Raw genomic sequence first — 144179 nt, forward strand, 5'->3', positions numbered from 1 at the left:
TCTTTCCATGTGGCAAAGAAACCAAGTCCCAAGTCTTATTCTTCATAAGTGAACTCATCTCTGATTGCATAGCATACTCCCACTTGCGTTGATCCTCACGCATCATAGCCTCTTTGTAGCAAGAAGGCTCCCCGCAATCAGTAAGCATCACATAGTCTACCCCTAGAACAAACCTATCAGGCGGTCTAGACACTCTAGATGATCTTCTCAATGGCATTTCAGCTTGCTGTCCCACCTGCATATCAGCCACATTTAGATCATCATTTCCACCAATAGATGATCCATCATCTACCCTTGATTGTATATTTGTGGGAGTACTTGGTGGTACCATTTCTTGCACATTTGGTGCATGGACAGCTTGCTGTCTATCAACATATGTAGGTGGATTCACATCCTGGAAAGTGATTCTCCTCATTTCCACATCCCTCATGGGTGCCTTATGCATCTTCTTCTCATTGAAGACCACATCATGGCTGCGTATGATCTTCTTTACTTCTGGATCCCAGAGACGATAGCCCATCTCTCCACTTTCACCATAACCCAAAAAGATGCATTTCCTAGACTTAGGATCTAGCTTCTTTCGAAGCTCTTTTGGCACATGTGCATATGCCTCACACCCAAATATATGCAAATGAGAGTAAGAGGGCTTCTTGCCACTCCATGCCTCTTCAGGAATACCACCATCCAAACTCTTACTAGGTGATCTATTGATCACATGCACTGCAGCCTTCATTGCCTCAGCCCAAAAACCACCAGAAAGACTTGCATTGGAAAGCATGCATTGCAACCTTTCTTGAATGGTACGGTTCATCTTTTCTGCAACTGGATTTTGCTCTGGAGTACGAGGGGATGTGAGCTCCCTCTTAATCCCACGTGTATCACAGAAATGCTGAAAGTCATGAGAGAGATACTCTCCACCATTGTCAGTCCGTAGGCATTTAAGCATTCTACCTGACTGATTCTCAACCAAGGCCAACCATTTTTGAAATACCTGGAACACATCACTCTTCCGAGCTATAGCATAAGCCCACACTTTCCTAGTTGCATCATCAATGAATGTCACATAGTAATCAGCCCCATCTAATGACCGTGTAGGCATGGGACCGCATACATCTGAATGCACTAAATCAAGCTTTTCAAACTCTTTCTTTCCCCTTCTTTTATGGGCTGATTTAGTCTGCTTCCCATAGAGACAATGCTCACAAAATTCAAAATCAGAGAAACTCAAATGCGGTACATAACCCAAACGGCATAAGAGTTTCATTCCATTCTGGCTCATGTGCCCCAACCTGCAATGCCACAAAGAAGTGCTTGGCTGCTCGGTTATTGCAACAACATGATCGAATACCCCTGATACATGTAAGGGATACAAAGTCCCACACTTGGCACCCCTGGCCAAAAGCATAGAGCCCTTCTGAATTTTCCAACTTTGAAAGCCAAAAGTGGTGTGAAAACTAGCATCATCTAGCTGACCCACTGAAATAAGACTCTTGGTCAGCTTAGGCACATGTCTCACATGTTTCAAAACAAATGCAGACCCATTTGCAAAAGAAAACTTTATGTCACCTGCTCCCACTATGTCACATGCATAGTCATTTCCAAGATGCACACAACCTGTCTTTCCACTATCATAAGTGGAGAACCATTCCCTATGGGGAGTAACATGGAATGAAGCACCAGAATCCAAAATCCAATCCTAGGAATATGCATCATCTGAAGTGGTAAGCAACTCTGCAGATAAACTAGACATGAAGAGAATGTCATTGTCACCATCATGTGTGACTGCATTGATCTCCTCGATCTTCACTTTTCCTTTGTCCTCCCTTGGACTCTCTTCCTTTTGATTTGCACCCCAATTTGCATTCTTTTTCTTATCCTTTTTCTCTCTTTTCATCTTGTAGCAATCCTTTTTCATATGGCCCTTTTTGCCACAATGGTAACACTCAATGTTCCGTGCCCTGGATTTGCAACGAGACTTCCCTCTTTCTTGGGACTTCCCCCTGAACTGTGATCTGCCCCTTTGCACATTTAAGGCTGCATCCTGCTTGTTGCCATCCATAGACTTCCGTCTAGTCTCCTCGGCCAACAAGCTACCCACAACATCATCAAATTTCAGTACTCCACCAGGTGCAGAGTTACTGACAGCTGTACAGAAGGTATCCCATGAGGATGGCAATGAACATAAGAGAAATATTGCCTTAGTCTCCGCATCAAAATTCATTTTCTGAGCCTGAAGCTGGCTGAAAATAATATTGAATTCATTCAAGTGAGAAGCAATGGAGACCCCTTCCTTCATCTGCAGCTCAAACAACCTCTTCATGAGGTAAACTTTATTAGAGGCAGTTTCCTTCTCATAAGTGGCACACAGTTTCTTCCACAAATCTTCCGTAGTCTGCTCATTTACTACTGTGAAATAAACTGACTCTGCAAGATGAAGTCTAATAGTAGACTTTGCTAATGCATCCAACTCATTCCAATCATCCTCAGACATATTTGCAGGCTTAGCTTCAATCCCTGCCAAGGGTTTAATCTGCTTCTTTTGAATAAGCACATCCCTTATTTGTTCTTTCCACAAAGAAAAGTTTTTCCCATCAAACTTTTTAATGCTGAAAAACTCCTTTTCAGACGTGGAAGAGGATGCCATGATGCAAATGAAACAAAATCCCAAATGCTAGTGCCTGCAAGAGAGAATCACACCAAATACTAGGTGCACCCAAATGTGTATGCCACAATAGAGTGAAATATCACCAAAATTCAAAGCTCAAAGCATCAAAAGATGCATCTGACTCATGTGCATATACTATGCATCCATATGAGCAAATCTGGCCCAAAAGAAAATGCCAATAAGTGCCAAATGACTCAAGCATAAACACCGTCCACTGGCATATGCATCAATAATATCTCATCCAAGAGAGCATAGCACTATCAGTGCATCACCTGCAATGTGTCAAAGCTGTCCCTCAACATAAAATAGCATCCATGTGCAAAGCGTCCATAAAAAATAGCATCCCACAAGGCAATTTGGGCCTATCAGCGCATCCAACAAGGACCGCAATGCATCCAAATGGCCTATAAATTATCCATTGCAACCCAATGCATACCACAAATGAGCGCACACTACTCAAACTGCAACCAGAGTGATCTGCATAAGGTATGCTTAAGAAATCATAGTCCCACGGTAATGAGCGCTACTGAAAATAGAACCTGAGATGCCTCAAAACATGGGTGCCATTGCATAATCGGACTCAGCAAGAAAATCTGCAAATATCTCTCTTCTGCCAAAACTCCAAAATCCCAACCGAAAATGGTCGACTGGGGGTCGGTGTCCCAAAATAGGCCACCGACCATACGATAGACTTAGTGCACAAAACAAAGCAACTAACCTACGGTCTCTATTCGGCCTAGAGCCATCCGGATCATCTGAGGCTCCAAACGGGCCCTACAACCCGAGAGAGGGCTGCATCGAGAAATGCTCCATCTACCCTCAATGCGGTCAGTCAAGGGATGCCTTCCCACACTTGCATGTAGCCTAGTTGGCGGTGTGCCAACTCTATTTGAAGCCGTCAGCCATCAGGCCACACATGGCTCCCATCTAGTGTCCAAACCAGGACCTACCAGATAACCGAGCTACGCAAATGCCTTCTCCTCATATGGGGGGCTTACAAGTAGAGTTAGCTGGTTCCTGTGTGTAGTTACACGAGAGTGGAGCATTGATATCTAACACCCCCCCTCAATGTCCAAGTGAACTTACTTTTTCGGCCCAATGCCAAGTCGATGAAGATGCCTCTCCAGCAAGTCTCTTCCAAGAGCCTTCGTGAAGATGTCCGCAGCATTCTTTGTAGTCGAACAGTACACCAAGCCAACCTCTCCATCCATGATGAGCTCGTGTATAAAGTGATATTGAATCTCATTGTGTTTTGTCCGAGCGTGGAACACTAGGTTCTTTGCAATCACCATGCAACTCTGATTGTCACATGATAACTACGTAGGCTTGTTCTGCACTGTACCCATGTCCCCCAAAATCCTCCTCAACCACACTGCCTCACAAGAAGCAAAGCATGCAGATTTGTACTCGGCCTCGGTAGAAGAAAGAGCAACTATGGGTTGCTTCTTACTGACCCATGACACAACTCCAGATCCAAGTGAGAAACAGTACCCTGTCACTGATCTCCTGCTGTCCACGTCTCCTGCCCAATCTGAGTCACAGAATTCGGTCAAGATGTTGCCCTTCGTATAGGTGATGCCATAATCAAGTGTGTCTTTGATGTATTTCAGCACCCGCATCCCTACCCTCCAATGGTTCTCTCGGGGCTTATTGGAAAACCTGCTTACTACACCAGTCGCAAAACTGATGTCCGACCGTGTGTTGCATAGGTAAATCAAGCTGCCCACAAGCCTTCTCTACTTCGCTTCGTCCACCAGCGGTGATGAATCCTCGTTTGAGAGCTTCGCGTCAACCTCCATAGGGGTACCAACTATCTTGCACTCAGCCATGCCAAATGCCTTCAGTATCTCTCTAGCATACTTCAGCTATGAAATGAAGATCTGTTTCGACTCCTGCCAAACTTCAATCCCCAAACAGAAATGCATCAGTCCGAGGTTTGTCATTTCAAACTCTCTTCCTAGAAAATGCTTCGTCTGCGAGATCTTCTCTTCATGGTTCTCTGTTATGACAAGGTCATCCACATAAAGGACCACGATCATACACCTGCCTCCTTCTCTGAAGATATACAAATTTGCATCAGATGGGCTTCTCCTGAACCCGGTTTGTAGAAAGTAGGCATCAATTTGCTGGTACCATGCTCGTGGGGCCTGTTTCAGCCTGTAAATTGCCTTCTTCAATTTGCAGACTTTACCTTCTGAACCAAGGATCTCAAAACCTGGTGGTTGTTCCACATATACCTCCTCCTTGAGATCTCCATTCAAAAAGGTGGATTTCACATCCATCTGAAACATGGGCCAACTTTCGTGGGCAGCTAAAGCCAAAACACTACGAATTGTGGTTAGTCGAGTTGTGGGATCAAAAGTATCTTGATAATCAAAACCATGTACCTGTGCAAATCCTTTTGCCATGAGCCGAGCCTTGTACTTATCCAATGTGCTGTCGGATTTGTACTTGGTCTTGTACACCCACTTAGTTCCGATTACCTTATGTTTTGGTGGTCAATCCACAAGGTCCCAGGTGTTGTTCTTCATTATGGAGCCATATTCCGACTGCATAGCCTCCATCCACCTATCTTTGCCCTGTGCCTCTTGAAAGACACTTGGGTTCATCAGCACAGATCACTTCTGTCATCAAAGCATAGTTGACCAAGTGTTCTTGCACCCTTCTTTGCTCCTCTAATCTCTTGGACTGGTAGTGTTCGGATGGTTCCTCCTCAATGGCTGGAGGATCTCTGCCATCCAAAAGCTGCTTTACCCACTTTGGGAATGGCCGTTGCTGTTGTGGTTCTGCAGACTCTTCTTCATCTTCTTTGTCTTGAATCCTCCCAAGCACCGTTGGGGGAGTTCGGTCTGCTATTCGTGGCAGTACCATGTACCGATAGATTCCCCACACATTACATTGATGAATATGGTAGGTTAGTTGTATGATAGTTAAGGCTAGAGGAGGTAGGCACTGAGTAGAGGAGGTAGGCACTAGCAACAAAATGCGTTTTTGTTGGTTTAGGATTAACTGTAACTGCAACCCCTACAAAATATAATCTTTAGTAAATCCCAAACAACCACCATGCTTGTTTCAATAAATCCCAATCAATAAATCCCAAACAAGGGAAAATATAAATCCCAAACAGCCACGGAGCTTGTTTTAGTGACAATGACCATGCATAAGGGACCATCTAATTCACAGTCTCAGATTAGCATTGAGCCAGAATCAGACTATAATAACAATGACTTTTCATGGGGGACCATCAAGTTCACAAGCTTAAATTTGAATTCAATCGGTGTATCAGGCTGTAATAATAATAGTTTAGAATGAGAACTATTGTTGTTATTATAGCCTGATGAACCGACTCAATGCCAATCTGATGTCCTATTTTGACCTTTCCTTTCTTTAGTTGACTGTGATAACAATGATTTTGCATGAGGGGCCATCTGGTTCATAGGCCGTCCAGATTAGCATTTTTTGATGATCGAGAAATTCTCCCATGGCAACCATCTAATCGCACATCATGGCTAGACAATGATGTATATGACCGCCTCTGCTAGGTTGGGCTACCAGCAAAGCTGGGTGTATGTGCCACCGCTTCTCCCCCCTAATACCATTGAATTATTATGATCTTGGCTTCGATGATTGAGAAATTCTCCCATGGCAACCATCTAAAATAATCCAACTGTGAGGAGAGAAGATTGGTATCTAAAGCACTTGCTCAGATATCTTGTGTGAAGTTAGCCATGACTCCACAATCATATGACACTCTCTTTGAATCGATGCATTCCACACAAAAATGTCGTCCATATGACCATAATGCACTGTACCTTTTGTACTGCAAAATAGCATCATTAAAACAATGAGGAGGCAACTATTTTATAGTGTATATTGCCACAAATAATTACTTAATTATGTTAAGAGGTAAGAAAGCTACATGCATCATACATCCAGATGGTAACTCTCACTCATGCTCGTTTATTATCTCTCCATCACGTTCAGCTTTATGTAGAGCCAGTTGTAGCCAATTAAGTGACATGTGAGTGGGGAGAAGGGCAAGATCCCATGGATATGGTTGTGATTGCCTATAGATTACTCTGATTCTCTTCCTTGCAACTATTCTTTCTGCTTTGGCCGCTTCATATATCTCAATCCACTTCTACATCTCCCTACTATTGAGGATACAAAACTTATTGAATTTCTCCATTTGCTCTTCGCTCATCTTTCTTTCAATCCCTTTTCCTTGGGGAACCTTGCCAATGGTGCGATCATCATCCTTGTTATGCCAAGCCTGCGGCATATCGAGATCCATGGATGCAAGAAACTCGGTGATATATACTAATGACTCTTGCACAAGCCATCCCTCTGCCATGCTTGCTTCCGATCTTGCTCTTTGCCTTGCAAATCCCTTCAAATTTTTCATAAACTGCTCAAGAAAAAACATCCACCGACTACCTGCAATGGCCACCTCATCAACTATGTGCACAAGCAAGTGCACTTGAGTTGTCATAATGCTCGAGGGAAAGTGCTTCTCAAGCAAGCATACGGCTTCGATGGTGTCCACCCTAGCCTTCTTGATGCTCGATATGGAGATCTCTTTTTGAGATATCCACCTATTTCACATGCCCATGTAAGATATATTCATAATCAGTCTAGAGATTATTCAACTTAAATTGAAGAAAATGCAATCAATGCGATTCGATAGTAAGCATACCTCGCAATACCATTGATCTTGAATATAGCATTTCTAACATCTTCTTGTAAGCACCCTTTCATTGTAATTGGGAGGATAAACTATCCAAGCAACAAAGAAGTCATGTCAATAATATAACATAATCATAGTTACACTAACACATCACAATTATCGGTACACTAATCCTACTACTTAGAATACCTATAAGACCTTGTGCCAATCATGGGACTTGAGCCCACTAAGCTTATTGTCCTTTGAAAATTCTCCTTTCAATCAATGCATGTACCCTATTGGTGTTTGAAAAGAGGCAATGTCCACCTTGACCGCTGCCTCCTCTCTCTTAGAGAGGATCCATGTTGCTTTCAGGAGGACAACTTTGCAAGCATGCACTTAGGGCCAGAAATGAGGCATCCTATTCATAGTACGCAAGTCTTCTCGCACTCCTCTCGATTTTTTGAAACCAACCAAGTGTGCCCAAATAGTAGCCTCCACATTCTTGAAGATATGCATGGGATTCAAGAGATGATTGATTTGTAACTGACCCCAATAAGGAAGCTCGTGAAAGATGGATAGCCTCTTCATACCATGAGGAGGCTCCTCTCCATTCACCATCTAAGCCTGAATCTAGTCACTTGTCTTCAAATATGGTGGTGGTGGATCAATTTGGCCTCCACGCACGAGATGGTCTAGTCGAAGGTATCGAGCATGACCTTCATAAACATTTTTCCTCATATGTTTGGAGTATCGTGCAAGCGGTTTCAAACCGATCCACAAACAGGACAAGCATGGTACCTACTTGTAACAAGTCCTGCATGCATGCATGAATGTGTTAGTATAAGATATGCATGCGAAAGAGAGTCATAAAAGCATAATCATATATTATACATGTAAAGGCACAACCACGTACCTATGCACTCTCCATATGCTCGGTAGTCATGCATGGTCCACATCAAGATTCCACTGACCAAGATGTCATTGGTATATCTAGGAGCTCTAGAAATATCAAAGAGCCCACCACCTTATGGTCTCAAGACCTTTACCAAGATCTTCTCACCCTGCAAGTCATCTCTATATCATTGTTCCCCACACTCCGGACAACTAGCCAAATCTCCATGCTCACGACGAAAGAGAATACATTCATTACGGCAAGCATGGATGGTATCATAATCCATACCCACCGTTATCAGCATCTTCTTCGCTTCATCTCTTGATACAGGCATGGTATTTGGTGCAGGCAACATCTTCTAGAGCAACCTATCGTAATTCAAACATACATAGGCTTTGAATAATGAGAAACTATGATGATTCTCAAAACAAACAATATCCAAATAATGAGAAATTAATGTGGGAGCTGCCTCATTAAGGCCGAGACACTTGTATCTGACCACCCATACTTTGCTTGTAGATTCAAGATTGAGAGACAAGCCCGTAGTTTTGACATCCTAGCACCCTCGTACAATCGTGTTGATTGCAACTCTCACATATTTGACCTAAGACTCAGACATGACATGTACATATGATGTAGTGCCCCTAAAAATAGAATCCATTATGTCCACCATACCCTCGTCATCATCTGGCACATTCGGGAGACTGTACTTCTGCTCAAAGTGTGAAGGTATATGCACACCCTCGCCATGCTCCTCATCTTGTCTCAAGGTTGTGTAAATATAAGATCTTGTCTCAAGGTTCTGTATCGTGTACGTATGCAACATTAATAAAAAACTCAAATATCATTGACTTATCGATCCATCACCATGTGCACCACCACTAGTGGGTATTGGTTCGGGCTCCTCCCTATATACCCGCAAGTGGCGCGTGACAATATGGCATTGATGTCATACTTCTCGCTTGCAATGAGTGCAATGACAATACAACCTCTCCTTAAGCCACTTTGTGCTCGCGGGCATTGGCACATCATCTGACGAGCTTCCACTCACCCTTCCATCTACACACCTCTAAAATCACAACACAAAATGCAAGGAAATCCATTAAGATCCAAAAAGTATCCACCCATGAGCTCCTTTCTTCTCTCCTTAGATTAAGTTCCCTGAACCGTTGCTATACAGCGACACTTTTAGGATATATAGTGTTGCTATATAGTGACTGACCAACATCACTATATAGCAACGCCTGGGGATAAAACTTGAAACCTTGCATGATGCCGTCTTTCACAACTATATTGCGAGAAAAGCAAAAATCTCTCCTCCAACCTTATATTCGCGACCTCACTTTCCTTGTCTCTTTTCCCCTTACTCCTCACCCCTACCCAGCCTCTCTCCCAACACTTGTTCTCCCTTCCCACCCTTCTCCCTCTCTGCTTGTGTGAAAGGAAGTTTTTCAAGAAGGTGTGTCTCTTTAAGCAATGTAGGTTCATTTTTTGTAAGATTTTGTTTTTAAGTGTTGAAGCATGTTTCTCCTTGCATTGCTAAGCCTATGTGCTAATTTTCATGCTTGGTTTTCAGAGATTAACGATAAAAAAATGAGATTTGGTGAAAGAAAGAAGACTCACCTCTTCTCTTTTTGCTATTTCTCTTCCTCCTCTTTCCCTTCCTTTCGTGCTTTCTCCTTATTTGTAGGCTTATGCTTGTCCCCTCAATTTAATCCCTTTGGAAAGTTGCTTCTCCAAACTCCTTCTTCCTCTAACTAGTTATTTGAAAAATTGTATGTTTCCTCTCTTTTGTAGGGCCAGTCCACGAAACACCGAGCGGGACTTTTCCAGGTAAGAAAGTGGTTACTCTCTTTTCCTATTTTTTATTTCCGTGATTTGCATTGGCCTGCAACTAGCGCATTAAGTGCTAGCTGCCTTGGGCCTAGCACTGTAACTACCCCTCGGGAAACTCCTTTGCTAGTAGCACATGGTTTCAGCGGGAATCTCGATGAGTTTGTCACATAGATGAGCAATGCAGAGGCAATAGCGAGATTCTTCTCTCTGCTATCATAGAGGATCTCAGCTCTTCCCTCTCATACACCAACAGTTGGACCTACTCGGCACCCGTTCCCTCTAGCCCCTTCAACCGAGGGGTCATCACCTGGGTGTACCCATTGTAAGGGAAGGAAGAGTAGGAAGGGTTGAAGCTGCTGTGCTGACTCAGGAGATGTAGACGAGTCAACACACTCACATCCCTATAGGTCTCCACTTGGTCATGAGATCCACTACCAGTCAGGTCCCTTGCCCTCTCCCACTCCCTCTGCTACTGCTCGCTCTGTAAGTGCTCATAGTAGCACCCCTCACTCTAGCTCTGCCACTCCCATGACTACTCTTTCCCACTTGAGGACTTGTACTATGAAATCACTAGGGCTGGAGAGATAATAGAAATAAAAAGGGCTCAGATGTGCTAGCCACCATAAGGCAGTTGATGAGCCACCACTTCAAGAGCGGCATGTAGCTACTGACTGTCGGTACCAGGATGACAGAAAGAAGAAGGCAGTCATCGATGAATTGAAAAGACAATACCCTAACCCCCCATATTAGGAGTTCAATGATGATTATATGTGAGAGCACATGTGTTCTGTCTTGAAGCATTGTCTCAGCATCGTAGGTCAACCTTGCGTACTTCCATCGCAAAGGGGAAGGCTAAACCCAGCTGGGTAGACAAAGTTGACCAGTTGGAAGGTTTTAAAGAAGGAGTACAAGGACCATCCAGAAAAGTTTGAGAGTCAAAGGAGAGCTAAGAGGAGACAGCTGGACACCGTAGGTACTTCACACTTTAGTGTAGGTGGACGGTTGGCATTCAAGGCATGGGTGGTAAGTTTACTTCTTCTCATTTAATTTATTGTTGTATTTGTTTTATTACATATTTCATGCACTTTATCTAACTCTCATAAATTGGGCCAATAGAAAACTGCGATGGGTCGCCTTCCCACAAAAAAACAAAGCGCATTCCGGATAGGAGCGAAGCCACGGTTTATTGAGATGGAGGCCATGGGAGCGACACTTGATTGGGTTGAGGTGGTTGGTCGCACAGTATAAGTTTACTCCTACTTGTAATCTCACTTTTAAATTGTTTTATTCTTTAAGCTCCAATCTAATTTCCAATTAATATGGTTTCACTCTTAGGGTGCAAGCTCGAACATCCCATTAGTGGAGGTGAGCGGTGATGATGAGGGATTTGGCTTACACGGCTTCGATGAGGGCCAGGGATCAGGCATAGCTCATGAGGGCTAAGGATCAGGCCAACATGACCACAATGATGATGAGGACAATGATGATGATTCGGATGAGCAGCAGTAGTAGTAGTATTGGTAGTAGCTTGTATATACTTTGGCATGTATATGCTTTTGTATGTTGGCTCGTTTGAGCGATTTTGTATCACCCTTTTCGAAAGGGTAATTTTGTCACAAACAATGTTGTATATCTTTGGCATGTTTATGCTTCTGTCTCTCCACTTGTTTGACCAATTTTGTATCACCCCTTTCACAAGGGAAATTTTGTAACAAACAAGGTTTGATAGTATCTTGCTTGTGTGCTTGTAAAATTCTTTTGTAATTACTATAAAAAAAACATTACTGGTTAGTCCCACTAATGTTTTTTTTAAGTTTCTGTTAAGTGTCACTATATAGAGACACTTTAGCAATGTCGCTATATAGTGATGTTTACCAGCTTATATAGCGACATTGTGGCCACTTCCTCTCTAACTAGAATGTGCACACTATGGGTTGGTATGTTTGCGACATAGGAATATAGAGTTGATTTGTTTGATGATGAGACCTTGATTATACAATGGAGTCCATTAGAGGTCTTGGAAGTTTTCCAAATTTGTTCATTACATCCATCTCATTGCTACCAACATCCATTCTTTCTCGACCGATTGACCAAAAGTCAAGACTTGATGGCTTCTCCACTTTGAATTTCTTATTTTACTTGTCATCTTTGCCTATTTCTTCCTCTTTTTCTCAATTGTTACTATCAGGATGGTTGGTGTGAGGGTTGCAATAGGTGACTTATAGGACAGTGGCTATTTCAAATATTGAGAAAGATGTTAATCCATAGCTAATACAGGTCACCTCAACTTGAGTTAAGCCATCTTTTTGAGGACACAACGGAAGCTGAGATGGTGAGAGGGAGCTTGAGACACAAGTTTTGGTGGGTGCAGAAGACCATAATCTTCTATTTCATCCATATATATATGTGTTTGAGTATTGTACATAACTGGGGTTAAGGTACAGTGGCCTTTAACCCCCACAACCTCCCACTTAAAGGCTAATAGAACAACCAATGAGCATACTAACCATACACAACAATACTCAAACCGTTGACTAGGTAGACTCTTTGTTAGCATATCTACAAGGTTATCATCTGTATGAACCTTGGCAAGTTCTATGCGCTTGTCCTCAAGTACCTCCCTGATAAAATGGTACCTGACCTCAATGTGTTTTGTCTTTACATGAAAGACGGAATTTCGTGCTAGCTGAATAGCACTCATGGAATCACTATGCAATGTCAGTACACCTGTATGAATCCCCAAATCTCTCACTAGTCGATCAAGCCATATAGCCTCCTTGCAACCCTCTGTGGCTGCAACATACTCGGCCTTTGTGGTAGACAAAGCAATGCACTTTTGTGCACAAGACATCCACGACACTGCACCACCTGCAAAGGTGAACACATAACCAAAAGTGGATCTCCTGCTATCCACATGCCCTGCATAGTCAGAATCTATGTACCCAAATACACACATCTCTCCTCTGCCAAAGCAGATACACACCTCCTTGGTACCCTTCATGTACCTCATGATGCACTTAATTTCCTCCCAATGCCTCTTTCCTGGATTAGCCATATACCGGCTAACAACTCCCACTGCAAATGCAATGTCTGGTCTAGTAGCCATCATAGCATACATAAGACTCCCAATTGCTGATGCATACGAAACCTTGGCCATCATGGCCCTCTCCTCATTTGATTTGGGACTATCTGCCTATGGCTTAGTTTCACATATGGAGGCAATGGAGTACTTATTGCCTTCCCCCCATCCATATTGAAACGCTTCAACACTTTTGTAACATACTCCTTCTGTGAAAGCCAAAGGAGTTTCCTAGTTCAGTCACGCGTGATGCGCATACCAAGAATATGACCTGCAGGTCCCAAATCTTTCATGTCGAAGGTCTCATGCAACGTGGCCTTCAATGCATCAAGCTCATAAGTGTTCTTGCTAGCCAATAACGTATCATCCACATAAAGTGCCAGGAGTATCAGGCTATTACCTTGAGCCCTTTTAGTGTAGAAGCAGTGATCAATCTCACTTCTTCTGAAACCCTGGGACTGAATGAAAGCATCAAACTTGTGATACCATTCTCTAGGAACCTGCTTAAGGCCATAGAGACTCTTTTTTAGATTGCAAACCAAATGCTCTTTGCCCTTTTCTTCAAAGCCTTGTGGCTATATCAGGTAAATTTCCTCATGCAAATCCCCATTCAAGAAAGTTGTCTTGACATCCATCTGCATAAGCTCCATATCCTCTATTGCCACAAGTCCAAGTACACATCTAAGTGTGCTCATCTTCACAACCGGAGAGAATATCTCATCAAAGTCCACACCTTCTCTTTCTTGAACCCTTTAGCAACCAAACGGGCCTTGTACTTAGGCACATCATCACCTGTGATGTTCATCTTGTAGAACCACTTACATGGTAATGCTTTCTTTCCATGTGGTAAAGAAACTAGGTCCCAAGTCTTATTCTTTATGAGTGAACTCATCTCTGATTGCATAGCATACTCCCACTTGCACTAATCCTCGCACATCATAGCCTCTTTGTAGCAAGAAGGCTCCCCACAATCAGTAAGCATCACATAGTCTACCCTTGGAACAAATCTCTCAGGCAGTCTAAGATGTTCTTCTCAAGGGCATTTCAGCTTGCTGTCTTGCCTGCATATCAGCCACATTTGGCTCATCATTGCCACCAATAGAAGATCCATCATATGCCCTTGATTGTGTACCTGTGGGAGTACCTAGTGACACCATTTCCTGCACTTTTGGTGCATGGATAGCTTAATATATATCAACATAAGTAGGTGGATTCACATCTTGGAAAGTGATTCTTCTCATTTCCACATCCCTCACTGGGTGTTTTATGCATCTTCTTCTCATTGAAGACCACATCATGGCTTCGTATGATTTTCTTTGCTTCTGGATCCCAGAGACGATAGCCCATCTCTCCACTTTCACCATAACCTAGAAAGATGCATTTTCTAGACTTAGGATCTAGCTTCTTTCGAAGCTCTTTTGGCACATGTGCATATGCCTTACACGCAAATATACGCAAATGAGAGTTAGAGGGCTTCTTGCCACTCCATGCCTCTTCAGGACTACCACCATCCAAACTCCTGCTAGGTGATCCATTGATCACATGCACTGCAATCTTCATTGCCTCAGCCCAAAAACCACCAGAAATACTTGCATTGGAAAGCATACATTGCAACCTTTCCTGAATGGTGCGGTTCATCTGTTCTGCAATAATTGGATTCTGCTCTGGAGTACGAGGGGATGTGAGCTCCCTTTTAATCCCATGTGTATCATAGAAATGCTGAAAGTCATGAGAGATATACTCTCCACCATTATCAGTCCATAGGCATTTCAGCGTTCTACTTGACTAATTTTCAGCCAAAGCCAACCATTTTTGAAATACCTGGAACACATCACTCTTCTGAGCTATAGCATAAGCCCACACTTTCCTAGTTGCATCATCAATGAATGTCACATAGTATTCATCCCCGCCTAATGACCGTGTAGGCATGGGACCACATATGTCTGAATGCACCAAATCAAGCCTTTCAAGCTCTTTCTTTCCCCTTATTTTATGGGATGATTTAGTCTGCTTCCCATAGAGACAATGCTCACAAAATTCAAAATAAAAAAAACTCAAATGCGATACACAACCCAAACGGTTATTGCAACAACATGATCAGACACCCGTGATACATGTAAGGGATACAAAGTCCCACACTTGGCACCCCTGGCCAAAACCATAGAGCCCTTCTGAATTTTCCAACTCTGAAAACCAAAAGCGGTCTGAAAACCAACATCATCTAGCTGACCTGCTAAAATAAGACTCTTGGTCAACTTAGGCACATGTCTCACATTTTTCAAAACAAATGCAACCCATTTGCAAAAGAAAACTTTATGTCACCTGCTCCCACTATGTCACATGCATAGTTATTTCCAAGATGCACACAACCTGTCTTTCCATTGTCATAACTAGAGAACCATTCCCTATGGGGAGTAACATGGAATGAAGCACCAGAATCCAATCTTGGGAATATGCATCATCTGAAGTGGTAAGCAAGTCTGCATGCCATAGACTAGACATGAAGAGAATGTCATTGTCACTATCATCAGTGACTGCATTAATCTCCTCAACTTCATTTTTCCTTTGTCCTCCCTTGGACTCTCTTCCTTCTTATTTGCACCCCAATTTGTATTCTTTTTCTTATCCTTTTTCTCTCTTTTCATCTTGTAGCAATCCTTTTTCATATGGCCCTTCTTGCCATAGTGGTAACACTCAATGTTTCGTGCCCTGGATTTGCTACGAGACTTCCCTCTTTCTTGGGACTTCCCCCCGAACTGTGGTCTGCCCCTTTGCACATTTAAGGTTGCATCCTGCTTGTTGCCATCCATAGACTTCCGTCTAATCTCCTCGGCCAACAAGCTACCCACACATCATCAAACTTCAATACTCCACCAGGTGCAGAGTTACTGACAGCTGTACGGAAGGTATCCCATGAGGATGGCAATGAACATAAGAGAAATATTGCCTTAGTCTCCACATCAAAAATTCATCTTCTAAGCTTGAAGCTGGCTGAAAATAATATTAAATTCATTCAAGTGAGAAGCAATGGAGACCCCTTCCTTCATCTGTAGCTCCGCAAATCTTCCATAGTCTGCTCATTTACTATTGTGAAATAAATTGACTTTTCAAGATGAAGTCTAATAGTAGACTTTGCTAATGCATCCAACTCATTCCAGTCATTCTCAGACATATCTGCAGGCTTAGCTTCAATCCCTGCGAAGTTTAATCTGCTTCTTTTGAATAAGCACATCCCTTATCTGTTCTTTCCATAAAGAAAAGTTTGTCCCATCAAACTTTTAATGCTAAAAAACTCCTTTTCAGACATGGAAGAGGATGCCATGATGCAAATGAAACAAATTCCCAAATGCTAGTACTTGCAAAAGAGAAATCACACGAAATACCAGGTGCACCCAATATGTTTGCTTTAATGAAGAATAGTGTCACCAAAACTCAAGGTTTAAAGCATCAAAATGCATCTGACTCATGTGCATATACTATGCATCCATATGAGCAAATCTGGCCCAAAAGAAAATGTCAACCCACAATGACAAAACAATGGCAAATATAATGCCAATAAGAGCCAAATGCTTCAAGCATAAACACCGTCCATGGGCATAAGCATCAATAATGTCTCATCCAAAAGATCATAGCACAATCTGTGCATCCACTGGGCAATCTGGGCCTATCAGTGCATCCAACAAGGATCGCAATGCATCCAAATGGCCTGTAAAGCATCCACTGCAACCCAATGCAACCCAAAAATGAGTGCACATGGCTTAGACTACAACCAAAGTGATCTATATAAGGTATATCCAAGAAATCATGGCCTTACGGCAATGACTGCTAGTGAAAGTAGAACCTGGGATGTCTCAAAACATGGGCATCATTGCATAATCGAACTGAGCAAGACAATCTGCAAATATCTCTCTTCTACCACAACTCCAAAATCTCATCCAAGGATGGAGTTTACTTGTAAAAATGCACCTTAAGAAGCTTAACCTTAGCCAAAATGCCACATGGCAATTAATGAGAAGGTCTTGGAAACTTTGACAAATTTCCTTCAAAGAGACAATGGAAAAACACAGAGAATCACAACTCCCTCGATTCTTCACGGAATGGGAAGCAACTTTGTAAACCTATGTTTCAGGTAGTTCCAGATCCAACGGGACAGACACCCCTGCAAATGGAGGCCCGGATGTTGAGATCCCACTCACACAGGAAATGGCAAAATGAAGACGTCGGAGTAGACAGAGATTCACCACAGCTTCAAAAGTTCAAAGAATCGGAATCAGCTTCTCAAGTAGAAGTTTTGGACCACTCTAGATCCACTGGAAGTGTCTGAACTGCAAATGGTGGCTTGGATATGGAGATCCAACACACGAAATCCTCCCAAGAAATGAATTCCATCACTTTTTGCAGGAGATTTAACTTTTCATTCAGAACTCATATGACAGAGATGTTAAAATTGAAAATGTAGCTCTCAATATGATCTACAACTTCCTTGAAGACTTCAAGTCGAAACTCTATCTCTAACTCTGGATATTTGTGCTACTACATATGTGTGTCTGAGAAGATTTGCTTATATCCTGCGCCTTCAACTTTGCAACCCAGCAAAACAAATGCCCAAGAGGATTTTGCCCCTTTCTCTCCAATTGCTATAACAGCTCCAAAATCTGTAGCCCCTATTGCTGAACAAGGATCTTTTGGGATGCACCACTCTCTCTCCGGGCTAGAGGCTGCACTAGGCTACTCACACTACTGCCAAGCTCTACTGCCAAGCTCTGATACCAGTTGTGAGTACACAATGAAAGCTAAGAGGGTGAGAGGGAGCTTGAGAGACACAAGTTTTGGTGGGTGTAGAACACCCTAATCTTCTATTTCATCCATAACCGGGGTTAAGGTACTTTGGCCTTTAACCCCCACAATCTTGGACAAAGAACATGTAGGCGAGCGGTGATAGGATCTTGCAAAAACCAATGGATAGGAAGTGCACCTCAAGTCTCCTAGACAAGAATAGGGTTAAGAGTCATGAAGGGACAATCATCGGTGGGAGTAGACCAGTAGTTCAGTTGAAAGAAGATTAGAAGGTTGTTAGCTTGACTATCTTAGTCCAAGTAGAGGGTCTAGTATATAGACAAAGAATCGGAGTTGTAATGGGCCCTTTTTCCATATTAGGTCTAGCATGGTTGTTATATGCTAGGTTTATTGGTTTGTATTGCAAACGACTAACTATCTTAGTATATTTGCATATCTACATTGTATCCTTACATCTTACTTGCATTCCACTCAAGTGATCAATCACCCATATTCACTTGGTTTGATCACACAAGAAAAACACCAACCATTAGTAATTTATAGTTGACATCTTATACTCATACACCCCAGGCAGAGTAGCCCTAGAGTAGGAGCTAGGCTACAAGAGTGATCATCTTCCTATACTATACCCTCACCCCCCTTTTTTGTGTGTGAGTATTTACTGACTTAATATATACATACAGTTCCCCCCCCTTCCTTTTCTCCCCCACACTCTAGAATATTTAAATAATCATTATAGCCTGCACATTTATTAGCATTATTAATACAAATCCCTCGAACCCCTACTTAGAATATTTAAATTGGTTATTTTCCTTGTCACCTCTCCTTGAATTCAAATGCTCATCCCCTTCGTTATTGCAAACCTTTTGGCTCTTGTTTCTCCCTTCCCAATTCCATTCTTCTCCTTGTAGTGCTACTCCACCTTCATGTTTTGTGTTGTGATAGTTTCCTTCTTGCTCACTATGCAGGCTTTCTTTTATCTCTACCTCCTTTTTTCTAATTTGGTGCCTTATGTTTTTAAATCTTTCCCTCTACTCCTAAACATTACCTTCCCCTAGCCCAACCCAACCAACCAAACCCAAAACGCCCTCCCCCATGGCGGTTTGCACCACCTTTTTCTTTGATGAAGCTCTCCTCTTTTCCTTTTCAACCTACATTACACCTGTGGGAGTGAGAGCACTCTCCTCTTCTATAGTACCCTCCTCTTCTGAAGTAGTCCCCTCTTTTGAAGTAGTCCCCTCTTCTAGAGAACTCTCTTTCTTGGCCATGGTGCGTCTCCCCCCACAAACCTCCCCTTGCTAGAACCTAGACCTCTACCATGACTCCCATTCGTGGACATGTGGAGCCCAGGCCCCTAATATGCGATCCATTGTCAGCAGTCCTTGTCAATTACATGTAATTTCTCTTTTACTCTCTGAGAAAACCTCAAAGTGTAATTAACATCTCTGCAATCCTCCCTATTGACTTTGAACTTGACTACATGTTCATGCAACCATGCGAATTGCAATACAATTATTAGTCACCATATACTCTCAAGATACATTATTATATTAGATGTATAAATATTTACCATGTCCATTCTCAAATGTATGCATGCTTTCAACTCGTCCTATCTTGCCTATGCTTATAAGCACATAAATCATAACGCATTAAAACATGCTTCCACCCAGATGTTTGGCATCAAGAACCAACACGATGGTTGTGGTAGATTGAATATAACATGTAAGTCCATCTATCACTCTATCACCCATAATAATTACTAATGCAATAAAAAAGTCTACAACAAGCTGATAGCCATTGAAGAATCTATTGTGGTGAGAATTGGGCCCCTCCCTTTCACGTTGCAAAAAAAAATATGGCGAGCATGTGGGCTATACCATGTCATCATGCCCCATCACCAATTTCTTGACCCCCCTGCACTAGCACATGTCACGGTTCACCCAAAATTAGCTCAACAATCAGCTACAAGCGATTGTGCTTATGACTAGCCTTCACAATAAAAGGTTGCGAAAATGAGTTGCTTAAATGGCATATGTCTAACTTTCTCCATAGAAGGCTACATATGTCTAACCTTTTTAATGGAAGGACTTTGTTTTCCAACACTCTTGCTCACACTTCTACCTGGTATATTATGCACATCCATGTGTGATACATGTTGCTAAAAATGTTATGCTTTGTTCCTCTTGATAAAATGTGTTGATAAAATCCACCTTCAATAACTACATGATGAGAATACATTCTTTTATTTCATACATGGTCGGGTTCTAGTTAGAGCCACATATCCTTGATTATAGATGACACCATGAGTAGAAAACTTGGGCAAAGCTTAGGAAGCACAAGCATCTGGCCTTATATTCAAATTGAATAAATTAGTGTATGGAGCATCAAGAGAATGGTTTTAAAAGATGGTTGGTTTCTTAAAAAAGATAAATTATTCATAAAATATATATTGTGGTAAGTACACATGAAGGCAAGTAAATCAATGAAAACTTTTTGCTCTATATGCTAGTTAACATGATTATTGCATGGCAAGTAAGCCAAATGTTACGACAATCAAGAAAGATTAAAGTTTAAGAAAAATTAACTCCAATGAATCCTAGATCCGCACTTGTAGCATTATCTGTATTGTTCCAATCAATTTTGGTGATGTGCTTGCTTCAAATTGCTCAATTATATAGTTTATCTTGGTTTGCATAGAATGTAAATCTTAACAAAAACTTACATTCTACATCACTCGAAAACCAAAAGGCTCACATTTGTGCCAAATACTCTGAGGTGTACTTGCCCTTGAGGGGTGATACCATCTTCTTTTTCCAAATTAGAACCACATTCGATTGAAAACACTTGACATAAACCTGGCATGCAATGCCAATGGCATTCTTGCTATGTGACTTGTGATTCGATAGCCTTGACCTTCACCTATGCTCTAATAACACTCTCTAAAAGACTAGGCACCAATGACAATATATCAACTAGTGTAGCAAATATTGTGATGCATCTAATGAATGCAAAGATGAGCTATACCGAGTTGTGCATGTACCGCCACCCACGCACACATGTATCCTGTGAAATTGTCCAAGTAAAATGATTGCCATCTTGCTCCTTCACTACACTTGTCTTGCTTCATCGTTTTTTCATGCTACTAACACGTAGGTAGGCACTCCCCTACATTTTTGCAAGTCATCATTCAATACGAGTGACATCCAGAGAGTCTGGATGGAGCACTGAATGCAGAGTGTCGTGGGCTGAAAATTCTGTCATTATACAGTGTCGAAGGCGAAAGAGAGAATGCAGTATGCGTGAAAGATGCGGTGTTATTAGTTAGCTGCAAGCCCAAATTAGTCTGTGAGTAAAGACGTCATTCAAGAGCATATGGGAGCGTCATGAGAGTCGTGATTTTCAGGAATACGTATATGCAGCCTCTTATTAACATTGCATAGGATGGGAGCGTCACGAGAGTCGTAATTTTCAAGAATACGTATATGCAGCCTCTTATTAACATTGTATAGGGACGAAGAAGGAAAGCCCCAGGCCCATGAATGATATAGAAAAACCGAGTGCGTTTTCACAAAGTTCACGATCTCCCGCAAGCGAGCAGGTCGAGCGAGGAGCACAAGCAATATTGCACAGTATTCAAACTACAGGATGGGTATTCCAGCTTGCGTGGGTGTCCGCGACCTTGATAATAAGTGAGCTCTAGGGCGTCGTGGCTGATGAGCTGGAAGCGTCTTCTTGCAGCAGGGAAGTGGCGCAGTGGTCCGATGTGCTGCTGCTGCAGGCGGACGTATACGTAGGAGGAGGCGAGCATACATCCATAGAGCTGTAAGAGCAAAGTGATTGTTAATTATTAGACGAGCGACGTGCAAAATGCAGGGAGAGAGCAAAAGGCGAAGTTGCACAATAAAACCAAGACAAGAAGCCCACCTGGCACAGGCATCGGCAATCACTTGGAGCTCCCAGTCGCGGGCTGCCGCCTGAGCGCGGGCTTTAATGTCCGGGAGGGTGAGGGGAGTGGCCGAATGGAAGTCGGCCGTATGCATGCTACGCGGGAGATTGAGTCGGGGGTGATTGAGCCTGAGTAAACGGTCAAGCGATAGGATGTCGGGGGCGATGGCGAGGGCCGCGAAGCAGGCGACGGCGACGTCGCGAGCTCGGGCAGCAGAGTCGGGAGAAGAAAACGTGCCAAGCCAAAGCTTGGCGTTGCGGCGGGGGGCGCGGGCGGGAGCGGGAGCGGGAGCGGGGGCAGGGGCAGGGGCGGGGGCGCGGGCAGGGACGTGAACGTGGTCAGGGATGTGCACTTCAACGAAGTAGCGGCCCGACAGGGTAGGCCGGCGCCGAACCCCAATTCTGGCTTGGGGTTGGGCAGCAGGAGCGAGAGGAGGAGCGGCGCGCGGCGGCATATCTTCTCTCCTTGCTGGACACGCTAGCTACGGCCACGTGGCACTATTTAAAGGGCGCGCGTCCTAGTCGGCCGTCCCCTGCCCCGACTCCGCTGAATTTCAGAAAAACATGCTCCACGGATTTGCGCGACTCCCAACCTTTCGTGGATGTTATTTTTGCTTTGTTTCCAAACAAGGATATGCCCATGTATTTCAATTACATGCCCTCACCTTGTACGTCACGTGTGAGAACTCGACTTTGCAAAGTCTTAAGATGTAGCTACTTTACTAAGTACATGATTTCCCACACATGCGCTGATATTAGTCTCCCAGTGCTTATGGTCCAGTGGTCTTCACATGATATTGAAAATCCGCTACCCTTGTAGCTGGATGGAAACGTCTTGTCTCCGTCGGATGGAAACTGTGATTTCCTCATGGTGCTGGCCACCATGAGTATTATCACCCGTGGAGGTGAACTGCTCAACCATAGCAACAAAAGCCCGTGCTAGGTATGGTTTACAATGTGCCAAGTCTTACTCTCTTAGCAGAAACAAATACATTATGGTGGGGACAAATAATTGTGTCACTAAGTAGGTGCAAAGGCCCTCAGCAGCAACAGCACAGGCCAAAGCACTGCAAGATTCTTGTAGTATGACAGTATCATCTTCAAATTCGGGTGTCCCATCTATTTAAGAAATCCACTTCATGAATTCAGTGATTGAAATCATGGTGAAGGGACCTCCAGTTAAGTACGAGAAATAGACAATGTGCTATCCATGTGCAAATGCTCAGCCTCTGAGGCTTAATTAGACAATTAAGTGCTCAATACAACTCTTCTCATGATGGTGAATGAGCCCCAACATGATTAGGATCGCAAGCTGTAATCAATGATGCTAGGGCATTTCTATCAAATGACTGTGAAGACCTGATGAAGCACACTCCATTTTAGCTGGCATCGAACCCACACTTCATGTCAACTGGCATTTGGTCTTCATGGCTTTCCTTGTGCCAGGCCTTAGGGTGGCCCCCATACAACATAAGAATGGATAAGAATAATCCCTCCAAGATGAATTATGGTTTAGGAAAACCTAGACACAAAGCATAACCCAACGGAGAAGAAATGTAGCCACATCAAGAAAAGAACCATCAATAGTAACTAAGACTGAAAGGGGGTAGGAGTCAGTAGTAATTAAATAATAGGTTTGAAGTGTTCCATTAGGAGGCATCATTGAAGTAACCGAGACTTATAACAGATATTACCTTTCATTTGGTAGAGAGGTGTATCAAAGCAATGCAAAATGGTGATGTTAGACCCGTCTATTAATGATATATTGAAGACCCTAGATGAAGCCATATCCAAGTTATTTGAAACTCAATCGATAACTCCTATGGCAAAGTCAGTGATCCTCCAAGTCAAATTGAGCGGTCTATCTCTTGACTTAAGAGACCTTGAACATTCTTAAGGACTTAAAACCAACAATTTTCAATGGGAATGGAAAGAACGAAAAAATTATGCTATAAATACGTTCTTGTAAAAATGGAAAGACTTCCACAAACTCAGGAATACTACTCCTAAAATTGAGGTCCTAGAAGCAAGTCTTTCCCTTGGAAACAAATGGTGGATAAGACTCACAGGAAATGGATAGGAATATCCCTAAGTTCTTGGCTGAGGTTGAGCAATATTTCTTAAAATAATTCTTACTTGAGAATGAGCTAGAAAGGGCATGGGAAGCATGGGATTACTATAGCATGAGAAAAACTACTTTCGCCGAATACATAGCCAATTATAGGCAGGAAGTCCTTAAGTTAAAGGGAGTGGAAGATAAGGGGTCTTGTGAGAGGTCTACAAGGCACTTGCAAGGTTGAGGTGAGAAGAAATTCTCCCTAGACCTTTGAGAAAGCTATTAGTTATGACCAAATATATGATGACACTATGGGAAAATCGAATGCTAGAACTTCTGAACAAATCGGTTTTGTTCTTAGGTATCATAAATTTCCCAATCTTAAAAAGAAGGGGCACTTCAAGAAGGAGATTAGGCTAGGAACCACCAAGAAGCCTCAAACACAAAGATATCCTCTCCCGAAGAAAGAGGATTATGAGAAGGCCAAGCAGGAAAATCATTGCTTTAAATGTTTGAGCAAAGCTCATGCTTCTGAAAACTTCCCTAAAAATAAATAGGTGGTAGCTAAAGCCCCAAATAAACACCACAAAAACAAGGGCATAAAGATAATGGAGTTAAATTAATATAACTCCGCTGTAAGCTATGCCCAAGACTATACAACCATTCTCAACCAAGCATTAGATCTATTCGATCGAGATGTATGATTTGGAAATCCACATCTACACCATGTATCATGTGTCCCAAACCTTTTTATCACAGCCCTTTGCAAAAGAGACCACATATTTATGGGCACTTGGACTCTCACACAATTTTAATTTCTTAATTAACGAGTAGTTTAAGAAATTATGTGTTGCATGAAGGAACTGAAAAGAAGTCATGATGAGATCAACAATGAATTAGGAGAAAGAGTACTTTATTCATGAGAGGAAGTTCCAATATATAGGCCAGTGATACATTGTATATGAGCTCAAGAGAGAGCATCCCAAATCCACAAATCACTCCACTAACCTCTCCATGAATATTGCAATCGTCCACTAGAACCTGCCACACTCACATCTACTAACTGACACATCATCAATCACACCTACTACAGGCACACTCACCACACAGGTGGTCACACATGTGGACACATAAGCACACACACACAAACATAGGTATACCTTCATCAATTTGTTCTAACAGCCCTCCAGAATTTGATGACCTTGACCCCTAGCATACTGTCTATGGGAAACTTCATGGCTTGCCCACCTCTAGTGGCAACACACATGATCCCAACCTAGACTCACTCTAAGTTGCATTGGCAGTAGACTCATTTGGACACCCTAGCTCCAACATGGTCTCACTCTAATTTTGCTCCTTGGTTTACAATCTCTCTTGGAGGTTTCTTGACAAAATGACTAGCAACCCTTACAAAATCCAATACAATATTTTTAGAGGGACGTCCCAAGGCAAAGAACCCTTATTGACCACACACACAAAAATTCTAAATTGAAGATGTGGGGAAATACCCCCCTTTGATGGCATGTCTTGTCCTTTTCCTTCTTCTCTTCCAAGCTACCATAGTGTGAGGTTCATTGTCATTGGAGAGCTTCTTGGTGTAGCCAATCTTGTAACTGCTTTGCTCTTTGATCTTTCTTGCTTCCCATATGCCTTCAAATAGATTGAATATGAAGAGGGTCTTACCACTTGTCATTGCAAGGGTAGTGTCTACTCTTGTACAAAGGTAAGGCTCATATGACTCATAAGACAATACATGAATGTAAGGCCAAATATGACCATCCTAGTGCAAATAGCCTTCAACTATCATGATAGAAACTACATTCATCACTAAGTCACCTTCAAGCATCAAATAGGCTACATCATTGTTGTCAATGAAGCTCATCATCCAAACATAGACATAGTCAAACATAGTCAAACTGGATAGCAACCCAAAGCTCAATCTTGAATTGATGCTAGAAGACATTATATGAGCAGATGACCAAAAGAAAAAGTGAAAAATAATGAGCAAGGAAACTTTTATCCACCTTGCCCCTTCAAAATTTTGACCTTTGACCATATATTTGACTATTTTTCCCAAACTAAACATTTTGAAGTTGGAGGCATCGATTGAAGACTTCTAGAGTAGCAAACAAAGGGATTTTCGGCAAAATGGAAGCCCTTATTGTGGAGAGTGTCCAGCATGAAGAAGAGGTGCATTTTGACGCGGCATTGTCTATGGGAGTGTTGCCAATTCCGACTGGTTTTTCTACCTTTTTTGCTTCTTCTATGGACCAAATACATAGGCCAGTGATACATCGTATGTGAGTTCAAGAGAGAGCATCCCAGATCCACAAATCACTCCACTTATCTCTCCATGAATCTCTCAATCATCCACTAGAACCTTACACACTCACACCTACTAACTGACACATAATCAATCACACCTACTATAGGCACACTCACCAGACAGGTGGTCACACACATGGACACACAAGCACACACACACAAACTTAGGTGTACCTTCATTAATTTGTTCTAACATTCCACTATCATCGACGACTATCCCCTTTTCCCCTTTTTTTTTGCATGCATCCCCCTTACATCATGAGGACCAAAGGCGGGCTACCACATTGCCGAGGATAGACAACACATGTTATTAGTGCTATCCTCATGATATACCTCTACTTGAGTGTACTTTTCAGTACCATGATACACTTCCACTTAAGTGTACTAGGACCACATATACTTTGTTTTTGTGGAGGTCTATTTGGGGCTTTAGTTCCCATGAGGTTCCCACTTGTTTTTTTTCAAGGGCAGTTCCAAGTAGCATGGTCTTTGCCCAAACATTTGAAGCAAAGGTTTTCCTGCTTGGTCCTTTCATAATCCTCTTTCTTCAAGAGAGGATATTTTTTGTTTGAGGTTTCTTAGGTGGTGCCTGAGAATCCTTTTCTTAAAGTTCCCTGTCCTTTTCAAATTGGGAAACTTGTTGAACTTAGAAACAAAATATGTTTGCCCCGAAGCTCCAAATTTGGATGTCCCCATTGTATCGTCATATATCTAGGCATACTTAAAAATTTTCCAATCTTAAAAAGAAGGAGCACTTCAAGAAGGAGATTAGGCTAGCCACCAAGAAACCTCAAACACAAAGATATCCTCTCCTGAAGAAAGAGGATTATGAGAAGGACAAGCAAGAAAATCATTGCTTTAAATGTTTGAGAAAAGCTCATGCTTTTGAAAACTTTCGTAAAAATAAATAGGTGGTAGCTAAAGCCCCAAATAAACACCACAAAAACAAGGGCACAAACATAATGGAGTTAAATTAATATAACTCTGTTGTAAGCTATGCCCAAGACTATACAACCACAAGCACTACATCTGTTCGATCGAGATGTATGATTTGAAAATCCACCTCTACACCATGTATCATTGTGTCCCAAACCTCTTTATCACAGCCCTTTGCAAAAGAGACCACATATTTATGGGCACTTGGACTCTCAGGCAATTTTAATTTCTTAATTAACGAGTAGTCTAAGAAATTATGTGTTGCACTATCATCGACCATCACCTTTCCCCTTTATTTTTCCATGCATCCCCCTTAAATCATGAGGACCAAAGGTGGGATGCCACATTGCCGATGATAGACAACACATGTGAGTGGTATCCTCATGATATACCTCTACTTGAGTGTACTTTTTTAGTACCATGATATACCTCTACTTGAGTGTCTTTGAGACCTCTCACAGAACACCTTATGGAGCTAAAGCCCCAAATAGACCTCCACAAAGACAAGTGCATGCGGTGCAAGTGTTGCCGCTTAATGGTATTGAAAAATACACTGAGGTAGAGGTCTATCATGAGGATAGCTCCCACATGTGCTATCTATCATTGGCAATGTGGTAGCCCACCTTTGGTCCTTAATCCAAGGCCATCTTTATAAAATCTAGAAAGTTCTCATTTTAAAAATGGCAATGACTCCATAAAAAGATGAAATGGTTAGGGAGAGTGAGGAAAGGGCTAGAAAAGGAAAAGCTATAGTTGGAGATGAAATACATGAGGAATTACAAAATGAAACTCAAGAGGATAATGTGGAAATGGAAGACATAGACTATGGTGATTATGGAATTCCATATACGGAATTCATTAAACTTGAAACCCGAACACAAACATGGAGACATAGTTCGAAACTATTAGTGATACATTGAAAACCCTAACTGAAGCCATAACCAAATTATCCAATTCTCAATCAGTAACTCCTATGGAAAAATCACCAATGACTCCTAATTAAGTTGAGAGGTACACCTCTTGACTGAGAGAAACCTCTAACATTCTTAAGGACTTGAAACTGCAATTTTTCAATGGGGAAGAAAAGGTGTGTAAAGATGCAATTAATAGTTATGGAAGCAATTCTTTCCCTTGGAAACAAGACCTATAAATGGTGGATGAGCCTCATAGAAAATGATAGAATTCCTAGGTATTGGGCTGAGTTTCAACAAGCCTTCTTAAAAGAGTTTTAATCAAAAAATGAATTAGAAAGAGCTTGGAAGGCTTGGGACAATTACACTATGGGTAAAACACTCTAGTCCATTATATATAGAAAATTATAGGGGCGGTAGTCCTTAAGCTGAAAGGAAATGATGAGTTCCTGCTGGTTTATTTTTAGGGCAGTTCCAAGTAGCATGGTCTTTGCCTAGACATTTGAAGCAAATATTTTCTTGCCTGGCCCTTTCATAATCCTCTTTCTTCAAGAGAGGATAATTTTGTGTTTGAGGTTTCCTAAGTGGTGCCTGAGGAACCTCCTTCTTAAAGTGCCCCTTCCTTTTCAAATTGGGAAATTTATTGAACTTTGGAACAAAACCTATTTGCTCTGTAGTTCCAAAGCTGAATTTCCTCTTCATATCATCATATATTTGGGCATACTTAATGGCTTCCTCAAAGGTTTTAGGAGAATTTCTTTTCACCTCAACCTTATAAGTGTCTTTGAGACCTCTCACAAAACCCCTTATCTTTTGGAATTCATCAATTCCTTTCAGCTTAAGGACTACCTCCCTTTAATTCGCTATGTACTAGACTAGAGTGTTTTTACCCATAGTGCAATTGTTCCAAGCCTCCCACGCTCTTTCTAATTCATTTTCTGGTAAAAACTCTTTTAGGAAGGCTTATTCAAACTAAGTCCAATATCTAGGAATTCTATCACTCTCCCTAAGGCTCATCGACCATTTATAGGCTTTATTTCCAAGGGAAAGACTTGCTTCCACGACTTGATTTTCACGAGGTGTATTCCTGAGTCAGTGGAATTCTTGCCACTTTTGCAAGAATGTATTAATCAAATCTTTATTACACTCCTTTTCTTCCCCATTGAAAATTGGTAGTTTTAAGTCCTTAAGGATGTTCGAGGTTTCTCTAAGTCAAGAGGTGGACTTCTCAACTTGATTAGAAGGAATCGGTGATTTTGCAATAATAGATACCGATTGAGAATTGGTTATCTTAGTTATAGCTTTAGCTAGGGTTTTTAGAGTTTCACTGATAACTCCTAGCTGTGTTTCTATATTTTGCATTCGAGTTTCAAGTTTATGGAATTCCGTATATGGAATTCCATAATCCACTACTACACACGGATCCTATTGCGACATTAACGTACCGACGTTTAGCGCCCGCTTAGCGTTAATCGTTGGTATGAAAAGCGGGTTTCGTAAAGCGTCGCTATATAGCGACTCTTGCTAAAAGTCGCTATATAGTGACTATTATAAAGGTCACTATATAGCGACTTTTAAGTGTCGCTATATAGCGACACTGATATACTATTTTATAGCGACGTTTTTCCAGAGAGGTTTTTTTTTTTATATAGGCCTTAAAAGTTAGTTTTTTCCAATGACAAATTTTTTTAAATTTTCATACATGTTTGAGCTCATAGAGAATAAAAAAGTGAGAGCATGTACATCAAGCCTTTGAAGCTCATATATTCATGTCCAAGTTTGAGATGAGAAAAATCAATTAAGAGCATTTACATCAACTGTTTCATCTTGAGCTAAGTCTAAGGCACCAAACAAGTCTATCTCCAACTCTATATCGAGTTGATCTCCTATATCATCATCGTACTCTAGCATCGTACGTTCACCTAAAAGTATTTAATCATCTTCTTCAATAAAGTGTGGTGATTCTTGATGATTATTGTCTTCTTCCTCAATATCGTGATCTCCATCTTCCTCCCGTGCGATGTCATTATGCGCATCTTCCTCTTGGCTCATATGATGATCTACATCTTCTTCGCTAGATTCATCAATTGGATCCGGCATTGGTAGTGGCATCTCCATATCCACATCTCGATCTTCAAAAATTTGCTTGCTTCGTGGTGCAACTTGGATCACGTACCACCATCTTGGATCAGAACGATCCGGATGAAAAACCACCTATATTGAAGATGGGTGCCAAATGTCGTCAATTATATATATGAAATTATGCTCAAGTACATGTATCAATGGACTTTAAATACGGAAGCTTCGATTAATTAAATCTTTAGTATGCACCTGCTCACAGTGCTCGGGAAGAACAAAAGTATCACTTTCACCGGTCCAATGTTTGGTGGAGTCTATTGCAAAGAGGCCGCTACTATCTTTTCTCACTATCGCATGGGGACCGTTAAATAGTTCTAAACCATTTTACATCAAGAATGAAAATAGTAAATCGTCTGAAATCAATTTCATAGATGTCGCGTATGGTTCCACACGTATGGTTCCACAATAATCCAACTGTGAGGAGAGAAGATTTGTATCCGAAGCACTTGCTTGGCTATCTTGTGTGAAGTTAGCCATGACTCCACAATCATACGTGACTCTCTTTGAATCGATGCGTTCCATGCAAAAATGTCATCCATATGACCATATTAATGCACTGTACTTTTTGTACTATAAAAGAGCATCATTAAAACAATGAAGATGCATCTATTTTATAGCATATATTGCCACAAATAATTACTTAATTACGTCAAGATGTACGAAACTTACATGCACCATACATCCAGATGTTAACTCTCGCTCGCGCTCGTTTATTGTCTCTCCATCACGTTCGGCTTTACGTAGAGCCAGTTGTAGCCAATCAAGTGACATGTGAGTAGGGAGAAGAGCCAGATCCCGTGGATATGGTTATGATCACCTGTACATTACTCTGAATCTCATCCTTGCATTTATTCTTTCTGCTTTGGCCACTTCATATCTATCAATCCACTTCTACATCTCAGGGCTATTGAGGATACAAAACTTATTGAATTTCTCCATTTGCTCTTCGCTCATCTTTCTTTCAATCCCTTTTCCTTGGGGAACCTCGCCAACAATGCAATCATCATCCTTGTTGTGCCAAGCTTGTGGCATATCAGGATCCATGGATGCAAGAAACTCTGTGATATATACTAATGACTCTTGCACAAGCCATTCCTCTACCATGCTTGCTTCTGGTCTTGCTCTTTGTCTTACAAATCCCTTTAAAGTTTTCATAAACCGCTCAAGAAAAAACATCCATCAACTATGAACGGTACCTGCTATAGCCACCTCATCAACTATGTGCACAAGCAAGTGGACTTGAGTTGTCATAATGCTCGAGGGAAAGTGCTTCTCAAGCAAGCATACGGCTTCGATGGATTCCACCCTAGCCTTCTCGATGCTCGATATAGAGATCCCTTTTTGAGATATCCACCTATTTCACATGTCCATGTAAGATATTTTCATAATCAGTCTACAGATTAATCAGCTTAAATTGAAGAAAATACATAATGCGATTTAATAGTAAGCATACCTCACAATACCACAAATCTTGAATATAGCATTTCTAACATCTTCTTGTAAGCACCCTTTTATTGTAATTGGGAGGATGAACTATCAAAGCAACAATGAAGTCATGTCAACAATATAACATAATAATAATTATGCTAACGCATCACGATTATCGGTACACTAATTCTACTTAGAATACCTGTAAGACCTTGTGCCAATCATGGGACTTGAGGCCACTAAGCTTATTGTCCTTTAAAAATGCTCCTTTCAGGCAACGCATGTACCCTGTCGGTGTTTGAAAAGAGGCAATGTTTGCCTTGACCACTGCCTCCTCCCTCGTAGAGAGGATCCACGTTGCTTTCGGGAGAACAACTTTTCTCGAAGCATGCACTTGGGGCCACAAACGAGACATCCTATTCATAGCACGCAAGTCTTCTCGCACTCCTCTTGAGTCCTTGGAACCAACCAAGTATGCCCAAATAGTAGCCCCCACATTCTTGAAGATATGCATGGGATCCAAGAGATGGTTGATTTGTAACTGACCCCAATAAGGAAGCTCGTGAAAGATCGATAGCCTCTTCATACCAAGAGGAGGTTCCTCTCCATTCACCCTCCAAGCTTGGATCCAGTCACTTGCCTTCAAATATGATGGTGGTGGATCAAGCTAACCTCCACGTGCGAGATGGTCGAGTGGAAGGTATCGAGCATGACCTTAAAAAACATTTTTCCTCATATGTTTGGAGTAGCGTGCAAGCGATTTCAAAGCCGGTCCACAAACAGGACAAGCATGGTACCCACTTGTAACAAGTCCTACACGCATGCATGAATGTGTTAATACAAGACATGCGTGTGAAAGAGAGACAAAAAAGCATAATCCCTCATTGTACATGTAAAGACACAACCACGTACCTACGCACTCTCCATATCCTGGGTAGTCATGCATGGTCCACATCAAGATACCCCTGACCAAAATATCATTGGTATGTCTAGGAGCTCTGGAAATATCAAAGACCTGCACTCCTCTCCATAATATCTGTAACTCCTCTATCAAAGGTGCCATGTACACGTCCATGTTTTTTGCCTTGTACTTTCCTGGCACAAGCAGTGCAAGCATGAGGTGTCCCTTTTTTATTGTTAGCCATGGTGGGATATTGTAATTCACCACGACTATGGGCCATGTCGACCAAGATGTCGAGCGTAACCCAAAAGGATTCACGCCGTCCATGGCTAGCCTGAGATGTAAGTTGTGTGGCTCCCTCGCAAAGTTTGGCCACTGAATTATCTATGTGCTTCCAAGCTACACAATCTGCGGGAATCCTCAATGTGTCATCAGTGGACCGATGAGATGCATGCCATGTCATCAACTCCGCTATGGATTTGCATCGAAACATGTGTTGCATTCTTGCAATGATGGGAAAGTGTCTCAAGACCTTTACCGGTATCCGCTCACCCTGCAAGTCATCTCTATATCGTTGTTCCCCACACTTTGGACAACTAGCCAAATCTCCATGCTCATGACGAAAGAGAATACAATCATTACGGCAAGCATGGATGGTATCATAATCCATACCCACCATTGTTAGCATCTTTTTCGCTTCATCTCTTGATGCGGGCATGGTATTTGGTGCAGGCAACATCTTCTAGAGCAACCTATGACAATTCAAAACATACATAGGCTTCGAACAATGATGATTCGGTATACACTATCCAAATGATGATTCTCAAAACAAACAATATCCAAATAATGAGTCAAATTAATGCAAGAGCTAACCTCATTAAGGCTGAGACACTTGTATCCGACCACCCATACTTTACTCATAGATTCAAGATTGAGAGACAAGCATGTAGTTTAGACATCCTAGCACCCTCGTACAATTGTGTTGATTGCAACTCTCGCATTTTGACCTCAAACTCTGACATCACGTGTACATGGGATGTAGTGCCCCTAAAAATGGAATCCATCATGTCGACCATACCCTCGTCATCATCGGAGAGACTATAGTCTTGCTGAAAGTGAGAAGGTATATACGTACCCTTGTCACCCTCCTCATCCTATTTTAAGATTTCGTGTAAATATAAGATCTTGTATTTTCTGGTATACAATAAGACTGTGAACTTAAATAGCTTTGACTTACCGATGGTCCATCAACACGTGCAACACCAACGGTGGGTACTGGTTCCGGATCCTCCCCATACATCCGCAAGTGGTGCATGATAATACAACGTTGATGTCATACTTCTCGCTTGCAATGAGTGCAATGATAGTATAACCTCTCCGTAAGCCACTTCGTGCTCCCCAGCGTTGGCGCATCATCGGACGAGCTTCCACTCGTCCCTTCCATCTACACTTATAAAATTCACAACATAAGCATGAAGAAGAGATATTAATAGTTATAAAATAGCATCTATGATCTTTTCTTCATGCTATAACAAAAAAGTGACTATAAGTGTCGCTATATAGCGACCTTTTGCTCTGTTCCGTCGCTATATAGAGATGTTTTTAATTAAAAGCATCGCTATATAGCGGCATTGTGTATTAAAGCCCGAGACTCTCGTCACACGGTGTTTTCTTTATCCTATTCTCTAATCTCTCAAGTAAGCAAGCCAATATCCCCTCCCACCTATTTTCGATGACCTCCCACCTATTTCAAGCAACCTCCCACTCTATTCTCCACTCCTCACCCTTCTCCTAGCTCTTGTACTCCCTCTCTACCCTTTTCCCTCTTTGGTTTCTTGAAAGGAAGTTCTTCAAGAGGTGAGTTTGTTTCAACAATGTAGGTTGTTTGTTTGTTAGCTTTAGTTTTGTGAGTTCTTCTCCTTATATTGCTAAACCTGTAAACTAGTTTTCATGCTTGTTTTCAAAGGATTGAAACAAAAAACGAGATTTCAAGAAAGAAAGAAGACTCACCTCTTTTTGCTGTATGTCTCTTCCTTCTCTTTCTCCTTGTCTCCTCAATCTCCTCCTTTCCTTGTCTCCTCAATCTCCTCCTTTCAAGAAGTTACTTTTGTAATCTCCTCCTTCCTCTAACATCTTATTTGAAAAAATGGGTTGTTTCCTCTCTTTTGTAGTGCCAGTCCACAACACCGAGCGGGACGTACTATTTCAGGTAAGTGCTTCCTCTTTTTTCCATTTATTATTTTTGTTATTTGCATTGGTTTGCAGCTAGCACCTTAAGCGCTAGCTGCAGTGATGGGCGTAGGAACCCTCTCTTCCCCTCAAACTCTTTCCTTCTTCCCTCCTTCAATCTATTTCCTCCTCTTTTTCCCTCTTTCCTTTTCCTCTTCTTCTCTCTTTCTTTCCCTCTTTTTCCCTCTTATTCTCTATTTCCCCCTTCTCTTATGCTCATGCATAAGCATAAGCATGAGCATAAGAAAATGAGACATATGCTCATGCTTATGCTTGTGCATGAGCATAAGTGAAGTAGACATATGCTCATGCATAAGCATGAGCATATGTCTCTTTTTTCCCCCTTCTCTTATTCTCTCTTTCCCCCTTCTCGCTTTCCTTTCCCCTTTCCTTTCCCTCTTATTCTCTATTTCCCCCTTCTCTTATGCTCTTCTCTCATTTCCCTCTTCTCTTATGCTCTTTTCTTATGCTCTTTTTTCCCCCTTCTCTTCCTCTTATGCTCTTCTCTCATTCCCCCCTTCTCTTATTATCTATTTCCCCCTTCTCTTATGCTCATGCATAAGCATAAGCATGAGCATAAGAAAATGAGACATATGCTCATGCTTATGCTTATGCATGAGCATAAGCGAAGTAGACATATGCTCATGCATAAGCATGAGCATATGTCTCTTTTTCCCCCTTCTCTTATTCTCTCTTTCCTTTCCCTCTTTCCTTTCCCTCTTCTTCTCTATTTCCCCCTTCTCTTATGCTCTTCTCTCATTTCCCTCTTCTCTTATGCTCTTCTCTTATGCTCTTTTTTCCCCCTTCTCTTCCTCTTATGCTCTTCTCTCATTTCCCCCTTCTCTTATGCTCTCTTTCCCCCTTCTCGCTTTCCTTTCCCCTTTCCTTTCCCTCTTATTCTCTATTTCCCCCTGACTAATGATTTTCCCTTTCTAGCCCTTTAATGCCTCCCTAATCATATCATCCCTTTCTGGAGTTGTCATTTCAAAGACGTATATTTTCTAGAAATTATAAAGCGAAACACTTTATGTCATAGAGAAGAAATGTAGTGCCCACTTCCTTGATATTCGTTCGAGGTGTTGGATTTGTCTTCGAAGTTCACGCGTCCTCTCATGCTTGTAATTCTTGATCTCTCTCCCCAATCCCGCTCTTCTTTATACTCTTTGGTTTGAACTTTTTGACCCATTCCTCGATCTTCTTCTTTGAGTTTTGTGAGGCTAAGGAGATTGGAAAGAAGAAGAGGGTGAAAAGACTTTGAAAAGAGAGGGGGGGTTTAAGACTTTAGGGAGAGGTATTAATGCTCTGATGAGGTGGCTTTTTCCAAAGGTTCCTTAACCTTTAGATGATGTGGCTACTTTTTTTTAAATATAATAAAGGTTTTACAACCTTTCTTGATGTGGCAACAATCTCTGTGAGTTTGTAGCTCTGCAGAAAAATCCTCGGGAGTCGAAATCTCTGTCAAGCTAAATTCCCACATTTTGGCATAGATATAGCTATAGTCTGTTCTCTGAGTCTGTCCAAAGGAGGACTTTGGTTATGGGCGGGCACAGGGGTAATCTTTAGGCCATATGGGTAACGGGACCTCAAATGACTTCGCCTTTCATTAATGTCATGCTGTCATTAATGTCATGCTACGTCACCCATATCGCCTCTGAATCCCGACTATCTTTGAATAGTGGAAGACTACTAAAAGCTAGCAAGTTTCATCGCCGGTCATCATTGCGCATGAAAAACTCTTGAAAGCGCTCCTCATCTGATTATAAAATCCATTTGACTTGGCTTTGATACCAATGTTATGACACTAGAAAGAAGGGCTCAACTCTCAATGATCCACCCTGCCACAGATTCCCCTTTTGGTCACATGAACTTGCCTTTCTTCAAGTTCCTTTTGGAATCCTCCCTCCTAGTCCAGTGCCTGCCACATAGTGTTCTCTTGAGTGCCATGTGTCCATTTGGACCTTAGAGTCTCTATGCTCATTTAGGCCTTACTTATGCACTCCATATTGATGCAAGCACTGTGGCGCCCTCTAGTTTCGTGCTTCACCAGCATAACCACACTAGACGATTCCGGGATTATGGATGGCGTAACAGCAAACCTACGTGCAATGACAACAGTAGGTGACTATCAGTTGCAAGCTTCAAATGCACTACAAAGAAGAAAATGTATATGCATAAGAAGACCTATTATTGTATCTCCTTGGTTTTCTATGAAAAGCCTAGGCAAGAACAACAAAGTAATTATTGACTCTGAAAAGAAACAATAACTAAGGCATGTAAAGTTTGCCTAGAGGAAGAGAGAAGGGAAAGCACAAACAAAGATTGTGCCACAATGGCATAGGTATTTCTTGGGATTGTCTATTCACGAATATAGATTCCACATTGAATAATAACAGAGAGAAAACTAGCAGGGAAAGTATCAGATTGCTTGCATAAATGGATGTCGTTCGCACCCCATCTAGTGCACTATTGTTATGTGGAGCATAATTGTGAAATATTGGGAAACCATAGGGCTCGACAACACTTGCATTTTGGTTTGGCTTTCAAGGCATGAGTCTAGATTCATACCTAGGCTTAGGCATAAAGGAGGGGTGAAATGAAGAGTCCAAGAGAGGACTTAAATGGTAAGGTCCCTTTGGGACACATGGCACCAAACTAAGATCCACTTGGAGATGTTGGGTTCAGAGGAGGTTTCTAGAGAGAGAACTCATCTTGAAAGAAAGAGAGAGAGAGAGGGAACGTCATGATAGGTTCACCTTGGGGAGACAAGAAGAGTGTCTTAGAAGCCGTGGCTGCGTGGTGAACATAGAAGAGAGCACTTTTGTTTCACGAATATCACATTGGTATAAGAGCTTCAGAAAAATACTATGTGGATGTGTGGGTCCGCTCTGGGGCATCATCTTTTTGCTGCTAACCGGATTGAACTTTATGAAACTGCGATACTTGTCAGCCGCACGCTTTGCGTAGGAGTATCCTTTATCCTTCTCCATCACTACAAGGATAACCACAACTCTTAATGCCGCATGCACTTCACATTCTCCAAGATGGTTACCAGATCATCCATGTTGTGACTGTCAACAACAGGCCCTATGTAATACAAGCCAACTCTTCAAAAAGAATATCACAAGATCCTCCCACCATTCCTTGCGTATATTCATCTACCTTGGTAGCTAGCTCATGTGTCGTCCCTCCAATCTACTTTGCAATGCCCTTGGTAGCCTTCTTAGTGAACTGCTAAGTGCTCCAATTGGTAGTGTATAGAGAAGAGATGGAGATCTTTGAGAGTTAGAGAAGTGGCTAAGCGGCGTCAGGGAGTTTACAAATAAGGGAAAGTCTTCCAGGAAGTCAAAACATTTATTGCAACCAAAGCTTTAAATTGACAGGGCCACGTCATTTAAAGGTCCTTCAACCTTAAAAAAAGCCACCTCACCCCTCCCTTTCTACCCTTCTTCCCTAAGGTCCAAAAAAATCATGTTTCATCCCGTCGTTCTCGCAAACTTCTAAGATCCTCTTCACCCCCTTTTTCCAATCTCTTGAGCCTTGCCATAATTAAAAGAAGAGCATCCAACTTCGAGATAGATGAAAGGGGGATTTCAGAGTTAGGGGTCAAGGGAAGTGGAAGAAGCAGGATCAAAAGGATTGTGAATTAAAAAAAGCAAGAAGACAAATCCAAGGCCATCGAGCAAATCCTAGCAAAGTGGCCATCATATTTTTCTCTTGATAAAGCTCTTTGCTTTATAAAATTTAGAAAGTTCTCATTTTAAAAATGGCAATTACTCCATAAAAAGATGAAATGGTTAGGGAGAGTGAGGAAAGGGCTAGAAAAGGAAAACCTATAGCTGGAGATGAAATACATGAGGAATTACAAAATGAAACTCAAGAGGATAATGTGGAAATGGAAGACATAGACTATGGTGATGAGACATAGTTCGAAACTATTAGTGATACATTGAGAACCCTAACTGAAGCCATAACCAAATTATCCAATTCTCAATCAGTAACTCCTATGGAAAAATCACCAATGACTCCTAATCAAGTTGAGAGGTACACCTCTTGACTGAGAGAAACCTCTAACATTCTTAAGGACTTGAAATTACAATTTTTCAATGGGGAAGAAAAGGTGTGTAAAGATGCAATTAATAGTTGTGGAAGCAATTCTTTCCCTTGGAAACAAGACCTATAAATGGTGGATGAGCCTCATAGAAAATGATAGAATTCCTAGGTATTGGGCTAAGTTTCAACAAGCCTTCTTAAAAGAGTTTTAATCAGAAAATGAATTAGAAAGAGCTTGGAAGGCTTGGGACAATTACACTATGGGTAAAACACTCTAGTCCATCATATATAGAAAATTATAGGGATGCGGGCATGGTATTTGGTGCAGGCAACATCTTTTGGAGCAACCTATGACAAAGACACTATCCAAATGATGATTCTCAAAACAAACAATATCCAAATAATGAGTCAATCAAATTAATGCAAGGGCTAACCTCATTAAGGTCGAGACACTTGTATCAGACCACCCATACTGTACTTGTAGATTCAAGATTGAGAGACAAGCACGTAGTTTAGACATCCTGGCACCCTCGTACAATTGTGTTGATTGCAACTCTCGCATTTTCACCTCAGACTCTGACATCACGTGTACGTGGGATGTAGTGCCCCTAAAAATGGAATCCATCATGTCGACCATACCCTCGTCGTCATCTGGGAGACTATAGTCTTGTTGAAAGTGAGAAGGTATATGTGTACCCTCGTCACCCTCGTCATCCTGTCATAAGCTCATTCGTGTAAATAGAAGATCTTCTAATTCCGGGTATACAATAAGATTGCGAACTTAAATAGCTTTGACTTACCGATGATCCATCAACATGTGCAACACCAACGGGGGGTACTGGTTCCGGCTCCTCCCCATACATCCGCAAGTGGCGCATGATAATACGACGTTGATGTCGTACTTCTCGCTTGCAATGAGTGCAATGACAATATAACCTCTCCGTAAGCCACTTCGTGCTCCCGGGCGTTGGCGCATCATCGGATGAGCTTCCACTCGTCCCTTCCATCTACACTTATAAAACCAAAACATAAGCATGAAGAGGAGATGTACACAATTATGAGCATAGCATGTTTAATTTGAGCTTCTCTTGAGGCTATATAAAAAGAATGACATCGCTATATAGTAAGGATTGAAACAAAAAATCCTATATAGTAAGGCTGTGTAGTAAGAGGAGATATTGACAATTATAGGCATAGCATGTTTGAGTCACAAGAGGCCTCATTAAAAAACAAACAGTAAGCGTCGCTATATAGCGACGCTCTGTTCCGTCGCTATATAGCGACGTTTTCAATTGAAAGCGTCGCTATATAGCGACGTTTTCAATTAAAAACGTCGCTATATAGCGACGAATAAGCGTCGCTATATAGCGACGCTGTGGGTTAAAACCCGAAACGCCGAAACCCGCGGCGTTTTGCTCAAAGCTTTCCTAATCTCTAAACTAAGCTCTCCAAAATCTCCTCCCACCTATTTTCACTGACCTCCCATCTATTCCAAGCAACCTCCTACCCTATTTCCCACTCCTCACCCTCCTCCTACCTCTTGTGCACCCTCTCTCTCCTCTTTCCCTCTTTGGTTTAGGGAAAGAAAGTTCTTCAAAAGGTGAGTTTTTTTCAACAATGTAGGTTGTTTGTTTGTTAGCTTTGGTTTTCTGAGTGTTTCTACTTGTATTGCTAAAGTTTTAAACTAGTTTTCATGCTTGATTAGAAAGGATTCAAACAAAAAACGAAATTTCAAGAAAGAAAGAAAGAAACTCACCTCTTCTTTCTGTATTTCTCTTCCTTCTCTTCCTTCTCTTCTCCTCAATCTCCTCCTTTCCTTGTCTCCTCAATCTTCTCTTTCCTTGTCTCCTTTCAAGAAGTTGCTTTTGTGATCTCCTCTTTCCACTAACATCTTATTTGAAAAAATGGGTTGTTTTCTCTCTTTTGTAGGGCCAGTCCACTACACCGAGCGGGACATAGTCTCTCTTTTGTGGGCCCAGTCCACTACACCGAGCGGGACATACTTTTACAGGTAAGTGCTTCCTCTTCTTTCCATTTAAGCTTTTTGTTATTTGCATTTGCCTGCAGCTAGCGCCTTAAGCGCTAGCTGCAGTGATGGGCGTAGGAACCCTCTCTTCCCCCTTCTCTTTTTCTCATTTTCCCCCTTCTCTTTTTTCCCTCTTCTCTTATTCTCTCTTTCCCCCTCTCTCTTTTCCCTTCTCTCTTTCCTTTCCCCCTTATTCTCTATTTCCGCATCCCTCTTATTCTCTTATGCTTATGCTTCTCTCATTCCGCATAAGCTCCTCCTCTATTTCCGCATGAGCATAAGCATGAGCTTATGCTTATGCTTATGCATAAGCATAAGCATAAGCATAAGCTCATGCTTATGCTCATTCATGAGCATGAGCTTATGCGTAAGTTTCCGCAAGAGCTTATGCGGAAATAGAGAATGAGAGAAGCATATGCTTCTCTCATTCTCTTTTTCCGCATAAGCTCCTTCTCTCATTCCGCATAAGCTCCTTCTCTATTTCCGCATGAGCATAAGCATGAGCTTATGCTTATGCCTTATGCGGAATGAGAGAAGGAGCTTGTCATGAGCTTATGCGCAAGTTTCCGCAAGTGCTCCTTCTCTTTTTCCGCATAAGCTCCTTCTCTCATTCCGCATAAGCTCCTTCTCTATTTCCGCATGAGCATAAGCATGAGCTTATGCTTATGCTTATGCTTATGCATAAGCATAAGCATAAGCATAAGCTCATGCTTATGCTCATGCGGAAATAGAGAAGGAGCTCATGCTTATGCTCATGTGGAAATAGAGAAGGAGCTTATGCGGAATGAGAGAAGGAGCTTGTCATGAGCTTATGCGCAAGTTTCCGCAAGAGCTTATGCGCAAGTTTCCGCAAGTGCTCCTTCTCTTTTTCCGCATAAGCTCTTTCTCTCATTCCGCATAAGCTCCTTCTCTATTTCCGCATGAGCATAAGCATGAGCTTATGCTTATGCTTATGCTTATGCTTATGCATAAGCATAAGCATAAGCTCATGCTTATGCTCATTCATGAGCATGAGCTTATGCGTAAGTTTCCGCAAGAGCTTATCCGCAAGTTTCCGCAAGTGCTCCTTCTCTTTTTCCGCATAAGCTCCCTCTCTTTTTCCGCATGAGCATAAGCATGAGCTTATGCTTATGCTTATGCATAAGCATAAGCATAAGCTCATGCTTATGCTCATTCTTCCGCATGAGCTTATGCGTAAGTTTCCGCAAGAGCTTATGCGGAAATAGAGAATGAGAGAAGCATATGCTTCTCTCATTCTCTTTTTCCGCATAAGCTCCTTCTCTCATTCCGCATAAGCTCCTTCTCTATTTCCGCATGAGCATAAGCATGAGCTTATGCTTATGCTTATGCATAAGCATAAGCATAAGCTCATGCTTATGCTCATTCATGAGCATGAGCTTATGCGTAAGTTTCCGCAAGAGCTTATCCGCAAGTTTCCGCAAGTGCTCCTTCGCTTTTTCCGCATAAGCTCCCTCTCTTTTTCCGCATGAGCTTATAGCTCCCTCTCTTTTTCCGCATAAGCTCTTTCTCTCATTCCGCATAATCTCCTTCTCTATTTCCGCATGAGCATAAGCATGAGCTTATGCTTATGCTTATGCATAAGCATAAGCATAAGCTCATGCTTATGCTCATTCATGAGCATGAGCTTATGCGTAAGTTTCCGCAAGAGCTTATCCGCAAGTTTCCGCAAGTGCTCCTTCTCTTTTTCCGCATAAGCTCCCTCTCTTTTTCCGCATGAGCATAAGCATGAGCTTATGCTTATGCTTATGCATAAGCATAAGCATAAGCTCATGCTTATGCTCATTCTTCCGCATGAGCTTATGCGTAAGTTTCCGCAAGAGCTTATGCGAAAATAGAGAATGAGAGAAGCATATGCTTCTCTCATTCTCTTTTTCCGCATAAGCTCCTTCTCTTATTCCGCATAAGCTCCTTCTCTATTTCCGCATGAGCATAAGCATGAGCTTATGCTTATGCTTATGCTTATGCTTATGCATAAGCATAAGCATAAGCTCATGCTTATGCTCATTCTTCCGCATGAGCTTATGCGTAAGTTTCCGCAAGAGCTTATGCGGAAATAGAGAATGAGAGAAGCATATGCTTCTCTCATTCTCTTTTTCCGCATAAGCTCCTTCTCTCATTCCGCATAAGCTCCTTCTCTCATTCCGCATGAGCATAAGCATGAGCTTATGCTTATGCTTATGCTTATGCTTATGCATAAGCATAAGCATAAGCTCATGCTTATGCTCATTCATGAGCATGAGCTTATCCGCAAGTTTCCGCAAGTGCTCCTTCTCTTTTTCCGCATAAGCTCCCTCTCTTTTTCCGCATGAGCATAAGCATGAGCTTATGCTTATGCTTATGCATAAGCATAAGCATAAGCTCATGCTTATGCTCATTCTTCCGCATGAGCTTATGCGTAAGTTTCCGCAAGAGCTTATGCGGAAATAGAGAATGAGAGAAGCATATGCTTCTCTCATTCTCTTTTTCCGCATAAGCTCCTTCTCTCATTCCGCATAAGCTCCTTCTCTCATTCGCATAAGCTCCTTCTCTCATTCCGCATAAGCTCCTTCTCTATTTCCGCATGAGCATAAGCATGAGCTTATGCTTATGCTTATGCATAAGCATAAGCATGAGCTTAAGCATAAGCTCATGCTTATGCTTATGCATAAGCATAAGCATAAGCTCATGCTTATGCTCATGCGGAAATAGAGAAGGGGCTTATGCGGAATGAGAGAAGGAGCTTGTCATGAGCTTATGCGCAAGTTTCCGCAAGAGCTTATGCGCAAGTTTCCGCAAGTGCTCCTTCTCTTTTTCCGCATAAGCTCCTTCTCTTTTTGCGCATAAGCTCCTTCTCTCATTCCGCATAAGCTCCTTCTCTTTTTCCGCATAAGCTCCTTCTCTTTTTGCGCATAAGCTCCTTCTCTCATTCCGCATAAGCTCCTTCTCTATTTCCGCATAAGCCCCTTCTCTCATGCTTATGCTTATGCATGAGCTTATGCTTATGCTTATGCATAAGCATAAGCATAAGCTCATGCTTATGCTCATTCATGCTTATGCTTATGCTTCTCTCATTCTCTTTTTTCGCATAAGCTCCTTCTCTTATTCCGCATGCAATTTTCCGCAAGTTTCCGCATGAGCTCCTTCTCTTATTCCGCATAAGCTCATGACAAGCTCCTTCTCTCATTCCGCATAAGCTCCTTCTCTATTTCCGCATGAGCATAAGCATGAGCTTATGCTTATTCATGAGCATGAGCTTATGCGGAAGTTTCCGCAGGAGCTTATGCGGAAATAGAGAATGAGAGAAGCATATGCGGATCTCATTCTCTTTTTCCGCATAAGCTCTTTCTCTCTTTCCGCATAAGCTCTTTCTCTTTCTCTTTTGCGTGAGCATATGCGGAAATAGAGAATGAGAGAAGCTTATGCTTCTCTCCTCCTCTATTTTCGCATATGCGGAAACATGAGCATAAGCTCATGCTCACCCATGAGCATAAGCATAAGCTCATGCGGAAAAAGAGAAGGAGCTTATGCGGAAATAGAGAATGAGAGATGCTTCTCTCCTTCTCTTTTTCTGCATAAGCTCCTTCTCTTTTTCCGCATGAGCATAAGCATGCGGAAACTCATCCTTCTCATGCTTATGCTCATGCATGTGCATGAGCTTATGCTTAAGTTTCCGCATAAGCTCATGCACATGCGTGAGCTTATGCGGAAATAGAGAATGAGAGAAGCATAAGCTCATTCTCTATTTTTGCATAAGCTCATTCTCTATTTCCCACTCTATTTCCCCCTTCTCTCATTTCCCCCTTCTCTCATTCTCTATTTTCCCTCATCTCTTTCCCTTTCTCTCATTCTCTATTTCCTCGTTCTCATTCTTTTCTTTCCTTTACATCTTCTTTCCCTCTTATCTTTCCCTCTTCTTTCCCTCTTTCCTTTCCCTCTTCTTTCCTTTCCCTCTTCTTTCTTCTTGCCTATGCCTATGCCTATGAGAATGCTCATGTTTGTTTATTTGTTTTCTGTTTTCGTGTTTGTGTCTATGTTAGACATGGGATCACGTCGCTCATCCGACGAGTACGGACAGCCTCGCAGGAGGAGAGCTCACGATCTATATGCTCCAGAGGACTTTGATTCCTCTCAGGCGACTACCCCGAGGACTACCCCTGGTCCGACTCCTCTCGGTCCTAGCACTGTGACTACCCCTGGTCTGACCCCTCTTCCACGTAGCACTGCCACTACCCCTCAGGGGACTCCTTTGCTAGCCGCGCATGGATTTGTTGGGACTCCCGACGAGTTTGTAGCGCAGATGAGCGATGAGGAGGCAGCGAGATTCTTCTCTCTGCTCTCTCAGAGGACCTCCGCAATTCCTTCCCCTACACCGACGGGTGGACGTACAGCCCAGCCATCCCCTCGCGCCCCTTCGACCGCGGGATCATCACCTGCGCATGCCTCCCGCAAGGGAAGGAAGAGTAGGATGGGCGGCTCATGTTGTGCTGACTCAGGAGATGTAGACGAGTCAGCACACTCACGCTCCTTTAGGTCTCCACTTGGTCCGGAGACACAGTATCAGTCAGGTCCCTTTCCCTCTCCTACTCCCACAGCTACTCCTCGATCCGGAAGCGGTCGCGCAGCTTCCACTCCTTCAGACTCTGCTACTGTCAGTCCCCCTTACTCATCAGGGGATCTCTCCTATCAAATCACATCTGCCGGAGAGATAATAGAAGACAAAAAGGGCAAAGCAGTGATGGCCGCCATGAGGCGGTTGATGAGTCATCACTTCAAGAGCGGCATAAATATCGATTGGCGGTATCAAGATGGCCAAAAGAAGCAGGAAGTGATCGATGAGTTAAAACTCAGATTTCCTAATCCGCCAAATGTGGAGTTTAATAACAGTTATATGCTCGAGCGCATGGGTTTGGTCCTAAAGCATCGCAGATCAACCATGCGTACTTCCATTACAAAGGGGTTGTCTAAACCCAGCTGGGCAGACAAAGCTGATTGGAAGTTCTTGAAGAAGCAGAATAGGGACCATCCTGAAATGTTCGAGGGTCAGAGGAGGGCTGCGAAGAGACGGCTGGATGTCGTAGGTACTTCGCACTTTGGTGCAGGTGGACGGTATGCGTTCGAGGCAACCGTGGTAAGTTTACTTCTTTCCATTTAATGTATTGTTCTATTTGTTTTACTTACATATTACATGCACTTTAGCTAACTCTAACTCTCGTAAATTGGATCCACAGCAAGCTGCGATGGGTCGTCTTCCTACGAATGCAGAGACGCGGCGCGCATTTCGGATAGGAACCAAGCCGTGGTTCATTGAGCAAGAGGCAATGGGAGCGACAGTCGATTGGGCTGAGGTGGCTGCTCGCACGGTATAAGTTTACTCCTGCTTGTAATCTCACTTTTTAATTTAAGTTCCAATCTAATTTTCGATTTATTTGGTTCAGTCTCAGGGTCAAAGCTCAAGCGTCCCATCATCAGAGACGAGCGATCAACAGGGGCAAGGATCGGACGCAGGTGCCGATGACGAAGGAGAAGACGCAGGTGTCGGGGACGAGGGAGAAGATGCAGGTGCCGAGGACCAGGGAACAGCCCAACAAGACGATTCGGATTCGGATTCGGATTAGTAGTGGTAGTAGCATTTTTCATATCCGCTCGTTAGAGCCATTTTGTATCGCCCTTTCACAGGGTAATTTTGTTTCAAACACAGTTGTATATGTATATGCATTTCTTCCTCATCGTTCACAAGAACAATTTTGTATCACCCTGCAAGCAAGGTAAATTTTGTTATAAAAAACTTTCTTTTGTAATTACAAAAAAAAAAAATGGTTAGTGGGGCTAAACAGGGCTTCCTTTTGGCCCTGTTTAGCCCCACTAACCATTTTTTTTACCTTCTGTTAATCGTCGCTATATAGCGACGTTTACCAGTGTCGCTATATAGCGACGATTAACAGAGTCGCTATATAGCGACGTTTATATCGTCGCTATATAGCGACGTTTACATCGTCGCTATATAGCGACGATTAACAGCGTCGCTATATAGCGACGGTTTATAGCGACGCTCCTTTTCCGACGATTTTAACGACTTTTATAGCGACCTTTGCGCCCGTGAAAAAAAAAATTTTAATGTAAAAAGCGTCGGTATTTCCGTCGGAAAATGGCCTATGCCTTGTAGTGACAACAACACAAAGCAACTATAGACGCGCTTGGTAGACGCGCAAAATAGCGGGCGCATCTATAGGCATTGCTTTAGTAGAGAAATTACGGGCGTGTCTATAGGCGTGGCTAAACGCTCGTCTATTTGCGCATAAATCACTGCGTCTATTTGCACGTTTGACCTGAGAAAATACGGGCCCGTCTAACATCCCGTTTATTAGTGCGTCTATTTGCGTGTCTATTTGCGCGTTTACATTGAGACTCAGACGCGCATTTAGATGCATAAATAGACGTGCTCCAGAGAATACAGAAAGTGAGATTTTGGTGTACATCATTGCTTTCCAAACATTGCCCATGATTACCAAAGCACATAATTTTTTGCAAGCCCACATATACAAGAATTAAGTGAAATGAGGAGAATGAGACAATATGTAAAATAGTTTTGCCAATATCAATTGTGGGGCTACGGTTCAATCTCATCCTCAATGAGATAAACCCTTGCCAAACTATCTACTTCAAAATCCAAACAAGTGTTTAGATCTACAAATACATTCAACCCACTACTACTTGTGCCACTCATGTGCTCATCGAAATCAACATCTCCAATGGTAGGCTCATCCTCACAGGTAATGCCGGCCTCAATATCTATATCTCCTATCTCATGATCATCCTCCTCTCTTGTATCACGGTCATCATCACGTCCATGGCCATGATCATCCTCCATACGCTCCATATTAGTAAATGTATTATACATCACTTTGGAACGTGGCATAATAGGTATGACATGCCACCATCTATTATTATCCACCATTGGTTGATAGACAACCTAATTCAAATACAAATACAATCATGTTACTTTTCTTGCATCAAATATTTAAAAGCGAGTATTTTTATGTGTGTGCACAGTACCTGTTCACATTGTTGAGGTAGTACTAGTGTGTCCTTCCTACTTTGCCAAAACTTTGTGGAGTCAATAGTTACAAAGCCACTTGCATGGCGTTTGATTGTTGCATTAGGGCCTCTTTCCACCACGTCCTTAAACCACTTTACATCCAAAACATACACAAAGAAGCGTCGAAAGTCAAGCATAATGATATCTTGGATTATGCCACAATAATCATCCATGGCTCCATTGGCTCCCTCAAAGCTAGCAATGACGCCGCAATCTTGTGTGTTTCTCTTATCATCAATCCGTTGTGTTCGAAAATGCTTGCCCTCACACCATATAGCATTGAACATAGTGCACTACACCAAGAAAAAATCAATTAAATAAGCAATCTAAATTATAAAAAGCTCCTAACTTATGCATAACATTCTATATACCGACCTTGCTCATGCATCCCCTAGCATACTCCCATTCTTCCATTGTGATATGCATCCCCTCGTCTTTCTCTGCTTTCTCCATTTCATCAAGTAGCCAATCCACATGAATATCCTTTGGAAGTGCTCTTAGATGCTGAGGGTATGGCACACGAGATCCGTGGTGTGTACGAAAGAGGGCCCTTTCTTCTTGTCTTCTTGCCTTTGCATCCTCGTATCTTGTCACCCATCTTTTCATCACATCACTATTAAGCACGCAAAAGAGGTTGATACTATTATGCAACTCCGTGTCTATTACTTTGTTGCGTCCTTTTCCTTGAGGCACAATAGAGGTCATCCTTAGGTCTTCATCATCTCTCCATAGTCGTGGGAGAGAGCTATCCACATCAACAAGAAACTCAGAAATATATACAAGTGACTCTTGTACCAACCAACCCTCGGCCATGCTACCTTCGGGTCTTGCATTTTGTCTCACGAAGCCCTTCAAGGTCTTCATGAAGCGCTCGAGGAAGAACAACCATCGTGCATGTATAGTACCGCATATAGCAATCTCATCCACCAAATGTACTATGACATGTAGTTGGCTTGTGAGAATAGAACATGGAAATGTCTCCTCCACTAAACAAACCATGAGGCAACTAGCGAAGGACCACAAACAGGACATGCATGGTAACCCGATGTAGTGAGACCCGAACAGTAGATGCAATTAAGAGTGGAAGATGGGTTTAGGGTGCCACGTCCTTTGCCTATTCATAATTAAAAAATGCAATGCTTACCTGAACACTCGCCATAGCATGGGAAGTCATGCATCGTCCACATCAAGATTGCTTTGCAGTTGAAGTCTCGTGATGAGGGAGGCCTGCTCACATCATGCACCTCGATACCTCTCCAAAGTATCTCTAGCTCATCAATCAAAGGCTCCAAATAAACATCAGGGTTTTTGACTTTATGTTTCCCTGGAATTAGAAGGGACAGCATGACATGTCCTTTCTTAATAGCCATAGAGGGTGGAAGATTGTAATTCACCAATACCACTGGCCATACACTGTAAGACGTGCTTTTGAGATCAAATGGGTTCACACTGTCCATACCCAATCCAAGTCTCAAGCTCCTAGGTTCTTCCTTGAAGCTTGGCCATGTGTCTTCAATATGCTTCCACGTAGGAGAGTCCGCGGGAGTTCTCCACTTGCCATCGGTTGATGGATGGAAGGAATGCCATGACATGAGCTCTGCAATAGATTTGCACTTGAACATATGTTGGATGCGAGGGATTATGGGAAAATGTCGCAATACCTTACGAGGCACATCCAAGGTTTTGAGATCTGCTCTATATCTTGCCTCTCCACAAGTAGGACACTCTCTTGCATCCTTATGTAGTCCACGAAACAAAACGCAATCGTTGACACATGCATGGATGCGCTTGTAATCTAATCCTCCAAGAGAGGTCACATGTTGCCTTTCCATATCTCTTGAGGTCCGTAATTTATTCTCCCTTGCAAGCATTTTACACAATAGCCTACACGTGAAGACCATAAATGAGGAAAAGCATTCGAGTAATTGACCCACGCGCATAATTCACCATGTTTGCAAAATTGACTTTAAAGCTTACTTGAGTAATGCATTCAAAGTTGCATTGCTTGGTTTGCAAGTTTAGTAACTCAAGGGAGGCACGTAGAATAGAGAATGTGCACCCCTCAAACCGTGGAGTCGATGCTACGGTAAAAAGATCATCCTGCTCCATGCTATTATCCCTCCCTTGATGGACATATAAATCCCGCACCATATCATCAAACACCTCCTCCTCCACGGCTTCATGAGGTAATGGTGGAGGGCTACTATCACCATCACTCCATGCATGCATCCGTAATGGTCCCTCCTGAAGATCCCACCTCATATCGCCGACGCTTCGCCTCCTCATGATGGGCATAGGGTAACATGTGCGGGTGTGGCACTGCATCCTGTATCAAATTAAAACGGGATCATAACTGAAACATATGAACACCCATAGGTATCTCAATCAACCTTAACTTACAAACCCTCACCCTGTTTATAGTCACATCCCATTCTCCATACTTTGAGATATGATTGAGCGTAATCCTGCGTGCACGATACATGTTTCCTCGACATCAATCACACAGACATTTGATTTTTTGCTCCAACCACATTTCGCGATGGTGGATACGGAGGGATTCATCCTCACTGGAGCTACTTCTTGAAGATGGAGACATCCTACAAACAAACAACCCACCAAATTTGCTCTTCTTCAAATGCTTAATTTAAACTCTGTGTTGCATCTATCGCCGCATCTATAGTCGCGTCTAACATCGCGTCTATCAGCGTGTCTAAACGCGCGTCTACTCTGTGTATTTAAACGTGCCTATAGATGCGCTAATAGACGTGACTATAGACGCATCTAATCTGTGTATTCAGACGTGACTATAGATGCGCTAATAGACGCGACTATAGATGTGGCTTTTAAACCTACTTTTCGGCGTGCCACTCGCTTTGCTTTTCTTTTCATTACTTAAACTTCATGAGCGGCTTCCTTCCTTCTTTATTAGTAGTTCCATAGATTCGAAGCTTAAGAGAGAGCCTCCCATACACAGTTCCAAGCTTTCACTCAAGAGAAAGGGACCGTACCTACACTTACTTCCAAGCCTAAAGGAGAGGAGGAGTACGAACAAGGAGAAGAAACAAGTTTGGAAAAGAAAGATCCTTCCATACCTTTTTCCAAGTAAGTCCTTTTGAAGTTGTTCTTGCTTGCTCTTTCCAGTTTTGTACTTTTTCGCATCCAGGAAACGCAGGATCTAGGTATGAGCGTCACATTCTTTTGTCGGGCGCAACGTCCTTTTTGACTTTTTAGTATTCTCGCCTGTTGGAGCGCGTCTATAGGCGCGTCTCAGGGCGCATCTAAAAGAGCGTCTATAGGTGCATCTATCCGCGCGTCTGGCTTGTTGCAGAAACACACAGACGCGTCTGTAGACGCTCACATAGACGCCCTGTTAAACGGACTTTTAAACGCACTGTTAGACGCGCTTTTAAACGCACTGTTAGACGGACTGTTAGACGGACTATTAGACACGCTTTTAAACGAATTGTTAAACGCTCTGTTAGATGCGCAAATCAGACGTGTCTATAGACGTGCTCTGACAGAGCCTCTTTTTTCTTCCCCTTTCTTCTCAGCTCCCAAAGTAATAGATTTGTTTCCTATTTTCCAGTTCAACATGTGGCCAAGAAGTGCTTCTAGCTCACTTGATCCACGGGAATCGATTTGGAAGGACTTATATAATCTTTTAGGGCACCCTCCTAGTCCTGCGGAGTTATACCGGTATATGACGGGTACCCTTAACACTCCCCAGGAGTCGGCACTACAGACTCTGAGCCACCCCACACCGCTTGAGATCACCCCAGCGGAGTCCGCACAGCCGTCTTATGCCCCTTCTTATGCCCCTTCCCCCGTACCGTCTTATGCCCCTTCCCCCATGCCATCTTATGTCCCTTCTGCCATCCCGTCTTATGCCCCTTCCCCCATGCCGTCAGGAGGTCCTTCTGTCTCGGCGAGCCGTCGACGTACTCCCCATCCATCGAGACTCGGTTCTCCAGCTACGAGTGGTCAACGTAGTCCCATGCAGTCCCCAGCTACGAGTGGCCAACGTACGAGCTCGACACGATAGGGTAGCAGGCGTAGTAGCAGGGAGAGCGGTGGCGGATGCATGGCACAGTGCTTTGGGCCATGTGGCGGTGAGGAGGAGGATGATTCAGATGATTTAGACGTGCCTCCAGGTGATGGTATGATTTATTATGACATCACTCAGACAGGAGGCATCTTGATGGATGCGCGGGGGAAGGACATCATGGCCTTCATGCGCTCTGTAATTGCTAACAATTACAGAGATTGCTTTATCCACTATAAAGACCACCCAAAGAGGTTGGCTGATGAGACCCTCGCTACTGTTCGCTCTAGGTATCCTAACCCCCCCAATCGCCAGTTCACAGATAAATGGGGGAAGTCAAAGATTGTTACGATACTTAGCAATAAAAGATCTTCCCTTAAGAGGCAGGCACTAGTGGAGATTGCCAGGCTTGAGGCAGGTCAACCTCCAAGGGGCCCGCCCTACACCGCTCACAAGTGTGAGTGGAAGAAGGCAATGAAGTCAGCAAGGGAGGAGCCCAGTCTGCAGCACGTGGAGGCATGGAGGATCCAGATGGAGGAATATGGAAGCGTGCATTTTGGAGCAGGGGGTGTTGAATCATGGGAGGCCCAATTTGTAAGTATCGATCTCAAATTATATTGCTTATGTAGTTTATTAGGAGGTTGGTTGTTTCTTTGTACTAATCCCTCCACAAAGTGTATTGCGGTCATGCAGCTTGAGATCGTGGGCAGATACCCTACTCCAGTGGAGACAGCCTACCACCGCCACCATCGCCAGAGGAGATACATGGAGGCACTTCTATGATGATGGGTTGATTACTGAGGAGCAGTATACCCGAGCTACTGGACAGGCCCCCTAGGTATTTGAAAGTAATTAAATAATGCCAAAATTATAAGTAAAGATTTGATTTTTCATACATTGATATATGTTGTCCCTTGTTTATAGGCCCATGCACAAGACGACAAGGAAGACAAGGAAGGAGGTGCAGAAGGAAGCACAGAAGGGAGCGTGGAAGGCAGCGAGGATTAGTCGTAGAAGTAGTGCTACTATTCTTTTTTGTACTTAAAGCCACGGGCTTGGCTTCGTGTCTCTTGTATATAGACTCCTCTTATTTTTTGTACTTGAAGCCACATGACATGGCTTAGCTTCCTTATTTTTTGTACTTGAAGCCACATGACGTGGCTTAGCTTCGTGCTATATGTATATACAAGCACTTTTTGAGCTTTCAATTTTATTGCATTTTGGAGTTGTAATATTTTATTTGGAATTGTAATTAAAATGCAGTTGGATGTAAGAATTGAATTACAGAATGTGGATATGGGATTCTTGTAACTATATAGCATACACAACATACACAGTATTCTGTAAATTTTTTTTTTTTTTTTAAAGCGCGTCTATCAATGCGTTTAAAAATGCATTTATATTCGTGTCTGTTTGTTCGACTTGCGTCTATACGCGCATCTATAAAAGCATTTATAAGCACGTCTATTTATGCGTCTTTGTGCACGTCTATACGCGCGTAAGTCTGATCTATAGATGCGCAATTAGATGCGGGTCTCTAGACGCACAAATAGACGCGCAAATAGACGCGCCTGTAAGTTTTTTATTTAGTTCATGAAACACGTCTGTGTGCACGTCTATGGGTGCTTTGTCTTGTTGTGAAACCGCGATACTTGTCAACCGCATGCTCTGCGTAGGAGTATCCTTTACACTTCTCCATCACTACAAGGATAAGCATAACTCTTGATGTCGGCATGCACTTCACATTCTCCAAGACGGTTACGAGATCATCCATGTTGTGACCATCAACACTCCAATCTACTTTGCAACGCCCTTGGTAGCCTTCTTAGTGAATTGCTAAGTGCTCCAACTGGTAGTGTTGGACCGCCGTTGTTGGACCGCCGTCTATGGTCGCTATAGAGAAGAAATGGAGATCTTCAAGGGTTAGAGAAGTGGCTAAGTAGCATCAGGTAGGATACAGATAAGGGAAAGTCTTCCAGGAAGTCGAAACATTTATTGCAACCAAAGCTTCAAATTGGCAGGGCTACGTCATTTAAAGGTTCTTCAACCTTTAAAAAAAGCCACCTCACCCCTCCCTTTTTACGCTTCTTCCCCAAGGTCCAAAAAAATCTTGTTTCACCCCCTTGTTCTTGCAACCTTCTAAGATCCTCTTCACACCCTTTTTCCAATCTCTTGAGCCTTGCCATAATTAAAAGAATAGCATCCAACTTCAAGATAGAAGAAAGGGGGATTTCGGAGTTAGAGATCAAGGGAAGTGGAAGAAGCGGGATCAAAAGGATCGTGAATCAAAAAAAGCAATAAGACAAATACAAGGCCATCAAACAAATCCAAGGCCATCGATCAAATCCTAGCAAAGTGGCCATCATATTTTTTACTTGATAAAGCTCTTTGCTTTATAAAATCTAGAAAGTTCTCATTTAAAAAATGGCAATTACTCCAGAAAAAGAAGAAATTGTTAGGGAGAGTGAGGAAAGGGCTAGAAAAGGAAAAGCTATAGCTGGAGATGAAATACATGAGGAATTACAAAATGAAACTCAAGAGGATAACGTGGAAATGGAACACATAGACTACGGTGATTATGGAATTCCATATACAGAATTCATTAAACTTTGAAACTCGAACACAAACATGGAGACAGTTTGAAACAATTAGTGATATATTGAAAACCCTAACTGAAGCCATAACCAAATTATCCAATTCTCAATCGGTAACTCCTATGGAAAAATCACCGACTCCTAATTAAGTTGAGAGGTACACTTCTCAACTGAGAGAAACCTCTAACATTTTGAAGGACTTGAAACCGCCATTTTTCAATGGGGAAGAAAAGGCGCATAAAGATGCAATTAATATGTTCTTGCAAAAATGGTAAGACTTCCATCGACTTAGGAATACCCCTCCTGAGGATCAAGTCATGGAAGCAATTCTTTCCCTTGGAAACAAGGCCTATAAATGGTGGATGAGCCTTAGAGAAAATGATAGAATTCCTAGGTATTGGGCTAAGTTTGAACAAGCCTTCTTAAAAGAGTTTTGATCAGAAAATGAATTAGAAAGAGCATGGAAGGCTTGGGACAAATTACACTATGGGTAAAACACTCTAGTCTAGTATATATAGAAAATTATAGGGGCGGCAGTCCTTAAGCTGAAAGGAAATGATAAGTTCTAGAAGATAAGGGGTTTTGTAAGAGGTCTCAAAGACACTTATAAGGCTGAGGTGAGAAGAAATTCTCCTAAAACTTGTGAAGAAGCAATTATGCCCAAATATACGATGATACAACAGGGACATCCAAATTTGGAGCTTCGCAACAAACATATTTTGTTCCTAAGTTCAATAAGTTTCCCAATTTGAAAAGGAAGGCAAACTTTTAGAAGAGGCTTCTCAAGCACCATCTAAGAAACCTCAAACAGAAAAGATCCTCTCTTGAAGAAGGAGGATTATGAAAGGGCTAAGCAGGAAAACCTTTGCTTCAAATGTTTGGGCAAAGACCACGCTACTTAGAACTACCCTTTAAAAAAAACAAGTGGGAACCTCATGGGAACTAAAGCCCCAAATAGACCTCCACAAAAACAAGTATATGTGTTCCAAGTACACTCAAGTAGAGGTATATCATGGTACTGAAAAAGTACACTCAAGTAGAGGTATATCATAAGGATAGCACTCACATGTGTTATCTATCATCGGCAATGTGGCAACCCACCTTTGGTCCTCATGATTTAAGGGGGATGCATGGAAAAATAAAGGGGAAAGGTGATGGTCGATGATAGTGCAACACAATTTCTTAGACTACTCATTAATTAACAAATTAAAATTGCCTGAGAGTCCAAGTGCCCATAAATATGTGGTCTCTTTTGGAAAGGGCTATGATAAAAATGTTTGGGACACCATGATACATGGTGTGGAGGTGGATTTTCAAATCATACATCTCGATCGAGCAGATCTAGTGCTTGTTCAAGAATGGTTGTATAGTCTTGCGCATAGCTTACAATAGAGTTATATTAATTTAACTCCATTATGTTTGTGCCCTTGTTTTTGTGGTGTTTATCTGGGGCTTTAGCTACCACCTATTTATTTTCAGGGAAGTTTTGAGAAGCATGAGCTTTTCTCAAACATTTAAAGCAATGATTTTCCTGCTTGGCCTTCTCATAATCCTCTTTCTTCAGGAGAGGATATATTTGTGTTTGAGGCTTCTTGGTTCTCCTTCTTGAAGTGCCCCTTCTTTTTAAGATTGGGAAATTTCTGAAACCTAGGAACAAAACCAATTTGTTCAGAAGTTTCAGCATTCGATTTTCCCATAGTGTCATCATATATTTGGTCATAATTAATAGCTTTCTCAAAGGTCTAGGGAGAATTTCCTCTCACCTCAACCTTGCAAGTGCCTTGTAGACCTCTCACAAGACCCCTTATCTTCCACTCCCTTTAACTTAAGGACTTCCTCCCTATAATTGGCTATGTATTCGGCGAAAGTAGTTTTTCTCATGCTATAGTAATCCCACGCTTCCCATGCCCTTTCTACCTCATGATGCACTTAACTACCTCCCATTGCAAATGCAATGTCTGGTCTAGTAGCTATCATAGCATACATAAGACTCCCAACCTATTGATGCATACGGAACCTTAGTCATCATGGCCCTCTCCTCATCTGGTTTGGGACTATCTACCTGCCTCGGTTTCACATATGGAGGCCATGGAGTACTTACTACCTTCCCCCTCTCCACCATTATCAGTCCGTAGGCATTTAAGCATTCTACCTAATTGATTTTCAGCCCAAGCCAATCATTTTTGAAATACCTGGAACACATCACCCACACTTTCCTAGTTGCATCCTCAATGAGTGTCACATAGTATTCATCCCCACCTAATGACCGTGTAGGCATGGGACCACATATGTCTGAATGCACTAAATCAAGCCTTTCAATCTCTTTCTTTCCCCTTCTTTTATGGGCTGATTTAGTCTTCTTCCCATACAGACAATTCTCACAAAATTCAAAATCAAAAAAACTCAAATGCGGTACATAACCCAAACGGCATAAGAGTTTCATTTTAGTCTGGCTCATGTTCCCCAACCTGCAATGCCACAAAGAAGTACTTGGCTACTCAGTTATTGCAACAACATGATCAGACACCCGTGATACATGTAAGGGATACAAATTCCCACACTTGGCACCCCTAGCCAAAACCATAGAGCCCTTCTGAATTTTCCAGCTCTAAAAGCCAAAAGTGGTCTGAAAACTAGCATCATCTAGCTGACCCACTGAAATAAGACTCTTGGTAAATGCAGACCCATTTGCAAAAGAAAACTTTATGTCACCTGCTCCCACTATGTCACATGCATAGTTATTTCCAAGATGCACACAACCTGTCTTTCCATTGTCATAAGTGGAGAACCATTCCCTATGGGGAGTAACATGGAATGAAGCACCGAAATTCAAAATCCAATATGAGGATTATGCATCATTCAAAGTGGTAAGCAAGTCTATAGTAGACTAACATGAAGAGAATGCCATTGTCACTATCATCAGTGACTGCATTAATCTCCTCGACTTCATTTTTCCTTTGTCCTCCCTTGGACTCTCTTCCTTCTTATTTGCACCCCAATTTGCATTCTTTTTCTTATCCTTTTGCTCTCTTTTTAGCTTGTATCAATCCTTTTTCATATGGCCCTTCTTGCCACAGTGGTAACACTCAATGTTTTGTGCCCTAGATTAATTTGCTACAAGACTTCCCTCTTTCTTGGGACTTCCCCCTAAACTGTGATCTGCCCCTTTGCACATTTAAGGCTGCATCCTGCTTGTTGCCATCCATAGACTTCTGTCTAATCTCCTCGGCCAACAAGCTACCCACAACATCATCAAACTTCATTACTCCACTAGGTGTAGAGTTACTAACAGCTGTAGGGAAGGTATCCCATGAGGATGGCAATGAACATAAGAGAAATATTACTTTAGTTTCCACATCAAAATTCATCTTTTGAGCATGAAGCTAGCTGAAAAAAATATTGAATTCATTCAAGTGAGAAGCAATGGACACCCCTTCCTTCATCTGTAGCTCAAACAACCTCTTCATGAGGTAAACTTTATTAGAGGTAGCTTCCTTCTCATAAGTGGCACACAATTTCATCCACAAAATCTTCCATAGTTTGCTCATTTACTACTGTGAAATAAAATGCCTTTGCAAGATGAAGTCTAATAGTATCTAGACTTTGCTAATGCATCCAACTCATTCCAATCATTCTCAGACATATCTACAATCTCCTTCTTTTGAATAAGCACATCCCTTATCTTTTCTTTCCATTAAGAAAAGTTTGTCCCATCAAACTTTTTAATGCTATAAATCTCCTTTTTAGACATGGAAGAGGATGCCATGATGTGAATGAAACAAAATCCCAAATGCTAGTACTTGCAAAAGAGAAATCACACCAAATACCAAATGCACCCAATATGTCTGCTTTAATGAAGACTTGGGGGGGTCACTCATCATATGTAACCCTATCAAATGAGTTCAATAGAAGGATATTTTTTATTCCTAAAATTTATAGAAATAAATATACATAAGGGACTATTTAAAATAGTTTTGGAAAAAATTTACAGATTTGTATAGAAAAGGGGTACATTTTATTAATGAAAAAATTTACAGATAAGGGATTTTAAATATAGGCCTTGAACGCACGTGGTATAGAGGGTTTATACATAGTGACCCCCCGAGAATGAAGAATAGTGTCACCAAAATTCAAGGCTCAAAGCATCAAAGCGCATCTGACTCATGTGCATATACTATGCATCCATATGAGCAAATTTGGCCCAAAAGAAAATGTCAACCCACAATGACAAAACAATGGCAAATATAATGCTAATAAGAGCCAAATGCTTCAAGCATAAACACCGTCCACGGGCATAAGCATCAATAATGTCTCATCCCAAAGATCATATCACAATCTGTGCATCCACTGCAATATGAAAGCTGTCCCTTAGCTTAAAATAGCTTCTGTGTGCTAAACGTCCATCAATAAAGCATCCCACAAGGCAATCTGGGCCTATCGGTGCATCCAACAAGGATCGCAATGCATCCAAATGACCTATAACGCATCCACTACAACCCAATGCAAACCAAAAATGAGCAAACATGGCTCAGAATACAACCAGAGTGATCTGCATAAGGTATATCCAAGAAGTCATGGCCTTACGGTGATGACCGCTAGTGAAAGTAGAACCTGAGATGTCTCAAAACATGGGTGTCACTGCATAATCAAACTCAACAAGAAAATCTGCAAATATCTCTCTTCTACCACAACTCCAAAATCTCATCCACCAAGGATGGAGTAAGAGCCAGTCAACCCTTGCATTTACTTGCAAAAATGAAACTTAAGAAACTTAACCTTAGCCAAAATGCCACATGGCAATTAATAAGAAGATCTTGGAAACTTTGAGAAATTTCCTTCAAAGAGATGATGGAAAAACACAGAGAATCACAACTCCCTCGATTCTTCATAGAATGGCAAGTGGCTTTGTAGACCTATGTTTCAGGTAGTCCCGGATGGGACATACAACTCTGCAACTGGAGGCCCAGATGTTGAGATCCCACTCACACAAGAAATGGAAAAATGAAGACGTTAGAGTAGATAGAGATTCACCACAGCTTCAAAAGTTCACAGAACCGGAAGCAGGCCCAGATGTTGAGATCCCACTCACACAGGAAATGGCAAAATGAAGACATCGGAGTAGACAGAGATTCACCACAGCTTTAAAAGTTCACAGATTTGGAAGTAGCTTCTCAAGTAGAAGTTTTGGACCACTTTGGACCCACTAGAAGTGTCAAAACTGCAAATGGTGGCTTAGATATGGAGATCCAACACACGAAATCCTCGTAGGAAATGAGTTTCGTCACTTTTTGCAGGAGCTTTAACTTTCAATTGAGAACTCGGATGACAGAGATGATAAAAGTGAAAATGTAGCTCTCAATATGATCTACAACTGCTTGAAGAGTTTGAGTTGAAATTCTATCTCTAACTCCAGATATTTATGCTACTACATATGTGTGTCTGAGAATATTTGCTTATATTTTGCGCCTTCAACTTTGCAGCCCAGCAAAACAAATGCCCAAGAGGATTTTTCCCCTTTCTCTCCAACTGCTATAGCAGCTCCAAAATTTGTAGCTCCTCTTGCTGAACAAGGATCTTTTGGGATGCACCACTCTCTCTCCAAGCTAGAGGCTACACTAGGCTACTCACGCTACCGCCAGGCTCTACTGCCAAGCTCTGATACCTGTCTTGAGGACACAACGGAAGCTGAGAGGGTGAGAGGGAGCTTGAGAGACACAAGTTTTGGTGGGTTCAAAACACCCTAATCTTCTATTTCATCCATATATATGTGTGTTTGAGTATTGTACATAACCGGGGTTAAGGTACAATGGCCTTTAACCCCCACAATCTTAGACCAAGCAGTGATAGGATCTTGCAAAAGCCAATGGATAGGAAGTGCACCTCAAGTCTCCTAGACAAGAATATGGTTAACACTCATGAAAGGACAATAATCGGTGGGAGTAGACCAATAGTTCAGTTGAAAGAAGATTAGAAGGTTGTTAGCTTGACTATCTTAGTCCAAGTAGAGGGTCTAGTATATAGGCAGAGAATCTGAGTTGTAATGGGCCCTTTTTCCATATTAGGTCCAGCTTGGTTGTTATATGCTAGGTTTATTGGTTTGTATTGCAAATGACTAACTATCTTAGTATATTTGCATATCTAAATTGTATCCTTACATCTTACTTGCATTCCACTCAAGTGATCAATCACCCATATTCACTTGGTTTGATCACACAAGACAAACCCCAACCATTAGTAATTTAGAGTTGACATCCTATACTCATACACCCCAGGTAGAGTAGCCCTAAAGTAGGAGCTAGGCTCCAAGAGTGATCATCTTCCTATCGAGTAGAGCACACATGTACTGTAGCTAAGTCAAGCATCAAGATTATGATCAACCTCTAGTGACAAAAATATTGTCACTATTTGGTGATCTTGCTGGGGATAGACATGATAAGAGATTGATTGGAAATGTGAGTGAATTGTGTAAAAAAGTATACAAAATTGAGTGCATAGCTTTTGAACCAATAGTGCATGCCAAACCAATCAAAGCTACAACAAATGCTTGGTGGCAAATTGTTTCAAAGGATTTCTCCACTATAGTGTGATGATTTTAGGATGTTCTTGATGATTGGTGTTGGATTGAGAGCTATTCTTAGCCAGAATTTTGCATCAATCTGGCACTAAATAATACGAGATACATGCTTAGAATGGAGAGAAAGATACATGCTAGGAGAGAACAGAACCTATGCTGATGCAGAAGAGATTGTTAGGATTTGGATGCTCTCTTTCTCTCTTTCTCTCTCTCTCTCTCTCTCTCTATTCTAGCCTCTAGTCTCTAACACACTAGTAGTTGGGATTTGAGTCTAAATCTAAGTCAATATCTACAATTAGAGTGATTCCTCAAAATTCCTCTATCTGCTTAAAGAGAACACACTAGGAGGAAGAGTGCACCTTTGTTTCCGAGCTATATATATAGATAGAGAGAGAGAGAGAGAGAGAGAGAGAATAGAAAGAGAGAGAAAAGGGGGTCATGACCTCTGCATTGCAAAATTGGTATGGAACTACTAGACCCAGCTAACCTACTCCTTCAACTTCATGTCGAGATTCTTACATAAGTTGCATATATTGTCTCGCATAGACTTAGCTTTTGTGACATGGCTACATATTAAATTCTTGAGATCACACAAATGTGCCATAGTAAATGGGTGGCTTGGGCATAGTTGGCTTCGATAGCAGTTGGCGTACTCTGGAAAAAATCAACCTACACTTGGCCTTGAAAAGGTTTGTTGAGTGTGCTTCTTGCCAAAATGTTTGAATGCCCTTATCGCTCAGTCATATACCAAGACTATCGGCTGTACAGGTTTCAAAACACCTCAGTGCATAGAGTGGGGGGAGCAAACATATTATTTCTTTTAGTTTGCCCATATACCCAGTAGTAGCTGATGGGCATCTGCTCCTGACCTGAAACATGGCGCAAAACTTCTTGATGGGAACTACATCAAGGATATACTTGGATGGCAAAATGGACTTGACCTTCAATGTTTGCTATAGCCCACACCCATATATCTATTGTCTCTACCAAAAATTGGAGCTCCGCTACTGCATCCTCAAAACTATAGTCGATCTAAGTAGCATGCTCTACATTGTCATCTCCGCCTGCTAAATGTAACATGAGAAGTGCTTGTGCTGAGATTCCTTCTCTTTCCTTTGTTTGTGAGGCACCTCCCCTTGTAGTGGAGTGCTTTCTTGATTTCCTACCTGCTCGCTTGGAGTGGAGTTATGCTCACCAATCTGGCCATTTGTGCCATCCTTATCTGGTGGCTCATGGCAAGGTAGGTTGTCTGGGCGCTTATCAAAGTACTTGGAGGAGATGAATTAAATGATGGAGCTAACTGTACCTATCGAGCCTGGCCTGTAGTCTTGCACTCTCCTCATTCAGTGCTTGGCCCTCCATGATAGCCTTCTCCTACTCAAGAGCCTTGAGTTGCAGTCGAGGTACCTATTGCTGACAATTCTCTGAGACCTACTTCTACAAGAAATGTAGGGCATGCTGCAATTTCACATTCTTCTCGACAATGGTGATAACATTTGCTTGGGCCTTGCTCAAGATATCCTTCAGTTGGTCCATCCCGCATTGTAGGTTGCCATAGTCTATTTGCATTTTGTTGTGAGCCTACTGCAACTATGAATGGGCCTAAAGTAACTCATCATACATTGCATTCTTGCCCTGTAACGGCTCCTGAAGCAACTTGCTCTTGACTGTCAAATCCTCCTCGGTGTGGTTTAGGTTGGTAGTCTGCTCTTCAAAGAGACTTGTTACCTCCTCCCAGTACTTTGTCTGTGAGAACAAGTTGTGCTAGTACCTGGGGAGGGATCTAATGATTGTCTAAGAAATTCAAGGCCTGCGCCGCATGTACCATGTTCTCCCTAAGTATTTGCCACCGGCTCTCTATGATGGTAGCTGAATCCTGATGATCATTCTTTGTGAGGTAGGGGTCTAGGAGAAATGGTTCCACATGCATGAGGCTCTGAAGAGGTGAATGAGGTGGAGGCAAAGTAAGTGGAGCTAGTGTGATGAGATACCTCCTTGTTGCTCAGCTCTTTGTGAAGGATCGGCTTCACCAACTCTGACATCCCTCTATTTCCTCGATGTTACTTCACTATCCTATTCTAATTCTCTCTAATCTTCTTCCATTTTTTGATCCTTTGAGGTGCCCTTCAGACTGTTCCACTCTAGATTATCTTATTTGTGTCCCTCAAAGGTGCCCTTAGCATTGTTCCCCTCCGAGTTATCTTGTTTTGGCTTGAAGGTGCCCTCAACACTATTCCACTCTAGCCCTTGGGTCTTTTCTCCCTCTTGTAGCTTGGTGATCTGCTCTTCCTAATCCTACTCCTCCTTGGCCTGTTCCTTTGGTACCTCCTAGAGAATGACACTGGTGCCAATCTCCACATTTGGAATTTAGAGAAAGTTTTATCAAATTACTAAAAATTTAAGGGAAATAATTCATACTTTCATGGAAATTTTTATTAGACCCATTCATGGATTCTAGAGATTGGCACCAATGCCATTCTCCAAAACCCCACAATGGGGTTGGCACTAGTGCCATTTCTCCATGTTGGTTTGTGGAGATGGCACTAGCACCATTCTCCATAAACCCACATGGAGATTGGCACTTGTGCCATTCTCCATAAGAAATCCAAGCTCACATGGAGAATGTCTCTAGTGCCACTCTCCACAATCCCACATCAAGAATGGCACTTGTGCCATTCTCCCCCATTGCAAGGACATACTGGCATAATTCTTTGGTTGTAATTTTCTCAAAATTTCATTTCTTGTAATCGTGATGGTAGGGGATGGCTAGCACATGTGGTAACAAGGTCATGATTATAGTGGGGAATGAAGTGGTTGAAATTTGTGCAGTGTGTGTAATAGATCCTGAGGGCTACTATAGTGGTGTGAAGATTGGGGTAGAAAATGTATCGATGATAGTGTAGAAGTATATCTATAGTGACATGCTCATGCCATTTCCCACTATGGATGCAATGCTTCTTGGTGAGGCATTTTGGAGCATTGTCAAGTGACCTAAGACCTCTCTAAAACATGTTGGTGATTCTTTAGATGATTCGGTAACTCAAGAAGCCTTACCAAGTGAGCCTCAGCAAACTTATGTTGAGGCAATACCAGTTTCTTCATTGGAAACTAACAATTACATTCCTGAATCTTGGAAAGAGAAAAAGGTTGTCTTGTGACAGCAAAACAAACATCATGAGGGAATGTGTCATCTTGTATGTTTTCTCAGGTGACTCTGTAAACTTTGATTTATTGAGTAATGATTGCATTGGTGTGGCTATTGAAAACGAAGAACAAATTATAGGAAGTAACTTAAGGACTTTTCTGCAAGATGTCGACTCTCTCAGCCTAGTTAAGTGGACCATCAAGTAGATTACCTTACTGGATGGAAGCCCATTGCAAAAATATGTGCCCATGAGCCAGATTGCTGGCATAGATCAAGTGGCCAATGATCGAATGTTAAAAAAGGATGCTCCACCTTCAAAGAAAAGAAGGTACACTTTCACAGCAGGGTGCCTAAGCAAAGGGAGCCTCCAATGCCAATGTACAAAATGCCACTAGATGTTAGCCCCTATAGCACCAAGGGCTAGAAGTAATTTTGTCTTTGTTTCTCCCAAGTGCAGGTTCCGAGGGTGTTGGTCATCTACAGTCATGTCATTGCTCGTTGTAGCATAGGTGTTCACAAGTGTAGTATAGGTCCTCAGGTCGTGTTCTAGTGAGAGGTGTAGGCTAAATCATGGAAAGCAGATCGCATGAGTCATGAATGAGAAAGAGAGATTGATCATAACGATTGATGGAGGCTCTCACCTCCATAGGAGTTGAAGGGTTTAGAAGGGGATTTCAGGGTTTGAATAGGGGATAGGGTTGAGAGAGCTAACTAGGAGTTCAAAGGTTCAAAGGGGGTTGCAAGGTTTAGGAGTAGTCCAAGGTTGAGGAGTGGAGAGCTAGTTTCCTTCATGGATTCGAGAGATAAGGGTTGAAGAGAAGGGACAAGGAAGGAGATGGAAGAGAGAGGAGAGTGGAGGAGGAGGGAGGGAGGAGGAGGAGTGAGGAGGACAAGGAGGAGGGAGGAGGAGGGAGGAGGAGGAGGAGGAGAGAGGAAGGAGGAGGAGGGAGTACAAGGTAGAGAGTGCAAGAGTAAGGACATGCTAGAACACGATAGTGTAAGAGATCATGGATGCAATGAAGATCAATCGCATGAACACAATATTGAGCTTGAACATTGAACCCCAAAGAGTGGGAGCTTCATTCCATTGAGAGATATTTATACATGTTGGTCCCTACACAATCCGTAGGTACCTCCGTGGTGGGACCTCTTTTGTAGGAGACCTTTTAGACAGGAATCCCTTCACTTTTTTGGGGGGGGGATCTTTTGGGTCTCTACACAAATTGGGGGGACCTTTTGGGTCTCTACATAAAGTGGAGGGACCTCAAAAAGTGTAGGCTTTTAGTATTTCTTCTCTATATTTAGTCTTTCTATCTCTAGATCTTGATTTTGCAAGTATGATTGGAGATTTTCTAGAGAGGATTTGGGATATCCTCCTCCTTTAAGATTCATCATACCATCTTTCAAGCTCAAGATATTACAAGCGGATCTTTGCCACTACTCTTCAGACACAATGCTCTCATAGTTGTTGTCCTAGAATGCACTTCTGGCCCTTGTTGCCACAAGGTTAACAACTCCCCTGGACCGATTTAATTACCCATCCTCGGGTTAATGAGAGTTAGATAAAGTGCATGTAATGTGTAATAAAACAAAGAGAATAATAAATTAATGAGAAGAAGTAGACTTATCACCCATGCCTCAAACGCGGCCATTCGACCACTGCCGAGGTGCAAAGTACCTACGATGTCTAGCCATATCCTCGTAGCCCTCTTCCAACTGTCAAACTTTTGGAGTTGGTCCCTGTACTCATTCTTCAAAAACTTCCAGTCAGCTTCATCCATCCAGCTAGGTTTAGCCTTCTTCTTTGCAATGGAAAATGATATCCAATGGGCACATTACTTTGCAAGGGCCTCTACCTAGGTGGTATTGACCTGCATACAAAGTGGTACACCCATCCCATAAGTACTAGTTTGGGTAACACACCTGGGAGCGCGTTTTTTGATGGTGGTGCATAACACTGGGAGGAAAATGGTGTATAATGCGTGATCGACCATGCAAATCATATCTAATGGACACAATACATTGCACATGTCTAAACGTAGATGCTATTGACTTGCATGCAAAGTGACGCACCCATCCGATAAGTACTTGTTTAAATAACACACCTAGGAGTGCGTTTTTTGACGGTTGTGCATAATACTAGGGGAAAAACGATGTATAATGCATGACCGACCATGAAAAGCATATGTGATGGACATAATAGTCTGCACGCACTTCAACCTAGGTAGTAGTGAGCTGCATGAAATGTGCCATGCCCATCCGATAAGTACTTGTTTGGATAACACACCTAGGAATGTAGAGCCTATTCGATGGGCATAATACTTCGTAAGAGCCTCAACCTATGTGGTATTTACTTGCATACAAAGTGGAGCTCCCATGCCATAAGTACCGGTTTGCATCACAAACCTGGGAGTGCATTTTCTAACGGTTGTGCATAACACTGGGGGGAAACGGTGCATAATGCGTGATCGACCATTGAAAGCATATCTGATGGACACAATAATTTTCATATACCTCAAACTAGGTGGTATTGACTTGCTTGCAATGTGGAATGCCAATATGATAAGTACTTGTTGAATAATACATGTAGGACACTGTTTTTTTATGCTTGTGCATGACACGGAGGCAAAAACGATGTTTAATGCTTGGTCCACAATGCAAATCATATCCGATGGGCATAATACTTTGCATGGGCCTCAACCTAGGTGGTATTGACCTACATGCAAAGTGGCACACCCATCCTATAAGTACTTGATTGAATAACACTCTTGGGAGCACGTTTTTTTACAGTGGTGCATAACACTAGGGAGAAAACAGTGTATAATGCGTGATCAACCATGCAAAGCATATACGATGGGCACAATACTTTTCATGCACCTCAAACTAGGTGGTATTGAGTTGATGCAATGTGGTGCACCAATCCGATAAGTACTTGTTGGAATAACACACCTTGGACAATGGTTTTTGATGCTTGTGCATGACACTAAGGTAAAAAATAGAGTTTAATGCTTGGTGGACCATGCAAATCATATCTAATGGGCACAATAACTTGCAAGGTACTCTACCCAGGTGGTATTGACCTGCATGCAAAGTAGCAAGCCCACCCCATAAGCACTTGTTTGGATAACACACCTAGGAGCATGTTTTTTAATGGTGGTGCATATTTTAGGAGGAAAATGGTGTATAATGTATGATCGACCATGAAAATCATATCTAATGGACACAATACTTTGCATGTGTCTCAACCTAGATGCTATTGACTTGCATACAAAGTGGAACACCCATCCGATAAGTATTTGTTTAAATAACATACCTAGGAGCATGTTTTTTGACAATTGTGTATAACACTAAAGGAAAATGGTGTATAATGCATGATCAACCATGAAAAGCCTATGTGATGGGCATAATAGTCTGTACACACTTCAACCTAGGTGGTAGTGACCTGCATAAAATGTGGCATGCCCATCCAATAAGTACTTGTTTGGATAACACACCTAGGAATGCACAGCCTATCCGATGGGCACAATACTTTGCCAGAGAATCAACCTAGTTGGTATTTGCTTGCATACAAAGTGGATCTCCCATCCCATAAGTACCGGTTTGCATAACACACTTGGGAGCATGTTTTTTTATGGTTGTGCATAACACTGGGGGGAAAACGGTGCATAATGCGTGATCGACCATTGAAAGCATATCCGATGGGCACAATACTTTTCATACACCTAAACTAGGTGGTATTGACTTGCTTGCAATGTGGCATGCCAACCCGATAAGTACTTGTTTGAATAACACACCTAGGATAATGTTTTTTGATGCTTGTACATGACATTGAGGCAAAAATGATGTTTAATGCTTGGTCAACAATGCAAATCATATCCGATGGGATCAATACTTTGCATGGGCCTCAACCTAGGCGGTATTGACTTGGATGCAAAGTGGCACACCCATCCTATGTGTACTTGTTTGAATAACATTCTTGGGAGCGCATTTTTTAATGGTGGTGCATAACACTAGGGGAAAACGGTGTATAATGCATGATTGACTATGCAAAGCATATATTCAGATGGGCACAATAATTTTCATGCACCTCAGACTAGGTGGTATTGAGTTGCATGCAATGTGGCGCACCAATCCAATAGGTACTTGTTGGAATAACACACCTTGGACAATGGTTCTTGATGCTTGTGCATGACACTAAGGTAAAAAATAGAGTTTAATTCTTGGTCGATTATGCAAATCATATCCGATGGGCACAATACTTTTCAAGGGCCTCTACCCAGGTGGTATTGACATGCATGCAAAGTAGCAAGCCCACCCCAAAAGTACTTGTTTGGAGAACATACCTGAGAGCACGTTTTTTAACGATTATGCATAACACTAGGAGGAAAATGGTGTATTATGCGTGATCTGCCATGCAAATAATATCCTATCGACAAAATAGTATGCACACATCTCAACCTAGGACCGTGTTTTTTGATGGTTGTGAATGACACTAAGGCAAAAATGATGTTTCATAAGAGATCGACCATACAAAGCATATTTGATGGGCACAATAATTTGCATGCAACTCAACCTAGGTGGTAGTGAGTTGCATGCAATGTGTCACGCCCATCCGATAATACTTGCTTGGATAAGACACGTGTTGTTTTATGGATGTGCATCACACTGAGGCAAAAACGATGTTTAATGCTTGATCCACAATTCAAAGCCTATAAAATGGGCACAATACTTTGCAAGTGCCTCAACATAGGTGGTATTTACTTGCATGCAAATTGGAGCACCTGTCTCATAATTACTTGTTCGCATAACACACCTGGGAGCACGTTTTTTAACGGTTGTGGATAACACTAGGGAAAAAATGGTGTATAGTATGTGATCGATCATGCAAAGCATATCCAATGGGAACAATACTCTACATGCACCTCAACGTAGGTGGTATTTAAATTCATGCAATGTGGTGCATCCATCCGATAAGTACTTGTTTGGATAACGCACCTAGGAGCGTGCTTTTTAACAAATGTGCATCACACTGAGGCAAAAAACGGTATTTAATACTTGATTGACAATGCAAAGCCTATCCAATGGGCACAATACTTTGCAAGAGTTTCAACCTATGTGGTATTTACTTGCATGCAAAGTGGCATGCCCATCCCATAAGTACTTGTTCACATAACACACCTGGGAGCACATTTTTTGACTATTGTGCATAACACTAGGGAAAAAACAGTGCATAATGTGCGATCGACCATGCAAAGCATATTCAATGGGAACAATACTTTGCATGCATCTCAACCTAGGTAGTATTGAGTTTCATGCAATGTGACATGCCAATACAATAAGTACTTGTTGGAATAACACACCTAAGACAATGTTTTTTTATGCTTGTGCATGACACTAAGGCAAAAACAGTGTTCAATGCTTGGTCAACTAGGTGAATTAAATCTGATGGGCACAATACTTTGCAAGGGCCTCTACCTAGGTGATATTGACCTGCATGCAAAGTGGGACGCCCATACCATAAGTGCTTGTTTGAATAACACACTTGGGAGCGCATTTTTTGATGGTGGTTCATAACACTAGGAGGAAAACGGTGTATAATGCGTGATCGACCATGCAAATCATATCTCGATGGGCACAATACTTTTCACACACCTCCTAGATGGGATTGACTTGCATGAAAAGTGACGCACCCATCTGATAAGTACTTGTTTGAATAATATTGTGCATGCCCATCTGATAAGTACATGTTCCATAACAAGACAAAGCACCTACAGACGCGCACACAGATGCATTTACTGAACTTAAAAAAAACTTACAGGTGCATCTATTTGCACGTCTATTTGCATGTCTAGAGACCCGCATCTAACAGTGCGTCTATATAGCAGGCAGACGTGCATATAGATGCGTAAATAGATGCTCTGTTAGAAAATTTAAAAAACAAACAGACGCATCGTTAAACACATGTATAGATGCATTTATAATAAATCTTATAGATGCTTTTATAGACGTGCAAATAGACGCTCCTCGAATAGACAGATGTGTATATAGACACGTTTATAGACGCACTGATAGACGCGCTACATAATATTTTTTAAATTTACAGAATGCTGTGTATGTTGTGTATGCTATGTAGTTATAGGAATCCCATTTCCACATTGTGAAATTCAATTTTTACAGCCAAACGCATTTTAATTAGCACTCTTGCAAGCACGTTTATAGCCGATAATTACAATTCCAAATAAAACATTACAACTCCAAAACATTTAGTTCACAAGGCATTAATTGATAGAACGTTGCAGAAGAAAATTGAAAGCTCAAAAAGTGCTTGTATGTACATATAGCACAAAGCTAAGCCATGTCATGTGGCTTCAAGTACAAAAAATAAAAGGAGTGTATAAACAAGAGGCGTGAAGCGAAGCCAGTGGCTTTAAGTACAAAAAAGAGTAGCTAGCACTACTTCTATGACTAATCTAAGTTCTCCACATCCTCGCTCCCTTCCATGCTCCCTTTTGCACTCCCTTCTCTGCCTCCTTAAACAAGGGACAACATATATCAATGTATGAAAAATCAAATCTTGACTTATAATATTGACATTATTTAATTACTTTCAAATACCTCAAGGGGGCACTCCAGTAGCCCGGATATACTACTCCTCAGTAATCAACCCGTCATGATAGAAGTGCTTCCATGTATCTCCTCTGCGATGGTGGCAGTGGTAGGCTATCTCGATAGGAGTAGGGTATCTGCCCATGATATCAAGCTGCAAGACGACACAATTTGCGAAGGGGTTAGTACAAAGAAACAACCTCCTAATAAACTACATAAACAATATAATTTGAGATCGATACTTACAAATTGGGCCTCCCATGATTCAACACCCCCTACTCCAAAATGCACGCTTTCATATTGCTCCATTTGGATCCTTCGTGCCTCCACGTGCTACACACTCAGATCCTCCCTCGCTAACTTCATTGCTTTCTTCCACTCACGCTTGTGAGCAGTGTGGGGTAGGCCCCTTGGTGGTTGACCTCCCTCAAGCCTGTCCGCTAGTGCCTGCCTCTTAAGCGAAGATCTTTTATTGCCAAGTATCATAACAATCTTTGACTTGGCCCATTTATCTCTGAACTGACGATTGGGGGGGTTAGGATACCTAGAGCAAACAGCAGTGAGGGTCTCATCAATCAACCTCTTTGGCTGGTCTTTGTAGTGGATAAAGCAATCTCTGTAATTGTTAGCAATTATAGAGCGCATGAAGGCCATGATGTCCTTTCCTCGTGCATCCATCAAGATGCCTCCTGTCTGAGTGATGTCATAGAAGATCGTACCATCACCCGGAGGCACGTCTAAATCATCTGAATCATCATCGTCCCCACCACCACCCCTCCTAAAGCACTGTGCCATGCATCCCCAACCACTCTCCCTAGCCACTCGTAGCTGGAGACTGCACGGGACTACGTGGACCACTCATAGTTGGAGAATCAAGTCTCGACTGCACAAGAGTACGCCGACGGCTCTGCAAGATAGAAGGACCTCTTGACGGCATGGGGGAAGGGGCATAAGATGGCATGGGGGAAGGGGCATAAGATGGAATGGGGGAAGGGCCTCGGCTGTGTAGCCGACTGGGCTGTGCTGACTCCGCTTGGGTAATCTCAGCCGGTGTGGGGTTGCGGTGGTTTGGAGCTCAGGGGGGGTCACTATGTATAAACCCTCTATATCACATGCGTTCAAGGCCTATATTTAAAATCCCTTATCTGTAAATTTTTTCATTAATAAAATGTACCCCTTTTCTATACAAATCTGTAAATTTTTTCCAAAACTATTTTAAATAGTCCCTTATGTATATTTATTTCTGTAAATTTGAGGAATAGAAAATATCCTTCTGTCGAACTCACGTGATAGGGTTACATATGATGAGTGACCCCCCCGAGGTTTGGAATCTGCAGTGCCGACTCCTGGGGGTGTTTAGAGTACCTGTCATGTAGCTATATAACTCCCCAGTACTGGGAGGGTGTCCTAAAAGGTTATATAACTCCCTAAAAATAGACTCCCGAAGATCAGGTGAGCCTGAAGAGCTTCCTGGCCACATGATGAACTGGAAAAGAAAAAAAAGAAGATTACTGATGAGCTGAGAAGAGAAAAAGAAGAGAAAAAGATAGGAAAAAGGGAAGGGAAGAGAAGAGAAGGGAAGGGAAGGGAAAAGAAGAGGAGGGAAGGGAAGGAAAGGGAAGGGAAGCATCTAAAACTGTCAGAGCACATCTATAGATGCGTCTAAGAAGCGCGTCTATTTTTGCATATAATAGCGTGTCTATAGACGTGGTTGTCTATGTCTGAAAATAGGCTAGACGCGTCTATAGACACGCCTGTAGATGCAATTTTAGACGTGCTCTGAGACGCATCTATAGACGCGCTCTGACAGATGGACTATTCTAAAAAGTGGAAAAGGACATGCGCCCAAGACAAAAGCATAACACTGATACCAAAATCATTCATTTCTTGGATACAACAAAGGACAAATCCAAAGAGAGCAACTTCCAAAGAAGATCAACTGTAAAGAGACTTACCTTGGATAGAGGTATGGAAGCTTCTTATCCTTCTTCAAAGTTGCTTCTCTTCCTTGTTCACCCTCTTCTCCTGTAAGCCTGGAAGTAAGTGTGGGTTCCTTCCTCTTAAGTGTTAGACTGTGGATCTGTTAATAGCAAAGCAAGCAAGCCGCGTGAAGCTTATGTGAAGAAAACCGAAGCAAGCACGCTAAAAGTAGATTTGAAAACTGCATCTATAGGTGCATCTATAAGCACGTGTAATTGTGTGTCTAAATACACAGAGCAGATGCGGTTTTAGACACCCCTATAGACGTGTACCATAGAAAAGATAGATGTGGTTTTAGATGCACCTTTAGATGTGCCATAGAGTTTTAAAATTAAATATTTGAAGAAAAGCAAATTTTTTTGGGTTGTTTGTTTGTAGGATGTCTTCATCTTCAACAAGTAGCTCCAGTGAGGATGAATCCCTCCATATCCACCATCGCGAAATGTGGTTGGAGCAAAAAATCAAATGTATGTGTGATCGATGTCGAGGAAACATGTATCATGCATGTAGGATTACACTCAATCACATCTTAAAGTATGGAGAATGGGATGCAACCGTAAACATGGTAAGTATTAAAGACTTAAGGTTGATTGAGATACCTATGGGTGTTCATATGTTTGAGTTATGATCCTGTTTTAATTTGATACAGGATGCAGTGCCAACCCGCATATGTTGCCCTATGCTTGTCGTGAGGAGGCAAAGCATTGGCGATATGAGGTGGGATCTTCAGGAGGGACCATTACAGATGCATGGAGTGATGGTGATAGTAGTCCTCCGCCATTACCTCATGAAGCCGTGGAGGAGGAGGTGTTTGATGATATGGTGCGGGATTTATATGTCCATCAATCTGAAGGGAGGGATGATAGCATGGAGTAGGATGATCTTTTTACCGCAGCATCGACTCCACTATTTGAGGGGTGTAGATTCTCCGTTCTACGTTCCTCCCTTGAGTTACTAAACTTGCAAACCATCTATGGATGGAGCAATGCAAGTTTGAATGCATTACTTAAGTAAGCTTTAAAGTCTTTTGCAAACATGATGAATTATGCTAGTGGATCAATTTAATGCTTTTCCTCATTTATGGTCTTCACGTGCAGGCTATTGTGTAAAATGCTTCCAAGGGAGAATAAATTACCGACCTCAAGAGATATGGCAAGGCAACATGTGACCTCTCTTGGAGGATTAGATTACAAGCGCATCCATGCATGCATCAACGATTGCGTTTTGTTTCGAGGACTACATAAGGATGCAAGAGAGTGCCCTACTTGTGAAGAGGCAAGATATAGAGCAGATCTCAAAACTTTGGACGTGCCTCGTAAGGTTTTGCGACATTTTTCCATAATCCCTCGCATCCAACATATGTTCAAGTGCAAATCCATTGCAGAGCTCATGTCATGGCATTCCTCCCATCGATCAACCGATGGCAAGTGGAGAACTCCCACAGACTCTCCTGCATGGAAGCATATTGAAGGCACATGGCCAAGCTTCAAGGAAGAACCTAGGAGCTTGAGACTTGGATTGGGTATGGACAGTATGAACCCATTTGGTCTCAAAAGCACCTCTTACAGTGTATGGCCAATGATATTGGTGAATTATAATCTTCCACCCTCTATGGCTATTAAGAAAGGACATGTTATGCTGTCCCTTCTAATTCCAGGGAAACATAAAGTCAATAATCCTGATGTTTATTTAGAGCCTTCGATTGACGAGATCTAGAGATACTTTGGAGAGGTATCGAGGTGCATGATGTGAGCAAGCTGTTGGGATATCTCAAGGTGTATGCCTCAGGCACACTTTGGTTTCTATGTGTGAGTGCTAGAGGCATAGTTAGGTGCCCAAAAGCATAGTTAGGTGGTGGAGAGCCACATAGGATGATTGAGAGAATCTAGGAGCAGATTGAGGAGATGATTGTGGAACTGTGAAGTCATCAGTGATGTCAGTGAGCATGTATGAGGTACCTACTTAAGGACCTCACTCTTCTTCATTTCAAAAATGCAAGTAATGCAAGTAATGCAAGTATTCTGAGTTTGTGTCCACTCTTTTCTTTCCTTTCAACTTACCAACATGGTATCAGAACCCTTTGATCCCCCTTGAGCCCATTTCTGCCACATCATCTTCTTCTTCTTCATCTTCTTCTTCTCCATTTTCCTCTTTCTTTCCAAAATCTTTAAGAGCTTGGTTCTCCACCTACAAACGACCATTGCCCAAACCCTCTCAGCTGGAAACTCCTCTAGTATGCGCAAACTTCCACCTGCAAGCAATTGAAGAAAAAATGTCTGTGGTGGCTGCCATTCCCCAAACAACGCATTTTTTGCCATTTATTCTATTGCTCAATACTCCCTGCTTGCTCTGCCATTGCCTGAGCCCTCTTAGGAGTAGATGGGCGACCTTAAGACGAAGATTTTGAGCCATTTTTCAGCTCATTTGGTTCAGTAACGAGGGAGAAATTATCAAAACTCAAGTTCAGCCTGTAGCAACTCCCCCGAGCAAAAGTGCGCACCATTTCGTCCAACCTCTGTGCTGGACCCTCTTTGGTATATGAGCTTTCTTTTGCTTTAGAAAGCCCTCTTTTCCTTGCTTTGAAGAGTGAGCTACAAGCCCTCCAAGTTCAGCCTTTTGGTTTTGACAGTTTTGGACAAGTTTTTGAAGATGATGCTACATAAAATGCTACTCTAGCATTTTTGGTTTTTTTAATCTTTCAATAACTTCAGTACAAGTGTGGCTTCAGTTTTGTTTTGAATTACTAGACCTGGTTTTGATTGGAAAGTATTCATTTTAGCCACTTCTATGAAGCATGTAAGAAGAAGCATCATTGTTTGAAATTTGGTCACAAGACTTTGCTACATTAAATGCTTATATTTTGAAGCATTTCAATTGTTATTCTAAGCCTTGTAAGAGAGAAGACACTGCCCAATACCTGGGTTAGACCCTCTCATGGCTTGCTTATGCAAAATATGTGAAAAGCCAAAACATAAAGCAATGTCTTGTTATGCTCCAAAGGATGAAAATGTCAACCTGACTTCCTTGTTGAAGATTGCCAAAACAATGGTTGCCAAAAAGGAAGCAACTACAAAGCCAGAGATCTACCCTCTCATGGCACTTTTATTTGACTCCAAGTACAAGAAAAAGATGAAGGTCAGATACCTAAGATATGCTTCTCTACACAACTATGGAGATGACAAGATAATTGTTCTCTTGAAGGATATGATTTTCAGATCCACTTGTTCTATCATAGTACAATCTTATAAGGCACTAGACACTACCCATGTGGTAAGACCTTGCCTTGACATGGATATTTTGCCTCCACAAGATGAGGCATCCCATGAAGATTATGCATTTTAAATCATCTCTATGTATGCTCCAGATCTCTCTTTTTATGTCAAGGTACTCAGCCTGGATAGTCCTCCAAAATGAATGAAATAAACTATTGTGTTTTTGTGTGTTTTGTAAACACCTCTGGTCACCTTATGATGTAGGCCATGTGTATGTTTTTCTCCATGGTACCTCCTGCAGACATTGTGTGCATGTACATGCAGGGGAGATAACCATTGGAAGGTCTTTTTGTATCCCTTTTGTTTACCTTACAACCAAGGGAACCCTTGCTAGCATGAGAACCTAGCCATAGATTTATCCTTGACCACCATGAGATGGCATGAGAAACTATGAGACTAGATGTATCCTTGACATAGCCTGAGGCATTCCCTTGAGGGGGGGTTTATTGGGATATCTCAAGGTGTATGCCTCAGGAACACTTTGGTTTCTATGTGTGAGTGCTAGAGGCACAGTTAGGTGCCCACAAGCATAGTTAGGTGGTGGAGAGCCACATAGGATGATTGAGAGAATCTAGGAGTAGATTGAGGAGATGATTGTGGAACTCTGAAGTCATCAGTGATGTCAGTGAGCATGTATGAGGTGCCTACTTAAGGACCTCACTCTTCTTCATTTCAAAAATGCAAGTAATGCAAGTAATGCAAGTATTCTAAGTTTGTGTCCACTCTTTGCTTTCCTTTCAGCTTACCAACACAAGCCTCCCTTGTCACGAGACTTCAACTGCAAAGCAGTCTTGATGTGGACGAGATGCATGACTTCCCAGGCTATGGCGAGTGTTCAGGTAAGCATTGCACTTTTAATTATGAGTAGGCAACTAATGTGGCACCTTCAACCCACCTTCAAATCTTAATTGCATCTATTGTTCAGGTCTCACTACATTAGGTTACTATGCATGTCCTGTTTGTGGTCCTTCGCTAGTTGCCTCACGGGCAGCCGCATTGAATAAGGTCATCTATGAGAATCACCATCGATTTCTCCCACCTGATCATGCTAGATATGTTGCCCCTTGAATGAAGTCCTCCCACAATCACTCACTGCGGGAGATTGGATGAGAATTTGGGATGGTTCCACGACTCCTCCACCACTTAGCATGAGCCGGTAAGGGTTTATAACTATTGTGTGCTATATTGGCCTGAAATAAAGATTGCCCGCTAACAGCAGCTTTTGTTTAGATACTCCATCTTTTATCATTTACCATATTGGTCCCACCTCAAGATCAATCACTTGCTTGATCCCATGCATATCTTCAAGAATGTGGCATCTACCATTTGGAAGCATTTGAATGGGACACGAGATTCTGTAGGCATAAGGGAGGATCTACGTACCACAGGGAGGATGCATGAATCTTGGCCACAAGAGAGAACAAATGGGCATGTTTTTTTACCTTGTGCACAGTGGAGGTTATCAAAGCTAGAGATGGCGACAGTGAAGTGCGCTATTACTACAATTCGTACTCCCACTGGATGCATGAGGTGTTTGAAGGGGGCCTTTACAAAGAGCAAGAAAAGAGGTGTAGAGCAATTATATGGCTTGAAATCTCATGATTGGCACAAGATGTTCCAAGTAAGTATTTTATAAGCATAATATCTTTTTCTTTCAAATTTGTGAGTGAATAATTATAAGCAACTAATCAACCAACTCCTCGTGGGTTCAGTTCATACTACCTACTAGCATTTCTCATAGTGCATCGAAGGACATGAAAGATTGTATTTACAAGATGGGCGAGCTTGTGAGGTACTTTACATGATACAAAATATGATGTGTATCAATGCTCCATGCAAGGTGTTCATATTGCTAATATGGTGTACTTTTTCATTTCTAGGTATGTGAGCTCAAAGGAAATAGATCCCACCACCCTTGAGAATGCTCGAATTATGTCAGTGGAGGTGGTTTGTTTAGTGGAGAAGACATTTCCACGTTCTATTCTCAGAAGCCAACTACATCTTATAGTGCATTTGGTGGATGAGATTGCTATATGTAGTACTATACATGCACGATGGTTGTTCTTCCTCGAGCACTTCATGAAGACCTTGAAGGGCTTCATGAGACAAAATGCAAGACCCGAAGATAGCATGGCCGAGGGTTGGTCGATACAAGAGTCACTTGTATATATTTTTGAGTTTCTTGTTGATGTGGATAGCTCTCTTCCACGACTATAGAGAGATGATGAAGACCTAAGGATGACCTCTATTGTGCCTCAAGGGAAAGGATGCAACAAAATAATAGACATGGAGTTGCAAAATAGTATCAACCTCTATTGCATGCTTAATAGAGATGTGATGAAAAGATGGGTGACAAGATACGAGGATGCAAAGGCAAGAAGACAAGAAGAAAGGGCCCTCTTTCATACACACCATGGATCTCGTGTGCCATACCCTCAGTATCTAAGAGCACTTCCAAAGGATATTCATGTGGATTGACTACTTAATGAAATGGAGAAAGCAGAGAAAGAAGAGGGGATACATGTCACAATGGAAGAATGGGAGTATGCTAGGGGATGCATGAGCAAGGTCAGTATATAGAATGTTATGCATAAGTTAGGAGCTATCAATAATTTAGATTGCTTATTTAATTAATTTTTTCTTGGTGTAGTGTACTATGTTCAATGCTATATGGTGTGAGGGCAAGCATTTTCGAACACAACAGATTGATGATATGAGAAACACACAAGATTGCGGCATCATTTCTTGTTGATGTGGATAGCTCTCTTCCACGACTATAGAGAGATGATGAAGACCTAAGGATGACCTCTATTGTGCCTCAAGGGAAAGGATGCAACAAAATAATAGACATGGAGTTGCAAAATAGTATCAACCTCTATTGCATGCTTAATAGAGATGTGATGAAAAGATGGGTGACAAGATACGAGGATGCAAAGGCAAGAAGACAAGAAGAAAGGGCCCTCTTTCATACACACCATGGATCTCGTGTGCCATACCCTCAGTATCTAAGAGCACTTCCAAAGGATATTCATGTGGATTGACTACTTAATGAAATGGAGAAAGCAGAGAAAGAAGAGGGGATACATGTCACAATGGAAGAATGGGAGTATGCTAGGGGATGCATGAGCAAGGTCAGTATATAGAATGTTATGCATAAGTTAGGAGCTATCAATAATTTAGATTGCTTATTTAATTAATTTTTTCTTGGTGTAGTGTACTATGTTCAATGCTATATGGTGTGAGGGCAAGCATTTTCGAACACAACAGATTGATGATATGAGAAACACACAAGATTGCGGCATCATTGCTAGCTTTGAGGGAGCCAATGGAGCCATGGATGATTATTGTGGCATAATCCAAGATATTATTAAGCTTGACTTTCAACGCTTCTTTGTGTATGTTTTGGATGTAAAGTGGATTAAGGACGTGGTGGAAAGAGGCCCTAATGCAACAATCAAATGCCATGCAAGTGGCTTTGTAACTATTAACTCCACAAAGTTTTGGCAAAGTAGGAAGGACACACTACTACTACTGTAACAATGTGAACAGGTACTGTGCACACATATAAATATACTCACTTTTAAATATTTGATACCTTCGATGCAAGGAAAATAACATGATAATAATAGATGGTGACATGTCATAACTATTATGCCACATTCCAAAGTGATGTATAGTACATTTACTAATATGGAGCATATGGAGGATGATCATGGCCATGGAGGTGATGATGACCGTGATACGAGAGAGGAGGATGATCATGAGATAGGAGATACAGATATTGGGGCCATTACCCATGAGGACGAGCCTACCATTGGTGATGCTAATTTCGATGAGCACATGAGTAGCACAAGTAGTAGTGGGTTGAATGTATTTGTAGATCTAAACACTTGTTTGGATTTTGAAGTAGATAGTTTGGCAAGGGTTGATCTCATTGAGGATGAGATTGAACCGTAGCCCATCATTGATATTGGAAAAACTATTTTAGATATTGTCTCATTCTCCTCACCTCACTTAATTCTTGTATATGTGGGCTTGCAAAAAAAGCATTGATATTTTTGTTAAAATTATGTGCTTTGGTAATCATGGGCAATGTTTGGAAAGCAGTGATGTACACCAAAATCTCACTTTCTGTATTCTCTGTTTAGTGTCTAAATATGTGTCTAATTCCCAGTGTAGATGCGCAAATAGATGCACTAATACACGTGCAAATAGATGTGCTGATAAACGCAATGTTAGACAGGCCCGTATTTTCTCAGTGTAGACACGCTAATAGATGTGTTAATGCACGCGCAAATAGACGAGCTATTAGACACGCTATTAGATGCATGCGTAATTTCTCTATTCAAGCAACACCTATAGATGCACCTGCTATTTTGCACATCTATCAAGCATGTCTATAGTTGCTTTGTGTTGTTGTGTTCAAATAACACTCCTAGGAGCATGCTTTTTTACGGATGTGCATCACACTAAGGAGAAAATGGTGTTTAATGCTGGATCGACAATGCAAAGCCTATCCAATGGGCATAATACTTTTTACGTGCCTCAACCTAGGTGGTATTTACTTGCATGCAAAGTGGCACACCAATCCCATAACTACTTGTTTGCATAACACACCTGGGAGCACGTTTTTTGACGGTTGTGCATAACACTGGGGGGAAACGGTGCATAATGCATGATTGATCATTCAAAGCATATTTGATGGGAAAAATACTTTGCACACACCTCAACCTAGGTGGTATTGACTTGCATGCAATGTGGCACGCCAATCCGATAAGTACCTATTCGAATAACACACCTCGGACAATGTTTTTTTATGCTTGTGCATGACACTAAGGCAAAAATGACGTTAAATGCTTGGTTAACAATGCAAATCATATCCGATGGGTGCACTACTTTGCATCCCAGGTGGTATGGACCTGCCTGCTAAGTGGTGCACCCATCCCATAAGTACTTATTTGAATAACACACCTGGGAGTGCATTTTTTGATGGTGGTGCATAAAAATAGGGGGAAAATGGTGCATAATCCGTGATCGACGATGCAAATCATATCCAATGGGCATAATAATTTGCATATGCCTCAACCTAGGTGGTATTGACTTGCAAGCAAAGTGACGTGCCCATTTGATAAGTACTTGTTAGAAAATAATACACCTAGAAAAGTTTTTTTTCATTGGGAAAAACTCTCTTTAAGGGTCGGTATGGGAAAAAAAAACTCTCTATAAAATGTCGGTATAGAAAAGTGTCTAAGAGTCGTTATATAATGACCTTTTACAAGTCTAGTAAAGGTTGCTATATACCCACCATTTACAAGTCTGGTAAGGGTCCCTATATACCCACCTTTTACAAGTCTACTAAAGGTCGCTATATACCCACCTTTTTGAGCCCGCCTTATGTACCGATGATTAGTGCACTGCACACGCTAAACATTGGTGCTTCATCATCCAAAGGTCCATATGTAGCAGTGGAAACCAAGATATTTTTAGAGAAAAGCACTATGATCGTGCCGATCACGAAACCAAGACGTTGATCATGAAACCATGTTTTCTCCATGTGCTAGAAATAGCATACACACAAAGAAAAGAACTATGAGCGTGCTGATCACAAAACCAAGACAAGAGTATTTGGCATAAAAAATGACGTAACTTTTTACTTTGAAGTCCAATCGGGGTGTGTAATTGCTCAAAACGAATAGCATGACAAGAGCTACGATTTGAAAACTAATCCTTGATCCATTTGCCAGTGATAACTTTTTGAAATTCACAGCAGAAGACCTCTAAAAAACCGCATCAAGTTAGAAATGTCAAAATCAACAACATAAAATAAGCGATGAGATACTGAAAGCGCTATGTAAGGAAATCAACAAGTAATACTTCCTATCTTTCTTTGTTAGAATGAGCATACAATAGCAAGATCATTGTAGCTCTGATACCATGTTGAGAGAGAAGAGGAAGAGATGAGAGACACACCAAATACAGTCCCAAAGATTGATTCATATTGATCACAAGTTACACATATATAGGCGAGACCTAGTTCAAGTTAGAGCGAGCTATATATAGCTCTAGCATAGGCTGAGTTAGTGTGAGCTATATAATATATCTCTAACAAAATGCAAGCAAGGAACCTAGTTTACGAGAGAAATGACATTAGAATCTTTGCTTCCTAAAACATAATTGAACATATCAATGGGTGAAATGTAAGTGGAAATACTAGTTTAGGAGGGAAACCTCGTTGATCTTTTTCAGAGATGACATTGTCAAGTTTAGAATCTTGTTAAGATCTAAAATAGATCATTTCATTTATTACTTATAGCAGTATATCCATAAATAAAGTATTGTCTCTTTCACTAATTATTATGTTGAATTGTGCTAGTTTTTTCCTAATTTTCCCAATGTTATGTTGGCCCTCTTGATTGGTGTATAGGGATTTTTAATTTAGGCCAATAGGCCACAAAATGACTTTCCTTTTTTTGTAATGCTTTGCTAGCTTTATCGAGTCCATGGATTGACTGTTGGTTTGAACCCCACTAGTGGCCATGTCACCTTTCCTCTCTAGGGGTTCACCTTCAAAAAATTTAGTGTACCATGTGCATTCAAAAGGAGGGGTATTTCAATCCCACTTTTGGAAAAAAATTAATAGGATTACAATAACATGAGAGGTTTTCTAATGCAACTTTTTAAAAAACTCTGTTAGTTCATCAATAAAGAGGGGTAGTTTTATTAGGCATTTTTTTTTAGTTGAGGGGTTTTTCAAACACTTCTTGAATGCACATGATACCTATGATTTATTGTTAGTGCATCCCCCAAGCCCACCTTTGACTCATGGGCAAATATTCTTTCTTGTTCTTAATTTGCAAGATGTCCCGCCTCTGTATTGGATGCTTGTCTTCTACTTGGGGATCCACACTCATGGCTTGGTCCTGGGGCATACTGGCAAAATCCGAAAGCTCTAGATCTGTTGAGACTCTGTTGACAACCCTCCTACCAGAACCTAAAAGTTTCTTTTCTATTTGAAGACCCCAAGTCATCTTGAATGAATATTGAGAATCGGCTCACTCTTGGTGTTGGCGTAATAAACAAAATCCATCTCTTTCTGCATGTAGCAAGAAATTCTTGTACCTCAGGCTCTCCTATGTAGGTGGCTCTCTACTACCTCATCTGGGTTCTCCTATGTAGGTGGCTCTCTGCTACCTCATTTGGGTTCCACTACTTATCCATTACTAACTCAAAATTTCATTGTAGCCTCTTGGTCATCCAAAATTTTCCAATCTCTTTTGCCTTAATGGCACATGTGCTATCTTCTCTTCATAGCATATCTTTCCCTTCTAAACAAACATGTTCCAAACATTGTTTAGCATCTAAATGATGTAAAGGGTTTCTTGATAATAGTCCTTAGCACAAACGTTGGTCATCAAGTAGGTATGCAAGACTCTAAATTCCTTGGATGATACTTGGAGATATCTGTCAAATAATTTTCTAATCCAAGAAACTACTGCAGCCCTATTGGGTCAGCAAATACTATTATTTTGAGAAAATTTTCACTTGGTTAAATGGACCACTACAATGAATCCACTCAATCCCCACTCAACCTTTCAACACATTTATCCCAACAGAATCACCAAATGTTTCTAGTTATTTTCTTACTCCATGGTTTGACCAATAACACTTTGCCCAACTTGGTGCGAGTGTGACTTAATTGACTCTATACAAAGATGCTCACACTTGCACTATTGATGTTGCTTTGACAAGCTTCCTAAGTCACTCGGAGTCCAAAAGTGGATATAAAATAATAAATACAAAAAATTTTGACTCAATCCTTTAGCCCATACATGACAAGACTAGAACTACTATCGGACAAAGCCTGTTAAAAGTCATAGTCAATTACCTATATACTAGACTCTAGATAGATCACTTTCCTAACTCATTCTGCAAATAAGCTAGACTATAACTCATCGATTACTCCATTGATTCTTGTGGCCTTTCACCTTTTCTAGAAGCTTGAAGGTGCATTGCTTGTTAATTGGTGTTGACCAAATCCTATCTCAACTAGTCTGCATGGTCGACCCAAAATGACACATTCTGAGTCACGGTGACCTACCTGAGGCCGCTTGTTAACCAAGGATAAATATTGACCATACAAAACTCTATGAGCCAGTACCTCTTATTCTAGCCTCTATTCTCTATCACACTAGTAGTTTGGATTTGAGCCTAAATCTAAATCAATATCGGGTGTTAAAATTGATGTTGACATTAAAATTTTAATAGATGGGGGTTTGTGTTGTTCGAGCAAACAAACCCTATGATGACGGGTGATTAATCACTTAACAAAACGTAGAAATAGCATAGGAATAAAACTCGAGGAAGCAATGAGTAATTGTATTAAATCCACTCTCCAAACTTAAAGACAAGAAGCTTGTATCTCCACACCACCCTAGACTCTCTCTCTCTCTCTCTCTCCCCCTAAATCAAAACTCTATGAGCCAGCAACTCTTATTCTAGCCTCTACTCTCTATCATACTAGTAGTTGGGATTTGAGTCTAAATCTAAATCAATATCTAAAATTAGAGTGATTCCTCTTACAACCTCCCTCTATCTCCTCAAAGAGAACAAAATAGGAGGAAGAGTGCACCTCTATTTTTGAGATCGATAGTAGATACATAGATAACCAGATTGATAGATAGAGAGAGCAAGAGAGCGAGAGCAAGAGAGCAAGAGAGAGATAGAGAGGGAGAGGGGGGGAGAGAGACACACAGAGAGAGAGAGAGAGAGAGAGAGAAGGGAATCACAACCTCCGCTTGCTCCTGATATTTTATCCTTTATTCTTTTCACTATACGCCTTAATCCCTAATTTTTCAAGAAATTTTGTGAACATTCAACCATTTTTTCTTAACAGTTGTATATGGGCTTTACCCTCTCCTTTCTTTTATTTCAATTACACACTTACACACATGTTTTCCTTATTTAATCTTTTATTGTTTTCACTTTAGGCCTTATTCCCTAATTTTTGTTAATGACCTATTTAATCATCCAAAACACCTAATTTTTTCTTAATCTTTTATAGGGGACCCTCCCCCCTTTTTAAATTTTGATTATACACACATAAATTTTTCCTTCTTTAGGTACATATGCTAGCATAAGTGAATATATACTGGAATTTTCCCCAACTATTAATTATTCATGTCCCGTCACCCACCCTCCCACCCAACCCCCTTTATCTTGATTATTTTTATCCCCCCTTTTTTGAAACTATATATTTAAAAAGAATCTTGTCCTTTTTTAATATTCTTCATGCCCCCTTTTTCTCCCTATACTATACTATACCCCCACCCCCCTTTCTTTTGTGTGAACATTTGATGTCTTAATATATACATTTAGTGCCTCCCCACTGCCCTTCATCCTTTTCTCTCCCACACTCTAGAATATTGAAATAATCATTATACCCTACACATTTATTAGCATTATTAATAAAAGTCCCTCGAACCACTACTTAAAACATTTAAATTGGTAATTTTTCTTGTCTGAATTCAAATGCTCATCTCCTTCCTTATTGCAAAACTCTTGGCTTGTGTTTCTCCCTTCACAATTCCATTTTCTCCTTGCAGTGGCTACTCCTTTTGTCATTTGTCATGTTACACCTTCATGCTTTGTGTTGTGATAGTTTCCTTCTTGCTCACTATGCGGGCTTTCTTTTATCTCTACCTCCTTTTTTCCTTGGTTCCTTATGTTTTTAAACCTTTCCCTCTACTCCTAAATATTACCTTCACCTAGCCCAACCCAACCAACTAACCAAACCCAAACCCCCCTCCCCCACGACTGTTTTCACGGACTTTTTCTTTGATGAAGCTCTCCTCTTTCCCTTTTCAACCCACTTTACACATGTGGAAGTGAGAGCACTCTCCTTTTCTGAAGTAGTCCTCCCTTCTTGTGAACTCTCCTTCTTGGACATGGTGCTTCTCCCCCCACAAACATCCCTCGCTAGAACCTAGACCCCTACCATGACCCCCATTCATGGAGATTTGGAGCCTACGCCCTAATATGCAATCCATCATGACTATTTTCACGGACTTTTTCTTTGATGACTTGCTCTCCTCTTTCCCTTTTCAACCCACTTTACACATGTGGAAGTGAGAGCACTCTCCTCTTTTGAAGTAGTCCTCGCTTCTTGTGAACTCTCCTTCTTCGACATGGTGCTTCTCCCCCCACAAACCTCCCCTCGCTAGAACCTAGACCCCTACCATGACCCCCATTCATGGAGATTTGCAGCCCAGGCCCTAATATGCGATCCATCATGAGCACTCCTTGTCAATTACTTGTAATTTCTCTTTTACTCTCTGAGCACCTCAAAGTGTGACTAACATCTGTGACCTCCCAATTGACTTTGAACTTGATTTCATGTTCATGCAACCACACAAATTGCAATACAATTATTAGTCACCGTATACTCTCAAGATACATTATTTTATTAGATGTATAAAAATTTACAATGTTCATTCTCAAATGTATGCGTGCTTTCAACTCGTCCTATCTTTCCTATGGTTATAAGCACACAAATCATAACGCATTAAAACATGCTTCCACCCAGATGTTTGGTATCAAGAACCAACGTGAACCAACACAATGGTTGTGGTAGATCGAATATAACATCTAAGTCCATCTGCTACTATGTCACCCATAATCTGGGACCCTACTTGTAGAGTGCCATCTTGCTCCTTAAGGACTCTAGAGTTGTCCTGCTTCATATCTTGCTTCATCGTTTTTTCATGCTATTAACACATAGGTAGGGAGCAGATAACGCAGAGTGTCATGGGCTAAAAATTTTGTCATTATACAGTGTCGAAGGCGAAAGAGAGAATGCAGTATGCATGAAAGATGCGGTGTTACTAGTTAGCTGCAATGCAAGCCCAAATTAGTCTGTGAGTAAAGATGTCATTCAAGAGCATATGGGAGTCGTAATTTTCAAGAATACATATATGCAGCCTCTTCGTATATGGAGCCTCTTATTAACATTTTATAGGATGGGAGCATCAAAATAATATTGAATTCATTCAAGTGAGAAGAAATAGAGACCCCTTCCTTCATCTGCAGCTCAAACAACCTCTTCATGAGGTAAACTTTATTAGAGGCAACCAACTTGAAGGATTGCATGGATGGAAAATCCCAATTTTCATCTCAGTCTGCTAGAGTTGCAATGCACCTGATGGCATCTACCCTCAAAGGAATTTTTGAGCAATATGAGAAGTAGATGTCTTAGAAGGTGACTTTTCTACAAGAGAAAACCATCGATGCAGCAAAGTTAGTGCAACTTGAGAAAAGTCTCAGGGAAGGTGCAGAAGCCAAGGTAGAGGAGGCACAAGCGAGGGCCTTGCAGGCACAAGAGCAAGTTGAGTCCACCATAAAATTGGTTGACATGGAAAGGTGTAGAAGAGAAGAAGCAGAGAAGTGCATGAAGGAGCTCCGAGATAGGCTCGAAGAAGTGAGAAATGATGGGGACATGGCAAACAAGGAGCTAGAAAAGATGCAAAAGGACCTTGAAGATCAGGGACTGAAAAGGAGGGTCTTTACAAACGGCTCTACATCATGCAGAATGCATTGAACACTGAAAAAGACTAGATCATGGGGGAGCTAAAAAGGGAGAATGCAAAAGAGGCAATGGAGTACTCACTGCCTTCCCCCCCTCCATATGGAAACGCTGCAATACTTTTGTAACATACTCTTTTTGTGAAAGCCAAAGGAGTTTCCTACTCCGATCACACGTGATGCGCATACCAAGAATATGACCTGCAAGTCCCAAATCCTTCATATCAAAGGCCTCATGCAACTTGGCCTTTAATGCATCTAGCTCATAAGTATTCTTGCTAGCCAATAGCATATCATCCACATATAGTGCTAGGATTATCAGGCTATTATCCTTAGCCCTTTTAGTGTAGAGGCAGTGATCAATTTCACTTCTTCTAAAACCCTGGGATCGAATGAAAGCATCAAACTTCTGATACCATTCTCTAGGTGCTTGCTTAAGACCATAGAGACTCTTCTTAAGCTTGCAAACTAAATGCTCTTTGCCCTTTTCTTCAAAGCCTTCTGGCTGCACCATGTAAATTTCCTCATGCAAATCCCCATGCAAGAAAGCTGTCTTGACATCCATCTGCATAAGCTCCATATCCTCTGTTGCCACTAGTCCAAGCATGCATCTAAGTGTGGTCATCTTCACAACTGGAGAGAATATCTCATCAAAGTCCACACCCTTCTCTTGCTTGAACCCTTTAGCAACCAAATGGGCCTTGTACCTAGGCACATCATCACCTGTGACCTTCATTTTGTAGACCCATTTACATGGCAATGCTTTCTTTCCATGTGGCAAAGAAACCAAGTCCCAAGTCTTATTCTTCATAAGTGAACTCATCTCTGATTGCATAGCATACTCCCACTTGCGTTGATCCTCACGCATCATAGCCTCTTTGTAGCAAGAAGTCTCCCCGCAATCAGTAAGCATCACATAGTCTACCCCTAGAACAAACCTATCAGGCGGTCTAGACACTCTAGATGATCTTCTCAATGGCATTTCAGCTTGCTGTCCCACCTGCATATCAGCCACATTTAGCTCATCATTTCCACCAATAGATGATCCATCATCTACCCTTGATTGTATATTTGTGGGAGTACTTGGTGGTACCATTTCTTGCACATTTGGTGCATGGACAGCTTGCTGTCTATCAACATATGTAGGTGGATTCACATCCTGGAAAGTGATTCTCCTCATTTCCACATCCCTCATGGGTGCCTTATGCATCTTCTTGTCATTGAAGACCACATCATGGCTGCGTATGATCTTCTTTGCTTCTGGATCCCAGAGACGATAGCCCATCTCTCCACTTTCGCCATAACCCAAAAAGATGCATTTCCTAGACTTAGGATCTAGCTTCTTTCGAAGCTCTTTTGGCACATGTGCATATGCCTCACACCCAAATATATGCAAATGAGAGTAAGAGGGCTTCTTGCCACTCCATGCCTCTTCAGGAATACCACCATCCAAACTCTTACTAGGTGATCTATTGATCACATGCACTGCAGCCTTCATTGCCTCAGCCCAAAAACCACCAGAAAGACCTGCATTGGAAAGCATGCATTGCAACCTTTCTTGAATGGTACGGTTCATCTTTTCTGCAACTGGATTTTGCTCTGGAGTACGAGGGGATGTGAGCTCCCTCTTAATCCCACGTGTATCACAGAAATGCTGAAAGTCATGAGAGAGATACTCTCCACCATTGTCAGTCCGTAGGCATTTAAGCATTCTACCTGACTGATTCTCAACCAAGGCCAGCCATTTCTGAAATACCTGGAACACATCACTCTTCCGAGCTATAGCATAAGCCCACACTTTCCTAGTTGCATCATCAATGAATGTCACATAGTAATCAGCCCCACCTAATGACCGTGTAGGCATGGGACCGCATACATCTGAATGCACTAAATCAAGCTTTTCAAACTCTTTCCTTCCCCTTCTTTTATGGGCTGATTTAGTCTGCTTCCCATAGAGACAATGCTCACAAAATTCAAAATCAAAGAAACTCAAATGCGGTACATAACCCAAACGGGATAAGAGTTTCATTCCATTCTGGCTCATGTGCCCCAACCTGCAATGCCACAAAGAAGTGCTTGGCTGCTCGGTTATTGCAACAACATGATCGAATACCCCTGATACATGTAAGGGATACAAAGTCCCACACTTGGCACCCCTGGCCAAAAGCATAGAGCCCTTCTGAATTTTCCAAATTTGAAAGCCAAAAGTGGTGTGAAAACCAGCATCATCTAGCTGACCCACTGAAATAAGACTCTTGGTCAGCTTAGGCACATGTCTCACATGTTTCAAAACAAATGCAGACCCATTTGCAAAAGAAAACTTTATGTCACCTGCTCCCACTATGTCACATGCATAGTCATTTCCAAGATGCACACAACCTGTCTTTCCACTATCATAAGTGGAGAACCATTCCCTATGGGGAGTAACATGGAATGAAGCACCAGAATCCAAAATCCAATCCTAGGAATATGCATCATCTGAAGTGGTAAGCAACTCTGCAGATAAACTAGACATGAAGAGAATGTCATTGTCACCATCATGTGTGACTGCATTGATCTCCTCGATCTTCACTTTTCCTTTGTCCTCCCTTGGACTCTCTTCCTTTTGATTTGCACCCCAATTTGCATTCTTTTTCTTATCCTTTTTCTCTCTTTTCATCTTGTAGCAATCCTTTTTCATATGGCCCTTTTTGCCACAATGGTAACACTCAATGTTCCGTGCCCTGGATTTGCTACGAGACTTCCCTCTTTCTTGGGACTTCCCCCTGAACTGTGATGTGCCCCTTTGCACATTTAAGGCTGCATCCTGCTTGTTGCCATCCATAGACTTCTGTCTAGTCTCCTCGGCCAACAAGCTACCCACAACATCATCAAATTTCAGTACTCCACCAGGTGCAGAGTTACTGACAGCTGTACAGAAGGTATCCCATGAGGATGGCAATGAACATAAGAGAAATATTGCCTTAGTCTCCGCATCAAAATTCATTTTCTGAGCCTGAAGCTGGCTGGAAATAATATTGAATTCATTCAAGTGAGAAGCAATGGAGACCCCTTCCTTCATCTGCAGCTCAAACAACCTCTTCATGAGGTAAACTTTATTAGAGGCAGTTTCCTTCTCATAAGTGGCACACAGTTTCTTCCACAAATCTTCCGTAGTCTGCTCATTTACTACTGTGAAATAAACTGACTCTGCAAGATGAAGTCTAATAGTAGACTTTGCTAATGCATCCAACTCATTCCAATCATCCTCAGACATATTTGCAGGCTTAGCTTCAATCCCTGCCAAGGGTTTAATCTGCTTCTTTTGAATAAGCACATCTCTTATTTGTTCTTTCCACAAAGAAAAGTTTTTCCCATCAAACTTTTTAATGCTGAAAAACTCCTTTTCAGACGTGGAAGAGGATGCCATGATGCAAATGAAACAAAATCCCAAATGCTAGTGCCTGCAAGAGAGAATCACACCAAATACTAGGTGCACCCAAATGTGTATGCCACAATAGAGTGCAATATCACCAAAATTCAAAGCTCAAAGCATCAAAAGATGCATCTGACTCATGTGCATATACTATGCATCCATATGAGCAAATCTGGCCCAAAAGAAAATGCCAATAAGTGCCAAATGACTCAAGCATAAACACCGTCCACTGGCATATGCATCAATAATATCTCATCCAAGAGAGCATAGCACTATCAGTGCATCACCTGCAATGTGTCAAAGCTGTCCCTCAACATAAAATAGCATCCATGTGCAAAGCGTCCATAAAAAATAGCATCCCACAAGGCAATTTGGGCCTATCAGCGCATCCAACAAGGACCGCAATGCATCCAAATGGCCTATAAATTATCCATTGCAACCCAATGCATACCACGAATGAGCGCACACTACTCAAACTGCAACCAGAGTGATCTGCATAAGGTATGCTCAAGAAATCATAGTCCCACGGTAATGAGCGCTACTGAAAATAGAACCTGAGATGCCTCAAAACATGGGTGCCATTGCATAATCGGACTCAGCAAGAAAATCTGCAAATATCTCTCTTCTGCCAAAACTCCAAAATCCCAACCGAAAATGGTCGACTGGGGGTCGGTGTCCCAAAATAGGCCACCGACCATACGATAGACTTAGTGCACAAAACAAAGCAACTAACCTACGGTCTCTATTCGGCCTAGAGCCATCCAGATCATCTGAGGCTCCAAACGGGCCCTACAACCTGAGAGAGGGCTGCATCGAGAAATGCTCCATCTACCCTCAATGCGGTCAGTCAAGGGATGCCTTCCCACACTTGCATGTAGCCTAGTTGGCAGTGTGCCAACTCTATTTGAAGCCGTCAGCCATCAGGCCACACATGGCTCCCATCTAGTGTCCAAACCAGGACCTACCAAATAACCGAGCTACGCAAATGCCTTCTCCTCATATGGGGGGCTTACAAGTAGAGTTAGCTGGTTCCTGTGTGTAGTTACACGAGAGTGGAGCATTGATATCTAACACCCCCCCTCAATGTCCAAGTGAACTTACTTTTTCGGCCCAATGCCAAGTCGATGAAGATGCCTCTCCAACAAGTCTCTTCCAAGAGCCTTCGTGAAGATGTCCGCAGCATTCTTTGTAGTCGAACAGTACACCAAGCCAACCTCTCCATCCATGATGAGCTCGTGTATAAAGTGATATTGAATCTCATTGTGTTTTGTCCGAGCGTGGAACACTGGGTTCTTTGCAATCACCATGCAACTCTGATTGTCACATGATAACTACGTAGGCTTGTTCTGCACTGTACCCATGTCCCCCAAAATCCTCCTCAACCACACTGCCTCACAAGAAGCAAAGCATGCAGATTTGTACTCGGCCTCGGTAGAAGAAAGAGCAACTGTGGGTTGCTTCTTACTGACCCATGACACAACTCCAGATCCAAGTGAGAAACAGTACCCTGTCACTGATCTCCTGCTGTCCACGTCTCCTGCCCAATCCGAGTCACAGAATCCGGTCAAGATGTTGCCCTTCGTATAGGTGATGCCATAATCAAGTGTGTCTTTGATGTATTTCAGCACCCGCATCCCTGCCCTCCAATGGTTCTCTCGGGGCTTATTGGAAAACCTGCTTACTACACCAATCGCAAAACTGATGTCCGGCCGTGTGTTGCACAGGTAAATCAAGCTGCCCACAAGCCTTCTCTACTTCGCTTCGTCCACCAGCGGTGATGAATCCTTGTTTGAGAGCTTCGTGTCAACCTCCATAGGGGTACCAACTATCTTGCACTCAGCCATGCCAAATGCCTTCAGTATCTCTCTAGCATACTTCAGCTATGAAATGAAGATCTGTTTCGACTCCTGCCAAACTTCAATCCCCAAACAGAAATGCATCAGTCCGAGGTTTGTCATTTCAAACTCTCTTCCTAGAAAATGCTTCGTCTGCGAGATCTTCTCTTCATGGTTCCCTAATATAACAAGGTCATCCACATAAAGGAACGATCATACACCTGCCTCCTTCTCTGAAGATATACAAATTTGCATCAGATGGCTCCTCCTGAACCCGGTTTGCAGAAAGTAGGCATCAATTTGCTGGTACCATGCTCGTGGGGCCTGTTTCAGCCTGTAAATTGCCTTCTTCAATTTGCAGACTTTACCTTCTGAACCAGGGATCTCAAAACCTGGTGGTTGTTCCACATATACCTCCTCCTTGAGATCTCCATTCAAAAAGGTGGATTTCACATCCATCTGAAACATGGGCCAACTTTCGTGGGCAGCTAAAGCCAAAACACTACGAATTGTGGTTAGTCGAGTTGTGGGATCAAAAGTATCTTGATAATCAAAACCATGTACCTATGCAAATCCTTTTGCCATGAGCCGACCCTTGTACTTATCCAATGTGCTGTCAGATTTGTACTTGGTCTTGTACACCCACTTGGTTCCGATTACCTTATGTTTTGGTGGTCAATCCACAAGGTCCCAGGTGTTGTTCTTCATTATGGAGCCATATTCCGACTGCATAGCCTCCATCCACCTATCTTCGCCCTGTGCCTCTTGAAAGACACTTGGGTTCATCAGCACAGATCACTTCTGTCATCAAAGCATAGTTGACCAAGTGTTCTTGCACCCTTCTTTGCTCCTCTAATCTCTTGGACTGGTAGTGTTCGGATGGTTCCTCCTCAATGGCTAGAGGATCTCTGCCATCCAAAAGCTGCTTTACCCACTTTGGGAATGGCCGTTGCTGTTGTGGTTCTGCAGACTCTTCTTCATCTTCTTTGTCTTGAATCCTCCCAAGCACCGTTGGGGGAGTTCGGTCTGCTATTCGTGGCAGTACCATGTACCGATAGATTCCCCACACATTACATTGATGAATATGGTAGGTTAGTTGTATGATAGTTAAGGCTAGAGGAGGTAGGCACTGAGTAGAGGAGGTAGGCACTAGCAACAAAATGCGTTTTTGTTGGTTTAGGATTAACTGTAACTGCAACCCCTACAAAATATAATCTTTAGTAAATCCCAAACAACCACCATGCTTGTTTCAATAAATCCCAATCAATAAATCCCAAACAAGGGAAAATATAAATCCCAAACAGCCACGGAGCTTGTTTTAGTGACAATGACCATGCATAAGGGACCATCTAATTCACAGTCTCAGATTAGCATCTCAGATTAGCATTGAGCCAGAATCAGACTATAATAACAATGACTTTTCATGGGGGACCATCAAGTTCACAAGCTTAAATTTGAATTCAATCGGTGTATCAGGCTATAATAATAATAGTTTAGAATGAGAACTATTGTTGTTATTATAGCCTGATGAACCGACTCAATGCCAATCTGATGTCCTATTTTGACCTTTCCTTTCTTTAGTTGACTGTGATAACAATGATTTTGCATGAGGGGCCATCTGGTTCATAGGCCGTCCAGATTAGCATTTTTTGATGATCGAGAAATTCTCCCATGGCAACCATCTAATCGCACATCATGGCTAGACAATGATGTATATGACCGCCTCTGCTAGGTTGGGCTACCAGCAAAGCTGGTTGTATGTGCCACCGCTTCTCCCCCCTAATACCATTGAATTATTATGATCTTGGCTTCGATGATTGAGAAATTCTCCCATGGCAACCATCTAAAATAATCCAACTGTGAGGAGAGAAGATTGGTATCTAAAGCACTTGCTCAGATATCTTGTGTAAAGTTAGCCATGACTCCACAATCATATGACACTCTCTTTGAATCGATGCATTCCACACAAAAATGTCGTCCATATGACCATAATGCACTGTACCTTTTGTACTGCAAAATAGCATCATTAAAACAATGAGGAGGCAACTATTTTATAGTGTATATTGCCACAAATAATTACTTAATTATGTTAAGAGGTAAGAAAGCTACATGCATCATACATCCAAATGGTAACTCTCACTCATGCTCGTTTATTATCTCTCCATCGCGTTCGGCTTTACGTAGAGCCAGTTGTAGCCAATTAAGTGACATGTGAGTGGGGAGAAGGGCAAGATCCCATGGATATGGTTGTGATTGCCTATAGATTACTCTGATTCTCTTCCTTGCAACTATTCTTTCTGCTTTGGCCGCTTCATATATCTCAATCCACTTCTACATCTCCCTACTATTGAGGATACAAAACTTATTGAATTTCTCCATTTGCTCTTTGCTCATCTTTCTTTCAATCCCTTTTCCTTGGGGAACCTTGCCAATGGTGTGATCATCATCCTTGTTATGCCAAGCCTGTGGCATATCGAGATCCATGGATGCAAGAAACTCGGTGATATATACTAATGACTCTTGCACAAGCCATCCCTCTGCCATGCTTGCTTCCGATCTTGCTCTTTGCCTTGCAAATCCCTTCAAATTTTTCATAAACTGCTCAAGAAAAAACATCCACCGACTACCTGCAATGGCCACCTCATCAACTATGTGCACAAGCAAGTGCACTTGAGTTGTCATAATGCTCGAGGGAAAGTGCTTCTCAAGCAAGCATACGGCTTCGATGGAGTCCACCCTAGCCTTCTTGATGCTCGATATGGAGATCTCTTTTTGAGATATCCACCTATTTCACATGCCCATGTAAGATATATTCATAATCAGTCTAGAGATTATTCAACTTAAATTGAAGAAAATGCAATCAATGCGATTCGATAGTAAGCATACCTCGCAATACCATTGATCTTGAATATAGCATTTCTAACATCTTCTTGTAAGCACCCTTTCATTGTAATTGGGAGGATAAACTATCCAAGCAACAAAGAAGTCATGTCAATAATATAACATAATCATAGTTACACTAACACATCTCAATTATCGGTACACTAATCCTACTACTTAGAATACCTATAAGACCTTGTGCCAATCATGGGACTTGAGCCCACTAAGCTTATTGTCCTTTGAAAATTCTCCTTTCAATCAATGCATGTACCCTATTGGTGTTCGAAAAGAGGCAATGTCCACCTTGACCGCTGCCTCCTCTCTCTTAGAGAGGATCCATGTTGCTTTCAGGAGGACAACTTTGCAAGCATGCACTTAGGGCCAGAAATGAGGCATCCTATTCATAGTACGCAAGTCTTCTCGCACTCCTCTCGAGTTTTTGAAACCAACCAAGTGTGCCCAAATAGTAGCCTCCACATTCTTGAAGATATGCATGGGATTCAAGAGATGATTGATTTGTAACTGACCCCAATAAGGAAGCTCGTGAAAGATGGATAGCCTCTTCATACCATGAGGAGGCTCCTCTCCATTCACCATCTAAGCCTGAATCTAGTCACTTGTCTTCAAATATGGTGGTGGTGGATCAATTTGGCCTCCACGCACGAGATGGTCTAGTCGAAGGTATCGAGCATGACCTTCATAAACATTTTTCCTCATATGTTTGGAGTATCGTGCAAGCGGTTTCAAACCGATCCACAAACAGGACAAGCATGGTACCTACTTGTAACAAGTCCTGCATGCATGCATGAATGTGTTAGTATAAGATATGCATGCGAAAGAGAGTCATAAAAGCATAATCATATATTATACATGTAAAGGCACAACCACGTACCTATGCACTCTCCATATGCTCGGTAGTCATGCATGGTCCACATCAAGATTCCACTGACCAAGATGTCATTGGTATATCTAGGAGCTCTAGAAATATCAAAGAGCCCACCACCTTATGGTCTCAAGACCTTTACCAAGATCTTCTCACCCTGCAAGTCATCTCTATATCATTGTTCCCCACACTCCGGACAACTAGCCAAATCTCCATGCTCACGACGAAAGAGAATACATTCATTACGGCAAGCATGGATGGTATCATAATCCATACCCACCGTTATCAGCATCTTCTTCGCTTCATCTCTTGATACAGGCATGGTATTTGGTGCAGGCAACATCTTCTAGAGCAACCTATCGTAATTCAAACATACATAGGCTTTGAATAATGAGAAACTATGATGATTCTCAAAACAAACAATATCCAAATAATGAGAAATTAATGTGGGAGCTGCCTCATTAAGGCCGAGACACTTGTATCTGACCACCCATACTTTGCTTGTAGATTCAAGATTGAGAGACAAGCCCGTAGTTTTGACATCCTAGCACCCTCGTACAATCGTGTTGATTGCAACTCTCACATATTTGGCCTAAGACTCAGACATGACATGTACATATGATGTAGTGCCCCTAAAAATAGAATCCATTATGTCCACCATACCCTCGTCATCATCTGGCACATTCGGGAGACTGTACTTCTGCTCAAAGTGTGAAGGTATATGCACACCCTCGCCATGCTCCTCATCTTGTCTCAAGGTTGTGTAAATATAAGATCTTGTCTCAAGGTTCTGTATCGTGTACGTATGCAACATTAATAAAAAACTCAAATATCATTGACTTATCGATCCATCACCATGTGCACCACCACTAGTGGGTATTGGTTCGGGCTCCTCCCTATATATCCGCAAGTGGCGCGTGACAATATGGCATTGATGTCATACTTCTCGCTTACAATGAGTGCAATGACAATACAACCTCTCCTTAAGCCACTTTGTGCTCGCGGGCATTGGCACATCATCTGACGAGCTTCCACTCACCCTTCCATCTACACACCTCTAAAATCACAGCACAAAATGCAAGGAAATCCATTAAGATCCAAAAAGTATCCACCCATGAGCTCCTTTCTTCTCTCCTTAGATTAAGTTCCCTGAACCGTTGCTATACAGCGACACTTTTAGGATATATAGTGTTGCTATATAGTGACTGACCAACATCACTATATAGCAACGCCTGGGGATAAAACTTGAAACCTTGCATGATGCCGTCTTTCACAACTATATTGCGAGAAAAGCAAAAATCTCTCCTCCAACCTTATATTCGCGACCTCACTTTCCTTGTCTCTTTTCCCCTTACTCCTCACCCCTACCCAGCCTCTCTCCCAACACTTGTTCTCCCTCCCCACCCTTCTCCCTCTCTGCTTGTGTGAAAGGAAGTTTTTCAAGAAGGTGTGTCTCTTTAAGCAATGTAGGTTCATTTTTTGTAAGATTTTGTTTTTAAGTGTTGAAGCATGTTTCTCCTTGCATTGCTAAGCCTATGTGCTAATTTTCATGCTTGGTTTTCAGAGATTAACGATAAAAAAATGAGATTTGGTGAAAGAAAGAAGACTCACCTCTTCTCTTTTTGCTATTTCTCTTCCTCCTCTTTCCCTTCCTTTCGTGCTTTCTCCTTATTTGTAGGCTTATGCTTGTCCCCTCAATTTAATCCCTTTGGAAAGTTGCTTCTCCAAACTCCTTCTTCCTCTAACTAGTTATTTGAAAAATGGTATGTTTCCTCTCTTTTGTAGGGCCAGTCCACGAAACACCGAGCGGGACTTTTCCAGGTAAGAAAGTGGTTACTCTCTTTTCCTATTTTTTATTTCCGTGATTTGCATTGGCCTGCAACTAGCGCATTAAGTGCTAGCTGCCTTGGGCCTAGCACTGTGACTACCCCTCGGGAAACTCCTTTGCTAGTAGCACATGGTTTCAGCGGGAATCTCGATGAGTTTGTCACATAGATGAGCAATGCAGAGGCAATAGCGAGATTCTTCTCTCTGCTATCATAGAGGATCTCAGCTCTTCCCTCTCATACACCAAACAGTTGGACCTACTCGACACCCGTTCCCTCTAGCCCCTTCAACCGAGGGGTCATCACCTGGGTGTACCCATTGTAAGGGAAGGAAGAGTAGGAAGGGTTGAAGCTGCTGTGCTGACTCAGGAGATGTAGACGAGTCAACACACTCACATCCCTATAGGTCTCCACTTGGTCATGAGATCCACTACCAGTCAGGTCCCTTGCCCTCTCCCACTCCCTCTGCTACTGCTCGCTCTGTAAGTGCTCATAGTAGCACCCCTCACTCTAGCTCTGCCACTCCCATGACTACTCTTTCCCACTTGAGGACTTGTACTATGAAATCACTAGGGCTGGAGAGATAATAGAAATAAAAAGGGCTCAGATGTGCTAGCCACCATAAGGCAGTTGATGAGCCACCACTTCAAGAGCGGCATGTAGCTACTGACTGTCGGTACCAAGATGACAGAAAGAAGAAGGCAGTCATCGATGAATTGAAAAGACAATACCCTAACCCCCCATATTAGGAGTTCAATGATGATTATATGTGAGAGCACATGTGTTCTGTCTTGAAGCATCGTCTCAGCATCGTAGGTCAACCTTGCGTACTTCCATCGCAAAGGGGAAGGCTAAACCCAGCTGGGTAGACAAAGTTGACCAGTTGGAAGGTTTTAAAGAAGGAGTACAAGGACCATCCAGAAAAGTTTGAGAGTCAAAGGAGAGCTAAGAGGAGACAGCTGGACACCATAGGTACTTCACACTTTGGTGTAGGTGGACGGTTGGCATTCAAGGCATGGGTGGTAAGTTTACTTCTTCTCATTTAATTTATTGTTGTATTTGTTTTATTACATATTTCATGCACTTTATCTAACTCTCATAAATTGGGCCAATAGAAAACTGCGATGGGTCGCCTTCCCACAAAAAAACAAAGCGCATTCCGGATAGGAGCGAAGCCATGGTTTATTGAGATGGAGGCCATGGGAGCGACACTTGATTGGGTTGAGGTGGTTGGTCGCACGGCCTAAGTTTACTCCTACTTGTAATCTCACTTTTAAATTGTTTTATTCTTTAAGCTCCAATCTAATTTCCAATTAATATGGTTTCACTCTTAGGGTGCAAGCTCGAACATCCCATCAGTGGAGGTGAGCGGTGATGATGAGGGATTTGGCTTACACGGCTTCGATGAGGGCCAGGGATCAGGCGTAGCTCATGAGGGCTAAGGATCAGGCCAACATGACCACAATGATGATGAGGACAATGATGATGATTCGGATGAGCAGCAGTAGTAGTAGTATTGGTAGTAGCTTGTATATACTTTGGCATGTATATGCTTTTGTATGTCGGCTCGTTTGAGCGACTTTGTATCACCCTTTTCGAAAGGGTAATTTTGTCACAAACAATGTTGTATATCTTTGGCATGTTTATGCTTCTGTCTCTCCACTTGTTTGACCAATTTTGTATCACCCCTTTCACAAGGGAAATTTTGTAACAAACAAGGTTTGATAGTATCTCGCTTGTGTGCTTGTAAAATTCTTTTGTAATTACTATAAAAAAAACATTACTGGTTAGTCCCACTAATGTTTTTTTTAAGTTTCTGTTAAGTGTCACTATATAGAGACACTTTAGCAATGTCGCTATATAGTGATGTTTACCAGCTTATATAGCGACATTGTGGCCACTTCCTCTCTAACTAGAATGTGCACACTATGGGTTGGTATGTTTGCGACATAGGAATATAGAGTTGATTTGTTTGATGATGAGACCTTGATTATACAATGGAGTCCATTAGAGGTCTTGGAAGTTTTCCAAATTTGTTCATTACATCCATCTCATTGCTACCAACATCCATTCTTTCTCGACCGATTGACCAAGTCAAGACTTGATGGCTTCTCCACTTTGAATTTCTTATTTTACTTGTCATCTTTGCCTATTTCTTCCTCTTTTTCTCAATTGTTACTATCAGGATGGTTGGTGTGAGGGTTGCAATAGGTGACTTATAGGACAGTGGCTATTTCAAATATAAAGAAAGATGTTAATCCATAGCTAATACAGGTCACCTCAACTTGAGTTAAGCCATCTTTTTGAGGACACAACGGAAGCTGAGATGGTGAGAGGGAGCTTGAGACACAAGTTTTGGTGGGTGCAGAAGACCGTAATCTTCTATTTCATCCATATATATATGTGTTTGAGTATTGTACATAACTGGGGTTAAGGTACAGTGGCCTTTAACCCCCACAACCTCCCACTTAAAGGCTAATAGAACAACCAATGAGCATACTAACCATACACAACAATACTCAAACCGTTGACTAGGTAGACTCTTTGTTAGCATATCTACAAGGTTATCATCTGTATGAACCTTGGCAAGCTCTATGCGCTTGTCCTCAAGTACCTCCCTGATAAAATGGTACCTGACCTCAATGTGTTTTGTCTTTACATGAAAGACGGAATTTCGTGCTATCTGAATAGCACTCATGGAATCACTATGCAATGTCGGTACACCTGTATGAATCCCCAAATCTCTCACTAGTCGATCAAGCCATATAGCCTCCTTGCAACCCTCTATGGCTGCAACATACTCAACCTTTGTGGTAGACAAAGCAATGCACTTTTGTGCACAAGACATCCACGACACTGCACCACCTGCAAAGGTGAACACATAACCAAAAGTGGATCTCCTGCTATCCACATGCCCTGCATAGTCAGAATCTATGTACCCAAATACACACATCTCTCCTCTGCCAAAGCAGATACACACCTCCTTGGTACCCTTCATGTACCTCATGATGCACTTAATTTCCTCCCAATGCCTCTTTCTTGGATTAGCCATATACCGGCTAACAACTCCCACTGCAAATGCAATGTCTGGTCTAGTAGCCATCATAGCATACATAAGACTCCCAATTGCTGATGCATACGAAACCTTGGCCATCATGGCCCTCTCCTCATTTGATTTGGGACTATCTGCCTATGGCTTAGTTTCACATATGGAGGCAATGGAGTACTTATTGCCTTCCCCCCATCCATATTGAAACGCTTCAACACTTTTGTAACATACTCCTTCTGTGAAAGCCAAAGGAGTTTCCTAGTTCAGTCACGCGTGATGCGCATACCAAGAATATGACCTGCAGGTCCCAAATCTTTCATGTCGAAGGTCTCATGCAACGTGGCCTTCAATGCATCAAGCTCATAAGTGTTCTTGCTAGCCAATAACGTATCATCCACATAAAGTGCCAGGAGTATCAGGCTATTACCTTGAGCCCTTTTAGTGTAGAAGCAGTGATCAATCTCACTTCTTCTGAAACCCTGGGACCGAATGAAAGCATCAAACTTGTGATACCATTCTCTAGGCACCTGCTTAAGGCCATAGAGACTCTTTTTTAGATTGCAAACCAAATGCTCTTTGCCCTTTTCTTCAAAGCCTTGTGGCTATATCAGGTAAATTTCCTCATGCAAATCCCCATGCAAGAAAGTTGTCTTGACATCCATCTGCATAAGCTCCATATCCTCTATTGCCACAAGTCCAAGTACACATCTAAGTGTGCTCATCTTCACAACCGGAGAGAATATCTCATCAAAGTCCACACCTTCTCTTTCTTGAACCCTTTAGCAACCAAACGGGCCTTGTACTTAGGCACATCATCACCTGTGATGTTCATCTTGTAGAACCACTTACATGGTAATGCTTTCTTTCCATGTGGTAAAGAAACTAGGTCCCAAGTCTTATTCTTTATGAGTGAACTCATCTCTGATTGCATAGCATACTCCCACTTGCACTAATCCTCGCACATCATAGCCTCTTTGTAGCAACAAGGCTCCCCACAATCAGTAAGCATCACATAGTCTACCCTTGGAACAAATCTCTCAGGCAGTCTAAGATGTTCTTCTCAAGGGCATTTCAGCTTGCTGTCTTGCCTGCATATCAGCCACATTTGGCTCATCATTGCCACCAATAGAAGATCCATCATATGCCCTTGATTGTGTACCTGTGGGAGTACCTAGTGACACCATTTCCTGCACTTTTGGTGCATGGATAGCTTAATATATATCAACATAAGTAGGTGGATTCACATCTTGGAAAGTGATTCTTCTCATTTCCACATCCCTCACTGGGTGTTTTATGCATCTTCTTCTCATTGAAGACCACATCATGGCTTCGTATGATTTTCTTTGCTTCTGGATCCCAGAGACGATAGCCCATCTCTCCACTTTCACCATAACCTAGAAAGATGCATTTTCTAGACTTAGGATCTAGCTTCTTTCGAAGCTCTTTTGGCACATGTGCATATGCCTTACACGCAAATATACGCAAATGAGAGTTAGAGGGCTTCTTGCCACTCCATGCCTCTTCAAGACTACCACCATCCAAACTCCTGCTAGGTGATCCATTGATCACATGCACTGCAATCTTCATTGCCTCAGCCCAAAAACCACCAGAAATACTTGCATTGGAAAGCATACATTGCAACCTTTCCTGAATGGTGCGGTTCATCTGTTCTGCAATTGGATTCTGCTCTGGAGTACGAGGGGATGTGAGCTCCCTTTTAATCCCATGTGTATCATAGAAATGCTGAAAGTCATGAGAGATATACTCTCCACCATTATCAGTCCATAAGCCAAAGCCAACCATTTTTGAAATACCTGGAACACATCACTCTTCTGAGCTATAGCATAAGCCCACACTTTCCTAGTTGCATCATCAATGAATGTCACATAGTATTCATCCCCGCCTAATGACCGTGTAGGCATGGGACCACATATGTCTGAATGCACCAAATCAAGCCTTTCAAGCTCTTTCTTTCCCCTTATTTTATGGGATGATTTAGTCTGCTTCCCATAGAGACAATGCTCACAAAATTCAAAATAAAAAAAACTCAAATGCGATACACAATCCAAACGGTTATTGCAACAACATGATCAGACACCCGTGATACATGTAAGGGATACAAAGTCCCACACTTGGCACCCCTGGCCAAAACCATAGAGCCCTTCTGAATTTTCCAACTCTGAAAACCAAAAGTGGTCTGAAAACCAACATCATCTAGCTGACCTGCTGAAATAAGACTCTTGGTCAACTTAGGCACATGTCTCACATTTTTCAAAACAAATGCAACCCATTTGCAAAAGAAAACTTTATGTCGCCTGCTCCCACTATGTCACATGCATAGTTATTTCCAAGATGCACACAACCTGTCTTTCCATTGTCATAACTAGAGAACCATTCCCTATGGGGAGTAACATGGAATGAAGCACCAGAATCCAATCTTGGGAATATGCATCATCTGAAGTGGTAAGCAAGTCTGCATGCCATAGACTAGACATGAAGAGAATGTCATTGTCACTATCATCAGTGACTGCATTAATCTCCTCGACTTCATTTTTCCTTTGTCCTCCCTTGGACTCTCTTCCTTCTTATTTGCACCCCAATTTGCATTCTTTTTCTTATCCTTTTTCTCTCTTTGTAGCTTGTAGCAATCCTTTTTCATATGGCCCTTCTTGCCATAGTGGTAACACTCAATGTTTTGTGCCCTGGATTTGCTACGAGACTTCCCTCTTTCTTGGGACTTCCCCCCGAACTGTGGTCTGCCCCTTTGCACATTTAAGGTTGCATCCTGCTTGTTGCCATCCATAGACTTCCGTCTAATCTCCTCGGCCAACAAGCTACCCACACATCATCAAACTTCAATACTCCACCAGGTGCAGAGTTACTGACAGCTGTACGGAAGGTATCCCATGAGGATGGCAATGAACATAAGAGAAATATTGCCTTAGTCTCCACATCAAAAATTCATCTTCTAAGCTTGAAGCTGGCTGAAAATAATATTAAATTCATTCAAGTGAGAAGCAATGGAGACCCCTTCCTTCATCTGTAGCTCAAACAACCTCTTCATGAGGTAAACTTTATTAGAGGCAGTTTCCTTCTCATAAGTGGCACACAATTTCTTCCGCAAATCTTCCATAGTCTGCTCATTTACTATTGTGAAATAAATTGACTTTTCAAGATGAAGTCTAATAGTAGACTTTGCTAATGCATCCAACTCATTCCAGTCATTCTCAGACATATCTGCAAGCTTAGCTTCAATCCCTGCGAAGTTTAATCTGCTTCTTTTGAATAAGCACATCCCTTATCTGTTCTTTCCATAAAGAAAAGTTTGTCCCATCAAACTTTTAATGCTAAAAAACTCCTTTTCAGACATGGAAGAGGATGCCATGATGCAAATGAAACAAATTCCCAAATGCTAGTACCTGCAAAAGAGAAATCACACCAAATACCAGGTGCACCCAATATGTTTGCTTTAATGAAGAATAGTGTCACCAAAACTCAAGGTTTAAAGCATCAAAATGCATCTGACTCATGTGCATATACTATGCATCCATATGAGCAAATCTGGCCCAAAAGAAAATGTCAACCCACAATGACAAAACAATGGCAAATATAATGCCAATAAGAGCCAAATGCTTCAAGCATAAACACCGTCCATGGGCATAAGCATCAATAATGTCTCATCCAAAAGATCATAGCACAATCTGTGCATCCACTGGGCAATCTGGGCCTATCAGTGCATCCAACAAGGATCGCAATGCATCCAAATGGCCTGTAAAGCATCCACAGCAACCCAATGCAACCCAAAAATGAGTGCACATGGCTTAGACTACAACCAAAGTGATCTATATAAGGTATATCCAAGAAATCATGGCCTTACGACAATGACCGCTAGTGAAAGTAGAACCTAGGATGTCTCAAAACATGGGCATCATTGCATAATCGAACTGAGCAAGACAATCTGCAAATATCTCTCTTCTACCACAACTCCAAAATCTCATCCAAGGATGGAGTTTACTTGTAAAAATGCACCTTAAGAAGCTTAACCTTAGCCAAAATGCCACATGGCAATTAATGAGAAGGTCTTGGAAACTTTGACAAATTTCCTTCAAAGAGACAATGGAAAAACACAGAGAATCACAACTCCCTCGATTCTTCATGGAATGGGAAGCAACTTTGTAAACCTATGTTTCAGGTAGTTCCAGATCCAACGGGACAGACACCCCTGCAAATGGAGGCCCGGATGTTGAGATCCCACTCACACAGGAAATGGCAAAATGAAGACGTCGGAGTAGACAGAGATTCACCACAGCTTCAAAAGTTCAAAGAATCGGAATCAGCTTCTCAAGTAGAAGTTTTGGACCACTCTAGATCCACTGGAAGTGTCTGAACTGCAAATGGTGGCTTGGATATGGAGATCCAACACACGAAATCCTCCCAAGAAATGAATTCCATCACTTTTTGCAGGAGCTTTAACTTTTCATTGAGAACTCATATGACAGAGATGTTAAAATTGAAAATGTAGTCTCAATATGATCTACAACTTCCTTGAAGACTTCAAGTCGAAACTCTATCTCTAACTCTGGATATTTGTGCTACTACATATGTGTGTCTGAGAAGATTTGCTTATATCCTGCGCCTTCAACTTTGCAACCCAGCAAAACAAATGCCCAAGAGGATTTTGCCCCTTTCTCTCCAATTGCTATAACAGCTCCAAAATCTGTAGCTCCTATTGCTGAACAAGGATCTTTTGGGATGCACCACTCTCTCTCCGGGCTAGAGGCTGCACTAGGCTACTCATGCTACTGCCAAGCTCTACTGCCAAGCTCTGATACCAGTTGTGAGTACACAATGAAAGCTAAGAGGGTGAGAGGGAGCTTGAGAGACACAAGTTTTGGTGGGTGTAGAACACCCTAATCTTCTATTTCATCCATAACCGGGGTTAAGGTACTTTGGCCTTTAACCCCCACAATCTTGGACAAAGAACATGTAGGCGAGCGGTGATACGATCTTGCAAAAACCAATGGATAGGAAGTGCACCTCAAGTCTCCTAGACAAGAATAGGGTTAAGAGTCATGAAGGGACAATCATCGGTGGGAGTAGACCAGTAGTTCAGTTGAAAGAAGATTAGAAGGTTGTTAGCTTGACTATCTTAGTCCAAGTAGAGGGTCTAGTATATAGACAAAGAATCGGAGTTGTAATGGGCCCTTTTTCCATATTAGGTCTAGCCTGGTTGTTATATGCTAGGTTTATTGGTTTGTATTGCAAACGACTAACTATCTTAGTATATTTGCATATCTACATTGTATCCTTACATCTTACTTGCATTCCACTCAAGTGATCAATCACCCATATTCACTTGGTTTGATCACACAAGAAAAACACCAACCATTAGTAATTTATAGTTGACATCTTATACTCATACACCCCAGGCAGAGTAGCCCTAGAGTAGGAGCTAGGCTACAAGAGTGATCATCTTCCTATACTATACCCTCACCCCCCTTTTTTGTGTGTGAGTATTTACTATCTTAATATATACATACAGTTCCCCCCCCTTCCTTTTCTCCCCCACACTCTAGAATATTTAAATAATCATTATAGCCTGCACATTTATTAGCATTATTAATACAAATCCCTCGAACCCCTACTTAGAATATTTAAATTGGTTATTTTCCTTGTCACCTCTCCTTGAATTCAAATGCTCATCCCCTTCGTTATTGCAAACCTTTTGGCTCTTGTTTCTCCCTTCCCAATTCCATTCTTCTCCTTGTAGTGCTACTCCACCTTCATGTTTTGTGTTGTGATAGTTTCCTTCTTGCTCACTATGCAGGCTTCCTTTTATCTCTACCTCCTTTTTTCTAATTTGGTGCCTTATGTTTTTAAATCTTTCCCTCTACTCCTAAACATTACCTTCCCCTAGCCCAACCCAACCAACCAAACCCAAAACGCCCTCCCCCATGGCGGTTTGCACCACCTTTTTCTTTGATGAAGCTCTCCTCTTTTCCTTTTCAACCTACATTACACCTGTGGGAGTGAGAGCACTCTCCTCTTCTATAGTACCCTCCTCTTCTGAAGTAGTCCCCTCTTTTGAAGTAGTCCCCTCTTCTAGAGAACTCTCTTTCTTGGCCATGGTGCGTCTCCCCCCACAAACCTCCCCTTGCTAGAACCTAGACCTCTACCATGACTCCCATTCGTGGACATGTGGAGCCCAGGCCCCTAATATGCGATCCATTGTCAGCAGTCCTTGTCAATTACATGTAATTTCTCTTTTACTCTCTTAGAAAACCTCAAAGTGTAATTAACATCTCTGCAATCCTCCCTATTGACTTTGAACTTGACTACATGTTCATGCAACCATGCGAATTGCAATACAATTATTAGTCACCATATACTCTCAAGATACATTATTATATTAGATGTATAAATATTTACCATGTCCATTCTCAAATGTATGCATGCTTTCAACTCATCCTATCTTGCCTATGCTTATAAGCACATAAATCATAACGCATTAAAACATGCTTCCACCCAGATGTTTGGCATCAAGAACCAACACGATGGTTGTGGTAGATTGAATATAACATGTAAGTCCATCTATCACTCTGTCACCCATAATAATTACTAATGCAATAAAAAAGTCTACAACAAGCTGATAGCCATTGAAGAATCTATTGTGGTGAGAATTGGGCCCCTCCCTTTCACGTTGCAAAAAAAAATATGGCGAGCATGTGGGCTATACCATGTCATCATGCCCCATCACCAATTTCTTGACCCCCCTGCACTAGCACATGTCACGGTTCACCCAAAATTAGCTCAACAATCAGCTACAAGCGATTGTGCTTATGACTAGCCTTCACAATAAAAGGTTGCGAAAATGAGTTGCTTAAATGGCATATGTCTAACTTTCTCCATAGAAGGCTACATATGTCTAACCTTTTTAATGGAAGGACTTTGTTTTCCAACACTCTTGCTCACACTTCTACTTGGTATATTATGCACATCCATGTGTGATACATGTTGCTAAAAATGTTATGCTTTGTTCCTCTTGATAAAATGTGTTGATAAAATCCACCTTCAATAACTACATGATGAGAATACATTCTTTTATTTCATACATGGTCGGGTTCTAGTTAGAGCCACATATCCTTGATTATAGATGACACCATGAGTAGAAAACTTGGGCAAAGCTTAGGAAGCACAAGCATCTGGCCTTATATTCAAATTGAATAAATTAGTGTATGGAGCATCAAGAGAATGGTTTTAAAAGATGGTTGGTTTCTTAAAAAAGATAAATTATTCATAAAATATATATTGTGGTAAGTACATATGAAGGCAAGTAAATCAATGAAAACTTTTTGCTCTATATGCTAGTTAACATGATTATTGCATGGCAAGTAAGCCAAATGTTACGACAATCAAGAAAGATTAAAGTTTAAGAAAAATTAACTCCAATGAATCCTAGATCCGCACTTGTAGCATTATCTGTATTGTTCCAATCGATTTTTGGTGATGTGCTTGCTTCAAATTGCTCAATTATATAGTTTATCTTGGTTTGCATAGAATGTAAATCTTAACAAAAACTTACATTCTACATCACTCGAAAACCAAAAGGCTCACATTTGTGCCAAATACTCTGAGGTGTACTTGCCCTTGAGGGGTGATACCATCTTCTTTTTCCAAATTAGAACCACATTCGATTGAAAACACTTGACATAAACCTGGCATGCAATGCCAATGGCATTCTTGCTATGTGACTTGTGATTCGATAGCCTTGACCTTCACCTATGCTCTAATAACACTCTCTAAAAGACTAGGCACCAATGACAATATATCAACTAGTGTAGCAAATATTGTGATGCATCTAATGAATGCAAAGATGAGCTATACCGAGTTGTGCATGTACCGCCACCCACGTACACATGTATCCTGTGAAATTGTCCAAGTAAAATGATTGCCATCTTGCTCCTTCACTACACTTGTCTTGCTTCATCGTTTTTTCATGCTACTAACACGTAGGTAGGCACTCCCCTACATTTTTGCAAGTCATCATTCAATACGAGTGACATCCAGAGAGTCTGGATGGAGCACTGAATGCAGAGTGTCGTGGGCTGAAAATTCTGTCATTATACAGTGTCGAAGGCGAAAGAGAGAATGCAGTATGCGTGAAAGATGCGGTGTTATTAGTTAGCTGCAAGCCCAAATTAGTCTGTGAGTAAAGACGTCATTCAAGAGCATATGGGAGCGTCATGAGAGTCGTGATTTTCAGGAATACGTATATGCAGCCTCTTATTAACATTGTATAGGATGGGAGCGTCACGAGAGTCGTAATTTTCAAGAATACGTATATGCAGCCTCTTATTAACATTGTATAGGGACGAAGAAGGAAAGCCCCAGGCCCATGAATGATATAGAAAAACCGAGTGCGTTTTCACAAAGTTTACGATCTCCCGCAAGCGAGCAGGTCGAGCGAGGAGCACAAGCAATATTGCACAGTATTCAAACTACAGGATGGGTATTCCAGCTTGCGTGGGTGTCCGCGACCTTGATAATAAGTGAGCTCTAGGGCGTCGTGGCTGATGAGCTGGAAGCGTCTTCTTGCAGCAGGGAAGTGGCGCAGTGGTCCGATGTTGGGGAGCAGGAGCGAGAGGAGGAGCGGCGCGCGGCGGCATATCTTCTCTCCTTGCTGGACACGCTAGCTACGGCCACGTGGCACTATTTAAAGGGCGCGCGTCCTAGTCGGCCGTCCCCTGCCCCGACTCCGCTGAATTTCAGAAGAACATGCTCCACGGATTTGCGCGACTCCCAACCTTTCATGGATGTTATTTTTGCTTTGTTTCCAAACAAGGATATGCCCATGCATTTCAATTACATGCCCTCACCTTGTACGTCACGTGTGAGAACTCTACTTTGCAAAGTCTTAAGATGTAGCTGGATCATGGATGGAAACGTCTTGTCTCCGTCGGATGGAAACTGTGATTTCCCCATGGTGCTGGCCACCATGAGTATTATCACCCGTGGAGGTGAACTACTCAACCATAGCAACAAAAGCCCGTGCTAGGTATGGTATACAATGTGCCAAGTCTTACTCTCTTAGCAGAAACAAATACATTATGGTGGGGACAAATAATTGTGTCACTAAGTAGGTGCAAAGGCCCTCAGCAGCAACAGCACAGGCCAAAGCACTGCAAGATTCTTGTAGTATGACAGTATCATCTTCAAATTCGGGTGTCCCATCTATTTAAGAAATCCACTTCATGAATTCAGTGATTGAAATCATGGTGAAGGGACCTCCAGTTAAGTACGAGAAATAGACAATGGGCTATCCATGTGCAAATGCTCAGCCTCTAAGGCTTAATTAGACAATTAAGTGCTCAATACAACTCTTCTCATGATGGTGAATGAGCCCCAACATGATTAGGATCGCAAGCTGTAATCAACGATGCTAGGCCGGCGTTGCTATCAAATGACTGTGAAGACCTGATGAAGCACACTCCATTTTGGCTGGCATCGAACCCACACTTCATGTCAACTGGCATTTGGTCTTCATGGCTTTCCTTGTGCCAGGCCTTAGGGTGGCCCCCATACAACATAAGAATGGATAAGAATAATCCCTCCAAGATGAATTATGGTTTAGGAAAACCTAGACACAAAGCATAACCCAACGGAGAAGAAATGTAGCCACATCAAGAAAAGAACCATCAATAATAACTAAGACTGAAAGGGGGTAGGAGTCAGTAGTAATTAAATAATAGGTTTGAAGTGTTTCATTGGGAGGCATCATTGAAGTAACTGAGACTTATAAAAGATATTACCTTTCATTTGGTAGAGAGGTGTATCAAAGCAATGCAAAATGGTGATGTTAGGGTCTATTAATGATATATTGAAGACCCTAGATGAAGCCATATCCAAGTTATTTGAAACTCAATCGATAACTCCTATGGCAAAGTCAGTGATCCTCTAAGTCAAATTGAGCGGTCTATCTCTTGACTTTCTCCTTGGTTTACAATCTCTCTTGGAGGTTTCTTGACAAAATGACTAGCAACCCTTACAAAATCCAATACAATCTTTTTAGAGGGACGTCCCAAGGCAAAGAACCCTTATTGACCACACACACAAAAATTCTAAATTGAAGATGTGGGGAAATACCCCCCTTTGATGGCATGTCTTGTCCTTTTCCTTCTTCTCTTCCAAGCTACCATAGTGTGAGGTTCATTGTCATTGGAGAGCTTCTTGGTGTAGCCAATCTTGTAACTGCTTTGCTCTTTGATCTTTCTTGCTTCCCATATGCCTTCAAATATATTGAATATGAAGAGGGTCTTACCACTTGTCATTGCAAGGGTAGTGTCTACTCTTGTACAAAGGTAAGGCTCATATGACTCATAAGGCAATACATGAATGTAAGGCCAAATATGACCATCCTAGTACATCATTGTTGTCAATGAAGCTCATCATCCAAACATAGACATAGTCAAACACAGTCAAATTGGATAGCAACCCAAAGCTCAATCTTGAATTGATGCTAGAAGACATTATATGAGCAGCTGACCAAAAGCAAAAGTGAAAAATAATGAACAAGGAAACTTTTATCCACCTTGCCCCTTCAGAATTTTGACCTTTGACCATATATTTGACTATTTTCCCCAAACTGAACATTTTGAAGTTGGAGGCATCGATTGAAGACTTCTAGAGCAGCAAACAAAGGGATTTTTGGCAGAATGGAAGCCCTTAATTATTGTGGAGAGTGTCTAGGATGAAGAAGAGGTGCATTTTCACACGGCATTGTCTATGGGAGTGTTGCCAATTCTGACTGGTTTTTCTACCTTTTCTGCTTCTTCTGTGGACCAAATACATAGGCCAGTGATACATCGTATGTGAGTTCAAGAGGGAGCATCCCAGATCCACAAATCACTCCACTAATCTCTCCATGAATCTCTCAATCATCCACTAGAACCTTACACACTCACACCTACTAACTGACACATAATCAATCACACCTACTATAGGCACACTCACCACACAAGTGGTCACACACATGGACACACAAGCACACACACACAAACATATGTGTACCTTCATCAATTTGTTTGAACATTCCACTATCATCGACCATCACCTTTTCCCCTTTACACCTGCATGCATCCCCCTTACATCATGAGGACCAAAGGCGGGCTACCACATTGCCGATGATAGACAACACATGTGATTAGTGCTATCCTCATGATATACCTCTACTTGAGTGTACTTTTCAGTACCATGATACACCTCCACTTGAGTGTACTAGGACCACATATACTTTGTTTTTGTGGAGGTCTATTTGGGGTAGTTCCAAGTAGCATGGTCTTTGCCCAAACATTTGAAGCAAAGGTTTTCCTGCTTGGTCCTTTCATAATCCTCTTTCTTCAAGAGAGGATTTTTTTTTTTGAGATTTCTTAGGTCGTGCCTGAGAATCCTTTTCTTAAAGTTCCCTGTTCTTTTCAAATTGGGAAACTTGTTGAACTTAGAAACAAAATATGTTTGCCCTGAAGCTCCAAATTTGGATGTCCCTGTTGTATCATCATATATCTAGGCATACTTAAAAAATTTCCAATCTTAAAAAGAAGGAGCACTTCAAGAAGGAGATTAGGCTAGCCACCAAGAAACCTCAAACACAAAGATATCCTCTCCTGAAGAAAGAGGATTATGAGAAGCACAAGCAGGAAAATCATTGCTTTAAATGTTTGAGAAAAGCTCATGCTTCTCAAAACTTCCCTAAAAATAAATAGGTGGTAGCTAAAGCCCCAAATAAACACCACCAAAACAAGGGAACAAACATAATGGAGTTAAATTAATATAACTCTATTGTAAGCTATGCCCAAGACTATACAACCATTCTCGACCAAGCACTAGATCTGTTCGATCGAGATGTATGATTTGAAAATCCACCTCTACACCATGTATCATGGTGTCCCAAACCTTTTTATCACAGCCCTTTGCAAAAGAGACCACATATTTATGGGCACTTGGACTCTCATGCAATTTTCATTTCTTAATTAACGAGTAGTCTAAGAAATTATGTGTTGCACTATCATCGACCATCACCTTTCCCCTTTATTTTTCCATGCATCCCCCTTAAATCATGAGGACCAAAGGTGGGCTGCCACATTGCCGATGATAGACAACACATGTGAGTGGTATCCTCATGATATACCTCTACTTGAGTGTACTTTTTTAGTACCATGATATACCTCTACTTGAGTGTCTTTGAGACCTCTCACAAAACCCCTTATCTTCTGGAACTCATCATTTCCTTTCAGCTTAAGGACTACCGCCCCTATAATTTTCTATATATGATGGACTAGAGTGTTTTACCCATAGTGTAATTGTCCCAAGCCTTCCAAGCTCTTTCTAATTCATTTTCTGATTAAAACTCTTTTAAGAAGGCTTGTTGAAACTCAGCCCAATACCTAGGAATTCTATCATTTTCTATGAGGCTCATCCACCATTTATAGGTCTTGTTTCCAAGGGAAAGAATTGCTTCCACAACTATTAATTGCATCTTTACACACCTTTTCTTCCCCATTGAAAAATTGTAATTTCAAGTCCTTAAGAATGTTAGAGGTTTCTCTCAGTCGAGAGGTGTACCTCTCAACTTGATTAGGAGTCATTGGTGATTTTTCCATAGGAGTTACTGATTGAGAATTGGATAATTTGGTTATGGCTTCAGTTAGGGTTCTCAATGTATCACTAATAGTTTCGAACTATGTCTCATCACCATAGTCTATGTCTTCCATTTCCACATTATCCTCTTGAGTTTCATTTTGTAATTCCTCATGTATTTCATCTCCAGCTATAGGTTTTCCTTTTCTAGCCCTTTCCTCACTCTCCCTAACCATTTCATCTTTTTATGGAGTAATTGCCATTTTTAAAATGAGAACTTTCTAAATTTTATAAAGCAAAGAGCTTTATCAAGAGAAAAATATGATGGCCACTTTGCTAGGATTTGCTCGATGGCCTTGGATTTGTCTTCTTGCTTTTTTTAATTCACAATCCTTTTGATCCTGCTTCTTCCACTTCCCTTGACCCCTAACTCTGAAATCCCCCTTTCATCTATCTCGAAGTTGGATGCTCTTCTTTTAATTATGGCAAGGCTCAAGAGATTGGAAAAAGGGGGTGAAGAGGATCTTAGAAGTTTGCGAGAACGACGGGATGAAACATGATTTTTTTGGACCTTAGGGAAGAAGGGTAAAAAGGGAGGGGTGAGGTGGCTTTTTTTAAGGTTGAAGGACCTTTAAATGACGTGGCCCTGTCAATTTAAAGCTTTGGTTGCAATAAATGTTTTGACTTCCTGGAAGACTTTCCCTTATTTGTAAACTCCCTGACGCCGCTTAGCCACTTCTCTAACCCTCAAAGATCTCCATCTCTTCTCTATAGCGACCATACATAGCGACCATACACTACCAATTGGAGCACTTAGCAGTTCACTAAGAAGGCTACCAAGGGCATTGCAAAGTAGATTGGAGGGACGACACATGAGCTAGCTACCAAGGTAGATGAATATACGCAAGGAATGGTGGGAGGATCTTGTGATATTCTTTTTGAAGAGTTGGCTTGTATTACATAGGGCCTGTTGTTGACAGTCACAACATGGATGATCTGGTAAGCATCTTGGAGAATGTGAAGTGCATGCGGCATTAAGAGTTGTGGTTATCCTTGTAGTGATGGAGAAGGATAAAGGATACTCCTACGCAGAGCGTGCAGCTGACAAGTATCGCAGTTTCATAAAGTTTAATCCGGTTAGCAGCAAGAAGATGATGCCCCAGAGCGGACCCACACATCCACATAGTATTTTTCTGAAGCTCTTATACCAATGTGATATTCGTGAAACAAAAGTGCTCTCTTCTATGTTCACCACGCAGCCACGGCTTCTAAGACACTCTTCTTGTCTCCCCAAGGTGAACCTATCATGACGTTCCCTCTCTCTCTCTCTTTCTTTCAAGATGAGTTCTCTCTCTAGAAACCTCCTCTGAACCCAACATCGCCAAGTGGATCTTAGTTTGGTGCCATGTGTCCCAAAGGGACCTTACCATTTAAGTCCTCTCTTGGACTCTTCATTTCACCCCTCCTTTATGCCTAAGCCTAGGTATGAATCTAGACTCATGCCTTGAAAGCCAAACCAAAATGCAAGTGTTGTCGAGCCCTATGGTTTCCCAATATTTCACAATTATGCTCCACATAAGAATAGTGCACTAGATGGGGTGCGAACGACATCCATTTATGCAAGCAATCTGATACTTTCCCTGCTAGTTTTCTCTCTGTTATTATTCAATGTGGAATCTATATTCGTGAATAGACAATCCCAAGAAATACCTATGCCATTGTGGCACAATCTTTGTTTGTGCTTTCCCTTCTCTCTTCCTCTAGGCAAACTTTACATGCCTTAGTTATTGTTTCTTTTCAGAGTCAATAATTACTTTGTTGTTCTTGCCTAGGCTTTTCATAGAAAACCAAGGAGATACAATAATAGGTCTTCTTATGCATATACATTTTCTTCTTTGTAGTGCATTTGAAGCTTGCAACTGATAGTCACCTACTGTTGTCATTGCACGTAGGTTTGCTGTTACGCCATCCATAATCCCGGAATCGTCTAGTGTGGTTATGCTGGTGAAGCACGAAACTAGAGGGCGCCACAGTGCTTGCATCAATATGGAGTGCATAAGTAAGGCCTAAATGAGCATAGAGACTCTAAGGTCCAAATGGACACATGGCACTCAAGAGAACACTATGTGGTAGGCACTGGACTAGGAGGGAGGATTCCAAAAGGAACTTGAAGAAAGGCAAGTTCATGTGACCAAAAGGGGAATGTGTGGCAGGGTGGATCATTGAGAGTTGAGCCCTTCTTTCTAGTGTCATAACATTGGTATCAAAGCCAAGTCAAATGGATTTTATAATCAGATGAGGAGCGCTTTCAAGAGTTTTTCATGCGCAATGATGACCGGCGATGAAACTTGCTAGCTTTTAGTAGTCTTCTACTATTCAAAGATAGTCGGGATTCAGAGGCGACATGGGTGACGTAGCATGACATTAATGACAGCATGACATTAATGAAAGGCGAAGCCATTTGAGGTCCCGTTACCCATATGGCCTAAAGATTACCCCTGTGCCCGCCCATAACCAAAGTCCTCCTTTGGACAGACTCAGAGAACAGACTATAGCTATATCTATGCCAAAACGTGGGAATTTAGCTTGACAGAGATTTCGACTCCCGAGGATTTTTCTGCAGAGCTACAAACTCACAGAGATTGTTGCCACATCAAGAAAGGTTGTAAAACCTTTATTATATTTAAAAAAAAGTAGCCACATCATCTAAAGGTTAAGGAACCTTTGGAAAAAGCCACCTCATCAGAGCATTAATACCTCTCCCTAAAGTCTTAAACCCCCCCTCTCTTTTCAAAGTCTTTTCACCCTCTTCTTCTTTCCAATCTCCTTAGCCTCACAAAACTCAAAGAAGAAGATCGAGGAATGGGTCAAAAAGTTCAAACCAAAGAGTATAAAGAAGAGCGGGATTGGGGAGAGAGATCAAGAATTACAAGCATGAGAGGACGCGTGAACTTCGAAGACAAATCCAACACCTCGAACGAATATCAAGGAAGTGGGCACTACATTTCTTCTCTATGACATAAAGTGTTTCGCTTTATAATTTCTAGAAAATATACGTCTTTGAAATGACAACTCCAGAAAGGGATGATATGATTAGGGAGGCATTAAAGGGCTAAAAAGGGAAAATCATTAGTCAGAGAGGAAACACATGAGGAGGTACAAACTAAAAATCAAGAGGATAATGTGGAAATGGAGGACATAGACTATGGTGATCACTACAAGGCATAGGCCATTTTCCGATGAAAATACCGACGGTTTTTAAAGGTCGCTATAAGAGTCGCTAAAAGTGTTGGAAATGAACCGTCGCTATATAGCGACGATGACAAACATCGCTCTATAGTGACACTGTTAATCGTCGCTATATAACGACACTAGTAAACGTCGCTATATAGCGACGATTAACAAAACTTTAAAAAAAGGGTTAGTGGGGCTAAACAGGGCTTGCTATGGCCCTGTTTAGCCCCACTAATCCTTTTTTTTTTTGGTAATTACAAAACAAAGTTTTTTTATAACAAAATTTCCCTTGCGAAAAGGGTGGTACAAAATCGCTCTTGTGAAATGATGAGCAACAAAAGCATATACATGTCGGACATATACAACATTGTTTGTAACAAAATTACCCTTTCGAAAGGGCGATACAAAATTGCTCAAACGAGCGGATATACAAAATGACATGCAGGGCGAAGAAAATGCTACTACCACTACTACCACTACTACTCATCCGAATCCGAATCGTCCTTGTCTTGTTGGCCTATTCCTTGGTCCTCGTTAGTTGCGTCTTCTCCCTCATCCTCATCACGTGCGTCTGATCCTTGGCCCTGTTGATCGCTCACCTCCGATGATGGGACGCTTGAGCTTTGACCCTAAGAGTGAACCATATAAATCGAAAATTAGATTGGAACTTAAATAATAAAACAATTTAAAAAGTGAGATTACAAGTAGGAGTAAACTTATACCGTGCAAGCAGCCACCTTAGCCCAATCGATGGTTGCTCCCATTGCCTCTTGCTCAATAAACCACGGCTTTGTTCCTATCCAAAATGCGGGTCGCGTCTCTGCATCTGTAGGAAGATGACCCATCGCAGCTTGCTGTGGATCCAATTTATGAGAGTTAGAGTTAGCTAAAGTGCATGTAATATGTAGCAAAACAAATAGAACAATACATTAAATGAGAAGAAGTAGACTTACCACGGTTGCCTCGAACACCAACCGTCTGCCTGCACCAAAGTACGAAATACCTACGACATCCAGTCATCTCTTCGCAGCCCTCCTCTGACCCTCGAACAATTCGGGATGGTCCCTATCTTGCTTCTTGAAGTACTTCCAATCAGCTTTATCTGCCCAGCTGGGTTTAGCCAACCCCTTTGTGATGGAAGTACGCAAGGTTGATCTACGATGCTTCAAGACCAAACCCATGCGCTCTCGCATATAATCCTCATTAAACTCCGAATTTGGCGGGTTAGGGTATCTTTGTTTTAACTCATCGATGACCGCCTACTTCTTTTGGCCATCTTGATACCGCCAATCGGTAGCAATGCCGCTCTTGAAGTGATGACTCATCAACCTCCTCATGGTGGCCATCACTGCTTTGCCCTTTCTATCTTCTATTATCACTTTGGAAGTTGTGATTTGATAGGAGAGATCCCCTGATGAGTAAGGAGGACTGATGGTAGCAGAGTCAGAAGGAGTGGAGGCTGCGCGAGCGCTTCGAGAGTGAGGAGTAGCAGTGGGAGTAGGAGAGGGAAAGGGACCTGACTGATACTGTGTCTCCAGACCAAGTGGAGACATGTAGGAACATGAGTGTGCTGACTCATCTACATCTCCTGAGTCAGCACAACATGAGCCGCCCTTCCTACTCTTCCTTCCCTTACGAGAGGCATGCACAAGTGATGACCCCGCGGTCGAAGGGGCATGAGGGGACAGTTGGGCAGTACGTCCACCAGTCGGTGTAGGGGAGGGAATTGCCGAGGTCCTCTGAGATAGCAGAGAGAAGAATCTCGCTACCTCCTCATCGCTCATCTGTGCTACAAACTCGTCAGGACTCCTAGCAAAGCCATGCACCCCTAGCAAAGGACTTCCCCGAGGGGTAGTCGCAGTGCTACGTGGAAGAGGAGTCAGACCAGGGGTAGTCATAGTGCTAGGTCCGAGAGGAGTCGGACCAGGGGTAGTCCTCGGGGTAGTCGCCTGAGAGGAATCAAAGTCCTCTGGAGCATAAAGACCATGAGCTCTTCTCCTGCAAGGCTGTCCATACTCATCAGATGAGTGACGTGATCCCATGTCTAACATAGACACAAACACGAAAACAAAAAACAAAAAAACAAACATAAGCATAGGCATAGGCATAGGCATAGGCAAAGAGGGAAAGAAGAGGAAGAAGAGGAAGAGAACAGGAGGAAGAGGAGAAGAGGAACAGAAGAAGAGGAAGAGAAGAAGAGGAAGAGAAGAGGAATCTGAAGAAGAGGAAAGAGAAGAGGGAAATGAGAGAAGAGGAATCTCTTATGCTCATGCATAAGCATAAGCATTCTTATGCTCATGCTTATGTTTATGCATGAGCATAAGAGAAGGGGGAAAGAGAGAAGAAGAGGAAGAGAAGAAGAGGAAGAGAGCATAAGAGCATAAGCATGAGCATATGTCTCATTTTCTTATGCTCATGCTTATGCTTATGCATGAGCACAAGAGAAGGGGGAAATAGAGAATAAGAGGGAAAGGAAAGGGGAAAGGAAAGCGAGAAGGGGGAAAGAGAGCATAAGAGAAGGGGGAAATGAGAGAAGAGCATAAGAGGAAGAGAAGGGGGAAAAAAGAGCATAAGAGAAGAGCATAAGAGAAGAGGGAAATGAGAGAAGAGCATAAGAGAAGGGGGAAATAGAGAAGAAGAGGGAAAGGAAAGAGGGAAAGGAAAGAGAGAATAAGAGAAGGGGGAAAAAGAGACATATGCTCATGCTTATGCATGAGCATATGTCTACTTCGCTTATGCTCATGCATAAGCATAAGCATGAGCATATGTCTCATTTTCTTATGCTCATGCTTATGCTTAAGCATAAGCATAAGCATAAGCTCATGCTTATGCTTATGCATGAGCATAAGAGAAGGGGGAAATAGATAATAAGAGAAGGGGGGAATGAGAGAAGAGCATAAGAGGAAGAGAAGGGGGAAAAAAGAGCATAAGAAAAGAGCATAAGAGAAGAGGGAAATGAGAGAAGAGCATAAGAGAAGGGGGAAATAGAGAATAAGAGGGAAAGGAAAGGGGAAAGGAAAGCGAGAAGGGGGAAAGAGAGAATAAGAGAAGGGGGAAAAAAGAGACATATGCTCATGCTTATGCATGAGCATATGTCTACTTCACTTATGCTCATGCACAAGCATAAGCATGAGCATATGTCTCATTTTCTTATGCTCATGCTTATGCTTATGCATGAGCATAAGAGAAGGGGGAAATAGAGAATAAGAGGGAAAAAGAGGGAAAGAAAGAGAGAAGAAGAGGAAAAGGAAAGAGGGAAAAAGAGGAGGAAATAGATTGAAGGAGGGAAGAAGGAAAGAGTTTGAGGGGAAGAGAGGGTTCCTATGCCCATCACTGCAGCTAGCGCTTAAGGTGCTAACTGCAGACCAATGCAAATAACAAAAATAATAAATGGAAAAAAGAGGAAGCACTTACCTGAAATAGTACGTCCCGCTCGGTGTTGTGGACTGGCACTACAAAAGAGAGGAAACAACCCATTTTTTCAAATAAGATGTTAGAGGAAGGAGGAGATGACAAAAGTAACTTCTTGAAAGGAGGAGATTGAGGAGACAAGGAAAGGAGGAGATTGAGGAGACAAGGAGAAAGAGAAGGAAGAGAAATACAGCAAAAAGAGGTGAGTCTTCTTTCTTTCTTGAAATCTCGTTTTTTGTTTCAATCCTTTGAAAACAAGCATGAAAACTAGTTTACAGGTTTAGCAATACAAGGAGAAGAACTCACAAAACTAAAGCTAACAAACAAACAACCTACATTGTTGAAACAAACTCACCTCTTGAAGAACTTCCTTTCAAGAAACCAAAGAGGGAAAAGGGTAGAGAGGGAGTACAAGAGCTAGGAGAAGGGTGAGGAGTGGAGAATAGAGTGGGAGGTTGCTTGAAATAGGTGGGAGGTCATCGAAAATAGGTGGGAGGAGATATTGGCTTGCTTACTTGAGAGATTAGAGAATAGGATAAAGAAAACACCGTGTGACGAGAGTCTCGGGCTTTAATACACAATGCCGCTATATAGCGATGCTTTTAATTAAAAACATCTCTATTTAGCGACGGAACAGAGCAAAAGGTCGCTATATAGCGACACTTATAGTCACTTTTTTGTTATAGCATGAAGAAAAGCTCATAGATGTTATTTTATAACTGTTAATATCTCTTCTTCATGCTCATGTTGTGAATTTTATAAGTGTAGATGGAAGGGACGAGTGGAAGCTCGTCCGATGATGCGCCAACGCTCGGGAGCACGAAGTGGCTTACGGAGAGGTTATACTATCATTGCACTCATTGCAAGCGAGAAGTACGACATCAACGTTGTATTATCATGCACCACTTGCGGATGTATGGGGAGGATCCGGAACCAGTACCCACCGTTGGTGTTGCACGTGTTGATGGACCATCGGTAAGTCAAAGCTATTTAAGTTCACAGTCTTATTGTATACCAGAAAATACAAGATCTTATATTTACACGAAATCTTAAAATAGGATGAGGAGGGTGACAAGGGTACGTATATACCTTCTCACTTTCAGCAAGACTATAGTCTCTCCGATGATGACGAGGGTATGGTCGACATGATGGATTCCATTTTTAGGGGCACTACATCCCATGTACACGTGATGTCAGAGTTTGAGGTCAAAATGCGAGAGTTGCAATCAACACAATTGTACGAGGGTGCTAGGATGTCTAAACTACATGCTTGTCTCTCAATCTTGAATCTATGAGTAAAGTATGGGTGGTCGGATACAAGTGTCTCAGCCTTAATGAGGTTAGCTCTTGCATTAATTTGACTCATTATTTGGATATTGTTTGTTTTGAGAATCATCATTTGGATAGTGTATACCGAATCATCATTGTTCGAAGCCTATGTATGTTTTGAATTGTCATAGGTTGCTCTAGAAGATGTTGCCTGCACCAAATACCATGCCCGCATCAAGAGATGAAGCGAAAAAGATGCTAACAATGGTGGGTATGGATTATGATCCCATCCATGCTTGCCGTAATGATTGTATTCTCTTTCGTCATGAGCATGGAGATTTGGCTAGTTGTCCAAAGTGTGGGGAACAACGATATAGAGATGACTTGCAGGGTGAGCGGATACCGGTAAAGGTCTTGAGACACTTTCCCATCATTGCAAGAATGCAACACATGTTTCGATGCAAATCCATAGCGGAGTTGATGACATGGCATGCATCTCATCGGTCCACTGATGACACATTGAGGATTCCCGCAGATTGTGTAGCTTGGAAGCACATAGATAATTCAGTGGCCAAACTTTGCGAGGGAGCCACACAACTTACATCTTAGGCTAGCCATGGACGGCGTGAATCCTTTTGGGTTACGCTCGACATCTTGGTCGACATGGCCCATAGTCGTGGTGAATTACAATATCCCACCATGGCTAACAATAAAAAAGGGACACCTCATGCTTGCACTGCTTGTGCCAGGAAAGTACAAGGCAAAAAACATGGACGTGTACATGGCACCTTTGATAGAGGAGTTACAGATATTATGGAGAGGAGTGCAGGTCTTTGATATTTCCAGAGCTCCTAGACATACCAATGATATTTTGGTCAGGGGTATCTTGATGTGGACCATGCATGACTACCCAGGATATGGAGAGTGCGCAGGTACGTGGTTGTGTCTTTACATGTACAATGAGGGATTATGCTTTTTTGTCTCTCTTTCACACGCATGTCTTGTACTAACTCATTCATGCATGCGTGTAGGACTTGTTACAAGTGGGTACCATGCTTGTCCTGTTTGTGGACCGCGGCTCTGAAATCGCTTGCACGCTACTCCAAACATATGAGGAAAAATATTTTTGAAGGTCATGCTCGATACCTTCCACTCGACCATCTCGCACGTGGAGGTTAGCTTGATCCACCACCATCATATTTGAAGGCAAGTGACTGGATTCAAGTTTGGAGGGTGAATGGAGAGGAACCTCCTCTTGGTATGAAGAGGCTATCGATCTTTCACGAGCTTCCTTATTGGGGTCAGTTACAAATCAACCATCTCTTGGATCCCATGCATATCTTCAAGAATGTGGGGGCTACTATTTGGGCATACTTGGTTGGTTCCAAGGACTCAAGAGGAGTGCGAGAAGACTTGCGTGCTATGAATAGGATGTCTCGTTTGTGGCCCCAAGTGCATGCTTCGAGAAAAGTTGTTCTCCCGAAAGCAACGTGGATCCTCTCTACGAGGGAGGAGGCAGTGGTCAAGGCAAACATTGCCTCTTTTCAAACACCGACAGGGTACATGCGTTGCCTGAAAGGAGCATTTTTAAAGGACAATAAGCTTAGTGGCCTCAAGTCCCATGATTGGCACAAGGTCTTACAGGTATTCTAAGTAGAATTAGTGTACCGATAATCGTGATGCGTTAGCATAATTATTATTATGTTATATTGTTGACATGACTTCATTGTTGCTTTGATAGTTCATCCTCCCAATTACAATAAAAGGGTACTTACAAGAAGATGTTAGAAATGCTATATTCAAGATCTGTGGTATTGTGAGGTATGCTTACTATTAAATCGCATTATGTATTTTCTTCAATTTAAGCTGATTAATCTGTAGACTGATTATGAAAATATCTTACATGGACATGCGAAATAGGTGGATATCTCAAAAAGGGATCTCTATATCGAGCATCGAGAAGGCTAGGGTGGAATCCATCGAAGCCGTATGCTTGCTTGAGAAGCACTTTCCCTCGAGCATTATGACAACTCAAGTCCACTTGCTTGTGCACATAGTTGATGAGGTGGCTATAGCAGGTACCGTTCATAGTTGATGGATGTTTTTTCTTGAGCGGTTTATGAAAACTTTAAAGGGATTTGTAAGACAAAGAGCAAGACCAGCTCGGGGGGGTCACCCATCATATGTAACCCTATCACGTGAGTTCAACAGAAGGATTTTTTTTATTTCTAAAATTTACAGAAATAAATATACATAAGGGACTATTTAAAATATTTTTGGAAAAAATTTACAGATTTGTATAGAAAAGGGGTACATTTTATTAATGAAATTTTCTACAGATAAGGGACTTTAAATATAGGCCTTGAACGCACGTGATATAGAGGGTTTATACATAGTGACCCCCCCGAGAAGACCAGAAGCAAGCATGGTAGAGGGATGGCTTGTGCAAGAGTCATTAGTATATATCACAGAGTTTCTTGCATCCACGGATCCTGATATGCCACAAGCTTGGCACAACAAGGATGATGATTGCATTGTTGGCGAGGTTCCCCAAGGAAAAGGGATTGAAAGAAAGATGAGCGAAGAGCAAATGGAGAAATTCAATAAGTTTTGTATCCTCAATAGCCCTGAGATGCAGAAGTGGATTGATAGATATGAAGTGGCCAAAGCAGAAAGAATAAATGCAAGGATGAGATTCAGAGTAATGTACAGGTGATCATAACCATATCCACGGGATCTGGCTCTTCTCCCTACTCACATGTCACTTGATTGGCTACAACTGGCTCTACGTAAAGCCGAACGTGATGGAGAGACAATAAACGAGCGCGAGCGAGAGTTAACATCTGGATGTATGGTGCATGTAAGTTTCGTACATCTTGACGTAATTAAGTAATTATTTGTGGCAATATATGCTATAAAATAGATGCATCTTCATTGTTTTAATGATGCTCTTTTACAGTACAAAAAGTACAGTGCATTAATATGGTCATATGGATGACATTTTTGCATGGAACGCATCGATTCAAAGAGAGTCACGTATGATTGTGGAGTCATGGCTAACTTCACACAAGATAGCCGAGCAAGTGCTTCGGATACAAATCTTCTCTCCTCAGAGTTGGATTATTGTGGAACCATACGCGACATCTATGAAATTGATTTCAGACGATTTACTATTTTCATTCTTGATGTAAAATGGTTTAGAACTATTTAACGGTCCCCATGCGACAGTGAGAAAAGATAGTAGCGGCCTCTTTGCAATAGACTCCACCAAACATTGGACCGGTGAAAGTGATACTTTTGTTCTTCCCGAGCACTGTGAGCAGGTGCATACTAAAGATTTAATTAATCGAAGCTTCCGTATTTAAAGTCCATTGATACATGTACTTGAGCATAATTTCATATATATAATTGACGACATTTGGCACCCATCTTCAATATAGGTGGTTTTTCATCCGGATCGTTCTGATCCAAGATGGTGGTACGTGATCCAATTTGCACCACGAAGCAAGCAAATTTTTGAAGATCGAGATGTGGATATGGAGATGCCACTACCAATGCCGGATCCAATTGATGAATCTAGCGAAGAAGATGTAGATCATCATATGAGCCAAGAGGAAGATGCGCATAATGACATCGCACGGGAGGAAGATGCAGATCACGATATTGAGGAAGAAGACAATAATCATCAAGAATCACCACACTTTATTGAAGAAGATGATTAAATACTTTTAGGTGAACGTACGATGCTAGAGTACGATGATGATATAGGAGATCAACTCGATATAGAGTTGGAGATAGACTTGTTTGGTGCCTTAGACTTGGCTCAAGATGAAACAGTTGATGTAAATGCTCTTAATTGATTTTTCTCATCTCAAACTTGGACATGAATATATGAGCTTCAAAGGCTTGATGTACATGCTCTCACTTTTTTATTCTCTATGAGCTCAAACATGTATGAAAATTTAAAAAAATTTGTCATTGGAAAAAACTAACTTTTAAGGCCTATATTAAAAAAAAAACCTCTCTGGAAAAACGTCGCTATAAAATAGTATATCAGTGTCGCTATATAGCGACACTTAAAAGTCGCTATATAGTGACCTTTATAATAGTCACTATATAGCGACTTTTAGCAAGAGTCGCTATATAGCGACGCTTTACGAAACCCGCTTTTCATACCAACGATTAACGCTAAGCGGGCGCTAAACGTCGGTACGTTAATGTCGCAATAGGATCCGTGTGTAGTAGTGGATTATGGAATTCCATATACGGAATTCCATAAACTTGAAACTCGAATGCAAAATATAGAAACACAGCTAGGAGTTATCAGTGAAACTCTAAAAACCCTAGCTAAAGCTATAACTAAGATAACCAATTCTCAATCGGTATCTATTATTGCAAAATCACCGATTCCTTCTAATCAAGTTGAGAAGTCCACCTCTTGACTTAGAGAAACCTCGAACATCCTTAAGGACTTAAAACTACCAATTTTCAATGGGGAAGAAAAGGAGTGTAATAAAGATTTGATTAATACATTCTTGCAAAAGTGGCAAGAATTCCACTGACTCAGGAATACACCTCGTGAAAATCAAGTCGTGGAAGCAAGTCTTTCCCTTGGAAATAAAGCCTATAAATGGTCGATGAGCCTTAGGGAGAGTGATAGAATTCCTAGATATTGGACTTAGTTTGAATAAGCCTTCCTAAAAGAGTTTTTACCAGAAAATGAATTAGAAAGAGCGTGGGAGGCTTGGAACAATTGCACTATGGGTAAAAACACTCTAGTCTAGTACATAGCGAATTATAGGGAGGCAGTCCTTAAGCTGAAAGGAATTGATGAATTCCAAAAGATAAGGGGTTTTGTGAGAGGTCTCAAAGACACTTATAAGGTTGAGGTGAAAAGAAATTCTCCTAAAACCTTTGAGGAAGCCATTAAGTATGCCCAAATATATGATGATATGAAGAGGAAATTCAGCTTTGGAACTTCAGAGCAAATAGGTTTTGTTCCAAAGTTCAATAAATTTCCCAATTTGAAAAGGAAGGGGCACTTTAAGAAGGAGGTTCCTCAAGCACCACTTAGGAAACCTCAAACACAAAATTATCCTCTCTTGAAGAAAGAGGATTATGAAAGGGCCAGGCAAGAAAATATTTGCTTCAAATGTCTAGGCAAAGACCATGCTACTTGGAACTGCCCTAAAAATAAACCAGCAGGAGCTAAAGCCCCAAATAGACCTCCACAAAGACAAGTGCATGCGGTGCAAGTGTTGCCGCTTAATGGTATTGAAAAATACACTGAGGTAGAGGTCTATCATGAGGATAGCTCCCACATGTGCTATCTATCATTGGCAATGTGGTAGCCCACCTTTGGTCCTTAATCCAAGGCCATCTTTATAAAATCTAGAAAGTTCTCATTTTAAAAATGGCAATGACTCCATAAAAAGATGAAATGGTTAGGGAGAGTGAGGAAAGGGCTAGAAAAGGAAAAGCTATAGTTGGAGATGAAATACATGAGGAATTACAAAATGAAACTCAAGAGGATAATGTGGAAATGGAAGACATAGACTATGGTGATTATGGAATTCCATATACGGAATTCATTAAACTTGAAACCCGAACACAAACATGGAGACATAGTTCGAAACTATTAGTGATACATTGAAAACCCTAACTGAAGCCATAACCAAATTATCCAATTCTCAATCAGTAACTCCTATGGAAAAATCACCAATGACTCCTAATTAAGTTGAGAGGTACACCTCTTGACTGAGAGAAACCTCTAACATTCTTAAGGACTTGAAACTGCAATTTTTCAATGGGGAAGAAAAGGTGTGTAAAGATGCAATTAATAGTTGTGGAAGCAATTCTTTCCCTTGGAAACAAGACCTATAAATGGTGGATGAGCCTCATAGAAAATGATAGAATTCCTAGGTATTGGGCTGAGTTTCAACAAGCCTTCTTAAAAGAGTTTTAATCAAAAAATGAATTAGAAAGAGCTTGGAAGGCTTGGGACAATTACACTATGGGTAAAACACTCTAGTCCATTATATATAGAAAATTATAGGGGCGATAGTCCTTAAGCTGAAAGGAAATGATGAGTTCCAGAAGATAAGGTCTTCTGTGAGAGGTCTCAAAGACACTCAAGTACAGGTATATCATGGTACTAAAAAAGTACACTCAAGTAGAGGTATATCATGAGGATACCACTCACATGTGTTGTCTATCATCGGCAATGTGGCATCCCACCTTTGGTCCTCATGATTTAAGGGGGATGCATGGAAAAATAAAGGGGAAAGGTGATGGTCGATGATAGTGCAACACATAATTTCTTAGACTACTCGTTAATTAAGAAATTAAAATTGCCTGAGAGTCCAAGTGCCCATAAATATGTGGTCTCTTTTGCAAAGGGCTGTGATAAAGAGGTTTGGGACACAATGATACATGGTGTAGAGGTGGATTTTCAAATCATACATCTCGATCGAACAGATGTAGTGCTTGGTCGAGAATGGTTGTAAGTCTTGGGCATAGCTTACAACGGAGTTATATTAATTTAACTCCATTATGTTTGTGCCCTTGTTTTTGTGGTGTTTATTTGGGGCTTTAGCTACCACCTATTTATTTTTAGGGAAGTTTTTAGAAGCATGAGCTTTTCTCAAACATTTAAAGCAATGATTTTCTTGCTTGTCCTTCTCATAATCCTCTTTCTTCAGGAGAGGATATCTTTGTGTTTGAGGTTTCTTGGTGGCTAGCCTAATCTCCTTCTTGAAGTGCTCCTTCTTTTTAAGATTGGAAAATTTTTAAGTATGCCTAGATATATGACAATACAATGGGGACATCCAAATTTGGAGCTTCAGGGCAAACATATTTTGTTTCTAAGTTCAACAAGTTTCCCAATTTGAAAAGGACAGGGAACTTTAAGAAAAGGATTCTCAGGAACCACCTAAGAAACCTCAAACAAAAAATATCCTCTCTTGAAGAAAGAGGATTATGAAAGGACCAAGCAGGAAAACCTTTGCTTCAAATGTTTGGGCAAAGACCATGCTACTTGGAACTGCCCTTGAAAAAAAACAAGTGGGAACCTCATGGGAACTAAAGCCCCAAATAGACCTCCACAAAAACAAAGTATATGTGGTCCTAGTACACTTAAGTGGAAGTGTATCATGGTACTGAAAAGTACACTCAAGTAGAGGTATATCATGAGGATAGCACTAATAACATGTGTTGTCTATCCTCGGCAATGTGGTAGCCCGCCTTTGGTCCTCATGATGTAAGGGGGATGCATGCAAAAAAAAAGGGGAAAAGGGGATAGTCGATGATAGTGGAATGTTAGAACAAATTAATGAAGGTACACCTATGTTTGTGTGTGTGTGCTTGTGTGTCCATGTGTGTGACCACCTGTCTGGTGAGTGTGACTATGTTTGACTATGTCTATGTTTGGATGATGAGCTTCATTGACAACAATGATGTAGCCTATTTGATGCTTGAAGGTGACTTAGTGATGAATGTAGTTTCTATCATGATAGTTGAAGGCTATTTGCACTAGGATGGTCATATTTGGCCTTACATTCATGTATTGTCTTATGAGTCATATGAGCCTTACCTTTGTACAAGAGTAGACACTACCCTTGCAATGACAAGTGGTAAGACCCTCTTCATATTCAATCTATTTGAAGGCATATGGGAAGCAAGAAAGATCAAAGAGCAAAGCAGTTACAAGATTGGCTACACCAAGAAGCTCTCCAATGACAATGAACCTCACACTATGGTAGCTTGGAAGAGAAGAAGGAAAAGGACAAGACATGCCATCAAAGGGGGGTATTTCCCCACATCTTCAATTTAGAATTTTTGTGTGTGTGGTCAATAAGGGTTCTTTGCCTTGGGACGTCCCTCTAAAAATATTGTATTGGATTTTGTAAGGGTTGCTAGTCATTTTGTCAAGAAACCTCCAAGAGAGATTGTAAACCAAGGAGCAAAATTAGAGTGAGACCATGTTGGAGCTAGGGTGTCCAAATGAGTCTACTGCCAATGCAACTTAGAGTGAGTCTAGGTTGGGATCATGTGTGTTGCCACTAGAGGTGGGCAAGCCATGAAGTTTCCCATAGACAGTATGCTAGGGGTCAAGGTCATCAAATTCTGGAGGGCTGTTAGAACAAATTGATGAAGGTATACCTATGTTTGTGTGTGTGTGCTTATGTGTCCACGTGTGTGACCACCTGTGTGGTGAGTGTGCCTGTAGTAGGTGTGATTGATGATGTGTCAGTTAGTAGATGTGAGTGTGGCAGGTTCTAGTGGACGATTGCAATATTCATGGAGAGGTTAGTGGAGTGATTTGTGGATTTGGGATGCTCTCTCTTGAGCTCATATACAATGTATCACTGGCCTATATATTGGAACTTCCTCTCATGAATAAAGTACTCTTTCTCCTAATTCATTGTTGATCTCATCATGACTTCTTTTCAGTTCCTTCATGCAACACATAATTTCTTAAACTACTCGTTAATTAAGAAATTAAAATTGTGTGAGAGTCCAAGTGCCCATAAATATGTGGTCTCTTTTGCAAAGGGCTGTGATAAAAAGGTTTGGGACACATGATACATGGTGTAGATGTGGATTTCCAAATCATACATCTCGATCGAATAGATCTAATGCTTGGTTGAGAATGGTTGTATAGTCTTGGGCATAGCTTACAGCGGAGTTATATTAATTTAACTCCATTATCTTTATGCCCTTGTTTTTGTGGTGTTTATTTGGGGCTTTAGCTACCACCTATTTATTTTTAGGGAAGTTTTCAGAAGCATGAGCTTTGCTCAAACATTTAAAGCAATGATTTTCCTGCTTGGCCTTCTCATAATCCTCTTTCTTCGGGAGAGGATATCTTTGTGTTTGAGGCTTCTTGGTGGTTCCTAGCCTAATCTCCTTCTTGAAGTGCCCCTTCTTTTTAAGATTGGGAAATTTATGATACCTAAGAACAAAACCGATTTGTTCAGAAGTTCTAGCATTCGATTTTCCCATAGTGTCATCATATATTTGGTCATAACTAATAGCTTTCTCAAAGGTCTAGGGAGAATTTCTTCTCACCTCAACCTTGCAAGTGCCTTGTAGACCTCTCACAAGACCCCTTATCTTCCACTCCCTTTAACTTAAGGACTTCCTGCCTATAATTGGCTATGTATTCGGCGAAAGTAGTTTTTCTCATGCTATAGTAATCCCATGCTTCCCATGCCCTTTCTAGCTCATTCTCAAGTAAGAATTATTTTAAGAAATCTTGCTCAACCTCAGCCAAGAACTTAGGGATATTCCTATCCATTTCCTGTGAGTCTTATCCACCATTTGTTTCCAAGGGAAAGACTTGCTTCTAGGACCTCAATTTTAGGAGTAGTATTCCTGAGTTTGTGGAAGTCTTTCCATTTTTACAAGAACGTATTTATAGCATAATTTTTTCGTTCTTTCCATTCCCATTGAAAATTGTTGGTTTTAAGTCCTTAAGAATGTTCAAGGTCTCTTAAGTCAAGAGATAGACCGCTCAATTTGACTTGGAGGATCACTGACTTTGCCATAGGAGTTATCGATTGAGTTTCAAATAACTTGGATATGGCTTCATCTAGGGTCTTCAATATATCATTAATAGACGGGTCTAACATCACCATTTTGCATTGCTTTGATACACCTCTCTACCAAATGAAAGGTAATATCTGTTATAAGTCTCGGTTACTTCAATGATGCCTCCTAATGGAACACTTCAAACCTATTATTTAATTACTACTGACTCCTACCCCCTTTCAGTCTTAGTTACTATTGATGGTTCTTTTCTTGATGTGGCTACATTTCTTCTCCGTTGGGTTATGCTTTGTGTCTAGGTTTTCCTAAACCATAATTCATCTTGGAGGGATTATTCTTATCCATTCTTATGTTGTATGGGGGCCACCCTAAGGCCTGGCACAAGGAAAGCCATGAAGACCAAATGCCAGTTGACATGAAGTGTGGGTTCGATGCCAGCTAAAATGGAGTGTGCTTCATCAGGTCTTCACAGTCATTTGATAGAAATGCCCTAGCATCATTGATTACAGCTTGCGATCCTAATCATGTTGGGGCTCATTCACCATCATGAGAAGAGTTGTATTGAGCACTTAATTGTCTAATTAAGCCTTAGAGGCTGAGCATTTGCACATGGATAGCCCATTGTCTATTTCTCGTACTTAACTGGAGGTCCCTTCACCATGATTTCAATCACTGAATTCATGAAGTGGATTTCTTAAATAGATGGGACACCCGAATTTGAAGATGATACTGTCATACTACAAGAATCTTGCAGTGCTTTGGCCTGTGCTGTTGCTGCTGAGGGCCTTTGCACCTACTTAGTGACACAATTATTTGTCCCCACCATAATGTATTTGTTTCTGCTAAGAGAGTAAGACTTGGCACATTGTATACCATACCTAGCACGGGCTTTTGTTGCTATGGTTGAGTAGTTCACCTCCACGGGTGATAATACTCATGGTGGCCAGCACCATGGGGAAATCACAGTTTCCATCCGACGGAGACAAGACGTTTCCATCCATGATCCAGCTACATCTTAAGACTTTGCAAAGTAGAGTTCTCACACGTGACGTACAAGGTGAGGGCATGTAATTGAAATGCATGGGCATATCCTTGTTTGGAAACAAAGCAAAAATAACATCCATGAAAGGTTGGGAGTCGCGCAAATCCGTGGAGCATGTTTTTCTGAAATTCAGCGGAGTCGGGGCAGGGGACGGCCGACTAGGACGCGCGCCCTTTAAATAGTGCCACGTGGCCGTAGCTAGCGTGTCCAGCAAGGAGAGAAGATATGCCGCCGCGCGCCGCTCCTCCTCTCGCTCCTGCTCCCCAACCCCAAGCCAGAATTGGGGTTCGGCGCCGGCCTACCCTGTCGGGCCGCTACTTCGTTGAAGTGCACATCCCTGACCACGTTCACGTCCCTGCCCGCGCCCCCGCCCCTGCCCCTGCCCCCGCTCCCGCTCCCGCTCCCGCCCGCGCCCCCCGCCGCAACGCCAAGCTTTGGCTTGGCACGTTTTCTTCTCCCGACTCTGCTGCCCGAGCTCGCGACGTCGCCGTCGCCTGCTTCGCGGCCCTCGCCATCGCCCCCGACATCCTATCGCTTGACCGTTTACTCAGGCTCAATCACCCCCGACTCAATCTCCCGCGTAGCATGCATACGGCCGACTTCCATTCGGCCACTCCCCTCACCCTCCCGGACATTAAAGCCCGCGCTCAGGCGGCAGCCCGCGACTGGGAGCTCCAAGTGATTGCCGATGCCTGTGCCAGGTGGGCTTCTTGTCTTGGTTTTATTGTGCAACTTCGCCTTTTGCTCTGTCTCTGCATTTTGCACGTCGCTCGTCTAATAATTAACAATCACTTTGCTCTTACAGCTCTATGGATGTATCCTCGCCTCCTCCTACGTATACGTCCGCCTGCAGCAGCAGCTCATCGGACCACTGCGCCACTTCCCTGCTGCAAGACGACGCTTCCAGCTCATCAGCCACGACGCCCTAGAGCTCACTTATTATCAAGGTCGCGGACACCCACGCAAGCTGGAATACCCATCCTGTAGTTTGAATATTGTGCAATATTGCTTGTGCTCCTCGCTCGACCTGCTCGCTTGCGGGAGATCGTAAACTTTGTGAAAACGCACTCGGTTGTTCTATATCATTCATGGGCCTGGGGCTTTCCTTCTTCGTCCCTATACAAAGAGGCTGCATATACGTATTCTTGAAAATTACGACTCTCATGACGCTCCCATCCTATACAATGTTAATAAGAGGCTGCATATACGTATTCTTGAAAATCACGACTTCCATATGCTCTTGAACGACGTCTTTACTCACAGACTAATTTGAGCTTGCATTGCAGCTAACTAGTAACACCGCATCTTTCACGCATACTGCATTCTCTCTTTCGCCTTCGACACTGTATAATGACAGAGTTTTCAGCCCACGACACTCTGCATTCAGTGCTCCATCCAGACTCTCTAGATGTCACTACTTGGAAAAATGTAGGGGAGTGCCTACCTACGTCTTAGTAGCATGAAAAACGATGAAGCAAGACAAGTGTAGTGAAGGAGCAAGATGGCACTCTACAAGTAGGGTCGCAGATTGTGTATAAGCCAATCATTTTACTTGGACAATTTCACAGGATATTGTTTCAAAAGTTCTGCATGTGTGCGTGGGTGGCGGCACATGCACAACTCGGTATAGCTCATCTTTGCATTCATTAGATGCATCACAATATTTGCTACACTAGTTGATATATTGTCATTGGTGCCTAGTCTTTTAGAGAGTGTTATTAGAGCATAGGTGAAGGTCAAGGCTATCGAATCACAACTCACATAGCAAGAATGCCATTGGCATTGCATGCCAGGATTATGTCAAGTGTTTTCAATCGAATGTGGTTCTGATTTGGAAAAAGAAGATGGTATCAACCCTCAAGGGCAACACCTCATAGTATTTAGCACAAATGTGAGCCTTTTGGTTTTAGAGTGATGTAGAATGTAAGTTTTCGTTAAGATTTACATTCTATGCAAACCAAGATAAACTATATAACTGGGCAATTTGAAGCAAGCACATCACCAAAATTGATTCGAACAATACAGATAATACTACAAGTGCGGATCTAGGATTCATTGGAGTTAATTTTTCTTAAACTTTAATCTTTCTTGATTGTCGTAACATTTGGCTTACTTGCCATGCAATAATCATGTTAACTAGCATATAGAGCAAAAAGTTTTCATTGATTTACTTGCCTTCATATGTACTTACCACAATCTATATTTTATGAGTAACTTATCTTTTTAAAGAAACCAACCATCTTTTAAAACCATTCTCTTGATGCTCCATACACTAATTTATTCAATTTGAATATAAGGCCAGATGCTTGTGCTTCATAAGGTTTGCCCAAGTTTTCTACTCATGGTGTCATCTATAATCAAGGATATGTGGCTCTAACTAGAACCCAACCATGTATGAAATAAAAGAATGTATTCTCATCATGTAGTTATTGAAGGTGGATTTTATCAACACATTTTATCAAGAGGAACAAAGCATAACATTTTTAGTAACATGTATCACACATGGATGTGTATAATATACCAGGTAGGAGTTTGAGCAAGAGTGTTGGAAAACAAAGTCCTTCCATTAAAAAGGTTAGACATATGTAGCCTTCTATGGAGAAAGTTAGACGTACGCCATTTAAGCAACTCATTTTCACAACCTTTTATTGAGAAGGCTAGTCATAAGCATAATCGTAGCTTGTAGCTGATTGTTGAGCTAATTTTGGGTGAACTGTGACATGTGCTAGGGGGAAATTGGGGTGGGGCATGATGACGTGGTATAGCCCACACGCTCGCCATATTTTTTTTTGCAACGTGAAAGGGAGGGGCCCAATTCTCACCACAATAGATTTTTAAATGGCTATCAGCTTGTTGTAGACTTTTTTATTGCATTAGTAATTATTATGGGTGACAGAGTGATAGATGGACTTACATGTTATATTCAATCTACCACAACCATTGTGTTGGTTCTTGATGCCAAACATATGGGTGGAAGCATATTTTAATGCGTTATAATTTATGTGCTTATAAGCATAGGCAAGATAGGACGAGTTGAAAGCACGCATACATTTGAGAATGGACATGGTAAATTTTTATACATCTAATATAATAATGTATCTTGAGAGTATATGGTGACTAATAATTGTATTGCAATTTGCATGGTTGTATGAACATGTAGTCAAGTTCAAAGTCAATAGGGAGGATTGCAGAGATGTTAATTACACTTTGAGGTTTTCTCAGAGAGTAAAAGAGAAATTACATGTAATTGACAAGGACTGCTGACAATGGATCGCATATTAGGGGCCTGGGCTCCACATGTCCACGAATGGGAGTCATGGTAGAGGTCTAGGTTCTAGCAAGGGGAGGTTTGTGGGGGGAGATGCACCATGGCCAAGAAAGAGAGTTCTCTAGAAGAGGGGACTACTTCAAAAGAGGGGACTACTTCAGAAGAGGAGAGTGCTCTCACTCCCACAGGTGTAATGTAGGTTGAAAAGGAAAAGAGGAGAGCTTCATCAAAGAAAAACGTGGTGCAAACCGCCGTGGGGGAGGGCATTTTGGGTTTGGTTGGTTGGGTTGGGCTAGGGGAAGGTAATGTTTAGGAGTAGAGGGAAAGATTTAAAAACATAAGGCACCAAAGAAAAAAGGAGGTAGAGATAAAAGGAAGCCTGTATAGTGAGCAAGAAGGAAACTATCACAACACAAAACATGAAGGTGGAGTAGCACTACAAGGAGAAGAATGGAATTGGGAAGGGAGAAACACGAGCCAAAAGGTCTGCAGTAAGGAAGGGGATGAGCATTTGAATTCAAGGAGAGGTGACAAGGAAAATAACCAATTTAAATATGCTAAGTAGGGGTTCGAGGGATTTGTATTAATAATGCTAATAAATGTGCAGGCTACAATGATTATTTAAATATTCTAGAGTGTGGGGGAGAAAAGGAAGGGGGGGAACTAAATGTATATATTAAGACAGTAAATACTCACACACAAAAAAGGGGGGTGAGGGTATAGTATAGTATAGGGAAAAAAAGGGGGCATGAAGAATATTGAAAAAGGACAAGGTTCTTTTGAAATATATAGTTTGAAAGTAGGGGGGATGCAAATAATCAAGATAAAGGGGGTTGGGTGGGAGGGCGAGGGGCGAGACATGAATAATTAATAGTTGGGGGAAATTCCATTATATATCTTCTTATGCTAGCACATGTACCTAAAGAAGGAAAAATTGTGTGAGTGTGTAATCAAAATATGAAAAGTGGGGAGGGTAAAGCCCCTATATTAAGATTAAGAAAAAATCCTAGAGTGAAAAGAATACATGATTGACTAGGTCATTAACAAAAATTAGGGAATAAGGCCTAAAGCAAAAAGAACAAAATATTAAATAAGAAAAACATGTGTGTAAGTGTATAATTGAAATAAAAGAAAGGAGAGGGTAAATCCCATATATAACTGTTAAGAAAAAATTAGGGTTGAATGTTAAGAAAAATTCTCAAAAACTCAGGGATTAAGGCCTAGAGTGAAAATAATAAAGAATAAAATATCAAGAGCAAGCAGAGGTTGTGACCCCCTTTTCTCTCTCTCTCTCTCTCTCTCTCTCTATATATATATATATATATATATATATATATATCTCAGAAACAGAAGTGCACTCTTCCTCCTAGTGTGTTCTCTTTAAGGAGATAGAGGAAATTTGCAAGAGGACTGACTCTAATTGTGATTTAGATTTAGACCCAAATCCCAACTACTAGTGTGTCAAAGACTAGAGGCTAGAATATGAGCTACTGGCTCATAGAGTTTTGAGTCTGGAGAGAGAGAGAGAGAGAGAGAGAGAGAGAGAGAGAGAGAGAGAGAGAGAGAGAGAAAGAGAGCATCCAAATCCTAACAATCTCTTCTGCCTCAGCATAGGTCCTCTTCTCTCCTAGCGTGTATCTTTCTCTCCTTGCTAAGCATGTATCTCGTATTATTTAGTGCCAGAGTGATGCAAAATTTTGGCTAAAAATAGCTCTCAATCCAACACCAATCATCAAGAACATCCTAAAATCATCACACTATAGTGGAGAAATCCTTTGAAACAATTTGCCACCAAGCATTTGTTGTAGCTTTGATCGGTTTGGCATGCACTATTGCTTCAAAAGCTATGCAGTCAATTTTTAATACTTTTTTACACAATTCACTCACATTTCCAATCAATCTCTTATCATGTCTATCCCCAGCAAGATCACCAAATAGTGATAATCTTTTTACAACAAGATCACCAAATAGTGATAATCTTTTTATCGCTAGAGGTTGATCATAATCTTGATGCCCAACTTAGCTGTAGCTGCGTAGTGCTCTACTCAATAGGAAGATGATCACTCTTGTAGCCTAGCTCCTCCTCTAGGGCTACTCTGCCTGGGGTGTATGCGTATAAGATGTCAACTATAAATTACTAATGGTTGGTGTTTTTCTTGTGTGATCAAACCAAGTGAATATGGGTGATTGATCACTTGAGTGGAATACAAGTAAGATGTAAGGATACAATGTAGATATGCAAATATACTAAGATAGTTAGTCGTTTGCAATACAAACCGATAAACCTAGCATATAACAACCAAGCTAGAACTAATATGGAAAAAGGTCCCATTACAACTCTGATTCTTTGCCTATATACTAGACCCTCTACTTGGACTAAGATAGTCAAGCTAACGACCTTCTAATCTTCTTTCAACTGAACTACTGGTCTACTCCCACTGATGATTGTCCCTTCATGACTCTTAACCCTATTCTTGTATAGGAGACTTGAGGTGCACTTCCTATCCATTGGTGTTTGCAAGATCCTATCACCGCTCACCTACATGTTCTTTGTCCAAGATTGTGGGGGTTAAAGGCCAAAGTACCTTAATTCCGGTTATGTACAATACTCAAACACACATATATATGGATGAAATAGAAGATTAGGGTGTTCTGCACCCACCAAAACTTGTGTCTCTCAAGCTCCCTCTCACCCTCTCAACTTTTGTTGTGTACTCACAACTGGTATCAGAGCTTGGCAGTAGCGTGAGCAGCCTAGTGCAGCCTCTAGCCCAGAGAGAGAGTGGTGCATCCGAAAAGATCCTTGTTCAGCAGCAGGAGCTACAAATTTTGGAGCTGTTATAGCAATTGGAGAGAAAGGGGCAAAATCCTCTTGGGCATTTGTTTTGCTGGGTTGCAAAGTTGAAGGCGCAGGATATAAGCAAATCTTCTCAGACACACATATGTAGTAGCACAAATATCTAGAGTTAGAGATAGAGTTTCGACCTGAAGTCTTCAAGGAAGTTGTAGATCATATTGCGAGCTACATTTTCACATTTAACATCTCCATCATTTGAGTTCTCAATGAAAAGTTAAAGCTCCTGCAAAAAGTGATGGAATTCATTTCTTGGGAGGATTTCGTGTGTTGGATCTCCATATCCAAGCCACCATTTGCAGTTCTGACACTTCCAATGGATCTAGAGTAGTTCAAAACTTCTACTTGAGAAGGTGCTTCCGGTTCTTTGAACTTTTGAAGCTGTGGTGAATCTCTTTCTACTCCGACGTCTTCATTTTGCCATTTGGACTGTGTGAGTGGGATCTCAACATCCAGGCCTCCATTTGCAGAGGTGTCTGTCCCGTTGGATTCGGAACTGCCTGAAACATAGGTTTACAAAGTTGCTTCCCATTCCATGAAGAATCGAGGGAGTTGTAATTCTCTGTGTTTTTCCGTCGTCTCTTTGAAGGAAATTTCTCAAAGTTTCGAAGACCTTCTCATTAATTGCCATGTGGCATTTTGGCTAAGGTTAAGCTTCTCAAGGTTCATTTTTTCAAGTAAAATCCATCCTTGGATGAGATTTTAGAGTTGTGGCAGAAGAGAGATATTTGCAGATTGTCTTGCTGAGTTCGATTATGCAATGACGTCCATGTTTTGAGACATCCCAGGTTCTACTTTCACTAGCGGTCATTGCCGTAAGGCCATGATTTCTTGGATATACCTTATGCAGATCACTTTGGTTGTAGTATAAGCCATGTACACTCATTTGTGGGTTGCATTGGGTTGCAGTGGATGCTTTACAGGCCATTTGGATGCATTGCCATCCTTGTTGGATGCACTGATAGGCCCAGATTGCCCAGTGGATGCACAGATTGTGCTATGATCTTTTGGATGAGACATTATTGATGCTTATGCCCATGGATGGTCTTTATGCTTGAAGCATTTGGCTCTTATTGGCATTATATTTGCCATTATTTTGTCATTGTGGGTTGACATTTTCTTTTGGGCCAGATTTGCTCATATGGATGCATAGTATATGCACATGAGTCAGATACATTTTGATGCTTTGAACCTTGAGTTTTGGTGACACTATTCTTCATTAAAGAAAACATATTGGGTGTACCTAGTATTTGGTGTGATTTTTCTTTTGCAGGTACTAGCATTTGGGAATTTGTTTCATTTGCAGCATGCCATCCTCTTCCATGTCTGAAAAGGAGTTTTTTAGCATTAAAAGTTTGATGGGACAAACTTTTCTTTATGGAAAGAACAGATAAGGGATGTGCTTATTCAAAAAAAGTAGATTAAACTTCACAGGGATTGAAGCTAAGCCTACAGATATGTCTGAGAATGATTGGAATGAGTTGGATGCATTAGCAAAGTCTACTATTAGACTTCATCTTGAAAAGTCAATTTATTTCATAGTAGTAAATGAGCAGACTATGGAAGATTTATGGAAGAAATTGTGTGCCACTTATGAGAAGGAAACTGCCTCTAATAAAGTTTACCTCATGAAGAGGTTGTTTGAGCTGTAGATGAAGGAAGGGGTCTCCATTGCTTCTCACTTGAATGAATTCAATATTATTTTCAGCCAGCTTCAGGCTCAGAAGATGAATTTTTGATGTGGAGACTAAGGCAATATTTCTCTTAGTTCATTGCCATCCTCATGGGATACCTTCCGTACAGCTATCAGTAACTCTGCATCTGGTGGAGTATTGAAGTTTGATGATGTTGTGGGTAGCTTGTCGGCCGAGGAGATTAGATGGAAGTCTATGGATGGCAACAAGCAGGATGTAACCTTAAATGTGCAAAGGGGCAGACCCCAGTTCGGGGGGAAGTCCCAAGAAAGAGGGAAGTCTCATAGCAAATCCAGGGCATGAAACATTGAGTGTTACCACTGTAGCAAGAAGGGCCATATGAAAAAGGATTGCTACAAGCTACAAAGAGAGCAAACGGATAAGAAAAAGAATGCAAATTGGGGTGCAAATAAGAAGGAAGAGAGTCCAAGGGAGGACAAAGGAAAAATGAAGTCGAGGAGATTAATGCAGTCCTTAATGATAGTGACAATGACATTCTCTTCATGTCTAGTCTACGGCCTGTAGCCTTGCTTACCACTTCAGATGATGCATATTCCCAATATTGGATTTTGGATTCTAGTGCTTCATTCCATGTTACTCCCCATAGAGAATGGTTCTCTAGTTATGACAATGGAAAGACAGGTTGTGTGCATCTTGGAAATAACTATGCATGTGACATAGTGGGAGCAGGTGACATAAAGTTTTCTTTTGCAAATGGGTCTGCATTTGTTTTGAAAAATTTGAGACATGTGCCTAAGTTGACCAAGAGTCTTATTTCAGCAGGTCAGCTAGATGATGATGGTTTTCAGACCACTTTTGGTTTTCAGAGTTGGAAAATTTAGAAGGGCTCTATGGTTTTGGCCAGGGGTGCCAAGTGTGGGACTTTGTATCCCTTACATGTATCACGGGTGTCTGATCATGTTGTTGCAATAACCGAGTAGCCAAGTACTTCTTTGTGGCATTGTAGGTTGGGGCACATGAGCCAGAATGGAATGAAACTCTTATGCCGTTTGGGTTATGTATCGCATTTGAGTTTTTTTTATTTTGAAATTTGTGAGCATTGTCTCTATGGGAAGCAGACTAAATCATCCCATAAAAGAAGGGGAAAGAAAGAGCTTGAAAGGCTTGATTTGGTGCATTCAGACATATGTGGTCCCATGCCTACACAGTCATTAGGTGGGGCTGAATACTATGTGACATTCATTGATGATGCGACTAGGAAAGTGTGGGCTTATGCTATAGCTCGGAAGAGTGATGTGTTCCAGGTATTTCAAAAATGTTTGGCTTTGGCTGAAAATTAGTCAAGTAGAATGCTTAAATGCCTATAGACTGATAATGGTGGAGAGTATATCTCTCATGACTTTCAGCATTTCTATGATACACATGGGATTAAAAGGGAGCTCACATCCCCTCGTACTCCAGAGCAGAATCCAGTTGCAGAGAGAACAGATGAACTGTACCATTTAGGAAAGGTTGCAATGTATACTTTCCAATGCAAGTATTTCTAGTGGTTTTTGGGCTGAGGGAATGAAGATTGCAGTGCATGTGATCAATGGATCACCTAGCAGGATGGTGGTATTCCTGAAGAGGCATGGAGTGGCAAGAAGCCCTCTAACTCTCATTTGCGTATATTTATGTGTAAGGCATATGCACATGTGCTAAAAGAGCTTCAGAAGAAGCTAGATCCTAAGTCTAGAAAATGCATCTTTCTAGGTTATGGTGAAAGTGGAGAGATGGGCTATCGTCTTTGGGATCCAGAAGCAAAGAAAATCATACAAAGCCATGATGTGGTCTTCAATGAGAAGAAGATGCATAAAACACCTAGTGAGGGATGTAGAAATGAGAAGAATCACTTTCCAAGATGTGAATCCACCTACATATGTTGATATATATTAAGCTATCCATGCACCAAATGTGCAAGAAATGGTGTCACCACGTACTCCCACAAGTACACAATCAAGGGCATATGATGGATTGTCTATTGGTGGCAATGATGAGCCAAATGTGGCTAATATGCAAGCAAGACAGCAAGCTGAAATGCCCTTGAGAAGAACATCTTAGACTGTCTGAGAGATTTGTTCCAAGGGTAGACTATGTGATGCTTACTGATTGTGGGGAGCCTTCTCCGGTTGTGAAGATGACCACACTTAGATGTGTACTTGGACTTGTGGCAATAGAGGATATGGAGCTTATGCAGATGGATGTCAAGACAACTTTCTTGCATGGGGATTTGCATGAGGAAATATACCTGATATAGCCACAAGGCTTGAAGAAAAGGGCAAAGAGCATTTGGTTTGCAATCTAAAAAAGAGTCTCTATGGTCTTAAGCAGGCGCCTAGAGAATGGTATCACAAGTTTGATGCTTTCATTTGGTCCCAGGGTTTCAGAAGAAGTGAGATTGATCACTACTTCTACACTAAAAGGGCTCCATGCAACAATGAGGAAAGACAGTAGTGGTCTCTTTTAAATAGACTCCAAACTTTGGACCGATGAAAGTGATACTTTTGTTCTTCCACGCATTGTGAGCAGCTGCATACTAATGATTTAATTAATCGAAGCTTTCATTTTTAAAGATCCATTGGTACATATACTTTAAAGCATAATTTCAAATAATTGATGGCATTTGGCACCCATCTTCAATATCGGTGGTTTTTCATCCGAATCGTTCTAGTCCAAGATGGTGATACGTGATCCAAGTTGGACCACAAAGTAAGCAAATTTTTGAAGATAGAGATGTGGATATGGAGATGCCACTACCAATGCCAGATCCAATCGATCCAGATGGATCTAGCTAAGAAGATGAAGATCACTGTATGAGCCAAGAGGAAGATGCGCATAATGACATCGTATGGGAGGAAGATGGAGATCACGATATTGAGGAAGAAGATGATGATCATCAAGAATCACCTGACTTTATTGAAGAAAATGATCAAGTCTTAGGTGAACATACAATGCCAGAGTACGATGATGATATACGAGATCAACTCAATATAGACTTGGAGATAGACTTGTTTGGTACACTAGACTTGGCTTAGGATGAAGCCGTTGATGCAAATGCTCTTCATTGATTTTTTTCATCTCAAACTTGGACATGAATATATGAGCTTCAAACTTGATGTACATGCTCTTGTACTTTTATTCTTTCAAAGGATCAAACATGTATGAAAAGAAAAAAAAATTGTCATTGGGAAAAACTATCTTTAAAGGTCGGTATGGGGAAAAACAATCTCTTAAAACGTCGCTATAGGAAAGTTTCTTAGAGTCGCTATATAATTACCTTCTACAAGTCTGGCAAGTGTCGCTATATAGAGACCTTCATACAATGTCCCTATATAGCGACACTTTTTTAAACCTGCTTTGCTTACCGATGATTAGCACCGCGCACATGCTAAACATCGGTGCTTAACTGTCGGAATAAGGCTTGTGTGTAGTAGTGTGAGCATGATTGATGAAAACGTCTGGAGATGGCTTGTTCAAATTGTTTGCATCGGTTATTTTGACTGGATGGATCACTATATTCCGATTTCAGGTAATAAAGTTATGGTTATTTCTTTTTGCTGCTTGCTA

The sequence above is a fragment of the Dipteris shenzhenensis genome, chromosome 5, assembly GCF_047967505.1.
Source record: "Dipteris shenzhenensis isolate YYH24624 ecotype China chromosome 5, Dip_SZ_1.0, whole genome shotgun sequence".
Lineage (NCBI taxonomy): Eukaryota > Viridiplantae > Streptophyta > Polypodiopsida > Gleicheniales > Dipteridaceae > Dipteris > Dipteris shenzhenensis.